General features: G+C 44.0%; 3 protein-coding genes and 2 non-coding genes across 6 annotated transcripts; 4 read left to right on the top strand and 1 right to left on the bottom strand.

The window, feature by feature from the left end:
- The first annotated feature begins 37150 nt into the window (after positions 1-37150).
- Positions 37151-66689, top strand: znf839 (zinc finger protein 839). 2 transcript variants are annotated; one of them, XM_061743763.1, is made up of 10 exons: positions 37151-38068; positions 40781-41827; positions 42612-42761; positions 45627-45740; positions 45826-45918; positions 57856-58002; positions 58889-58993; positions 63051-63138; positions 65224-65350; positions 65441-66689. In XM_061743763.1, exons 1-10 carry the CDS (start codon positions 37385-37387, stop codon positions 66207-66209), a joined length of 3324 nt encoding a protein of 1107 aa, XP_061599747.1. In that variant the 5' UTR covers positions 37151-37384; the 3' UTR covers positions 66210-66689. The 2 variants fall into 2 exon arrangements, with proteins under 2 accessions (XP_061599747.1, XP_061599748.1); XM_061743764.1 differs by lacking the exon at positions 58889-58993.
- Positions 66690-67061: 372 nt separating this feature from the next.
- Positions 67062-85747, bottom strand: cinp (cyclin dependent kinase 2 interacting protein). The gene is made up of 5 exons (XM_061743765.1): positions 85594-85747; positions 73262-73421; positions 70584-70710; positions 68670-68799; positions 67062-67512 (listed from the first exon to the last, which is right to left on the bottom strand). Exons 1-5 carry the CDS (start codon positions 85598-85600, stop codon positions 67313-67315), a joined length of 624 nt encoding a protein of 207 aa, XP_061599749.1. The 5' UTR covers positions 85601-85747; the 3' UTR covers positions 67062-67312.
- A 34680-nt stretch (positions 85748-120427) lies between these two features.
- Positions 120428-135663, top strand: dkc1 (dyskeratosis congenita 1, dyskerin). Its single transcript, XM_061744476.1, has 15 exons — positions 120428-120512; positions 122562-122611; positions 123135-123221; positions 124037-124128; positions 124203-124387; positions 124505-124569; positions 124639-124765; positions 126954-127084; positions 127588-127731; positions 128489-128609; positions 128800-128918; positions 128990-129093; positions 134273-134312; positions 134427-134573; positions 135164-135663. Exons 1-15 carry the CDS (start codon positions 120497-120499, stop codon positions 135224-135226), a joined length of 1491 nt encoding a protein of 496 aa, XP_061600460.1. The 5' UTR covers positions 120428-120496; the 3' UTR covers positions 135227-135663.
- Positions 123257-123491, top strand: LOC133463007 (small nucleolar RNA SNORD17). The gene has a single exon (XR_009784330.1). It is a non-coding gene; the product is annotated as a small nucleolar RNA SNORD17 (small nucleolar RNA).
- Positions 128645-128718, top strand: LOC133462996 (small nucleolar RNA SNORD83). The gene has a single exon (XR_009784320.1). It is a non-coding gene; the product is annotated as a small nucleolar RNA SNORD83 (small nucleolar RNA).
- Positions 135664-144179: the final 8516 nt, after the last annotated feature.

Raw genomic sequence — 144179 nt, 5'->3', positions numbered from 1 at the left:
TTGCAGAGAGAACATGCTGTATAGCAGCCAAATTATCAAATAAATGATATTCATGATGATCGTTTTATTTGTGCGTAATGCATAAAGCATATAAAGGAACACACTTGTTATTCCTTATTTTTCTTTTTTTTCCCCCTTTGCTGTCACCAATAAATGCTAAACAATATAAATCTAAAGTATAAAATAGATCAAAATTTGTGCGGGGTGCATTGTTTTAATATCTCATTGCTTGGTGTGATATTGATTTGCTTGACGCGGCTGGATCTGTGAGTCTTTGTTCACTAAGATGGTTGTAAAGACTGGGTCAGCAGCATCTTTCATTTCCTTCTTAATGAAAGAGATTCTTAAGCTAAGAGCAACTCTGGGAAATGCGATTTTCTTTCACAGGCTCCTTAAGAAGGTTTGAAAGAAGTCTTTCGCTGTTAAGAACTACTTAACTGATCTGGGAAACCGGGCCATTATCACTTAACTATAGTCCATCAAAAGAGATCCAAGAATTATTTAAACTTGATTGGAAACTTAAGGGAATTGAATACTTGGGGGTAATAATCACGAAAGCATTATCTAAACAATATAAATCAAACTATGGTAAGATTAATCAGGGAATACAAAAAGATATTGAAAGATGGTCCACACTAACACTAGACTTCAGCTCACGAATCCAGATAATCAGGATGAATGTTTTACCACGACTTCTGTACCTGTTCCAATCTTTACCAGTAGAGGTCCCACACTCTCAGTTTATGAGCTGGAATAGAATGATTTCAAGGTTTGTTTGGGGTGGAAAGAGACCTAGAATAAGATTGGAGACTCTCCAGCTGCCAAAAGAAGGAGGTGGAATGGGACTTCCCAATTTGAAAGCATACTTTCATGCAGCCCAGCTGAGGTATATTGTTGAATGGTGCAAACCAGATTACACTGCAAAATGGAAAGAGTTGGAAACACAGCTTGGTGAATACCCAGTACAGAGTATTATAGGAGATGAAGACACATACAAGGTGATTAAAAACCAAATAAACCCAATAACGATGTTTACGTTAAAATTATGGTTCAGCAAATAAAAAAATATAAGATTCAAAAAGAGGCTAATTTATTAAAATGGGTAGCATATGATAGCAAATTCAAACCAGCTAGATACGATAAAGGGTTTAAGCGGTGGACAAATAAGGGAATCACAGCGTGGTGTGTGTTAGTGAAGAACGGGCAGCTGGAGAGTTTCCAAAATATAAAAGAAAAATTTGATTTGGATAACCAGGAATTCTATAGGTACCTGCAATTTAGAGATTACTTTCTGAAAGAGATTAGGATGGACCCCTCCGGAGAAGTGAATGGTGTGATCCAACTCATAATCAATTCATACAAAAAAAAAAGTTAGAATTGTTTCTTAGCTATATAAAAAATTAATATCAAATAAACACTCAACTAAATACATAAAAGAAAAATGGGAATCTGAATTTAAGATAAAAATCACAGAGGAAGAGTGGCTAAACATGTGGAAATTACACCACACATCCACCAATTCGCGGATCTGGAGGGAGTTCTCCTGGAAAAATCTGGAACGTTTTTTTATTTCACCCAAAATCAGGAGTAAACCGTTGAACAAAAATATGCATTGTTGGAGAGGCTGTGGAACAATGAATGTGGATCACTCACATATTTTCTGGAAATGTGATAAAATCAGATGGTTCTGGAAAACGTTACACGATACATTGATGAAAATACTTGGATATAAGATTCCTTTATCTTGTACAGTATTGTATTTGTGTAACCTAAGTGAAGAAAATATAAGAACGAAGGACAGATACCTGGTAAAAATATTACTAACAGCAGCTAAGAAAGCTAGCACGAAGAAATGGGGAAGGGAAGACACCGCTACTCAAGAACAATGGATTCACCTGGTCGAGGAAATCTACACAAACGAAAAAATCGCTTAAGGCTGCAGGAAGCCCAGTTCAAAGAGAAATGGACGAGATGGACAATATTTATGACTGAACAACGACAAAACAAAAAAACTTGATTGTGGAAAAGAAGATGGAATATGGACAGATTGCTTGGAAAGTGACTCCCAAATGTTGATGTTTTATTTTTTATTTTTTTAAATGTGTTCTGTACTTGTTTTAGTACTATTTTGATTGAGTTGTCCCACCTTTGTAAAGGAAAAATTTGAAATAAAAACTAAAGTGAAAAAAAAAAAGAATCAATGTTCTTAAATTAAATATAATGCCCAAACTCCTGTATTTGTTTCAGAACATCCCATTGCCACCTCCTGTTGATTTATTCTCACTTTTAAAGAAGATTTTCATACGTTTTTTGTGGAATAATAGACGGCCGAGGCTACGCTTATCACTCTTGTACCTACCATATGATAGAGGAGGCCTCAGGTGCCCCAATCCACTTTGGTTCTATTGGGCAGCTCAATTGAGGACCATGATGTTTTATTTTACAGATAAGTCTCTGCCACCATGGATGAATATTGAAAATTGCTCAGTCCCTCTCCCTCTCCCCCAGTACGTATACTCAGCAAAAGTCAAAATGTTGAAAAAAAAATACAAAAATCCTATAGTCAGAAATATGATTACAATTTGGTACCAGGTTAAGAAGTATTTAGGTGAATCGTCCTCTCTGTCACGCTTCAGCCCGATATGGGGTAACCATTTCTTCCCTCCAGGCAGAGCTGACCCTGGTTTTAGGAAGTGGGCTGAAAAGGGTTTAAATACAATAGGGGATCTCGTGGGATCGGAAGGTGAGGTTTTGATGTCATTTGAAGAGCTGATTGCCAGGCACAATATTCCAAGTAAACATCAATTTAAATACCTACAGGTGAGAAACTTTATTAGATCATCTCAAAATCAGTGTGTATCAATTCCCCCGTTGTCCATTTTGGAACATGAAATGAAAAATGACTGCTTTGGAAAAGGAATTGTCTCCAAATTATATAGCTTGTTAGCAGAGGGGTCCTCTGAGTCTTCTTCACGGAAGCTTAATGCCTGGAGGAAGGATTTAAGGGAGGACTTGTCCTCAGAGGACTGGGAAGAAGCGTGTGCTAAAGCACAAACAAAAACTACCAATACACGTCTCAAAGTACTGCAATATACTGTAACTGGCTAATGAGGACATATGTAACACCGGAAAAGCTAAATAAGTATAATGGTGCCATCCCTGACGTGTGCATCAGGTGCGGAGAGGAGAAGGGGACGTTCTTCCATTGTATTTGGAAATGCAATAAAGTTCAACAATTCTGGTGGGAGATTAAACAAGCGTTAGAGACTATACTAAATAAAAAATGTGTTCTTGACCCTAAACTGTTTATCCTAGGTTTATATCCTGATAGACACCATGTGTCTAGAAAAATAATCACTGCCCTGGATTTGTGTTTACTGCTTGCAAAAAGAGTCATAGCACTCTCATGGAAGAGTACCAGTAAACCGAAATTCAATAACTGGATTAAGGAATTGTCTACAACATTATCTATGGAAAAGATCACTTATATTATAAAGGGTAAACTGTCATCGTTTCAAAACATTTGGGGTCCTTTTATGGAATTTATGGAGAGTGTGGATTTAAGCGAGAAATCAATTTGTTGTTTAGATTTTTGTTACTTTTTTGTTTTGTTTGGGGTTTTATTTATTTATTTTTTCTTTCTTTTTCTCTTTCATTTTCTCATTTAAACCAATTTGAGTGTTGCTTTATGATATCTTATAAATATCTGAGTTGTAAGGAATATGATTCGATTGCTGGACAATAATTCAGCGGCCCTTTATGTTTCCTTTTATGTAAGAACACTCTTATTTTTGTGTCCTTGGAAAGATTTTGAAAAACAAATAAAGATCTGGTAAAAGGCGCTCCAGTCTCTTTGCCAGAATTTTACACAGTATCTTTAAATCTGAATTCAAAAGGCTAATTGGCCGCAAATTTTCGCACTTATCATTCAATTTTCCGGGTTTGGGAAGAAGTGTGATTAGGGCCCCTCTTAGAGTGGGTGGGAGTATCCGCTTTTGAGCAGATTCAGAAAACATTTCCAAAAGGGGTGCCTTTAATTTGGATGCAAACTTTTTATAAATATCAATAGGCAGACCGTCTGGCCCTGCAGCCTTTCCAGGTTTCATACTCATTATTGCCTCTGAGATTTCTTCCAGGGACAAGTTAGCCCCCAGACTCAAGGTTTCCTCTTCTTCTATTTTGGGAATATTTATATTGTTAAGAAAGGAGAAAAAGTTTGTGTCATGTTCGCCTGGGTTTAATTCAGAACTGTATAACCTTTCATAATAGACCTTAAAAGATTCATTTATTGCAGCAGGATCAGAGATAGTTTCCCCTCTATCGTTTTTTAATACAGTGATTGATCTTTCTAATTGGAATTGTTTTATACGCCAAGCCAGAATTTTACCTGATTTCTCTCCTTGATCAAAAACGGATTGTTTAAGTTTCAATAAGTTAGCTGTAGCTTTTGAAGCTGAGATTTCATTGTATTGGGCTCTTAATAGTAGCAAACTTTGGTGTAGCTTGGGACAGGGGCTCTTAAAGTACATATCCTCAGTGGTTTTGATTTTTGATTCCAGTAGTTTCAGCTTTTGTTTAGCCTTTTTAGACTTTGAGCTTGTAAAGCTGATTATTTGACCTCTGATGAAAGCTTTGAATGCTTCCCATCTAATACACGGGGATGTTTCAGAAGTATTGAGCTCAAAGTAATCAGTAATTTGTTTATCAAGGTACGCCATTAGGTCTTTGTCCTTTAGCCATTCTTGCTGAAATTTCCATTTTGGGGGGTCTCGTACCAGCCCTGGATCCATATAGACCAGACTTGCTGGAGCATGGTCTGAAATAAGAATGCTGCCATATTCGCAACATTTCACTTTATAAGATAGACTTGCTGAGATTAAAAAGTAGTCTATTCGTGAGTATGAATTGTGTGTGCTTGAAAAACAGGAATATGTTGATACTCCCGGGTTCTTGTCTCTCCATATATCCTTAAGATTTAATTCCTTAGCAAATTGAAGAATGGTTTCCCTACTCTGGCTGTGCGATTTGTCCAAATGTGATGATTTATCTATACTAGGGTTGAGAGTACAATTGAAGTCTCCAGCTAAAATATAGTGGCCACTAGGTGATGACAGCGTGCAGAATAAGTTATTAAAAAAATCTGGTTCATCCTTGTTCGGAGCATAAATATTAACTAAATTTAGAGGTTCTGTGTAGAGGGTACCCTGAACAATCAGATACCTTCCCATCCTATCTGCAATTACCTTATGAACATTAAAGGGGATGGATTTGTGTATTAGAGTCATAACCCCTCTCGCTTGGGAGGTAAAAGGTGCTGAAAATACCTCTCCTCGCCACCTCCTCTTAATTTTCAAATCCTCTCTTCCAATAAGGTGCGTCTCTTGGAGAAAAATGATTTTGGATTGCATATCCTTTAATCTTCCCATTACTTGTTTAACTTTTTAAAGTTTTTTCAACCCTCTACAGTTCCACGATGTCATCTTAATTTCTAGAATATTGGTCATAGCTGCTCTTTACAGATGGTCTTCTCATGTCAACGTATAGAAATGTACCTTTAAACAACCAAAACAATACAAATAACACAGATGCTTCTAACTGCATCAACCTTTGAACACAAACCCTCTGGCCTAAAGGCCAGTTTTCTCATCTCCCTACTACACACTCCGGTAGTGCTAGTGACCAGTCCACAACTGTTGAGGAGTGATCCAACTTTGTTAATCTTTTCTTATCTTAGACTTAAACACTCCCTCCATTATTGGCTTAAAAAAAAAGAGTAATTATAATAACGATAATAATAATGATTGTTTTGCCAAGAATATGCTGCTATACCACATAGTCATACAAATAAATGAAATATTAGTGATCTCCTGTACTTTTGCTCGTTAATAATAAATCTATAACTCAAAATGTCCTCCTGATAAACAAAAAAATAGGTAAATCCTCCGAAATAAGAAAATAAAATAAAATAAAAAATGAGCAAACAAGGGAGGAGGGGGGGGGGGTTAGTAATCATTGATGTTACAAATCATGTCTGCACCGTCTCTAACCCCCATATAAATCTAACGGAAGATTGTACAGGTGATCAGTATGACTATATTTCAATGTTCAGTTCACAGTAACCCAGATATTAGCTGCCAAGCCAGACGATTAATTATTTTACCAACTCTATCCATAGCGTTAATTATCCCGTCTCGGCTTCCTCTCGGATCCGCCTAACAAAAGTCTCTGCGTCCTCCGGTTTACCAAAAGTCAGTGTTTTATCCTTGTAAGTCACCAGGAGCCTGGCGGGGAGAAGCACGCCATGCCTTATCCCCATGCTGCGGAGCTGTTGTCTCACGGAGTCGTATTCCTTCTGTTTCCTGCGTAATCCGGCCGCCATGTCCGGGTAGAATCGAACCAATTTGTCCTCGTAGAATACTTGCTTCTTGATTTTGATCGCTTTCAACACCGCTTCCTTATCTCTGTCGCGCAGGAACTTCATGATAAGTGTTCTTGGGGGGGCGTTTGGGTCGTGTCTCGGGCCGATTCGGTGAGCCCTCTCCAGGAACGGTTTCGACTTCAGCAGGTGGATGTCCAGCGCCTTCCGGGATCCAGGTTTCCAAAAAGGAGCAAGCGTCGGCTCCCTCTGCCTTCTCCGGTAAATTAACCAGTCTCAGGTTAACCCTCCTGGACCTTGTTTCCAAGTCCATTCATTTGTCCTCCATGTCCATGTTTTTCCTTTCGAGGCTCTGGACTTTAGCTTGCAGGCTGGCAACCGTGTCTTCAGTATCCGAAATGCGCGTCTCTGCGTTTACAATACGCTCCATGCACTCTCTGACCTGGTTTCTCATTCCATCAATTGCCGTCATAACTCCGTCAAATCTGTTGGAGAAGTCGGGGGCGCTGCTGAGCTGGCGATGGAGTAGGACGTGTTTGTTTGGGCTCCCGTCGAACTTCTTTTTATTTTAAGTTAATAAGCGCGCAGTAGATTAAAACATCGACTAATCTGCTCTGAAAACATTTCTGAGGCTGAGAAGAAGTCTACACTTGAGTGAATGGCGAAGAATCTGAAAAAATATCAATATACTGGGGCCGCGAACACGAGGCCCAACACCCCCGGTGGCTCCACTACTACCACCCCCGCGGCAAGACCATCTCCACCGCATCTACGGTCAGCTAACGCTAAACCAGAGATGGACGCTGAGTCCCTGAAGTCCGAGATTCTTCTCTCGCTGAAAACAGAAATTTCGGCAGTGATAAAATCAGAAATGAAAAACGCTCTTGCCGACGACTTTGACTTCCTTAAAAATGAGCTACAGGCTTTACAGGCTTTAAAGGCAGAAGTTAAAAATAACACGGCGGCGATTCACTCTGAGATTGACCAGGTGAAAACCTCGGTCCGAGACATGGAGACCGGACTGTCAACATGGTCAGACCAGGTGGTGACTTTACAAACCACGGTGGACTCCCTGAAGACGGAGGTGGCGGAGCTCCGGGACAAATGCGAGGACATGGAGGGAAGAGCGCGGCGGTGTAACATCAGGATACTGGGGCTGCCTGAAACCCCGGGATCAAGCTCCACGACGTCGGTCTCAAAGCTGCTACGAGAGGCGCTGCAGCTGGACAAGGATGTGCTCATTGATCGCTCGCACAGAAGTTTGGCTCCAAGAAAACCCGGTGGGAAACCACGAGCAATAATAGCCAAGCTTCACTATTTCCAGGAATGTGTTGAGGTGCTGAACCGGGCGCGCACCCGCGCGCCGCTCCGGTACAACGGAGAGTCAATTGCTATTTTCCCGGATTATACTGCAAGAGTCGCCAAAGCCAGAGCCGCGTTCACCGAGGTGAGAAAGTTGCTGCACAATCGCCAGAACGTCCGCTTTGGAATATTGTTCCCGGCCCGTTTCCGTGTCACGCACAACGGGGAAGAAAAGGAATTCACCGACGCAGAAAAAGCGATGACTTACGTGAAGAAACACATCATCCCCGCCGAGGAGCGTGAGTGAGACTGTTTTTCGTGTTCTCAACTATTCTGACAATTATTTACTTTTTCTGTTTTCTTCCGTGGAAAGGCAGCTAAACTGGCTGCACCAGTGAACTAATGTCACTGTTGATAGACTGTTTCAGTTTCACCAGCTTCTGCTGTCAATGTTCAAAGTTGAAGACAAATGTAAAATGATTGGAACCTCCTCCTTTAATTTTTTTATTTTTTTTTTATTATTATTATTATTTTATATGAAGACTAATCCAAAGTGTTTAAATTACTGACTCCATAAGAGATGTGGGGTTTAATTTTTTCCTATTTGTTTTAATTTTATATGAGGACATATCCAAAGTGTTTAAATTACTGATTCCATAAGAGATGTGGGGTTTATTTTCTTTTATTTATTTTTTTATATTCAATTTATTAAATTATATATATATATATATATATATATATATATATTTATTTATTTATTTTTTTTCTTCTTAGAGCCTGAAAGCGGTTAAACTAATGATTCCATAAGAGATGTGGGGTTCAATATTATAATTGTTAATTTTTTTTTAAAAATGTAGTTTATTTGTATTTAATTAAATTTTTTTTTTTTTTTTTTTTTTTTCGTACTTGAACACATAGCAGATGTTCTAATACTACAATAACAATGCGCTGAATTGGTTTTCATGAATCGTTCGATGGGGGCCTAGGCAGTTGGCTCTATAGAGCTCCCCAACACAAACACATATGTGTGGATTTGTTTTTGAGGGGTACCTTGTTCGCCTTGTTTCTTTAGGCATTAGGGGGGTGGGGGAGGGTGGGAATATACCAGACTTGTTTATTTCTTGGTTTTATTTTATGTATGTCTTTTTTCCTTTCTATTTGCTCAGCCAGATTCAAATTTCAAGTGCAATAAATCTCTTACTCAGTAGGTTATGACTGATCCTAATTCTACCAGAGGGCTGGGCAGACTCTCATCAGTGAACTTTGTGAGTTGGAACGTGAAGTCACTTAACCATCCAATTAAGAGGAAAAAGGTATTTACACACTTAAAACAACTTAAGACCGATATTGCGTTTCTTCAGGAGACGCATTTGCGCACAACAGACCTGGTCCGAATAAAAAGAGGTTGGTCAGGACAGGTTTATCATTCTAATTTCCACACAAAAACCAGGGGGGCAGCCATCCTCATTGATAAAAATATACCATTTACAATGACTAATGTTGATTCTGATTCTGCAGGGCGCTACGTTATTGTGACAGGGCGACTTTTTTCATTCCCGGTCATCCTGGCCAATATTTATGCACCAAACTGGGACAATCCAGAATTCTTTTCAAAATTTTTTTCTCGTTTACCAAACATGTCATCACACCATCTGATCCTTGGTGGTGATATAAATTGTGTACTTTCCCCTACCTTAGATCGCAGTTCCTCCAAAAAGACGTCCTTGTCTAAATCAGCACACACAATCCAACTTTTTCTTAAAACATATGGCATAGTGGATGTATGGAGATTTCGTAATCCCACTGCTAGAGCATACTCCTTTTTCTCCCCAGTGCATAAGAGCTATTCTCGCATAGATACCTTTTTCCTGGATAAAAGACTTCTATCTTCTGTAACTCAATGTGATTATGATGCCATAGTCATTTCAGATCATGGTCCACTAACCACGAAAATCAGCATTCCCAACACACAAAATAGTTACCGCCCTTGGAGACTCAATCCTCTTCTCTTATCAGAAGAGTCTTTTACCAACTTCATTTCATCTGAAATACAATTTTTTCTTGACACTAATCAAACACCAGGAATGTCATATTCCACTATATGGGAATCTTTAAAAGCTTATCTACGAGGCCAAATAATTTCTTATTGTGCAAATAAGAAGAAAACAAATGCAGTGCGCCTTAAAGAATTAACAGATCAAATCCTGGAACTAGATATGTTATATAGCTGTCAACCATCTCCTGACATGGTGAAAAAACGTTTGTCTTTGCAGACCGAATTTGATATCTTATCAACGCAACAGGCGGAATATCTCCTCTCCAAATCTAGACACGGATGCTATGAGCATGGGGAGAAAATTGGACATATTCTCGCGCATCAGTTACGACAAAGAACTGCCAATCAGACTATACCTGCGATCAATGATGAACAAGATTCAAAGTGTACAGATAGCCTCAAAATTAACTCCTGTTTTAAAAATTTCTATCAAGTATTATACACATCGGAATGTCCAACTGAACCCTCAATGTTGGAGGATTTTTTAAGATCCCTACATGCTCCATCAGTAGACCCAGACATGGCTGATTCATTGGAGAAAGACTTCTTGGCCCTGGAAATAATATCTGCAATCAGATCTATGCAAAGCGGCAAGTCCCCAGGACCAGACGGGTATCCGACAGATTTCTTCAAAAAATTCTCAGACCAACTTGCCCCTTTCATATTGTCTGTTTTTGAAGAATCACTTTCACATAAGGTGTTACCTCTGACCATGCGCCAAGCAGTGATCTCTGTTATTCTCAAAAAAGGAAGAAACCCTCTAGAGTGTAATTCATTCCGCCCGATTTCTCTCCTTAACACGGATGCAAAAATCCTTGCCAAGGTTCTGGCACGTCGACTAGAGGGGGTTCTGCCTTCCATTATATCACCTGACCAAACAGGCTTTATTAAAAACCGTTACTCTTTTTTCAACGTCCGACGCCTTTTTAACATCCTTTATAGCCCCTCTCCCCCTGGTGTGCCAGAGGTCGTCCTCTCACTTGATGCTGAAAAGGCGTTTGACCGGGTGGAGTGGGACTATCTTTCAGCACACTGGAGAGATTTGGATTTGGCAATAAATTCATATCATGGATCAGACTTTTATATACTTCTCCAACAGCTGCTGTTCGTACTAATAATAATCTGTCCCCTTTCTTCGAGCTTAAACGTGGTACAAGACAGGGATGCCCCATGTCACCGCTTCTCTTTGCGGTCGCAATGGAACCACTAGCTTTAGCTCTGAGGCAAAATGCGGATATCAGAGGAATTCACAGAGCAGGGGAGGAGCACAAAGTCTCGCTTTATGCGGATGACATGCTCCTATATATATCACAACCCCTTTTGAGTATCCCTAAATTAATGACCTTACTAAAAGAATTTGGCAAACTATCTGGCTACAGGGTCAATGTTCAAAAAAGTGAGTTGATGCCTGTTGGCACTAGTAATACATCCTTAAACTCACTCTCCTTTAAAATTAGCCCCAAAAAATTCAAATATCTCGGCATATGGATTACAGATAAACATAAAGATCTTTATGCTGTTAACTATCAGCCCCTGTTATCAAACTTAAATCAGGATATTGAACGATGGGATCCTCTGCCTTTATCTCTAGGTGGAAGAATTAATACAGTAAAAATGAATATACTGCCCAAATTTTTATATATATTTCAGTGTCTTCCCATCTTCTTAACTAAATCTTTTTTTACTAAATTAAATAATCAGATATCAAGTTTTATTTGGAACAAAAAACCGCCCCGGATAAAAAGAAGTGTACTTCAGAGACCTCGCTCAATGGGAGGAATGGCACTCCCTAATTTCTTGTATTACTATTGGGCTGTTAACATTCGGGTACTGTTATATTGGATGGATAACAATAATGATAACATTGACACTGGATGGCTAAATCTGGAGGGGGCATCTGTAAATTCCACATCTTTAAAAGCCTTACTGTGTTCTAAGTTGCCATTTCCACAGCCCATTTCAAACTTTACCTCCAACCCTGTTGTTTTGCATTCAATCAAGATCTGGAACCAATTCAGAAGATCCTTTGCACTTACAGAGCTTTCTCAGGCCGCCCCAATTACACTGAATCATATGTTTGTCCCATCGTTAATAGATGGGGTCTTTGATATGTGGTCCAGAAGAGGTATGGTATCACTGTCTGATCTGTATATTGATGGCAGCTTTGCCTCCTTTGAACAGTTGGTACAAAGATATCACATTCCCAAATCACATTTTTATAGATATCTGCAGCTCCGGAATTTTGTATTCTCAAACTTTGTATGCTCTCCCTTACGTCCTCCAACTGGCCTATTGGATCCAATTTTTGATTGTAAACTAGTCAGAAAACGAACTATTAGCACAATATACGAAATACTATATTCTCATAACTTGATGCCTTTGGACCTCCTCAAAAATAAATGGGAGACAGATTTAAATCAGCAAATTACGGACGACACTTGGCACAAAATAATACAGGGAATTTTTTCATCTTCCATCTGTCTTAGACATGCTGTCATTCAGTTTAAAATTGTACATCGTCTGCACTGGTCTAAAGTTAGGCTCTCTAAGATCAGTGCTGATATCGACCCCACTTGTGATAGGTGCGGGCGAGATCCAGCCACTCTCCTACACATGTTCTGGACGTGTCCAAAGCTCTGCGCTTTCTGGCAGCCCATCTTTGAGACCTTTTCTAAGATCTTTGCAAAAAGGCTTGCACCGTCTCCATTCATTGCACTTTTTGGTGTACCTCAGATAGACTCCCAGCTAGAGATGTGGGAAAGAATGATGGTGGCTTTCTGCTCTCTCCTAGCTAGGAGACTGATATTACTGAAATGGAAAGACCCAGCACCTCCAACATACAGTCATTGGGTTCGGGAAATCATGTACCATATCAAGTTGGAGAAGATCAGATACACAATAAGGGGGTCTACTAGAAAATTTTATAACATTTGGCAGCCTTTCTTAATGTTTGTTGAAGATATGGAGGCAGACAGTATAGTACACTAAACCTCTGTTGCTGTCCTCAGTCATCTTTTACTATTGTATCTCTTTTGTTGCTATTTGTTTGTTTTTTGTTATCTGGCTATATGAGCACTGAATGCTGAACTATGTATTTCATACTGTGAATTCTATATGTCTGGTATTTGGGAGGGGGGGGGGGGGGGGGGGGGGTTTGTTTTCTTCTTGTGTGTCCTGTTGAACTTATGTTAAACTGTAAACTATAACTTGTAAAACTAAATAAAAATACCTTGATAAAAAAAAAATCTGTTGGAGAAGTCAGCTTTCAAGTCTTTGATAGCGTCGAGGATCGGAGCGTGGCTCGGTCCTGCTCCGTCGGCGTTAATTGACTCGTCAGACATTGCGCTAGCATTAGCTTTAGTTTCTCCACTTTGTTTAGTTGTTCCAAAATCAATTTTGGGTTGTGAGGGTTTACCACGACCCTTACCCGATTTGCCTGGTGCAGACGACATAAGCGCGATACGAGTTTGGTGTCAGAAGGTTACTTTAGGTTGATTATCTTGGCGAAGATTTACAGAGGAGGGAAGTGTGCGTCCATCTAGTGCGCCGCCATACCGGAAGTTTTTTTGTTCGAGAGTACATATGACTCTCAAATAAAATCAATAATATATAATAAGTATAATAATATATATATATATATATATATATATATATATATAATATAATAATAAGTAATAAAATAACCACAATTTATGCGTGTTCTAAAAAAAGCATCCCAAAAACATAACCACACAGACACATTGCTGCCCAATGATTCGAACATAGTGAAATATAACACTCATGTACTCAGAGCCATAACGTATCCACATTACGCATGATCAACAAAGCTATTTAACCAGAGCATGAACACGACTACTTGGCTTAACATTCATCACATATGATTATGTAACCGGTTGGCCTGATGGTTTTATATTGCAAAGCAAAGCAGCAGAGTAAATGACAACCATATTGCTGCTTCCCTGTGCCACTGCACAGCTCTCAATTTAAAGGGCCAGACGGCGAGGCTTGGCCTTGAATACATTTATTCTTTCATCAGAGTCCAGTTTCTCCGCGAGACACCCATGAACCACGAGAGCCTCCTCAGTCTCTCTGTGAGCATTGTCGCTCTGCTGAAGGCTCTGATCCTGTTGACAACTGAAAAAAAGGCTCCACAGAGCAACTTGTAACAGGCAATGCTATCAGAATACGAAGCAAACAGTTAATCTTGGGGAAAACATCTTTGTCGCAGGAGTCTAAGGGGAGGAGCATTTCTTCAACTCCAACCCCCGACGAATGTGGCAGGGCATTCGGGTCATCAGCGACTTCAAGCCCACCAACCCCACCCCCCCCTCCTCTGACACATCCTTCCTCAATGAGCTGAACAAGTTCTACGCTTGTTTTGAGAAGGATAACCACACATAAGGGCAGAGCTGACTGCCAACCACCCACTACTAACACTCTCCCCCACTGATGTTGAAGCAGTGCTGAGCCGGACCATCGCACACAAAGCTGCAAGCCCTGATGGCATCCCTGGACGTGTGCTCAGAGCATGCGCTGGGGAGCTGGCGGGGGTCCTGACGGACTTATTCAACCTGTCCCTGGCCCGTGCTGTTGTTCCCACCTGCTTCAAATCCACTAGTCTCAACGACTACCGCCCAGTGGGTCTCACCCCCATCATCTCCAAGTGCCTAGAGCAGCTGGTCCTGGCACACCTCAAATCCTGCATGCCCCCCACCCTGGACCCCCACCAATTTTCCTACCGCAAGAACAGGAGCACACGCGGAGTCTCCACAGCGCTGCACTCTGTCCTCTGTCCTCTCACACCTGGACAACAACAACACCTATGCTAGAACGCTGTTTATAGACTTCAGTTCAGCATTCAACACTGTCATCCCGTCAAAGCTAATAGTCAAACTTGCGGACCTGGGCGTCCCAGCTCCCATCTGCAACTGACTACTGGACTTTTTCAATTCAATTCAATTCAATTCAATTCAATTTTATTTATATAGCGTCTAATACAACAGATGTTGTCTCTAGACGCTTTCCAGAGATCCAGAACATGAACATAAATATAAATATAATCCCCCGAGCAATTATTACATAAACAATGGCAGGTAAAAACTCCCATAGAGAGAGAAAAGCCTTAAGCCAAACAGTGGCAAGAAAAACTCCCCTTTAGGAGGGAAGAAACCTTGAGCAGGACCAGGCTCATAAGGGGGGACCCTCCTGCCGAAGGCCAGACTGGAGGAGTCGGGGACGTCAGCAGTACACAGCAGGCATGTGGAAGCAGCAGCGGGATGACCAGAGGGGGGGGAAGCAGGCAGGCGGAAGCAGCAGCAGGATGACCAGAGGGGGGGACGCAGGCAGGCGGAAGCAGCAGCGGGATAACCGAAGGGGAGACGTCAGCAGCCCACAGCAAACATCCACGTAGGCAGGTGGAAGCAGCAGCGGGATGACGAGAGGGGGGGGGGGGGGGGGGGCATCAGCAGCAGCACACAGCAAACATCCACGTAGGCAGGTGGAAGCAGCAATGGGATGACCGGGGATGGGGGGGGACCGGGACCGCAGGCCAGAACGCAGCTCCCGAGGCTCCGGCCTGCAATCATGCACAAAAAAGAGAAAAGGGGGCCAGCACAAGAAACTACAGGAGCGATGGACAAAACGATAGCTATGAGACATTTATAAAAATGGAAATGGAGAAGAGAGGAAGGGAAAGGGAGAGGAGAAGAAGGGTGAGAGGCACCGCCCAGCGGATCATGTCGGTGCCCCCCTGCAGCATAAGCCTATAGCAGCATACAGTATCTACCACCAAGCTATATCTGAGACTAACTAATATAGTCTTGTTCTATAGCTGCAGCTATGACTACTGACTTGCTGACCAACAGGCCACAACATGTCCGGTTAGACCACCACTGCTCCTCCACACTCACCATCAACACGCAGCCTTGTGGTACGCCAGCAGCCGGGAACTCTCGATTGGCTGTCTTTGTACACGTGAATTTTGACACACTTCTGCCGTGGCAAATCTGTAAAAACGATCCGTGTGTAAAACGATTTGTGCGTAACTTTTCATTTGCCCCGAGCTCGGACTCACAGGCTCACGGCAGGCTACAGTAGCAATACAGCCTTCACACCACTAGTCGGCGCGTAGCACTCAGTCAGTACGTTCACATGCAGCAGTTCAATCGGGTTTCTGATCATATTAGACATCGTTTGGACTTTTAAACTGCATGCAAACACCTGAACCCCATCTACTTCGGACCTATGTCGGACATTTAGTAATCGGGTTGTATATGGAGTAAGATAACTTCCAAAAAGATGTGTCCATGTTATAACTATTCGTATTCGTAATGATAAACATTTGTATGTAAATAAAAAAGTTGTACCCCAAATTCTGCTGTCACGCACATGAGTCTGATAAATTATTAGGGTTAGGAGTATTTTTATATGAGTAAGAAATTAGGTAAGAATTACCAAACTAAAATAGAATTAAATAAAATAATTGACGCAAAAACGCAGTTTCTAGTACAAAGGCTTCGCCTGGAAAACTTTGCACATGCTAACAGATCAGGAAAATATTTAGCAAATCAATTAAAAATAAACAAAGAAAAAACAACCATAACATCTATTAAGGACCAGTCAGGGGAAGTTACACATGATCCCTGTTTAATAAATTCAATCTTTAGAGACTTTTACTACAAATTATACTCGTCACAAATTGAACCATCTGATCAATCCATTAATGAGTTTCTTGGAGAAATTAACCTGCCAAAGTTACATCAGGAACAGGTTACGAATTTAGATTCACCACTCTCAATAGGAGAACTCCATGAAGCTCTTCAACATATGCCCAATAATAAAGCTCCGGGCCCAGACGGTTTCCCAGCTGAATTTTATAAGGAATTCTGGAGCATATTAGCACCAACATTTTATAAAATGATTCTAAATATTAGGGAAAATAAAAGCTTACCCTTAAATATGAACTCTGCTAATATTAGTCTTTTATTAAAACCGGATAAAGATCCCTTGCTCCCATCGAGCTACCGCCCAATTTCATTAATAAATGTAGACCTTAAAATAATTAGCAAGGCCCTTACTGAACGTCTGAAAAGAGTCACCCCTTCTATTATACATCCGGATCAAACAGGCTTTATTAAAGGTAGACATTCCTCTACTAATATTCGCAGATTATTAAATATTATAGATTATTCCAGTATCAATAAACAGGAAACTACTATTATATCCTTAGACGCGGAAAAAGCATTCGATAAGGTAAAATGGAAGTTTCTATTGGCAACCTTACATAAATTTGGATTTGGTGAATCTTTCATTGACTGGGTAAAAATATTATACAGCTCTCCCAAGGCACGTGTAAGGACAAATGATCAAATCTCTACAAGTTTTACCTTGCAAAGAGGCACTAGACAGGGTTGCCCTCTATCTCCCTCATTATTTGCAATATTTATCGAACCTTTAGCAGCAGCTATTAGACAAAATCAAAATATTAAAGGTATACAATGCAAAATAGTAGAGCACAAAATAAGTCTTTATGCGGATGACGTACTCCTCTTCCTCCAGAACTCACGATCTTCACTATCACAGACAATCGCACTTATAGAGGGATTTTCATCTCTGTCTGATTATTCTATTAATTGGTCTAAATCCACCGTTTTGTGCGTGAACTGCAATTTTAGGAATATATCCAATACTCAATTACAATCAGGGAACATTAGATATTTAGGCATAAACATCTCCCCTAGGCTGTCAGAGTTAATAAAATTAAATTATGTTCAGCTTATAAAGAAAATAGAAGATGATCTTGCTAGATGGAGCTCTCTCCCCATTTCACTCATGGGTAGAATAGCCACCATTAAAATGATGGTTTTACCAAAAGTAAATTATTTTTTCTCAATGATACCATTCAAACCCCCTATTTCCTGGTTTAAATCGCTGGACTCAGGTGTTTCAAAATTTCTGTGGAAAAATAAAACTCCACGCATTAGTTTAAAGACATTGCAGAAATCTAAAGAATATGGAGGTTTAGAGCTACCTAATTTTCAGTATTACTTCCTTGCCAATAAATTACAGTATATTGTAAAATGGTCAAAGGATCATCCTTTAGATAGTCAATGGCTGGACTCAGAGCAAGTGTTTTGCAACGAACTAGAAATCTCAGAGTTACCATTTATTAGTCAAAGTATCAAACGTCATCAATGTTTCAAAAGCATTAATATTAGCACAACTTTATCAGCTTGGTGGGAATTTCTTAAAGTAGCTAAAATTTCACTTTTTCCATGTGACCGTACACCCATATGGAACAACCCAGACATCGTGAAAAATGATAAAAAGATGGTTAACTTCGTTCAATGGAGAGATCAAGGAATACGGTATTTACAGCACGTAATTGTAGGAGGACAGTTTGTACCTTTCAATACACTTATGGTTCAATACGGAGTTAGCAGGAGTAAATTTTTAGAGTATCAACAACTCAAGGCCATAATAAATAAAACATACAAAATTAGACAATTAGACTTACAACTTCCCGCTAAGATAATAGATTTATTAAATCTAAGCAATTTAAAGTTGTTATCAAAACTTTACAGGTTAGTGTCTAAACTGGACGAGTCAGTCTCTCTCCCGATCTCCAAGTGGGAGGCGGATCTCTCTCTGAATACCGACCAGCTTTCTTGGTCACAAATATGCTTAAATACGTTTACTATGACTAAAAACCCAAACTTACAACTTATACAGTATAAAGTTCTTCATAGAATACATTATACTGGACAAAGGATGTTCCAGATGGGCTTTGTCACCTCTAATATCTGTTCACAGTGCACAGAGAACACCCCAGATAATTATATGCATGCTTTATGGTTCTGTACACCGGTACAGAGGTTCTGGAAGGAGATTTGTGAGGATTTATCCACATGGATCGACCACAGAATCCCAGTGTGCCCCACGGTGTGTATATTAGGTCACCTGGGAGACACTCAAATAGATCCTAATTGGACACACCGGGTTCTCACTGCCTTATGTATCGCAAAGAAAACCATTCTAGTAAATTGGAAACAAAAATCCAGTTTATGTATTAACCATTTTAGGAATCTTTTATCAGATCATATTAGTAGTGAGATAATGTCTGCCTCCACTGAACAACACTCGGCTGAATTGCACTCTCTGTGGTCCCCGATTATTGGCCTCGTTACCTAGTGGGGGCGGGGGGGGGTGATCTCGTAGCCCTTGGGGTTGGGGGTCGGCTTGGGGGGTCTGGGGCGCGGGCCTCTGGTGGCCCCTGGGGGGCGGTGGGTGGGGCCGCGGGGTCCTGTCCCTGGCCGGTGGGGGCCTTGGGGGCCTGTGGGGGGGGGTACCTCATGGCGGTGGGGGGGGTGGCTGGGGAGGGCTCGGGCGGGGGGCGGTGGCTTGGGCGTCTCCGGGCCTCCTGGGGGGGCTGGGCCGTGGACGTGGGGGTCCCACCCGGAGGGCCCGGTCCTGCCTGGGTGGGGGGTGGCTGTCTGCGCTGGGGGGGCATTGCTGCCTTGGTCCTCCATCGCTGGGCGGGGGCCAAGTGCCCCTGCGGATGTGGGGACTCCGTGACCCTTGGGGTGTCCGCCGGGGTGGCCTCGGGGGGGGGTGGGGCCGGGTCCGGAGATCGGGCCTCCCCTGACCGGGGGGTGCACGGGCGGGCGCGGCGGCGGGGTGGCGCCATTCCCAGGTATCTATGTCTTATGTTGTCAGTATGAATGGGAGGATGTTGGACCGTTTCCCCCTCCGTCTGGGGGCTCCGGCGGCTCCGGGGGCGCCCGTGGAGGTACGGTGGGGCCCTGGCCCGGCTCGGGGGGCCGGCCCCCGTCTACTGGATGGCCGGGGGGGGGACGCGGGTGTCTTATCAGGGCCAGCTTTGCTGGTCCTGCCTCCTGGCTTCGGCCTCCGCTCCCCCTCTTGCCCCCCCTACACGATTCATACGCACATAGGCGAAAGGCGGGGGGTCCGGGTCGTGGGGGGCACTGTCCCGCGTGGCCCGGCACTCCCCGCCTCACGGTTTTAACAGCAAATTAGACACTGCACATTCAACACTTTATAAATACACTTGACAAGGACACGTAGTTCGGGAGGGGGGGGGGTCGGTGTCAATCGATACTTGGCCCTCCCTCCTCCCTGTTTTTATGGCATTAATCACATGCACTCAACACAAGGGGCGGGAGGGGGTCCCACATCACCCGCGTTCCCTCACCGGCCTGGGCCTCGGACGGGTGGGTCGGGTTACCCGGGCCTGGCGGGGCCCGCCGTGCAGCCTGGGGTGCCTTCTGGCGGTGCTGGACCCCCCCGGGGAGGGGGAAACGGTGCGTGATTGTATGTCTGTGTCGGTGAGAATGCGGTATGGAAGGGTCCTGCCATGGAGGATTTGAGCCTCCATTGGCAGGACATCAAAAACTTAATAATTTATCAATATTATATTATACAAAGATGGTTATTATTATTATTATTATTATTAGTATTATTATTATTATTATTATTATGTATAGTATATTATATTATTATTAGTATAGGTATCGGATAGGTGAATGGATGAATGAATGGGATGCCTGGGTCTGGGGCCCTCCGTTGTCGGGCCTGCGCGGGTGTCGCCTTGTTGGGGGGTTCCCTCTCTCCGGGCCCGTCTCCGGTCCCCCCCGCTGCCTCTACGGCGGGGCGCCCCTCTGGTCTTGGAGGGCCACTTTCGTGGGGGACGGGTGCGCCTGCCCGCGTCGGCGGCCGGGGCGGCTCTGTCTCTCCGGGCAGGCTGGCCCCCTGCCGGGTGGGGGTCGTTGGCCTGAAGGGTGGGGGCCTCCTGGCCGCGTGTCCGGCCCGGACCGGGTGGCCGGGGATTGCCTGGGTCGCGGCCCGCCGCCGCGGGATCCCTGGCTGCTTCTTTCCGCGCCGTGGGGGCCCCGCCCGCGGGCCCCCTCGGCCGCCGCCGGGCGGGGGGGGGGCCTCGCAGGCGGTGGGTTGCCTCCCTCCTACTTCTCCCCTCTGTGGGGTTTGCCGGTGGCCTGGGTTCCGGGCTCTTCCTTGTCGGCCTCTGGTCTCGCGGGTGGCGGGGTCGCTCCCCCCCCTCCCCCACTATAGATACACTTCAGGTGGAGCTTTGTTTGGTTTATTACACACACACACACACACACACACACACACACACACACACACACACACACACACATATAGTCATTTAGTCACATGCACACACACACACACACACACACACACACACACACACACACACACACACACACGCATGATCATATACATACACACACACACACATAGACATACACACTGGCTTGTTCACCTGCATGCTGGCTCTCTAGTTTTTGGGTTTAGGTAGCGGTAGCGATAGCTTAGCTCAGACTGCGATCAGATCTCAAGATTTAGGTCGATTGCTGTTCGTGTTTTGGTTGGCTCCGTGCCGGTTTCGTGCTTTGTTTGTGGTTTTTTGTTGCAGATTTCCAGTGCTTGACGTGTGTCTCCGTGAGTTCCTGCTTCCTGGATTGGCAGTGGATGTCGTCCACTGCCAAAAAAAAAAAAAAAAAAAAAAAAAAAAACACTGGGTTTGTATGTGTATATTTATGTATGTGTACGCATATGTGTGCGGATATATATGTATATATTACATATAGTAATAATGCACATATATACACTTTTGGTTTCTACCGTCATGGTATCAATCAATAATATGTGTGCAGACAAGGTGAAAAAAAAAAAAAAAAAAAAAAAAAAAAAAAGAAATTAGGTAAGAAATTTACCTTTTACGTCTCATTTATTCATTCACACACGCACTAATATACTTGGGAAACAGTTAGGCACCAAATATAATATATTTAATTTTCTCAGATGGCAAAAATAAGAACTTTATTGATCCCACATAGGAGTAATTCATGTCATATTAGAGAACAAGGTAGTGCCGAAAAATAATATATAGCCTATCCCCCCTCACAAAAATAAGAAAAATATATTTTCTCATCAACAAAGCATATTTTACATAAACATATTTAAAAATGTTGAAGTAACAAAACATATTTGAACAATTCTTCAGATGTTTTCAGTTCTTTTATTCTCTGGAAAATGGTTCAAATGTGTTATTTTGTTATTTGAAAAAATTTAAATTTGTTTTGTTGATGAGAAAATATGTTTCTCTATTCTTATTTTTGTGAGGGGGGATAGACTATTGTTTTTTTTTCAGCACTACCTTGTTCTTTATAGCTGATATAACATGAATTACTCCTATGTGGGATCAATAAAGTTCTTATTTTTGCCATCTGAGAAAATTAAATATATCATATTTGGTGCCTAACTGTTTCCCAAGTAAATTAGTGCGTGTGTGAATGAATAAATGAGACGTAAAAGGTAAATTTCTTACCTAATTTCTTACTCATATAAAAACACTCCTAATCCTAATAATTTATCAGTCTCATGTGCGTGACAGCAGAATTTGGGGTACAACTTTTTTATTTACATACAAATGTTTATCATTACGAATACGAATAGTTATAACATGGACACATCTTTTTGGAAGTTATCTTACTCCATATGCAACCCGATTACTAAATGTCCGACATAGGTCCGAAGTAGATGGGGTTCAGGTGTTTGCATGCAGTTTAAAAGTCCAAACGATGTCTAATATGATCAGAAACCCGATTGAACTGCTGCATGTGAACGTACTGACTGAGTGCTACGCGCCGACTAGTGGTGTGAAGGCTGTATTGCTACTGTAGCCTGGCGTGAGCCTGTGAGTCCGAGCTCAGGGCAAATGAAAAGTTACGCACAAATCGTTTTACACACGGATCGTTTATACAGATTTGCCGCGGCAGAAGTGTGTCAAAATCCACGTGTACAAAGACAGCCAATCGAGAGCTCCCGGCTGATTTTTGCGCACACATAAATATGAATACAGACACACAAATCTTTTTACACACACACAAATGTGAATACGGACACACACAAATCTTTTTACACACACACAAATGTGAATACGGACACACAAATCTTTTTACGCACACACAAATCTGAATACAGACACACAAATCTTTTTACGCACACACAAATCTGAATACAGACACACAAATCTTTTTACGCACACACAGATTGAGATACGCACACACAAATAATATTGGAACAATAATACCCCCATAGGGAGGGGCTGGCGGCGCCGCAGCTGAGAGGCTGGGAGGCAGAAGCTGCGGGCCGCCAAGCGACGGCTCCCGAGACGGCGGGACCCCCGGAGTGGCCCACCCCAGCACCACGCCTGAGGTTCGCCACGGCAGCGCTGGCTAGGCTGCAGCCGACCGGCCGGGAGGCAGTGGCTGCAGGTCGCCAGGCGACGGCTCCCGAGGCGGAGGCGGAGTCGGGGGCAGAGTCCGAGGGGGCTGCGCAGGTGGAGGCGGACCAGCAGCCGGACGCCGAGGGCGGCGTTACGGAGGAGGCGGTCCTGGACACACCAGCTCCAGAGCAGGGCTGCGCCGTGGAGGAGGCGTCCTGGAGGCGGACCAGCGGCCGGCGTGGGTCCGCGTCACGGAGGAGGGGGTGGTCCTGGACGCACCGTCAGGCCCAAGTCCACCATCGGCCCGGCCCCGAGAGCGGCTTCCTCGGCGGTCGGCCCGTCGCCGAGGACGACCCCCCGACCATTCCTGCTGGTCGGCCCGGCGCCGAGGACGACCCCCCGACCGTTCCTGCTGGTCGGCCCGGCGCACAGGGCGGCCTCCTGACCATTCCCGCTGGTCGGCCGGACGTCTCCCGACGGGTTCGGGCCAGGAAGGCCCGGGGGCGCAGACGGCGGTTCTGGGCTTCCTCTCCCGCTCCGAGGGGGCGGGGGGTAGTAGGCTCGGCCGGACGGACCCCGGCGCGAGTTTGGCGTTGAGGGTGTGTGGCAGGGTGGAGAGGCTGACGGGCCACACCTGTGTCCCGTCAGCCTGAGTGGCTGCAGCTCCTCCACCCTGCCACAGTGTGTTAGTAAGACTATAACAAAAAATGCATCACATTTTTGGGTGTGCCAGCTGTCTCTTTGGGTGGCACCGGCACATCCTGGCACACCCGATGCTACGCCACTGGATGAGACTAAAAAGGTTGCTGTTCTTTTTGGTATTCCTGTGGACAGAAGACTTTATTGTACACTAAGGAATCATGTGACCAAAGTGAACAGAGTAAAAAAGAGAAACTATTATCAAAAGAGAATCTCTGACAGTGGTATGGACAGTAAGAAAATATGGAATGTAGCCTACTTAATGAAATTGTGGGAAAAAAATCTACTTGTGCTTCTTTTGTTGAACTAAATGGAGCTTATTTGACTGAACCAATTCAGATCAATTCAGATTGCTTGCAAATTATTTCAATTATTATTTTGTTAATAAGGTTTCTAAACTTCGAGAGAAAATGGATTGTACTGTTGATCCTAACACAGATGAGTTGTTAAAAAAATGCATAATGAAGAATTTGTGTAATTTTGAATTTCATCAGGTCAGTGTTGTGCAGGTGGAATGACACAAATGTCAGATAGCTGGTTAACATCAATTGATGACTCAATGCTTGTGGGAACAGTACTGTTTGACAGTTCAGCCTTTGATGTGATCGACCATGACATTTTAAATTCGAAATATGTTAGTTATGGTTTTAATTTCTCAGCAATTCAGTGGTTTAAGAGCTATCTGTCTGACAGGTCACAAATAGTTTATTTCATTGGTGCTTTATCTGATAGTAAGTCCCTGGACTGTGGAGTCCCCCAGGATAGCTGTTTGGGACCTCTTTTATTTTCAATTTTATTTTATTTTTGTACATCGTCATGGTCTGATCACATCAACAAAGTTGTTGCCAAAATGGGCAGAGCTGTTGCCGTAACTCGTAAATGTGCACCATTTCTCAACACACAGTTGTTTCGTCAAGTTGTTAGTTCATTGGTTTTGTGTTATTTAGAATACTGTTCAGTTGTTTGGTCTTTTGCATCGAACAGTCTTCTAAAAACACTACGAGTGGCTCAAAACAAGGCTGCAACACTTGTTCTTGGTTGTTCTCCAAGAACAAGTGTTGCAACGTCTCTCCTGGCTGAGGGTTGAGGATAGGATATCTACTAATGTACTTACATATTTCCATAGAATTATTAACACTCAGACTCCTAAATGTCTCTATAATAATATAACTTATTGTTCAAATATTCATTCATATAACACTCGAGGGGCGAATAGTGGTGGATTATGTTCCCCTTACCTAAGTCCGACTCTATGAAGAGGATAGTACTTTATAGATCAGTTGCATGTTGGAAAACCTTTCCAGGTGAGATTCCTGACATCAAAATCACCTTAACATCATATAGCGTCTGATTGAGTGAGGTCAATACATCAAATTATATAGGATTTGTATGATGTTTGTCTTTATTTCTTATTTGTAATTTTATTTATTTATTTTCTTTAAATGTACTTTATGAATTAAGATTGTATGTTTGATTTTGTATTTTATTGGCCCGAACCCAGGAAGTTTAGCTTTCGTTTTGGCGTCAGCTAATGGGGATCCTTTTAAATAAACAAATAAACAAACATGTTGGTCTTTCTGCAGTCTGGACTGGGGGAAATTTACCAGTATTTCTGCAATCTGGACTGGGGTACTCTTGCCAGTCTTTCTGCAGTTTGGAGTGTGGGAAAAATGTTAGTCTCTCTGCAGTCTGAGCTGGAGGACACTTGTTTGTCTTTCTGCAGTTTTGACTGGAGGACACTTACCAGACTTTCTGTTATCTGTACTGGGGGACACTTGTCAGTATTCTTGGATATTGACAGCTAATTGTCTAAATAAACATAAACGCTTTATGTCGGTTTCACCTGGGGCAAACGTGCCTCCAATTTCATTGCCTGCGTCTTACAACTGGTGCTCTGGTGCACTCTACTGACGTCATCACAATACACAGTGTTTAATAGATGCTCACAATACTACATCTCCTTTCTTTTAAAAATGAAGGTGCATGTAAAGTAGCTATAACTGCCAACAATATCATAACAACATTACTTCAAACATTTAAACATTGAGCAGCGACTTCAAGTCAGTTATTCTGAACAATGTGTATATGCAGGATATATAGATAACAGAAACAAAACATGCCAGTAATAAATCCAGTTTTTTTGTTGTTATTGTTTTTTTTAATACTTTTACAGGTCAAGTCTGTCTCTTGGTTTCACTATGCGACCTGACTTAGTGGTGGTAAAGAGCAGTTATTGCACACACACAGTTATTGGCTCAGCATCATCAGGCTCAGGGTCACAAGTTGGTGCTTCTGGATCTGTGTTCTCAGTTTTTTTGAGGTGACATTTGTTGCGTCTGAACACATGGCCTTCGCCTGTGCGGATGTTGTATGACCTCTGTGTACCTGCCGAATCCATAACTGTCGCAGGTTTCCATTTTCCACTCGGCAGCTGGAAACGGATTGTGGCTCCTGCTGGCAGATCAGGCCGTGGCTTTGCGATCCTGTCGTAGTACAGTTTCTGTCGTTTCTGGCAGGTTTCTCTCCTGCTGTTTATTTGTTTGTGCTGCGGCAGACGATCTCTGGATCAAGTTGTTTCTCTGTGATCGGGAGGATTGAACGCAGATGCCTGCTCATCAACAGTTGCGCTGGTGATTTCAATCCATCAACCGGGGTGTTTCTATATTCCAGTAGACTCAGGTAGGGATCTGTCTGTTGTGCGTGCGCTTTTTCCGTGAGGGCTTTGGCTGTTTGGACAGTCCTTTCATCTAACCCATTGCTCTGTGGGTACAGCGGGTGTTGGGCCACCGTCCTGTGATTATGAACTTTTATGAACTTATGTGATCATTTGAAATTCTGCAGAGCTTGAGGTGGTGGGGGACAGTGGGGAGCTTCCTGGAGGTGGTGGGGGACAGTGGGGAGCTTGAGGTGGTGGGGACGGAGGGGAGCTTCCTGGAGGTGGTGGGGGACAGTGGGGAGCTTCCTGGAGGTGGTGGGGGACAGTGGGGAGCTTCCTGGAGGTGGTGGGGGACGGCACCGGACTGAGCAAGGCGAGCGCACATCAAGATGCCACCACAAGGGAGGAGATCCGCCAGGTCCACCAAGCATATACATATATATATATATACATATATACATTTTTTCTTCTCATGTAGTACTGTAAAAGGGTAGACAAAATAAGCTTTGGCTTCAGTCTACACCTTTTGGTCCTTGTTTGATATACATGCAAAAAAAACAACTTTGTATTGACTACTGACTTCTATAACATGACCAAATAAACATATCAAATCAAATCAATCAAATTGATGGCAGCACACATTATGTTCCCTCCACGTTGGCCAGGGACGTTGGCCAGGGATGATATTCCTCTGTCGGCGCCTTCTTTTTACAAGGTTGAACCCCGCTTCATCAATGAATATGAATTCAATGGCAAATTGCTGATTGCATATTGCACAACAGCCTTTGGAGTTTAGAAATGTGATTGACTGTGTGTTCTGTGTGAACAGCAAGAGAGGGAATTCAGGAAGAGTGTGCAGGGTATTGGAAATTGCGTGTAGTGTTGTGAGAAATGTGTGGTATGGAATGGGAATTTGAGTCTAGAGCAGTAAATGTGCTTGGAGTTCAGCAGGATTGGTTTAGCCACCTGAAACATGAGTTTCAGGTTGTGCACATTGTGTCTGATGTTCCAATAAATGTGCTTAAACAATTGTGAAAAACTGTAATGGGAGCACCACGGATATAGTACGATGCAAAGTCAATGGGATCCGTGGTCGTGATATATACACGGATTATTACATTATTATTATGCATATATTATTATTTTTTTATAATGGCTAAGTTATAAGTTTTTGATGCGCAAGGTACTGTTTGTTAGTGTCAGTTTGTAAAAGCATGTTTTTAACACTGTTTTAGCAGTGTTTTATTGAGGTTTTAATGGGAGCACCGCGGATATAGTACTATGCAAAGTCAATGGGATCCGTGGTCGTGATATATACATGGATTATGACATTATTATTATATATATATATTATTCTTTGTTATAGTGGCTAAAGTATGCGTTTTTGTCGCGCAAGGTACTGTTTGTTAGTTAGTTTGTAAAAGCATGTTTTTAACGCTGTTTGACCAGTGTTTTATTGAGGTTTTAATGGGAGCACCACGGATATAGTACTATGCAAAGTCAATGGGATCCGTGGTCGTGATATATACACGGATTATTACATTATTATTATGCATATATTATTATTTTTTATAATGGCTAAGTTATAAGTTTTTGATGCGCAAGGTACTGTTTGTTACTGTCAGTTTGTAAAAGCATGTTTTTAACACTGTTTTAGCAGTGTTTTATTGAGGTTTTAATGGGAGCACCGCGGATATAGTACTATGCAAAGTCAATGGGATCCGTGGTCGTGATATATACATGGATTATGACATTATTATTATATATATATTATTCTTTGTTATAGTGGCTAAAGTATGCGTTTTTGTCGCGCAAGGTACTGTTTGTTACTGTTAGTTTGTAAAAGCATGTTTTTAACGCTGTTTGACCAGTGTTTTATTGAGGTTTTAATGGGAGCACCACGGATATAGTACTATGCAAAGTCAATGGGATCCGTGGCCGTGATATATACACAGATTATTACATTATTATTATGCATATATTATTATTTTTTATAATGGCTAAGTTATACGTTTTTGATGCGCAAGGTACTGTTTGTTCCTGTCAGTTTGTAAAAGCATGTTTTTAACGCTGTTTTAGCAGTGTTTTAATGAGGTTTTAATGGGAGCACCGCAGATATAGTACTATGCAAAATCAATGGGATTATGACACGGATTATGACATTATTATTATTATTTACATATTATTCTTTGTTATAGTGGCTGAATTTTGAGTTTTTGTCGCACAAGGTACTGTTTTTCACTGTCAGTTTGTAAAAGCATGTTTTTAACGCTGTTTTAAAATTAAAGTTAAACTTAAACTTAAACTTTATTTATTTATACAGCACTTTTCATGCAACTGGAGTGCAACACAAAGTGCTTTACAAAGATACATAAAAAAAAAACCATCTCCCTTGACCCCCCCCCCACAAACACACACAATTCAATTCAATTCAATTTTATTTATATAGCGTCTAATACAACAGAGTTGTCTCTAGACGCTTTCCAGAGACCCATACCCAGAACATGACCCCCGAGCAGTTATTACATAAACAATGGCAGGTAAAAACTCCCCTAGTGGGAGAAAAACCTTAAGCCAAACAGTGGCAAGGAAAAACTCCCCTTTAGGAGGGAAGAAACCTTGAGCAGGACCAGGCTCATAAGGGGGGACCCTCCTGCCGAGGGCCAGACTGGTGGGTCAGGGACGGCAACAGCACAGCAGGCAGGTGGAAGCAGCAACGGGATGACCAGGGGTGGGGACCGCAGGCCAGCACGCAGCTCCCGAAGCTCCGGCCCAATCAGCAAGTCCCAGGTTGGGGTGCAGGGTCAGGAAAAGACTTGTGCTCCGTAATGCAAGCTACAAGCCACCCACGACCACCTGCAGGACAAAAGAGAGAAAAGGGAGGAGAAGGGGGGGCCAGCAACGGGATGACCAGGGGTGGGGACCGCAAGCCAGCACGCAGCTCCCGAAGCTCCGGCCCAATCAGCAAGTCCCAGGTTGGGGTGCAGGGTCAGGGAAAGACTTGTGCTCCGGCCAGCACAAGAAACTACAGGAGCGACTCTGACACACTAAAGTTTACACTACCTAGAGATTTGCCAACACCAGCTAGAGGTTTACTAAACACTAACTATAGGCTTTACTAAACAGAAATGTTTTAAGTTTAGTTTTAAAGGTGGAGGTGGTGTCAGCCTCCTTAACCCAGATTGGAAGTTGGTTCCATAGTAGTGGTGCCTGATAGCAGAACGCCCGCCCTCCAAATCTACATTTAGATACTCTAGGAACTACGAGTAAACCTGCACTCTGAGAACGGAGAGCTCTGACAGGAACATAAGGCACTATCAGGTCTTGCAAATAATGCGGAGCTAAGCCGTTTTGGGCTTTATATGCAAGTAATAACATTTTAAATTGGATTCTGAATTTTACGGGTAACCAATGGAGCGACGCTAACACTGGAGAGACGTGGTCTCTCCTGCTAATTCCTGTCAGTACTCGTGCTGCTGCATTTTGGATCAGCTGGAGCCTATTCAGCAAATTACTTGGACATCCTGCTAACAACACATTACAGTAATCTAGTCTAGAAGATACAAACGCATGAACAAGTTTTTCTGCATCACTCTGCGAGAGGATTTTCCTAATCTTTGCAATATTACGGAGATGGAAAAAGGCTATTTTACAAACCTGATTGACATATGGTTTAATGGTTATGGTTTTACGCACGTTTTGTTTCAACATGCGGATATCTGAATTATACCAGGGAGTTAAGCTCCTGTGGCTAGAAACCCTCCTTTTCAAAGGAGCAACTTCATCTAAAGCTGAATGCAACAAATCAGCAGTGTTACTAGCAAGGAAATCAACATCTGCAGAGGTAGAACCCAGGTCACTGGCCTCGACTACATCACTATTTCGCACTGTCGTAAGATAAGCAATAGCCTCCCTAAATTTAACAATAACTTCATCAGACAAACATCTGCTAAAATAATACCTCCTATTTTGCACTTCAACATCAACAAAATTAAATTCAAACGTTATTAAGTAATGGTCGGATAAAAGGGAGTTTACAGGTGACACCAACAGACCATCAGTTTCAACACCGTAGGTGAGAACGAGATCGAGAGTATGATTAAAACAGTGCGTCGGTTTATCCACTTTTTGTGAGATACCCATTGATTCTAGAAGAGAATCGAAGGCTAATTTAAGATTATCGCTTTCAACATCCATATGAATGTTAAAATCACCCACTATGATGAATTTATCTGTGCTGATCAATAATCCAGAAAGGAAATCTGAAAATTCAGACAAAAACTCTAGATACGCACCAGCAGGGGGCCGGTACACTACCACTAACACAACTGGCTTCTCTGATTTCCAGCTCGGAAATTTCAGACCAAGCATGAGGCTTTCAAATGTATTATAGTTGCACTTAGGTTAAATTTTTGTTTGGAGACCGGAGTTATAAATTGCTGCGACTCCTCCGCCTCGGCCCGTGCTTCTAGGAATGTGATGATTAAAGTAGCCGGGCGGAGTTGATTCATTCAAACTAACATACTCTTCCTCCTGTAACCATGTTTCTGTTAAGCAGAAAATATCACTCCTGCTCTCTGTAATTATATCATTTACTAACAGAGACTTAGAGCTTAATGATCGTATATTTAGTAGTCCGCATCTAATTTTTCGGTCTGTAATTGGTACCAAATGTACATTGGTTTTAATTTTTACAAGGTTATCTTGGTTAACGCCTCTATAACGCTGCACCTGGTGAACCTTTGGAGGGCGGGGAACTGCAACCACTTCTATTTTGCTAGGCACCTGGCCAGAGTCGCCAATATCATGTAATCCTACAGTTTTAGAGTCGCTAATTACATAGTGCAATCCTACAGTTTTGTTGGCAGGCGTTGGTCCTCGAGAAGCAGCAGAGAAGTGTGTTAAACTACAGCTCTGCATCCTGGCCTGGACCCTGCATTGTCAGGGGGAGTGTCTAATAAACACACACACACACACACACACACACACACACACACACACTCCCCGTACCCTCATTCATAAGACATACACACACATACACACAGCATACTATACAGATGCAGACCCACCCGGCACCCCCCCACCCTTGTGATAAAAATGGAGTATGGCTGAGCACTGATAGACCAGGTGAGGAAACACCGTCCTATGGGAGCCATCCACACCGAGAGCTGTCCAAGCCCTACAGGGGACGCCGCCGCAGAGACCCCCGGACCCAGACAGAGAGGGGCCCACACCACCGCTATAAAGCCCTGGAGCAGGACCCCCAACTATCCAGGACAGGACAGCAGGACCCCCAACTATCCAGGCCCTGGAGCAGGACCCCCAACTATCCAGGCCCTGGAGCAGGACCCCCAACTATCCAGGCCAGGACAGCAGGATCCCCAACTATCCAGGCCAGGACAGCAGGACCCCCAACTATCCAGGCCCTGGAGCAAGACCCCCAACTATCCAGGCCCTGGAGCAGGACAGCACGACCCCCAACTATCCAGGCCAGGACAGCACGACCCCCAACTATCCAGGCCAGGACAGCAGGACCCCCAACTATCCAGACCAGGACAGCAGGACCCCCAACTATCCAGGCCAGGACAGCAGGACCCCCAACTATCCAGGCCCTGAAGCAGGACGCCCAACTATTCAGGCCAGGACAGCAGGACCCCCAACTATCCAGGCCAGAACAGTAGGACCCCCAACTATCCAGGCCAGGACAGCCCCCCGTAGGCGGACCAAGCTCCCGGCGTGGAGGGCCCCCATGAGGAGAACACTGGCGCTGAGAACTAAGAAACAATAAACAAGATATGAACAGAACTAAAAGGAGTGTAAAACATACTAAAAACAGCATAAATTAATGTTAATATAAAAGATAACTTATGGGCACTAACAGTGCCCATAAGTACACTGACAGTAGAAGCAACATTAAAAAATAAATGAGTAAATAAGTAATAAAGTAAATAAGTAATTAATAAAAGCTTTAAAAGGGACTTAAGAGGAACTTAAGAGGAATAAAATGACATATAGGAAAACATTAATAAGTAGTGCTAAACAAGTAAAAGGAGATTCAGTTAAAAGCTAATTTAAAAAGGTGAGTCTTGAGCCGACCTTTAAAAGCATCGACAGTCTCCATGGCCCTGAATTCCTCCGGCAGGCTGTTCCACAGGCGTGGGCCATAAAAATGAAATGAAGCTTCGCCAAAGGTTTTGGTTCTAACTTTGGGAACAGATAAAAGACCGGTACCGGAGGATCTCAGGGTCCGCGAGGGCCGATATGGTAAAAGCAGGTCTGAAATATAAGAAGGGCCAAGGCCGTTAAGATACTTAAAAACAAGTAAAAGAACCTTAAAATCGGTTTTAGCAGTGTTTTATTGAAGTTTTCCTAGCTCAAAGCGTTAGTGAACTATGCAAAAAAAGACACCAAATAGGCTTTGCAGGGCCGAAACGCAACACACGCGGTGACCTTTGACACTTCCGAAGGTCACACTGATCTGAAACTCGGCACAGTGGATGGGAGTCACCTCCTGATACAGAGTCTAGAATTTCAGCCTCCTAGCTCAAAGCGTTAGTGAACTATGCAAAAAAAGACACGAAATAGGCTTTGCAGGGCCGAAACGCAACACACGCGGTGATCTTTGACACTTCCGAAGGTCACACTGATCTGAAACTTGGCACAGTGGATGAAGGTCACCTCCAGATACAGAGTCTACAATTTCAGCCTCCTAGCTCAAAGCGTTAGTGAACTGTGCAAAAAAAGACACAAAATAGGCCCCATACCATTAGTCAGGAGGCTCTTAGACCTAGGGATGGGAATCGAGAACCGGTTCTTGTTGAGAACCGGTTCCCAGTGTTTCAATTCCTTGGAATCGTTTGCCTTTTTCGCAAACGATTCCCTTATCGATTCCAGTGGGCGCGAATGACGTCACCAAGCACGTTGCGCAGCATGCGCATTTGCGCCCAGCAGGAAAACACGGGGACAAAGCGGCATAAACGCTGGGAAGTTTGGTTACATTTTACCAAAAAGGATGACAACAGGGCGACAATTCTTGCAATGTGGACATTTCAACAGAGGGGGGAAACTGTTAGGACTCAGCCGGCTGATCCGCTGGGAGCGCGGAGTCAGCCTGCATGTGGTAAGGCTGATTTATGGGACCCCCTGGCACCATCGAGGAGCCTAAAGGCTGAATTATGGTTCTGCGTCAAAACGACGCCGTGCCTACGGCGTGTGGTTTTTGTACACGCAGAGGACACGCCGTCACATGCGCCGTCACTGACGTGCACCTCCCGAAAATTGTAACTACGCGTCGAGGAGACGCCGACCACACGCAGACCGAGAGGGCTGTGATTGGTTCGTTTGAAAGCGAAGCATTTCCGGTTTCCGGTTTGAATCAGTAGTGAACTTCCAGGGCTTTTTTCTTCGTTTATATGTGAGTTTTTTTGTTTTTGTTTTTTGCACAATAGTTGTCCTTATTTCTTTGATTTACTGTGACCGGAAAAAGTCGGATAAACCATTCAGAAAAAGATCGCTAACTAGTGGCCGCGGGGGGTACTGCACCGCGACCAAATGGAGAGACGGAGAACTCTGAACGATTCGTGACGGCGAAAACCATAACACAATGAGGAAAATACTGTGGCGAACAAGTCGTGCCCAGAGCGTGTCTCGAACCACAGTCTCCCAGACCACAGTCAACTGCACTAACAAGTCGGCCAAATGCTGATGTGTTGCCCAGGCGGGCAAGGCCTTATCTATCTGTGGTCGTTACACTATGTTCCAAAACGTATTGTTTTTAATGGACAAGATCCGGCATTTTACGTTGAATTCTATTGTTCAGGTTTTAAAATTCTAGCTAAATACATAATAAAGGGAGGTGAGGTGTGAGCTTCATAACAAAACTTCTGTGCCTACTGAGCATTAATAACATGGGGTTAGCCATAGAAAAGGGCGATAATGAGGTGTGATTTCCATAGCAAGCATTAATAACATGGGGTTAGCCATAGAAAGGGGCAATAACAGCCTCCGGCTGCGCCTACTAGTAGGTAGAGTAGGGCCCTACTGGCCCATATCAATGGGATGATTGTTATCGTTTTGTCCTTCATTCAATGGTATGACAGCACTCAAATCGGGTGACGGATCCCATTGACTTCGCATAGTACTATATCTGTGGTGGTCCGATTAAAACCTCAATAAAACACTGCTAAAACAGTGTTAAAAACATGCTTTTACAAACTGACAGTAACAAACAGTACTTTGCGCGTAAAAAACCCCATAATTTAGCCACTATAATAAAGAATAATATATAAATAATAATAATGTCATAATCCGTGTATATATCACGACCACGCCTCCCATTGACTTCGCATAGTACTATCCGTGGTGCTCCCATTAAAACCTCATTAAAACACTGCTAAAACAGCATTAAAAACGTGCTTTTACAAACAGACAGTAAAAAACAGTACCTTGCGCGACAAAAACGCATACTTTAGCCACTATAACAAAGAATAATATATAAATAATAATAATGTCATAATCCATGTATATATCACGACCACGCCTCCCATTGACTTTGCATAGTACTGTATCCGTGGTGCTCCCATTAAAACCTCAGTAAAACACTGCTAAAACAGCGTTAAAAACATGCTTTTTAAAAACTAACAGTAACAAACAGTACCTTGCGCGACAAAAACGCATACTTTAGCCACTATAACAAAGAATAATATATAAATAATAATAATGTCATAATCCGTGTATATATCACGACCACGGCTCCCATTGACTTCGCATAGTACTATATCCGTGGTGCTCCCATTAAAACCTCATTAAAACACTGCTAAAACAGCGTTAAAAACATGCTTTTACAAACTAACAGTAACAAACAGTACCTTGCGCGACAAAAACGCATACTTTAGCCACTATAAAAAAAGAATAATATATAAATAATAATAATGTCATAATCCGTGTATATATCACGACCACGCCTCACATTGACTTCGCATAGTACTATATCCGTGTTGCTCCCATTAAAACCTCATTAAAACACTGCTATACAGCGTTAAAAACATGCTTTTACAAACTAACAGTAACAAACAGTACCTTGCGCGACAAAAACGCATAATTTAGCCACTATAACAAAGAATAATATATAAATAATAATAATGTCATAATCCGTGTATATATCATGACCACGGATCCCCTTGACTTTGCATGGTACAATATCCGTGGTGCCCACACGGAATTATACCACTTTCCGTGTTGGTACCACGGAAAATAGTGGTGAGAGGTCGTGGGCCACGGATTTTTTGTGAGATCAGGTTGTATTTCAGCCAGCGTAATTCTCAACGGAGCTGCAGGTTCTCTCCCAGGGCGACGGAGCAGCTTGACCCGGCGTACACGTCTGTTCTCGGGCTGTGAGCTGCTGCTGCTCCCCGGGGGCGGCGGCTATTCTCATCTCCGAAAACATCGGGTCAAATTTCTTAACAGGCGTTATTTGGATAAACTGAGCCCCGGTTGCGGATCTTAAGGTTACCTTTATGCCTGAAAAATATTAAAACTTAATAAAGTGCCATATTAACAGCGCTACAGCTGAAATTAAAACAGCTTTTGGCTCTCTGCTTCCTGATCAGGGTAGGGATGATAACGAGGGGGAGTAGGAGAATGGGACAGGCACCTGGGCCAAGTGCCCTAGATTTCAAGTGCCCTAAAATCTCCCACTTCTTTTTTAGGGGTTAGGGAAGAAAAGAAGGGCGAGTGGAGAAAAGAAGGGCGAGTGAAGTTGAATTGGGATTGGGCCTTAGTGTGTGGCTTTGATCTTATAATGGACTCCACCCTCTCCATCAAATCCCACACCAGTAACATCACCAGGACATCAGTCTCTCTGGAATATCGCCCATCTTCATACGTCACAGGTTCTGGAGGAATGGGAAAACTTAACAGAGAATGCTCTGATTTGATTAACCCCTTCAGCAGACAAGCACTGAGGTAGTTGTGTTCGATTTAAATGCTCTGGGTGAACTTAAGGGGCTGCAGGGCTGCACGCTGTAACCCTCATTGCAGGAAGATGATGGGTTCTTGTAGGAATCTCACAAAAAGAACACATCAAGATCATGTAGAGGTTGTATCTGAGACACTACAAAACTCTTTATTATCAAACACTTATATTTAGGACCAGCTTGTTGACATGGAAGGAACCCCCTTCTTTCATTCAACAAGTGCATAGATTCCACTTCAGTAAAACCCAGGTGGGCTGGGCCCATCTGAACCAAAAGTGGTCAATTCAGACTGGGTTCTGGCTGGACCCGATGGTTTCAGTGTTATTTCTGGATTTGATTATTTACTTCTGACGTATTCCAGATAAACTCAGCTGCCTGCTCTATCATCATCTCCTGGAACCGTCACATTTACTAACCAGCTCCAGGAGGAGGGAACTTTGAGACGGCTGTTTGGAAAACCTGGAGTCATATCTCTGCGTGGAGCTTGATGGACGAAAGAATGATGGATGAAAGACGGATGGTTGATGGATGTCTGGAAAGATGAAGGATGATAGATTAGATTAGATTAGATTAGATTAGATTAGATTCAACTTTATTGTGATTATGTCAAAAGTACAGGTCAACGAATATGTTTTTACCAATCTTTATCTTATTTGTGTTTTTAGTTAGGATTATTGCGTGCAATAAAGACTGAGCAGCACTGTAAATGTGGAACTCGTGGATCCGGTCCGGGGGTGGTTCCAGTCCTGTCGTGGATCCGGTCCGGGGGTGGATCCAGATCCGCAGCTGATCCGGTCCGGAGTTTGCGAGCTCCCGCTCCTGCTGAGGCTAAGCTAGGCTAGTTCAAAATTCCTCCCGCTAACAGCAGCGATGAGGCGGTTCTGAGGTTCGGTGAGAGTGTTTGTCGACCCAGAGAACCGGTTCAGGTGCCGTTGAGTCGGGCAGAGGTCTAATGTGTGAAGCAGAAGCGGCTGCTCGCTGATTTGGACCTACGATCAGGAGAACCGACCCGGGCCTGCAGTCCGAACCTGCGGTTCACCTCACAGCCAAAATGGCGGACGGCGAGGATGACGGAGCCCGCAGAACAATAACATCCCCGCCGGACGGAACCGGGGAGTCTTTGGTGGACGGAACCGAGCCCTCCACCGTGCTTGAAACCGAACCCGCCGCACAGAGCTCCCAGCCCGGGAAGCAGGGCCCCGCAGCCGCCGCTCAGAGCACCGGGGGCGGCCGGACCCCCCCGGGGGACTCCGGGGCCGGACCGGCCCTGCCGGGGGACTCCGGGCCGGCCCCGGGGGACCTGGACCTGGGGGCAGACCTGGGGGAGCTGGCCAACACCACCATTATCTACGTGCAGCCGGACGGCAGCCTGCTGGGGGGGGCCGGACTCACGGCCGAGGAGCAGCAGGCGGTTCTGGACCAGATCACCCAGCACCAGATCATCCAGGTGTCCGACACCGAGGCCGCCCAGCTGCTCCAGCACAGCCAGCTGCTCAAGACCAGCCCCGTCCAGAACGCGGCTCTAGATCCGACCCAGTTGCAGCAGGTCATCAACCAGGTCACCAAAGCCCAGAATCAGGCCCAGGTCCCCCTGCAGAACCTGAGGCAGCAGGTCCAGATCCCCCAGCAGAACCTGAGGCAGCAGGTCCAGAAGCCCAGCTCCCAGAACAACGCGTCCCAGCAGCTGAAGAGTGTGGCCCAGCAGGTGGCCCTGCAGACCAGCAGCTCCATCCAGGTGGGGGGTCAGTCTGGTCCTGGGGGGTCGGGGTTAGTCTGGTCCTGGGGGGTCAGTCTGGTCCTGGGGGGTCAGTTTGGTCCTGGGGGGTCGTGGTTAGTCTGGTCCTGGGGGGTTAGTTTGGTCCTGGGGGGTTAGTTTGGTCCTGGGGGGTTAGTCTGGTCCTGGGGGGTTAGTCTGGTCCTGGGGGGTCAGTCTGGTCCTGGGGGGGTTAGTTTGGCCCTGGGGGGTTAGTTTGGTCCTGGGGGGTTAGTCTGGTCCTGGGGGGTCGGGGTTAGTTTGGTCCTGGGGAGTTAGTTTGGTCCTGGGGGGTCAGTCTGGTCCTGGGGGGTCAGTCTGGTCCTGGGGGGTCAGTCTGGTCCTGGGGGGTCGGGGTTAGTCTGGTCCTGGGGGGTCGTGGTTAGTCTGGTCCTGGGGGGTTAGTCTGGTCCTGGGGGGTCAGTCTGGTCCTGGGGGGTTAGTTTGGTCCTGCAGGGTCGGGGTTAGTCTGGTCCTGGGGGGTCAGTCTGGTCCTGGGGGCTTAGTCTGGTCCTGGGGGGTCAGTCTGAGTCTGGTCCTGGGGGGTCGGGGTTAGTTTGGTCCTGGGGGGTTAGTTTGGTCCGAGGGGGTCAGTCTGGTCCTGGGGGGTCAGTCTGGTCCTGGGGGGTCGGGGTCAGTTTGGTCCTGGGGGGTTAGTTTGGTCCTGGGGGGTCAGTCTGGTCCTGGGGGGTCGTGGGTACATGGGTCTTTTATGCGTTTCTTGGGGGATCATCTGGACTAGAACAGTCTGACCTGGTAGTTGATCTTGGGCTACATCAGCATTATAGTTTTCTCAGAAGGTTGTTTTCACGGTGACGGCTAAGCCTGACAGCAAAGTTGTAGTTCTTGTGTTCAGACACAAGGTTTTATGTTGGCCGTTGGGGCGAGCAGCCTTCTCCAGAGCATTTCACTGATGGCGTGTGATGTGTCATCTTTGAGCTGTTCAGCTGTTGGACCTCATGCCCGCATCATAAAACAAGATGACATCTGAATGTAATCTCATCTCTCACTGACGAAGGTTCTTCGGAATTGGGTTTCAGGAGTCCCAAACAAACGTGTTCTTTTTTGGCGCTTTTATACAAGTACTTACTCAGCCCGACTCGACTCACCACGCCTCGTCTCGCCTCCACTACCCTTGCCCTCGTTTCTTTTTAGACACCGAGATGAGAAGTGGGAGGTTGGAGCGAAGCTGCTTCAATGTCTGACGGCCCCGCCCCCTGACCAATCGGTGGCGTGTAGTGTGATGACGTCAGATGCAGCCCGACTCAGCATGCTTAGAACCTCGGCAGAATAGATACAGAAAAAATACCTACTCGGCACGCCTCCACCCTTAGTGTAAAAGCACAAAACGGGGGCGTGGCGAGTCGAGTCGCTCTGAGTAGGTACTAGTGGAAAAGCGCCATTTGTCCCTCAAGGGTTAGTTGAAGAGATGGATGGATGGCTTTATTCATCCCCAAGGGGAAATGTAGTTGTCTCTCAGCGCTCCCTGCATCAGTCCGAGACGGGGTCCGCACCACTGGACAGAGGAGAGCCTGTCCTCCAACATGTGACGTGTACATAAGATGCAGAATTCGCTTGAACACTATTGGTGCTCACATAGGCGTGTGCTGCCGTTGACCGCTAGTGACAGGACTGGGAACTCTGCTGCTGGTGTGACCGCTGGCGGGGGGTTGTGTTGAACAACACGGCAGTCCAACGCAACGAGCCCTCAAACCTTGCGGAGAACAATATACTGTCTTGGGGAGGTGCCAAAAACTAGGTGGGGTTTTCTCTGCTAACAGCTGTCTCTGATGGCACCGATGTGGTTTTCTCATCCACAAGTGTGGCCATGTTTCATACGGTTGTAATTTGGCCTCTGTTCTGCGGGGCAGCACGGTGGCTTAGTGGTTAGCACTGTTGCCTCACAGCAAGAAGGTCCCCGGTTCGACTCCCAGGCCTAGCAGGGTCTTTCTGTGTCGAGTTTGCATGTTCTCCCCGTGCTTCCGCGGGTTCCCTCCGGCTTCCTCCCACAGTCCAAAAACATGCATAGTAGGTTAATTGATGATTCTAAATTTCCTGTAGGTGTGAGTGTGTCTGGTTGTTTGTCTATATGTGGCCCTGCAATGGACTGGAGACCTGTACAGGGTGTAACCCCTGCCTGGAAATGAGCTGGGATAGACTCCAGCAGACCCCCGTGACCCTGCAAAGAATAAAGCGTATAGATAATGGATGGATTGGTCTCCGTTCTGCCCGGAGGTGCTGCACATGTATGGTTAAGGGGTGTTAAGCCCAGAGGTATATATGTATTATGATGTTCTGGACCTCCGCTTGAGTAAGTTTTAGTTGAATACCCCTGGTTTAGTTGAAGAGATGGATGACTTTATTCATCCCCAAGGGGAAATGTAGTTGTTTCTCAGCGGTCCTCAGCTTCTCCAGCGTTGGCGCTGCCTCCATCAGTCCGAGGTGGAGCCCTCTGGTATCACATGTATGGTTAAGGGGTGTTAAGCCCAAACCTAACTGCAAAGGACTGCAGTTTTCAGGTGTGTGTAACTGACCATACAGCTAGTTGTGTATGAGAACATATGTGAGGTGAAACTGCAGGTTTCCCTCAGATGGCAAAAGATGGAAAAGAATGAATGATCCCATCGACAGCTAAAATGAATGATGAATTACATCTTTGTACATCTTTTCATGTCTGCATTTCTGTTCCTGCAGTCAGAACCCGTCAGGATCCAGATCCAGATTCCACCCAAACAGGATGGGAAGTCGGGTATGAACCCCCAACAGAAGAATGTCGTCAGTCATCCACAGGTGAAGCTGCCGGCCAATGGTAGTGTGAGCAGTGCTCAGATCATCCACCTGCAGCCTGTGGTTGGTCAGCAGGGCCAGCAGCTGTTCCTGCAGCAGAGTCCAGGTGACCCCCCCGTTCAGCTGCTGTTACAGAGCCCCACTCCCATCGTGGGATCCCTGCTCCCACTGGTCCACAAGCTGACGGGTCAGGTGACCTCAGCAGGATCCTCCTCCAGTGCTGGGCAGAAATCTGCAACATCCCCTATCAGAGTCTCGATGACCCCCAGCATTAAAACTCTGCCCTCAACGATGATTAAGCCCCCACCCACTACTACAGCCAAAACCTTCACCATTCCTCTCATCAGGGTCCCCCGTAACGGCACAGTAAGTTCTGCTGGTAAAAGTCCTGATAAACCCCCTGCTGCCATTACGCCGGTCCAGATTCAGGCCACCACACCTGCCGCTGACACCCGTGTCACAGAGGCCCCGCCTTCCTCTGCCAAGGACAAAGAAAAGGAGAAGGAGAGGAAGGTAAAGAAGAGAGAAAAAAAGGTGGTGAAGGTCCAGACCCGGTCGGGCCGTGTCTCCAGACCTCCCAAGTACAAAGCCAAGGACTACAAGTTCATCAAAACGGAAGACTTGGCAGAAAGCCACCAGTCTGACTCGGATGATTACTCTGATGTGAGCGTGGAGGATGAGGATGCCAAGGACAGCTCCGCCTCTGGTGCCAGACCTTCCCTTTCCTATAGCCACAAGTCCCGCTGCCATCGTTGCCAGACCTGCGATAAGGCCTACATTGGGCCCGGAGGCCTGAACCGGCACTACAAACTGAACCCCACCCACGGAGAACCGGATCCATCCAGCACGCCATGCCCCCTCAAGGAAGACAACCAACCAGAGGACACTGTAACACTAGCTGCAGCAGAGGATGAAGGAGGGGACATCAAGCCAGCTGCCATGTCAATGCCCAGAGTGAGTCCTCTCTGCATCCGTTGTTCCAGTCATCAATTCATAACCGGCTTGGGGAGGACAGCATGGGGGGAGGTAGGCTTGGGCCAAGTCACGCTTTCAAAACAAAAAAGGATTTCAGGTGTGTGTAATTTATTTCGTGGGAGGTGGAAGGAGGTAGGCTTGGGGGGAGGTAGGCTTGGGGGGAGGTAGGCTTGGGAGGAGGTAGGCTTAGGGGGAAGTAGGCCTGGGGGAGGTAGGCTTGGGGGAGGTAGGCTTGGGGGAGGTATGCTTGGGAGGAGGTAGGCCTGGGGGAGGACGGCATGGGGGAAGACAGCCTGGGGGAGGTAGGCTTGGGGGGAGGTAGGCTTGGGGGAGGTAGGCTTGGGGGGAGGTAGGCTTGGGGGAGGTAGTTCTGGGGGAGGACGGCATGGGGGGAGGTAGGCTTGGGGGAAGTAGGCTTGTGGAGGTACGCCTGGGGGAGGTAGGCTTGGGGAGGTAGGCCTGGGGGAGGTAGGCTTGGGGGAGGTAGGCTTGGGCCAAGTCACGCTTTCAAAACCTATAAAACAAACTCTTTCAGGTGTGTGTAATTTATGCCTTATTAAAGACTAGTGCACCAAACATGATTCCTCCCACCTGGTGGCACTTTTCCTTCATCCAGGTAAACAAAGTCTGAGAATGAATTTGATTTTTAAACATCTCAACAGACTCGGCGTAGAGGGGGCAGGCCATCAGAACTGAACCGATGGTTAACCTGAACCGATCTTGTTAGTTTGTTTTATTGAACTAGTTTCCCATCCGTCTCCAGGCAGACGGAGGTCCAGCAGCAGCAGTTGGACTTAGAGGCCTTCATCTCCGGGGTCCGGGCCGTCCTAGAGGACGAGGGAGAGGACGAGGTCGAGGGAGAGGCAGAGGGCGGGGCCGTGGGCGAGGCCGATCATTAGGACCACTTCCTAAGGTAAGCTTACTGTTAACTTTATTCAGAATACACTTTGTATTGTGCACTTTGGAAAGGGAGGAGGAGGAGGAGGAGGATTTCTGTGGAAACACTGGAGGAGATGGAGGAAGAGGAGGAGGTTTCTATGGAAACAGGTGGAGGAGGAAGAGGTTTCCATGGAAACACTGAAGGAGGAGGTAGTTTCCGTGGAAACACTGGAGGTGGAGGAGGAGGTTTCTGTGGAGGGCTGAACGATTTTTGAAAATAATCCAATTGCGATTTTTTTTCCTCAATATTGCGATTGCGATTTAATATGCGATTATTTTTTCAAGGTCCTGTTCTCATCTATTCAAATACACAAGCAATAAATCCGTCTTGTTTTATAATAAACAATGTCAGATGTATTCAAAGCACAGATTACAACAATAAAGAAAACTAATCTGTGGCTTTACCTCTTTAACACGTCTGTACCTACGAGTGTTATGGGTCGTTTCTCTGAACCCAGTCTCACAACAGCAAACCGGGTTAAACTTTAGCCAAAACGAGTCATAGTTTAATAGAAAAAAACTGAAAAACTCCCACAGGGAACAAAAAAACCTTCCTCACAGGGAACTCAGAACTTCTTCACAAATAACTCAAAAATCACAGGGAGAAAAAAAACCACCAGCAAACTAACAAACAAACCAACAAAGCTCAGAATTAACAAAACGAACCAGCAATGAACAACTGGCAGCCCCGCTGTTTAACCTCTCCTGATGAGCTGACGAGCTGCAGGTTTGGCTCAAGGCTGATTTATGGTTCCGCGTTACACCAACACAGTCCTACGGCGTAGGGTACACAGCGACGCGCACCCTACGGCGTAGCTCTGCGACGATTTAACGCGGAACCATAAATCAGCCTTCACAGCGCGACTCCACTGTCCGCCGGCACGTGCCTGGCTCGTGCTCCTCGCCACGCCGACTCTGCGCTCATATATTTAATAAATTTATAAAGCCCATATATTTATAAAGCCCCGCCTGGCCGAGCCCTAACACTGAGGCCATGGTAGATTTAGGTTACTGTTGACTTGTTTCCCCTGCCTGCTCTGCTCACTCGCAGATTACGTGACCAGATCATGTGACTGGTCAAATCGCAGTCTTTGCGGTTAGAAAATCTAATTTTATCAGGAGGAGGAGGAGGAGGAGGTTTCTGTGGAAACAGGTGGAGGAGGAGGTTTCTGTGGAAACAGGTGGAGGAGGAGGTTTCTGTGGAAACAGGTGGAGGAGGAGGAGGAGGTTTCTGTGGAAACAGGTGGAGGAGGAGGTTTCTGTGGAAACAGGTGGTGGTGGAGGAGGAGGTTTCTGTGGAAACAGGTGGAGGAGGAAGAGGAGGTTTCTGTGGAAACAGGTGGTGGTGGAGGAAGAGGAGGAGGAGGTTTCTGTGGAAACAGGTGGAGGAGGAGGAGGAGGAGGAGGTTTCTGTGGAAACAGGTGGAGGAGGAGGAGGAGGTTTCTGTGGGAACAGGTGGTGGTGGTGGTGGTGGGGGAGGAGGAGGTGGTTGTTTTTGTAGTAACACCTGAACAGATCAGGGGCCTCATTTATAAAAGAGTGCGTAGGATTCATACTAAAAGTGCACGTGCACCCAAAAGCCGAACATACGCACACCTGCACGCAATGTTGGCTTTATAAATCACATTCCAGCTGGAAGGTTGCGCACGTGAATTCGCCTCATATCCCGCCCTCTACATGCCCACTTTTTTACCAAGAATGGTCAATGCAAAGCACGTGGCGACTGTATTTGCATATAAATGAACCTGCCGATCAACAGTGTTTTACACTCAAAAATCATGGCAGGGAAGACCAGAAAGAGAACTTTCGCGGAGACTGAGATGGAGATGAGGTGGAGGCCAGGAAAACGACATTATGTGGTGGTCACAGTAATGTCATCACTAACAACAATAAAGCGAGTGAGTTGCCTGCCAGAATCTGATTTCTGGCCGCGGGAGCGCGCACAGCAGCCCGTTGAGCGATAGCGCTGAAACGTCAGATTTTCAGATTATGAAGCTCAAGAATGAGATCAAATCATATTTAGGTAGAAACAACCTTTCATTAACTGTATTTGGCCTTCAATCAATTTTTGGCAGGTAAAAAGACCCATTTTCATGGGAGAAATCAGATTCTGGCAGGCATCACTTTTTGACACCGGCACGGCGTGTCCTGCACCTGCATGGCGTTTCCGCGGTAGGATGATTTGACAGATGAAAATACCCCGTCAGATCACCCTTCCACATAGACATCAACATTTATCTATGTGGAAGCGTGATCTGACGTTTTTTTTTCTTCCGCCGAAGCGTCGTACACATAGATCTATGTGGAAGCACGTTCTGACTTCCTGCTGTTAAATTGTCTATTTGCATGAAAAAGCCTTTGAAAAAAAATAAACTGAGATAAAAGAAAAGGGGATCGTACGGTAGTATTTTCTGCAGAGGTAGGACAACTCGGCAGAGAAGTATCATTTCATCCTATGGGTAGGACGATTCGCGGAGGTAGGACAACTCGGCAGAACACCGGCTTGGCTGTACATGGATCTATAAGTCTGATATGTGATGACATTAAAAGTATGACATGAATCTGGCTTCATTTCACCACCTCACCGCCTGCGTCGCCAGTTCCCCATATCTTCAAAATGTTTCTACGGGAGGGTCAGGTTTGGCGTAAAGATACACACATTTTTCGGTTAGTTTTTTTTTTTTTTAAATCCCAACCTTTGCGTAGAAGGTGGCTTGCGCATCTTTCAAGCCCTTTTTTGTGCGCAAGCGAGCTTTATAAATGAGGCCCTAGATCTTCATGGAGCGTCATCTTCTTGACCAGGATTGTAGTAACTAATCTGATTTGTATCTCTCTCAGGTGACTGTGAGCTTCATGGGTAGGCGGGGCCGTCGTGGTCGCCCTCCTAAACTAGGAGTCTCCATGGTAACTGCAGAACAGCAGGTAGAGAGGAGGCAAGACCGGCTGCAGGAGGTAAGAAGAGGGATTCTGAGGATTCTGGTGACTGATCGCTGAAGACCAACGTGGGTTCTGTTTTTCCACAATGGCATATCTGCAGCTGGTGGAGCAGTGTGAGGATGAGGAGCTGATGGACATCGTCCTTCCTCGTTTGACCAAAGTGATGAGTCTGTGGGAGCTGCTTCTAGCTAAGGTACACCATCATGCAAACTCTTGGGAAGAACTGCTGAGTCTGAGCTCCTTTTTGGTTATGATTCGTGGTCAGGAGGTCTGGTTTGGCCAGCTTGGTTTTTGGGCGAGCACAAGGCATTTAGATGTCCACCAAAGGTTTCTCTGATGCTGAACAACCCATCGTTAGAAGTCAGATGTAGTTGCTGGAGGTTGCATGGACCAGGGGCACAAAGAGTGCGTGGATTTCAACGTGAAACCGTGCTTGGAATTTTCACGTACGCAAAAAAAAATTCAGATGTAAAAAAACTGTGCGTACGCCCAAATCTACGCAGGTTGCTCTGTACATACCAATCAATGTGGATTTGAGCACACATGTGAGAGCACAACACTCCGCCCTGTCTCCTCCCTCAAATGTTTGAATATGATAAACCGCTCATCTTAACAAAAAATTTGTAAAAACAGGTAAAACAGATAGATGGAGACAGTCCTGTCAAAAGTTGAGGCCTGAAAAAAATAATTTATTTTCCGATTTCAGCTGCATTTCATTATCGTACGGGTTTATGAATGTTTATGGGCAGTGTTAGTGCATCATTGCACTCTGCTTTTCTTGTTTGTATTTTAAGAACTGACACCAGAACTTAAGTTTGTGGATGAAAAACTGCTCCTCGTTCCGCTTTATTGTCACGCGTATTATATACCGACGGATTAAGACCAATGTACACGTTTATTGGGTCTTACACATTGTGGATGTCCGCGATCACCTCTCTCATAAGTACCGTATTTTCACGACCATACGGCGCACCGTGTGAAAAGGCGCACCCTCAGTTTTGTGTGTCATTTTTGGTTTTAAAACACACATACGGCGCACCGACCCAAAAGGCGCCGTCTACAGACACGGAGCTGCACACACGCACGCTGCAAAACACACACACGCGCTGCAGAACACACACACAAGAGTGCTTATTTAAAAGTAGAGCAGGAGCAAAACTTAGTTTGATATTTTATTTCACTTTTCACATCAATCAAACCCTTCAAGGTTCATCTTCTGTTTCCGCATTAAAGAATTAAAAAAAACACGGGTCGCCGCACATAAACCTGTCTCAGCCACCAGCCCTTTTCATTTCACTCTGGCTGGAAAAGTCTGTTTAGGCAATGCTTTTCTTTTAAAAATCACCATAGCCGGCAGTTTCTGTCCATCAGCGTGGCAGGCAAGCACAAGAGTAAATACACTTTTCATACCCCGTTGTGCTGCGGATCCCGACCGCGGCGGTCCCGGGTCCTGCTCCCTCGCGCTGGTCCTCCTCCGCTCCCCTGCGTCCCGGGTCCCGGGTCCCGCGTCACCCCCCCGCGCTGGTCCCGCTCACACACACGCGCATGTCGGGGATCTGGTATCGGGGTTTGTATCCGACAGGAGCTCCGCTCCGCTAATTCAGCTGCGCCAGTCCGAATTTCCAGACCTGTCTCAACCACTTGATCATCATCCCTTCATCCCATAATGACTCCGGCTGGAAACGTCTTATGCAAAGTTTTTCTTTTAAAAATCACCATACAGTTTCTGTCCATCAGCGTGGCAGGCAAGCACAACATTAATGAGAATGTATGTGTTTCGCGCAGCGACACACACACACGCACACGCATGTCGGGGTACCGGGGTTTGTAACCGACAGATTTCGCTGAAAATCTCGGAGGGTGAAGCTGATCAGACCTGGGACGTACCCCAGAAATCCCTGCTCCCAAAGCGGGCGGGAACCAGGTCGATCGGACCCCGCTTGGGGAACCAGGAAGTCGGGCTAGTGCAGCGCGCATCACCGCGGCTTCAACCGGGGGAATGGACCGGTTCCGACCAGCCGGGACCGGAGGAGCCCGCCTGGACTGGTAGCAGGGGCTCCCGGGGAAAGAGCACCGGCATTTCAGCCGGATCTGCCCCGGGGATGCGGCGATCAGACCCCGCAAACCCACGGCAGGTGCTTCCTCGGTTCCCGACATGCAAAACACACGCGCTGCAGAACACACACACAAATGTGCTTATTTAAAAATATAGCGGGAGCGAAACTTAATTTGATTGTATTTTATTTCACTTTACACATCAAGCAATTCCTTAAAAGTCTTCATCTTCTGTTTACGCATTAAACAGCTCAGGATCGTCTCATTCAAACCGCAACTCACGGGTTCCCGGCTTCACCCGCCCCCTTCTCTTTTTACCGTTCTCATGGTGGCCGGCCTTACATTACCGTAATTCAGGTAATAGACACAGCGCACCAGCGTTTCATAAGGCGCCCGGCACATTTAAGAAAAAATTTAAAAAAAATTATGTGCGCCTTATGGTCGCGAAAATACGGTATAACAATGTGAACAATATACATTTATATTTAAAACATGAAGCATCACGATCTGATTCCTCTGCTGCAGAAATAAAGTTGTGCCAACGTGATTATCGAGGTACAAACGTGAGAAATAAAGAACAAAGTCGCTGTAACTCGGAGTGTTGCATCCGCAGGAGGAGAGACCAGTCTAGATCCCGGTCCATCACCGGAGAAACACTTTCTGGACCTGCAGCTCCTGCAGCCGACTCCAAATCAGACTCTGAAAGTTTCCAATAAATAAAAAGAAAAACTTTATTCATCATTGCTGAATCACATCAGTTCGTACCAACCAACCTTTCTGTGACATCTTAGTTTTATTTTAAAAGACAACTTTACAGAACCGGTTTTTGCTGCAAAATGTATTTTAATGTTTTTCTGTCCAGACACAGTTATGGGATGTTTTAGGATCTGGCTTTAATCTCCAGTAGTCGTCCCATACGGTCGTCATGGTGACAGAGATGTCCGACCTGTAGCAGCTCCAGCTGAAAGATCATGTTGGTCTGAACCGGAGCAGCTGGTCCAGTTCAGGGCAGAGATCCAGAAGATCCTCTTGGTACCTAAACCAGCTGATGGTCCAGTCTCAGTCCTGGACCAGCAGATCTAGACTAAACCAGCTGATGGTCCAGTCTTAGTCCTGGACCAGCAGATCCAGACTAAACCAGCTGATGGTCCAGTCTTAGTCCTGGACCAGCAGATCCAGACTAAACCAGCTGATGGTCCAGTCTTAGTCCTGGACCAGCAGATCCAGACTAAACCAGCTGATGGTCCACTCTTAGTCCTGGACCAGCAGATCCAGACTAAACCAGCTGATGGTCCAGTCTTAGTCCTGGACCAGCAGATCCAGACTAAACCAGCTGATGGTCCAGTCTTAGTCCTGGACCAGCAGATCCAGACTAAACCAGCTGATGGTCCAGTCTTAGTCCTGGACCAGCAGATCCAGACTAAACCAGCTGATGGTCCAGTCTTAGTCCTGGACCAGCAGATCCAGACTAAACCAGCTGATGGTCCAGTCTTAGTCCTGGACCAGCAGGTCCAGACTAAACCAGCTGATGGTCCAGTCTTAGTCCTGGACCAGCAGATCTAGACTAAACCAGCTGATGGTCCAGTCTTAGTCCTGGACCAGCAGATCCAGACTAAACCAGCTGATGGTCCAGTCTTAGTCCTGGACCAGCAGATCCAGACTAAACCAGCTGATGGTCCAGTCTTAGTCCTGGACCAGCAGATCCAGACTAAACCAGCTGATGGTCCAGTCTTAGTCCTGGACCAGCAGGTCCAGACTAAACCAGCTGATGGTCCAGTCTTAGTCCTGGACCAGCAGGTCGTGTGATCTGATCATCAGCAGGTTCCTCCAACGGAGCCAAAGCTCCATCAGGATTGGCTGGTTTCATCGTTGAGCTCCTTTAGTTGTTTGTTCAGATTATGTGGTTGATTGTGAGATTATTGCAGCTCCACTCTTGTGTAACTTATCTGGTGATGTGGGGACTGTCGTGTCCTTCACGTGGTCGTGAACTTATTGTTGACGTTACGTTTTCTCATATTCTGCACTTCACTGCATCACCAGTAGGGTTGGGCATCGTTTGGATTTTAACGATTCCGATTCCGATTCTCAATTTCGATTTCTGTTCTAAACGATTATCGATTCCGATTCTTTGAGGTGCAGGTCAACAGGTTACAAATATTTCACAAGATTTTTTTTTTTCATTTGAAAACGCCTTTACACAGGCCATTTTTATTTATTCACACTGCCAGTTGACTTGATACAGTTTAATTTGGTTGCTGTACTGTAACTAGGGTATTCGAATACAAGGAGGGTCCCTAACTAACTGCTGAATTGCGGAAACACACAAGTTGCTAGCAGTCTAAAAACAAAGAACTGCACCCCAGGTGGAAAATAAAATAAAACAAACCCTGGACCAGGGGCGGAGCAGGGGTCCCAGCCTAGGGGGGGCGAAGCATTCAAGATGGGCCCTTGTGGCCTAAACATCTCCGCTAAAACATAATCGCTAAAAAAATGCCACAGATCAGCCCTCTGACACACAACCACAGCACACAGGCGACACGGTCAGAACCTTTCACATGAGCTTCTAGCACCATGGATTTACTAGTCATTATGTCAAACCTAATTATAAGCCTAATGCAGACTTTAAGATATAAGTATCAAACTAGAGATAAAAATCAAATGACATCCAGTAATGTCTATGGAAGCCCATTTCCGCCAGTAAAAGAAAAAAATAAGATGAAATCTTAGCCTTAAAAATAAAAATATCCCCATGGTAAATCACAATTATGACCAGGGCTGCACATAATTATTTTGGTCTGGTGCTCAGAGGAGCCCCTGGCCACACATGTGACTTGGGGCTCCAAAAACGCGGTGACCTGTCTCGCCGGATCGATAAAAGAGGGATGCAGGAATAAGTTATAGGCAAAACGATATTTATTCACTTATAAAGATGAATTAACAAATTATGGTGCGTGTTAGTCTGTAGAGTCAGTATAAAAGTTACAGTTTTTATCGGCCAGATTGGGATGCTCACGGCATATTTTGCACCTAGGGTTGCCAACTTTCAGAAATAGAAATAAAGGACGCCCCAATTTCAGCAGCGCAGGAGCCAAATTAATTCTTTAATAGCATTGAACTTGCATGACTGTACAGACAGCCAACCATATAGCAGCTGAAATAGCCTCCTATGCTATGTATTTCCACATCAGCCAAGGTGTAGAATATTGCTTCAGGTGAAGAATATGGTGTAAAAGTTAACTTATTTCAATAATTCAACTAGAATATGATGTAAAAGTTAACTTATTTCAATAATTCAACTAGAATAAGGTGTAAAAGTTAATTTATTTCAATAATTCAACTAGAATATGGTGTAAAAGTTAATCTATTTCAATAATTCAACTTAAAAGGTGAAACTAATATATTACCTAGTCTTATTACATGCAAAGCAAGATATGTTGAACCTTTATTTGTTATAATTTTGATGATGGAATTGTTTATTGATTTCATAAAATATTCTCTAATTTATTTTTTATTTGGGGTTTTCATAAACTGTGAGCCATAATCAGAGAGCAGCGTCTTGCTGGTGCAGGAAACTGCTACATGCAGTGACGGACACTGGCTGATTTATGGTTCCGCGTTGCACCAACGCAGAGCTTACAGGGATACGCGGGAACGTGAACGTATGGTACGCGTCGCCGCGTAACATGCAGCTACTTCTCGGCGAACACACGTTTTCTGTTCGATTCGGGTAGTGGTTCAGCTTGGCGTCTCTTTGTAGTTGGTGGTGGTGGTGGAACGCCAAAATAATTACTTAATGGCGCTTGCTTCTTGGACATTTTGACGAGACGTGTCGGGGTTTGTTCAGTAAAGCTGCTTGTGATTCCTGCCCAACCCACCGCCGCAACGAGCGTGGAGGGGGAGTAAGGACGCGCTGTGATTGGCCAGTACCAACTTTGAGTGGCAGTTCTGGGGAAAAGCTCTCGCAATAGATTTTTTAATATTAATATTCTGGTCTGGCCACAACCAATAATATGAGCCCCAGCTGTTGGTACGCAAAAGCGCTTCGCAGCATAAAATTGACAGCGCACTGTGGATTTTGGATTTTGCGCTCTGGCGGCCCACTTATGTGCAGCCCTGATTATGACATAAAAAGTCATAATTTCAACTTTTTATCTCATAATTAAGACTTTCTATCTCATAATTTCGACTTTCTTTCTCATAATTATGACCGTGAGCGTAGAAAGTGGCGTACGCACGTTTTTTGTGTACTGCACTCTTAGTACATGAGGCCCCAGGTCCCTTAGACCCCTCTGATGTCACTCGCAGAGTTCGGAATGATGGTTCTGAAGCTCACTGGCCACGGTTACATGATGTTTTTTAATTCGGAATTAATCATTCTGAATTAAATAATTCCGAATTAAACTATTTTCCTTTCAGTTTACATGGAAATAGTAATTCCGAATTGAGGTTTACATGGAAAACACGTTTGATCGGCTTTATCAAATTCCGCTTAAGGTCTGGGGGTTGGAGCTTGTTGAAGTTCTTGACGCAAAAGGTGGTCCAACCCGGTACTAGCAAGATGTACCTAATAAAGTGGCCTTTGAGTGTATTCCTTTACGATGTTTTGAGAAAAATGAATCCAACTTGATAGACTTCAGAGGAACCATCCAAATAAGGTAACTGGAGACATCGGATAAAAAAATACTGAAATGTAATTCATTTACATCAATTACCAAAAATGGTGACCTTAAAATCAGATTATGAATGGTTACCAGGGGACATTTCGTAAAGCAATCAATGAGTCAATCCTGAACATTATTTTTTTTTTTTTTTTATTTATTTACTTATTTTTAATTAAATGATTTTGTAAATATTTTCCTGGGGAGGAGAAAAGGTCCACATGACTATAGATATGCAATAATCTGTGTCTGTGTGAACCTGTTTTTCAAATAATCATAATTCCTGATCCATCTGAATTTACAGACTGCAAGGAATTTTTAAGCATTTTTTTTTTTTAATTAATCATAAACAATGATCATATCTGCCATACTCTGTCTGATCATCTTCAAACTCACCACAAGCTCTGTCGACCGTGAAGCTCAGGAAATACTGTGAGTTTCATACATTTTTAGATTTTGGACACTGAACATATTTCATATTTTTGTGGCAACCTACATCAGAATGATTTGTGTTTTTTTTTTTTTCCAGAATTGTTCAGTGAAAGGTTGAATTATGATGGATGTTTTGGACCATTATACAAGGATTTGCTGTTTAGCAGCAGAGAGAAGCAGCTATAACATTTTAGGGGGTCAGACTGTATCAATGGCCATAGCTTTGATCCCATTGAAGCCATTGTTTAATCTTGCTCAAATTTGGTGCATATGTTTGCAGTCGTACTCCCAACACGTCTGTAGTGTCATATTTAGGAAAACATCGCGCCACCTGTTGGTAACAAGAAATATGCTTTCTATTAGAGTTTGCATTGTCCTCGATACCTCAGATTTTCTGTGTCACTGCGCGTTCATGTCGGCGCTGATCAGAAATCAGCTGGAGCCGCGAGCGGCTGAGAGTAAAACAGCCCGTCTACATCCCTTTTTTAATTCTCTTCTCAGCCACCAGGTTTATGAACATCTGCACCTCAGAGTTGGATCACCAAACAGACGTTTTGCGCTTTATAATAAAATCGCCGCGAGCCGCGCTCGCGCTGACTCCCGCTTCCTGATTCAAACGTCTGACGGCCCCGCCCCCCGACCAATCAGTGGCACTCCCTTCATCTATTCTCCGGAGTTTGGCAGAAAAATTTCTTTATATCATGTTGTCTGTCGCCCGCAATATTTTTTCTTTTTTTCAACGGCGCCATAGTTGGCTAGCTACAAACTCTATAAATCCGATAATGCAGTGGTCCCCATCCTTTTCTGAACCCCTGACCGGTTTAATGTCTGACAATATTTTCACGGCTCAATCTAAAGCTGTAGTTGATAAAAACTAAATAAAATGACAAGATCAGCGTTAAAAACTGTGGTATTTTCTCTATAGTAATAATAATAATAATAAAACATAATATTCGAAAAAAATAAAATAATGGAAATTGTAAATTACCTTTTAATATGAGCATTTCTATAAATGTGTTTTTATGTCTCTTTAACGTTATTTAAAGCCAGGCTTTTATTTTATTTATTATATATTAAGTAGACCGATATTTAGTGCTTTTATTTTGAAAGTGTCTCGCCGAGACATTGTAAACATCCGGTGCTTCGGACTTTAGTGCGTGCGTGCGTGCGTGCGTGCGTGCGTGTGTGTGTGGGGCTAGCCTCATAGTTGTATCTGCATCTGACTGTTATATTAAAAAAAAGTACCTATTTGCCACTTACATTTTATTTTTTATCTTATTTTATTTCTCTACCAGCAGTTTGAATTTCCCCTTTTCTTTGTTAATTGTCTCAACACATTTTTATAATAAATTAATATAAACATTGTTGAGCCTGGAACGATATTTAGTTTTAATTATGTTCATTGTGGAGAAAGCTGCCTCACAGCTGTATGTGGACCCAAATATGGGCAGGATGTTTTAAGATGGTCAGTTTATTTTCTGTGACTTCAGTTCAGACTTGAGTGGATATGTTTGATGAAAAATCCATGGTTTTGTTTCAGCGGCATTTCACTTTTGCACTTTGAACGCCACGGTCTCTGAACGTATGAGACACACTGGTTTTGTCCCAGTGTGAAGACTGAATCAGGAGGAATCTGTCCATTCCGGGTTGAACTTTCCTTTCCACCTGTTACGCTTCTCATCTCTGTATATAGAGTCAAGCTAATTACCGTATTTTGACGACCATACAGCGCCGTGTGGAAAAACGCACCCTCAGTTTTGTGTGTGTCATTTCTGTATTTAAAACACACACACGGCGCGCCGCGTGGAAAGGCGCCGTCTACACACACGGAGCGCCGCCTTACAACAACACACACACAAGCATACAAGTGTGCATATTTAAAAATAGAGCGGGAACAAAACTTAGTTTGATTGTACTTTATTTAAGATTTATAATTACATTAATCAGTTGTCAGGACTCAGCGCGTCAGGTTTCATCCAAGCCTGATCAGCTGAGACGGGCAGGAGCCCGCAGCTCTCTGGCTGCGGAGCAGCCGAGTCTTTCCGATGCTTTTGTGAAAGCCCGACCAACAGTCCAGTCCAGCAGACACGTCAGCCCTCCATCTACATGTACAATCCTTCAGCAGTAAAGGACGGAGCCCGCAAGCCCGAGCGGCACCGACCTCCCCGGCCGTGGGTCAGGATAAATGATCGCGCTCGCTCGCTCTGGGCGCAGACCCAAGTAATCGATCCCTGATCCTGGCGGATCTAAACCTACTCTGTGCAAAATGAAGGATTTACTCTGTAAATACACACCATTTCTCTTACTATTACACGTACAGCTAGCTGATGGCCCTTTCGCACTAGTCCCGCCTCAGCTTGGTTCTACCCGCCACGGCCCCGTCTTGCGCTTTTGCACTAGGGGCTGAGACGGGTAGAGCCGCTCCAGGCCGATACTTTTTCTGTAACCATTCTGGCGAGGTTCTATCAGGGCTGAGCCGGGACTATTCCTGACGTCGCCACCCTCCGCGCCACTGATTGGTCGGGGGGCGGGGCCGTCATCACCCTCCGTGCCACTGATTGGTCGGGGGGCGGGGCCGTCAGACGTTTGAATCAGGAAGCGGGAGTCAGCGCAAGCGCTGCGATTTTATTATAAAGCGCAAAACGTCTGTTTGGTGATCCAACTCTGAGGTGCAGATGTTCATAAACTTGGTGGCTGAGGAGAGAATTAAAAAAGGGATGTAGACGGGCTGTTTTACTCACTGCTGCTCGCGGCTCCAGCTGATTTCTGATCAGCGCCGACATGAACAAAGCGGTTGCGCAATCGAGTACGTCACAGCAGCTTCACCCCAACCTGCCCACTTCTCACCTGGCTGTGGAAAAACAAACGGGGACAAAACGGGTAGAGGCGGGTAGAGGCGGGTAGAGGCGTGACGAGCCGAGTCGGGCCGAGTAAGGAGTAGTGCAAAAGGGCCATGAGTGTCTTCTCCTCATTTGGTCGGGAGTTGCTATGCAGTCCCACGGCCCCCGCGGCCCACATGTACAAAACTGAATTTATTTTGCGGCCCACTAGGTGGCGCTATGGTTAAGAATCACTGATTTATACCACAACCTCAGAATTTTGTTATTTCTTATGTTAATGATGAGTGGGTGACTTTGATGGGAACACGAAAGGTACTTTATAGTGATATTCACCAAGAATGTGCTGGGGCCTGGAGGGGGTGGGCATAGGTCCGAGGGCCCAACCAATGCTGCTTGCAGCTTTCATTTTATAAATGAGTTTCCCTATTGGGATAGGTAACGTACAGTATTCACTTTTTTACTGAAGATTAAATATTCATTATCATTTTTAATCATCTTCATCATCTATGAAATAATACCGTATTTTCGCGACCATAAGGCGCACATTTTTTTTTTTTTTTTTTTTTTTTTTTTTTTTTTTTTATAAATGTGCCGGGCGCCTTTTGAAACGGTGCGCCGTGTCTATTACCTGAATTACGGTAATGTAAGGCCGGCCACCATGAGAACGGTAAAGGGAGAAGGGGGCGGGTGAAGCCCCCGTGAGTTGCGACGTGAATGAGACTCCACTGAGCTGTTTAATGCGAAACAGATGATGAAAACTTTTAAGGATTTGCTTGATGTGTAAAGTGAAATAAAATACAATCAAACTAAGTTTTGCTCCGCTCTATTTAAATAAGCACACTTGTGTGTGTGTGTTCTGCAGCGCGTGTGTTTTGCATGTCGGGAACCGAGGAAGCACCTGCCGTGGGTTTGCGGGGTCCGATCGCCGCATCCCCGCTGCAGATCCAGTGCTCTTTCCCCGGGAGCCCCTGCTACAAGTCCATGTGGGCTCCTGCGGTCCTGGCCGGTTGGAACCGGTGACTTTCCCCGGTTAAAGCAGCGGCTGGAGCAGCGCGGTGATGCGCGCTGCTGCAGCCGACTTCCTGGTTCCCCAAGCGGTCCGATCACCTGGTTCCTGGCCGCTTTACGAGAAGGGATTTCTGGGGTCTGTCTCAGGTCAGATCAGCTTCACCCTCCGAAATTTGCAGCCAAATCTGTCGGTTACAAACCCGGTACCGGATCCCGACATGCGCGTGTGTGTTCGCGACGCGACACACACTTACTGGTTTATGTGGCGCTGGCCTGGCGCAGCTGATGGACAGAAACTGTGGTGATTTTTAAAAGAAAAACTTTGCATAAGACATTTCCAGCCGGAGTCATTATAAGGGTGAATGAAAAGAGGGGGCTGGATGAAGGGATGATGATCAAGAAGCCGAGACAGGTCTGGAAATTCGGACTGGCGCAGCTGAATTAACGGAGCTCCTGTCAGATAGGCTACAACCCGGTACCGGATCCCCGACAGCGCGTGTGTGAGCGGGTCCAGCGCGGGGGACCCGGGATGCGGGACCCGGGACCGCCGCGGGACCAGCGCGGGGGGGCAGACGGGGAGCGGACCCGGTCCAGCGCGAGGGAGCAGACGGGGAGCGGGACCCGGGACCGCCGCGGTCGGGATTTTTAAAAGAAAAGCGTTCCCTAAAGAGACTTTTCCAGCCAAAGTGAAATGAAAAGGGCTGGATGGATGAGGAGATGATCAGTGGCTGAGACAGGTTTATGTGCAGCAACCCGGTGGTTTTTTAAAATTCTTTAATGCAGAAACAGAATATGAACCTTTTGAAGGGTTTGATTGATGTGAAAAGTGAAACAAAATATCAAACTAAGTTTTGCTTCCGCTGTATTTTTAGCGCGTGTGTGTTTTGCAGTGCGCGTGTCTGCAGCTCCGTCTCCTTAGACGGCGCCTTTTGGGTCGGTGCGCCGTATGTGTGTTTTAAAACCAAAAATGACACACAAAACTGAGGGTGTGCCTTTCCACACAGTGCGCCATATGGTCGCGAAAATACGGTAATTGATCAATTGCTTGGTTAGCCAGGCTGGCTCTGTGGTCCTGCCTAGACTGGATCTAGCAGAATCAGCCAGTTCTTGATGGTGTCTGGGTTCCGTCTCTTCCAGGTGGAGTGGGGAGGTCCCACCCATACTCGCTTTCCAGCCATCTACAAGGAGTTTGAATCCCTGCAGGCTCAAGTGAGACAGGCTGCCCAGGACTACATCAGCGGTCCGCAGGGTGGGGCCACACCTCTGGAGGTCCGGAACATCGAGGTGAGTCCATCTTAGCTCATCAACTAATTACATCTGTTATTGAGACAATTTAAAACTAAATTCATCTTAAGGCTGAATTCTGGTTCTGCGTTAAATCAACGCAGAGCCTACACCGTAGGGTACGCGGCTACACGGGAGGCTCTCCGTAGCCTACGCCGTAGCCTGACGTGCACCTCCTAAAAGATTTAACTACGCGTCAAGGTGATGCAGACCCAACGCAGACCGAGAGGGCTGTGATTGGTTTGCTTGGTAGCAACGCATTTCCGGTTTCGGTTCGTGAAGCAGTCGTGAACTTTCAGCTCTCTTTTCTTCGTGTGTGTGTGATTTATTTATTTATTTATTTTTTTGGGTTGTTTTGGTTTTTTGCACAATAGTTGTCTTTATCTCTTTGATTCACTGTGGCCGGAAAAGCCAGAAGATAAACAAAGTAGTGCTCTGGGGGGGTGTTGCACCGCGGCGAAATGGAGTGACGGAGAAGTCCAAAGGGTTCATGACGGCGCAACGGCGTAGGCTCTGCGTTGGTTTAACGCAGAACCTTAAATCAGGCTTTAAGGCACTTAAGACCCCCATCAGTTCACTTCAATCTGGTCCCTGTTAGTCCACTTAAATCTAGTCCAAATCAGTTCAGTCCCCTTCAATCCACCTGGTTCATGTCAGTCCAATTAGATTATTTGTAATTTAGAATGGTTCCATCCTGATCAATCATGAAAGCCAGCACCAAAGTCAGTCTCTGGAGGGTAAGGGCGTTAGAGGTTTACTCTGCTTAAAGGTAACCACCGATGCAAAAGCCAGAACAGAGAGGACCCTGATACCTGTAGACCCAAGTCAGAACTGTGATTGTGTTTCTGAACCGGTAAGCAACTGTTTTCTCTGGACTCTCCTTTAGGTGGCCCGGTGTCTCGGGATCCTGGATGAGGTGAACCGGATGAAGGTGGTTCCTGGAGCATCTCCCAGCTCCAGCCAGACCAATAAGAATGTCCGATACATGGAGGTAGACCTCCTGTCAATGGCCACGGTTACATGTTGTTTTTTAATTTGGAATTAATTATTCCGAATTAAATAATTCCAAATTAAACTATTTTCCCTTGAGTTTACATGGAAAACTAGTTTGATCCGCTTTATCTAATTCCGCTTAAGGTCTGGGGGTTGGGAAGGTTCTGATTGGATAGGGGGACGGACCGGAAGTTACGTCAACCGGAAATTATGTCTACTGGAAGAAAAACAAACTTAGAAACGTTTACAACTTTGAAAAGCTCACAATTTTTTTGTTTCCTGCCATCTGTTCTTTTAATTATTTCCAGGTCCTCCAAGCTATTTATTAAATAAATGGTTTCTGCTCTTGACCAGCGTTTACTGCGTGCTGCCATCTTGAAACTTTGTTTGGAAAACCAGCCCGGCGCGGAATATAAGCGTCATGGAGACAGACGGGCGAGGGAACGAGCAGAAAGAAAGACCAGAATTAATTTAAAGTGTATACATAATTTGTATACATAATAATCGCCCAATTATTCTATTCGGATTTAAAATCGGAATAAACCAACCACTTACTTCGGAATTAAGTTGAATTCGGAATGGCCATTTTCATTCAGAATTAGGCGTTTTACATGGTAATTTTTACTAATTTTAAATAAGATTTAATTTTAATTCTGAATTAAAAAGGAATTAAACTTCCCATGTAAACGCACTGATTGTTTGGGGGGGTCAGGTGGTTGTGGGCTCTTTATGTCAAACTATTCAAAAGTTATGGCAGAAAGTAGGGACTTGTCGCAGGATTGACATGCACATTTTGATGTATAACACACCTGGGTGCACGTAACGGTTCGGGCCGTATTAACGGCCGAAGAAATGACATATATTGTGCCAAAACTACACAATTAATTGTTCAGTTTCGGCCATGGCGCCAGGAGACTTTTCTTTAAGTTGCGACATGATACAGGTGTGTACCGATTTTTGTGCATGTACGTCAAACCCGTATTGTGGGTTTGACGTAGTTTTCTGGGGGGCGCTGTTGAGCCATTAGGCCACGCCCATTAATGCAAACCATTAAATATCACATTTTTCCCCAGCCCTGGCTTGCGTGCAAAATTTGTTTTCTCCTACATATACAATAGGGCCTTTGCACTGTAAGTGTTCGGGCCCTAATAAGTACAGTAGGACAAATTGTGACTCGCCCTTATTTCACTGCTTTGACTGCGCCGCTGGGTCCTGACTCCGCTCTGAAGTGTCTTTCTCTTCTGACGCCTGTGGTGCGGGTCTGTTTTTTTGATTGAAAAACATAGTTATTGGTAGTTGTTTTCGCTCTTTTTTTCTTCTGGGCAAAAAGATTCTTATAAACCGACATGCCACGATCGATTATATCTGAGAACTGGAATGAACGATTCGTCAAAGGGTCCCGTTCTTGAGCTGCTGCTGAAGCTCATTGGTCATTCTCATCATTGTTGCTAAGCGACCGAGTGTTAGTCCATCCTCCTCATCTTTATCAACACTTGTGTGCATTTCTTCCTCTTCTATTTCATCGTCGCTTTGTGGCTATGTCATTTCTGCCAGGTCTGCATCAGTCAGCGGATTTGCGTCTGCATCAATCAGGGCATTAATGTCATCCGGATTCATGTCTCCTCCAAGCTGTTTAGCCAGATTCACAGCTGTAATTACAGCAGAGTGATGGATCTCGTCAAGAGAGCCTCCAGTCGTGGTTTGCACTGCCTCTGGCCACAGTTTTTTCTAGCAGGCTTTCAAAGTTTCAGATTTCATCTCCTGAATTGCCCTCTGAATATTTTGGAGACATGATGTGATAGTTTATCTACGCCAGTAGTCCTTCAGAGATAAATCTTGATCCGAGTCCATAGCCTCAACAAGATGTTGCAAGGTGTTGCGCGTATAGAGAGCCTTGAAAGCACGGATGATGCCTTGGTCCATGGGATGAATCAGGGATGTAGTGTTTGGCGACAGAAATTCAATTTGCACACCATCATATGCCAAATCATCAGCATGACCTCCAGCGTTGTCAGCGAGCAGAAGCACTTTAAAGTCTAGTCCTTTTCCTCTTAAATAATGCTTGACCTCCGGGATGAAACAGTGTGTGAACCAATCCAGACTGAGCGCTATTGTCATCCAAGCCTTTGCGTTGTGCATCCAGTAAACGGGCAAAGCAGCCATATTTTTGTTTTTCAGGGCTCTAGGATTTTTAGACCTATAAATAAGCCCTGGTTAAAACCTGGAGCATTTACGCACATAACAAGAGTCAAACGATCTTTTTGGGCTTTAAATCCCAGGGCTTTGGTATTTGCATGATGAAGGTCCGGGAGGGCATTCTTTTCCAAAATAAGCCAGTCTCATCCATATTAAAAACTTGTTGAGGCTCATATCCCCCTTCCTCAATGATCGCTTTAAATATATTGTTCACGAATGCTTCTGCTCCCGCCGTATTCGCAGAGGCGATCTCTCCGTGGAGAGAAAAGTTTTTAAGTCCAAAGCGTTTCTTAAATTTTTCAAACCAGCCCTTGCTGGCCAGAAATGCTCTTGTTACGGCGTGATCAGCACTCGATGATGGCCCGGTATCTGCATCCTCTTCCTCCTCCTCCTCTTCCCTGTCATCGCTGTCAGCATAGATTTGATACAGTGTGATACAGCTTTTGTGCAGATAACGTTCGTATCCAGCGTAATGTTTTTTTTACTGCAGTCATTATTCCACAAAGCTAATGCCGACTCCATCCTTACCATGGTCTTGTTGCGGACAGTTGCAACCCTTTTTGCTTACTTATTTTGCTTTCCTACGTTATTGCTGCTGTCCTCCTTATGTTATTTTCCTCCTTCTTTATGTAACGAACGGAAGATTAGTTAATTCCGTAAAGGCGACTTACAGCCGCATAGCTTTTACTTTAGAATGTCCAGAAGTTTAACTTTTTCTGCGACAGCAAGCATCTTCCTCTGCCTTTTGGGCCCGATTGCGAGCGCCTCTGTCGGTGCTGAACGTTTTGTCGACATCATGGGTTTTGGAGAATATTTGCAAATTTAAATTTGGCATGGTGTTTTGTTTAACCAATCAGAATGCAGAACACAATGCACAATGGAAATCCGCAAAGCAGCGAGACGGCGGAAGGTGAACCGCGAAATAGCGAGGGATTACTGTACAAGTTAATAAAATGAACTGGTACGAGTTAATAAAATATACCAGCACGAGTTAATAAAATATACTAGTACGATTTAATAAAAAATACCAGTACGAGTTAATAAAACATACTAGTACAAGTTAATAAAACAAACCAGAAGGAGGTCATAAAATATACCGGTACGAGTTAATAAAATTCACTAGTTAAGCAAAAGCTTTGACTAACTGATGGAAGTTGTTCTTGTGAAGATGCGGACAGTCTGGTCTGGACTAGTTGAAGTTTGTTGATGGATTTGAGTGGAAGACCAGAGAAGTGAGTTACACTCGTCGAGACGAGTTACTGAAGCATAAATCAAAGTGGCAACGTTCGTAGGCGAATACAAGACAGTTGATATTATTTATAAGGTGATATTTTCCATCCAGCTTAACCATTTCTCTTCACCCCTTTGGGTGCATCGTTGGACAGAAGACCCATCTTTACCTGCATTAGTCACCTCCTTCCAGACGAGAACCCCGCTGGTTCATCTCAAAGCTGTCTAACAGCAAGCTGATGATGAATTTAACTAAGTTGTTCATTAAGTGTCACATTTGATTCCAGCGGCTTCTGGTATCAGAACTGAACACTTATGATGAAATGACAATGTATCAGAACTAAACTTTTAACCTTCCCTGGGGTATCCCTGAAACCAGGAATCTTTCTTTTACTGTCCTCTCATTCAAGTAAACACAAGTGCTATTTTTTATTTTTTATTTTTTTCCTTCATTATTTTTTATTATTTTTTGTTTCGACCCTAAAGGAGGCGTGGCCCTTTTGAAGACAGGGAAGTTATGCAGCACTGTTTCCTTCTATAGTGAGTGACGTCAGACCAGGACCTGAGTAGGAGGATGATGACCAGCAGGACCAATTTGACCTCTGTTCAGCTTTGTTTCTCTTTTTCAGAACTCCAAGATGTTACCACCATCAAAGCGGTTCAAGATAGAGAACAGTGTTGGAGTCCAACAGAATGGTGTGGAGCCTCTACGGACTGGTAAGATACTGCTGGTGGGGGTGGACGGTATCAAGTATCATATTTCATGATGCTGAGAAAAGAAAAGTAAATGGGTGTCCCCATCCCATGTGGCCCCTCCTTTAGCAGGAAAGCCTGCAAGAGGGTGAATCCATGTTAGTTGTTGGGCTGAGCTCGACTAGGCGCCCTGGATGGAAGCCAGGGGCCTCATGTACGAAGAGTGCGTGGATTTCAACGTGAGTCCGTGCATGGAATTCTTGCTTATGCAAAAAGATTCTCAGATTCTGAAACACTGTGCATACGCCAACACAATCACGATCAACGTGGATTTGAGCGCACAAGCAAGAGTACAACACTCCTCCCTGTGTCCTCCCTCAAGTAGATATATTTGAATATGATAATGAGGATATATATCCATTAAAATAAAATAAATAATAAATAAATTTTTAATAAAATAAAAATAATGTATTTGTGGGCATTTCTTCCTATTTAAGCTGCATTGCATTATGGGTAATGCTGTTCTTTGCTTTGTGTTGCGTTCTGTGAAAAGTTGTGGTTTTATTATGATCGTAAGGGTTTGTGAATGTTTATGGGCAGCATTAGTGCATCATTACACTCTGCTTTTCCAGAACTTAAGTTGGTGGGCGAAAAACGGCTCCTAGTTACGCTTTAAGCCTGAATTATGGTTCTGCGTTAACCTACGCCATAGGGTACTGTCACGCGTATTGTAAGTTCTTTTTATCAACTTTTCTAGGTGAAACCTTAATAGCAAAAGGGTGTTTAAGTCTGGACCTTGGAGGAGCTCCTTGTTCCTTGAATTGAGGATGCGCAGTCAAACACCACCCTCAGTTTTTGCTGAGGGGGGTGCTAATACTAATGGATTAAGCCCAATGTACACGTTTATGGGGTCTTACTCATTGTGGATGTCTGCGATCACCTCTCTCATAAGTATAACGATGTGAACAACATTAACTTATAGTTAAAACATGAAGCATTACTATCTGATTCCTCTGCAGAAATAAAGACTGTGCCAACATGATTATTGAGGTGCAAACGTGAGAAATAAAGAACAAAGTTGCTGTAACTCGGGAGTGTTGCATCCGCAGGTGGAGAGACCGGTCTAGATCCCGGTCCATCACCGGAGAAACACTTTCTGGACCTGCAGCACCTGCAGCTGACTAATATCAGACTCTGAAAGTTGCCTAAACATTCAATAACAACTTTATTCATCATTGTTGAATCACATCAGTTCGTACCAACCAACCTTTCTGTGACATCTTAGTTTTATTTTAAAAGACAACTTTACAGAACCGTTTTTTTGCTGCAAAATGTATTTTAATGTTTTTCTGTCCAGACACAGTTATGGGATGTTTTAGGATCTGGCTTTTATCTCCAGTAGTCGTCCCATACGGTCGTCATGGTGACGGCGATGTCCGACCTGTAGCAGCTCCAACTGAAAGGTCATGTTGGTCTGAACCGGAGCAGCTGGTCCAGTTCAGGACAGAGATCCAGAAGATCCTCTTGGTACCTAAACCAGCTGATGGTCCAGTCTTAGTCCTGGACCAGCAGGTTGGTGTGATCTGATCATCAGCAGGTTCCTCTAACGGAGCCAAAGCTCCATCAGGATTTGCTGGTTCCATCGTTGAGCTCCTTTAGTTGTTTGTTCAGATCATGTGGTTGATTGTGAGATTGTTGCAGCTCCACTCGTTTGTGTGGGGACTGTCGTGTCCTTCATGTGGTTGTGAACTTATTGTTGATGTCATGTTTCCTCATATTTCTGGACTTCACTGCACTTGGGTTTGGACAAAAACTCAGAAAAGCCTCACTTGATGTGTGCGTGAAGGACTGCAACTTTCCACGTTCAAATCACTTTTTGAACATCCTACCGTGAGCGTAGAAAGTGGTGTACACACGTTTTTTGTGCGCCGCACGTTTTGTACATGAGGCCCCTGGTCTCCCGGACTCACCAACAAGGCCCTCCCTAGGGCTGCATCTAAAGTGGGACCCCAGTAACTGGTTCCAGGCAGGGGGGAGACTATGCTCCTTGATTAAATTTGTCCATATATGTACATACAGTGATTTGTTGATTGTTTCATGTCCTCTAAGGTGGAGGTACGGTGACACCTGTTACTCTGGTGAACTCTCCACTGAGGTCCTGCTCGGTGTCTGTGTCTCCTCTGGTGATTCCAGGTGGATCCAACCTGCTCTCCACCTGTGCTGACTCAACTTCCAGGTGAGATGAGACTACCTGCCTAAACTTGTTTTCCTGTGTGTGAACCAGCTGTTCAGCTCAGCTCTTAATGCCTCTTTCCTGATCCTCCAGTTCCTCTGGCTCCACCTCTCCAACCTCTGCCCAGGCTCCGCCTCCTGCTACGCCCATGGAGGTGGTTCCAATCAGTGACAAGGAAGGACACCTGCTGGTGTGTCCAGACCAGGAGTTCAACTCCCAGGTGATGGAGTTGGAGAATGTTCGGAATTCCTCCTCTGCCCGAGCCACAAACACAGAGTCTGGGTCCGGGCAGCCCCCCGCGCCTGGGTCCGGGCAGCCCCCCGCGCCTGGGCCCGGGCAGCCCCCCTCGCCTGGGCCCGGGCAGCCCCCCGCGCCTGGGCCCGGGCAGCCCCCCGCGCCTGGGCCCGGGCAGCCCCCCGCGCCTGGGCCCGGGCAGCCCCCCGCGCCTGGGCCCGGGCAGCCCCCCTCGCCTGGGCCCGGGCAGCCCCCCTCGCCTGGGCCCGGGCAGCCCCCCTCGCCTGGGCCCGGGCAGCCCCCCTCGCCTGGGCCCGGGCAGCCCCCCGTACCTGGCTTGGACCAAACCACTGCGATCTTTCAGCTCCAACAGACTGAAGTGTCCCAGTCAGAGTCCAGCTCAGCAGAACCACGTGACACTGAAGAGTTGCAGGAGGGCCAAGAGATCTACATCCAGACCGAGGGGCTGACGGTCCAGCTGGCAGAGCCAGGGGAGGATGGAATTGTCATTGTCAATGGACCTGATGGAACCACCATGCACATCCAGACCCCCCAGGGGGTCCCACTGGAGGCTGTCCAGGCCCTGCTGGGCATTGAGGCGTCAGATGGAACCAAAGCTCCTCAGTAGATGTCCAACATGTTCTTTAGAGACCAGAACCTGAATCTTAAAGTAGACCAACTCACCTGCATCAGGGGAGTTGTGCTCTGTGGTTGGCCACCCAGAGTCTCTTTGGAGTTCTGAACTTATGTGGGATGAGCAAACGGGTCGAGAATTAGGTCCCCTGCTGGATTTCAAAGACTCTGCTGTGGTTGTACATTTCTAAACTGGTTTTCTGTCCGTGGTTCCAGGTTTGGACTTGATTTAAACGTTAAGACAATAGTTTGTTTATATGTAGATAAATGAGAAGAACAAAGTTTAAAAGAGTTGCACTATTTTATTACTTTTGATAAAACGTCACTCCAGTTGTTTTGAACATCAACTGAACGTTTAAATCGATGTGAAGCTGCCGACCACCTCTGCGAGGAACTCCTTCATTTGTCATTTTGATGGTTCAAGTGCAGCATGCAACCAACACGTTTCATGTTCCTCCAATAAACTCGAATTTCTGATCAGTGTCATTGTCCATCATTCCTCAGGGTTCCTTAGGTTCCTCTGTTCCTCCCCTCTTCAGATACTCACTGAAGGGGGGGGGGTGGGCGGGGGGGTTGCTCACTCCTCAGGATTAGAGCTCAGTCCAGCCCCCTCCCGGGGTTGGTAGAGGGAGCAATGCCCAGGACTGACTTAGGTAGGAGCACTGGGTGGTAAAAATGGGAAAAAGATCGGGGATAAAAATATTCGAGAAATAAAGGATTAGGCTATTTACACCCTGCTACCAATATCAATGTATGCTATTTGCACCATTGCATTATTAGAATTTTTTTTTTACAAAAATGTATAAAACAAAAAACAAAAAAACAGCTCAACAGTGATTGACAGGTATTCACCACTTTTGATAAACTTAATTTAATCTCTTCAAAATATCTTACAATGACAAGAGCAAAAATTGTTCATACAAAAGTGTGAGAGCAGACGTTTGCCTGGCTCTATTGTTTGACAAACCTGGGATTTGAACAGGGGTGTGTAGACTTTTTATATCCGCTGTACATATATGTAACTCAGATGAACAATATTATCTTGACATCATTTAACAAAAATCACATTCACAGCCACATTCATGCTGGTCACATGACTCAGAGAGGGTGGTGTCCGGTCTCCAGCAGCAGCGCCTCCAGTGTCAGTCGGGCCTGGGGGGGGACGTAGGGCTGGTGCAGCCAGCAGGACAGGTAGAGCATGCCCAGCTCCGGGGGGGCGTGGGCCACTTCCTGCAGGACTGTCCGCTTCAGCTCCAGCTCCTGATGGAAGGCGTCCAGCAGGAAGCAAGCGCACTCCTCTGCAACACACCACACATATGCACAGTCAGACAACAAGCCTGAGGAGGTAGTGAAGCTGCGTTGCTCTGGCAACCGACGATGAAAGCTGCATCGGAAACCGGAAACCGGAATCTGTACAGATGTCACACTTATAGGTAATTTCCACTCTGCTCGGCTCTGTTTTGAGAGGTTTCCACTCTGTGATAGTACCGGTTGGTCCTGCCTTTTTTTTTTGCATCTACTTGGCCGGAGTTCTAACCGAGCTGAGTCGGGCTGAAATAACGTCATCAGGCTGTAGGCCACTGATTAGCCCCAGAGTAACGTCTCGCACCTCCTGAACACCGGCCATATTTAAAACACGGTTTGTGCAGCAACAAATCACATTTCTGGGGCGTGTTGTCTCTGCTGAGAGCAGACGATTACTGCCTGTTGCAAAGAAACAGATGAGGTCATTTCTAGGGACCTGTTCTTACTGCGTCATTTTACGCTGCATATGAGGCCCCTGTCATTCATGCAGAGGCTTGCAGGCTCAAGTTGGTCTGGACTCCTGCTTTAGGGGTGTCTGACTGTGCCCAACCCTTCACCCAAACAGTGGATAAGAGGGAAGGATGCATGACCTCAGTTCCCCTGCAGGAACATGGTGGGGTGATGAGACCCTTTGCCAGTAAGCTGGATCAACCCCTCCACCATAATAAGGTGGCGGTCCCTACAGAGGTGTTCCAGGCATGTCCGACCGGGAGGAGACCCTGGGAACGTCTCCAACTCCCCTCGGAAGAGCTGGAGGAAGTGGGGGGGTGAGGGAAGTCTGGGCATCTCTGCTAAGCCCAGTAACGGGTGAGCGGAAGAAAATGGATGGATGGATATTTATGTAATAATTGATCGTGGGACAGGTGACCAAAGATATGCCTGTGTGTTTTTACAGCAAATAAAAATGACTCTGAACAAACTTCCTTCAGAAGGCAGAGTCTAACCTTTTGCGCCCTCAGACAATAGACTGGTGTCTAACTGGTCTTTTTTCCAAAGGTCTGAAGATGTCAAAGGATTAAAGGAACCAAAGCGGCCTGGCTAGAGTTGGGTTTATGTGACAGGGGTCTCCCTCAGAACCAGAGGGGGCTGCTCATTCAGGTAAAAAGGTAAATGCACTGATGTCACTCAGGTGACTGACATGTAGACTAACCAAACTGTCTGGTGGTCCAGCTGTGACATAGAGGAAAAGTCCTGCCTTCAGGACCAAAATGAAACTCATCCAGTTCCTGAACGGCTCGCTGTGACGTCATCAGGCGGTCCATTTTCATCACCATGGCGGCCTGACCAGAAGAGAGCAGCGACATGAAGACACAAAAAAAAAAACCTGGAAGGATTCTGTCACATCTATAACATTATACTTGTAACTGTGGCTTGACTGTTTTCTGCTGTTGTATCTCGCTTTTAATAAAAGTAATTGCACTATAATGTAATATAGGACATATACAAACTAAGACTCAAAGAGGAAATTAAGTTTCACCTTAAGACACAAAACCAGAAATTCCTTTTCCAGACTCTAAACCAGGCGTTTGTCCTCCGGACTCTAAACCAGATGTGCCTTTTCCTGAGTCTAAACCAGATGTTTCTCCTCCAGATGCTGAACCAGTGGCGTAGCATCGGGTGTGCCAGAGCCACCCACAGAGACAGCTTGCACACCCAAAAATTTGATGCATTTTTTTGTTATAGTCTTACTAACATGTTAATGTGTAAATCTAGGCTATTAGTATGTAATCATGATGTTCAAAATAAAAAAATCTTATTTTCGCATGTAAAAACTTCCGTCAGGCGATTTGTCGCGGCACCTGCAACCGACCCTGAATTGACTGTGTTTAGGCAACTCATCAAACGGAGGGTGGATGGCGGACATGAGTTCCCATCCATTATTGAAGTCTTAGACTCCTGCGACAAAGATGTTTTCCCCAAGATTAATTGTTTGCTTCGTATTCTGATAGCATTGCCTGTTACAGGTTGCTCTGTGGAGCCTTTTTTCAGTTGTCAACAGGATCAGAGCATCAGCAGAGCGACAAGAGAGACTGAGGAGCCTCTCGTGGTTCATGCGTGTCTCGCGGAGAAACTGGACTCTGATGAAAGAATAAATGCATTCAAGGCCAAGCCTCGCCTTCTGGCCCTTTAAATTGAGAGCTGTGCAGTGGCACAGGGAAGCAGCAATATGGTTGACTTTTACTCTGCTGCTTTGCAATATAAAAGCATCAGGCTAACCGGTTACAAAATCATATGTGATGAATGTTAAGCCAAGTAGTCGTGTTCATGCTCTGGTTAAATAGCTTTGTTGATCATGCGTAATGTGGATACGTTATGGCTCTGAGTACATGAGTGTTATATTTCACTATGTTCAAATCATTGGGCAGCAATGTGTCTGTGTGGTTATGTTTTTGGGATGCTTTTTTAGGACACACATAAATTGTGGTTATTTTGTTACTTATTATATTATATATATATATTATTATACATTATTTGTTTTATTTGAGAGCACGTCATATGTACTCTCAAACATAGATATGTGTTTTATTACTGATGAGAGCACACACAACGTGTGGATATGTTTTGTACTGTTACTATTGTTGGATATACACGCTTTTGAATGTTTGTGGAGTTGTAACGTCCAGCTTTGTTGAAAATAAATTTGGCACACCCAGTCTTTGCTGGTGCACACCCAATGTCTCTTTTCTGGCTACGCCACTGCTCTGAACCAGACGTTCCTGTTCCAGATGCCGAACCAGACAATTCTCAAGACACTGAACCCGACATTTCTACGTTGAATTTAACTGAAACAGGACTTAAGCTTCTAGGTCTGGTCAACACAAACCGAGTCATGTGACTCATTTATGAGACCAGAGTCCTCCCTTTGATCACCAACTGTCCTATCTACCCTCTCCTATGAACCCAGATGTTTCTCCGGCATAATTGGTTGGTAAAGGATTTTCTCCCCCCAACTCTGAACCAGACAATTTTCCAGACTCTAAACTAGACTCCCGTCTTTCATCTCCCTGTTCTTCATCATCCTGCACTTTGTGTATCGGTTCAGTGTAAGTAAGTGAGGCGTAACCATTTTGTTGATGACTTCCTGCAGTGTGTAGCATTCTTCTTGTAGTGCTGCAGCTCTGTCAGTGTCCTCTGGTCCAGCTGATGGAGACCATGAAGATCTCCCCACCAGCAGCTGATCACTCAGAGAACTGAAGGAAAGAATTATCAGGTTGAAAAATCTTTATCTGAACTGTTTATATCTAGAATGCACAGAACTACGGTTTTCTTACTTCCTGGACTCAATCAGGACTAAGCCCTTGGTTAAAACAAGTACCAATGTCCAGTTTTTTTCAGACATGCAGAAGTGGCTCCAAACCTACAGTTCCTCTATCAACCACTAGACACTGATCAGAAAATTAGTCTCCTCTGACCACCATGAAATCAACCAAACTTCAGCCTGTACGCATAACAGGAGATCAACAGGGACAAGACTGAAGGACCAGGAACACATATTCAAGTCTACAGGAACAGGAGCAGATTAAATTAAAATCAATTTTATTTAGCAGCTATCATTGCAAAGGAGATGTGCAAGGAATTGATGTGGTCTGCTCTGATTGCTTTCTCATTGGCTCCTAATAGTTCATTTTTAGTGACAGGAAAAATCAAGGGGGGAGGGATCTTAAGTTTGAACGAAAACTGCATTTTTTACATGCGTCATAGTTGTACAAAACGCTGGTTTTAATATTGTGTTTTACACGCATCTTACGCGCGTTCAAACTTCAAACAGATCATTTCTATACAAATGATAACATAACTGGCTGCAGGTACCTTTTCCAGAATTTTAAATACAAATAAAAGGTTGGAAATTGGTCAATACTTAGCTAAGATGTCTGGGTCAAGAGAAGGTTTTTTTAAAGTAAAGGTTTAATTACTGCAACGATAAAAACCTGTGGTGCATATCCAAGCTTAGGGATAAGTTGATTTGGTCCCGTATTGTCATACCAATAAGAGAATTTTTTTTTTTGAGGGATGAGGTCTACCAGACACGTGGTTGAATTAGATTTTAACTCTTGAGTGAGGTCAGCTCAGGGAGGTCTATAGGATCGAAACAGTCTCGAGTCAAGTCAGGGCTTAAGGAAGTCGCTAAATCTAAGGAAATGCCCACAGCCGCTCCCGGGTGGGCCTGGTTGATTTCTTCTCTAATTCTGATGATTTTACTGCTAAAGAAGCTCATAAAGTCTTCACTACTGAGAGCTGCAGGAAGGAACGGCTCAACAGAGTTGGGACTCTTTGTCAGCCTGGCCACCAACTTAAGTTCTGGTCTCGGTTTTTAAAATACAAACAAGAAATAAGAGTGTAATGATGAACTAATGCTAAATATAAACATTCAGAAACCTGGAGGAAATGCCGACAAAAAAATAGTTTTTCCAGCCTCAACCTCTGACAGGAGTGTCTCCAGCTCACAGTCAATGTTTTTTTTTCATGTTTTCACTTGTTTTTGAAGTTCCTTGTTTGGATGAACGGTTTTATGTATATTTATCCTCATCATCATATTCAAATTGATCTACTTGAGGCAGGAGACAAGGAGAAATGTCGTGCTCCCGCATCCACATTCAATTTCACGTTGATTGTGATGTTCAAATGAAACGTGCGTGGATTTGGGCGTACAGACAGTTTTGAACATGAGATTTTTTTTTTGCCGTACGCAAGAATTCCACGCAAGGATTGACGATGAAATCAGCACACTCTTTGTACATGTGATTAGATCATTTAGTAGTAGAGACTTAAAGCTTAAAGATTGTATATTTACTATTCCGCATCTAATTTTTCGGCCTATATTTGGTACTAAATGTATATTGTTTCTTATTTTTACAAGGTCATTTCGATTAATGCCTCTATCACGTCACTCTTGCTGAACATTTGGAGGGCGAGGAATCAACACCAATTCTATTTTGCTTGGCACCTTGTTAGAACATAGACATCTACAGGAAGAGGAGCAGGTAAACGGGTCTACAGGAAGAGGAGCAGGTAAACGGGTCCACAGGAAGAGGAGCAGGTAAACGGGTCCACAGGAAGAGGAGCAGGTAAACGGGTCCACAGGAAGAGGAGCAGGTAAACGGGTCCACAGGAAGAGGAGCAGGTAAACGGGTCCACAGGAAGAGGAGCAGGTAAACGGGTCCACAGGAAGAGGAGCAGGTAAACGGGTCCACAGGAAGAGGAGCAGGTAAACGGGTCCACAGGAAGAGGAGCAGGTAAACGGGTCCACAGGAAGAGGAGCAGGTAAACGGGTCCACAGGAAGAGGAGCAGGTAAACGGGTCCACAGGAAGAGGAGCAGGTAAACGGGTCCACAGGAAGAGGAGCAGGTAAACGGGTCTACAGGAAGAGGAGCAGGTAAACGGGTCTACAGGAAGAGGAGCAGGTAAACGGGTCTACAGGAAGAGGAGCAGGTAAACGGGTCTACAGGAAGAGGAGCAGGTAAACAGGTCTACAGGAAGAGGAGCAGGTCTACAGGAAGGTCTACAGGAAGAGGAGCAGGTAAACAGATGAAAACATGAAGGCTGATGAAAGGTGCTTAGTGGCCAAATGTTCAGTGTTCTCGTCCTAGTCCTGCACCTCAGGGTTAAACTGTGGACCTCAGCTAGCTAGCAACGGCATCTTCCTATCATAAGTAAACACGTAGAATTATAAATGATGACATCATCAACATAACGGGCAGTTCAGTGAATGCGTCATGTCTGCTCAGGCTGAGGTGACCTCACCGTCTCAGGTTGATGATGTTGGTCGCGGCAGTGAAGCCCTCCTCATTCAGCCGCTCCCACCTGACCATTAGGTTGAACCAATCAGCTGCATTGTCTCTGGTCTTCCTCTCAATTCCTGTTGCAGCAGAGCTCTTCCTGTTTGATGAGGTCAGCAACTCACCTATGAACACATGAGCTTCAGTTTTTAACAGAGCAACAGCAGCAACAGGTGAGTCCACCTGAACACCTGAGAGCTCCTGCCACTCAGGGATCAGATCCCATCCCCAAAACCCCATCTAACATTGAAAAACAGTCTGAAAGGATGCTTGTTTACAGAATCCTGCAGAATCCATCTGTTAGCTGATCAGGCTGATTGATCAAGACATGTTGATTTTAATCCTTCAAAGAACTGTAGCTGTCAGAAGAGCTCAAAGGAGCTGAAAGTAGAGATGTTCTGATATCAATATCCAAAATACTTGCAAATACTGCCTAAAATATGGATTTAGGTATCGATGGGTATTTATGTCTGTGCACCATCCGAGTCTACATCATTTTTATGAACAGAGTTCCAATTCTTTGTTGTTTTAAGTCATCCCTGGTTGTGTCCTCGGGTACCCCCTCCTTGCCTCCAGTGAGGCATCGCTACTGGCTATATATGTGACTGAAAAAGAAAAAATACCTATAAAAAGGAAAACTTCTGTAGTTATGCATTTATTCAATGCCAAAAGTTCATACAATGTACAAAGAAAGTGCATTTGTATATTTCCTCACTGCTGCTAGGCTTGTAAATGTAAACACTGAACAGCTGGACAAATTAAAGTGCATGAACATTAATAACATGTTTTATATAAACCAGGAAAGTGCACTGCTTTGTTTCTAATACTGAAAAGTCAGTAAGCAACTTAATTTTGCCTCCTAGGGCTGGGTATCAAATTAAATATGTATTCATATGTAATAAATATGTATTAAAATGTCAAGAATTGATCCGATTCTTATGATTCAGAATCGATTATCACCATTTGATTCGATTTGATCCGATATTGATGTGGATTAGTGTCATTAAAAAAATGTTTTGCACTGTTGCCTGAATTATATGACTGTAAAATAACTAGTGAAATAATAATTTCACAAATAATTATTGTGAAATAACTAAGAAATAAATAACTCAAATAGGCTTAACAATATCCCTTCTTTTCCAATATCCTTTTAGCCTGTCTAATTTATTCTGTCACCACACACACATATTGCCATGAAGCATCAGGCATTTTTCACTTATGTCATGACAAACTGTATCCGATAACAGAAGAAACCAAACAAGCTATAATACATATAAATAATATGAACTTCATTGAACTAATATAACATTTTGAAATTTAAGCTGAAATATCCAAAGCACTGAACACTGGTTGTGCACGGGTGGGCGTGTGTCTGAGTGTGTCCGTGTGTAACCAACACAGTCTCACTCCGGAGGCGTCGGAATCCGACGAACGGTCAAGAGCCTTTGGCGACATCTACTGATGCACAAGGTACCCTTCTGCGTCTCTTTCAGACGCAAATAGGCTCCTATTGGCTGCAATCTAATCCCGTCTGCGGCTATATTTGACGCTCGGAGCAGTTGATCACCGCGAGCGGTTTCCTCATTCCTCTTTTTTTTTTTAAATGCATATACTTCAATTTAAAAAATGGTTTGATGACATTTCTAGCGAGAAATTTTCAGACACAAATAGAATACACCAAATTGTATGACATCTCCAATGTAATCCCGTCTATATGTGACGCTCAGAGCAGTACTTCAATTTAAAAGTGTGGTTTGATGACATTTCTATATGCATTTTCCCCCACAATCTCTCTTCACTGAGTGTATATTTTATATTAAAAACATTATTGTTTACTCAAGCGTACTCCTAAATTAAATACTTACCTGCTGTATTCTACTGCCCTTATGTTTAACAGCTTGTGCTCTTACAACGCCATATTAAAACAAATTATAAACCACATTAACACTTCATAGAAACAAAATAGATCGCGGGATGAGGTCTGAAAGATCTGTTTTGAAACGTTGCTTAATAAGTTACGCCACTGAACGCAACCCTTTCTGTCTGCGAAATAAAGCAGCAGGACAAAACGTTAATACTGCGGGTATACTGAACTAAATGCTCTTGTTTGGAAGTCACGCCATATTGAAACAAATTATAAACCACGTTAACACTTCATAGAAACAAAATAGATCGAGGGATGAGGTATGAAAGATCTGTTTTGAAACGTTGCCTAATACGTTACGGCATTGAACACAACCCTTCCTGTCGCCGAGATAGGCAGCAGGACAAAACGTTAAAATAGCACTAATAAATGCATATATTGATCTTTTCCATCACATACATCTACTCACAATATAAATATACATTTTATGGTCACACTTTGTCTGTTGAAAAATGAGCGGATATATGATTTCTGAACCCTAATGTCAACATCTTAACCCTAAACCGGAAGGAGGTTACAGAACTACAATTTGTGCCAAGTTACAATACACAGCATTGTGCTACGTCATAGCTTTTGTAGTTCCAATGAATTAGCGCTTATATAAAACTGTGATCACGAACTTTGCAAGCTTATCATATGTTTTTAAGGGTGGGAAGCACGCCTGTTCGGTCTGATTTTGACTTTTGTATTGGTAAGAGGGTGAAATCATGTTTTTTATAGGTTTTGACCCTATTCAGTGGCGCCCCCTATTGGACTACTGTCGGACATGATAGTAGAGGTGCAGAGCTTTCCAAAACTGTTGACCCCATGTCTCTAGCATATTTTGTTGTTTTTTTTGTTTTGAATTATAGGCCTTCAAAAGTGTCACAGGTACAAGGTTCAAAGGGCACACCTGGGGAGCAGGAATTGCCCACAAATCTCATATTGACATATGTTGCTCCTGAGGTCAAGACCTTTCCAACGATGTCTTCACTGTTGTCCTACGACAAAGTTTGATTTTCTTGTTGGTACACATCATAGATGTTTGACTTGTATATTCAGAGAACTCTTTAAAAAGGAGCATGAGGCTCCTTTTAAGAAATGAGACTCTCTAGCGCCACCCTTCCCCACGACGGCCGTCGGGGGTACTGCAGCCAACAGTGAAGCCGGCACGGGAGAACGGGGAGAACGTGCATGCAGCGTCATGTGACGTCACATCCGCAGGACAGCGCGGGAAATTCCGGCCCGGAATTGCAGCACATTTTGCAGCACACAGCCTGTTCAAGGCAACGGAGATATACACTAGAGGGCTCATTCTTTTTGATTTGGAACTCTTCATCTGACATTATTACTAGAAAACTTAAAACGTATACAATTTTTTTTTCATAAATCCTGCCTCAAGCTCCTTTAAGGGCCAAGCTGGAAACAATCAGTCAAAATCTTTTAACGAGTATTTTGTGGCCAGATTTCTTTAAGATATCGATGATAGTATTATACACAGTCATACTATTCAATTTGGACCAGTTCTTAGTTTATTTTCCCCTTAAACTACTGATTGTTTCACCTTTTGAAATTTTCCCATTAACTTAACATGGCTATTTATAGACCCTTTAACCCCTTCCCCAGTCTGACAGGATGATCTTGGATGATCAAATTTATAATATATCATAGTGTTAATACATTTCTGTGTGTTTAAGTTATGCAAACACATCTTAAAAAACGTTTTAAAAAAAAGTTAAAAAAGTTATGGTAACCTCCTCCCGGTTTAGGGTTAAGATGTTGTTTGTGTTCAATAAATGGAGAGGAGACATGGAGCGTGTCTATCACTTCAGCAGTACTTTAATTAACGTTCAACGGTTAACGTTCGAGACATCAGCTGTACAGCACTTCCTGTTTAACAGTCGGGGCAAAACGTTACCATGACAACACCGGAGGGGGCGGGGACTCCCACTATAACAGAAGCCCATAACTGTTGTGGTATGGTTTTTAAAGGACCCAAGTGCAGGGAGAGAGAGGGAGGCCAGAGGCAGGAGTTCTCAAAAACAAAAGGATTTAATCCAAAAAAGGCAAAACACAAGGCGCTGCAGAGCAGGATAAACAAAAACCAGGAACAGGGAAAACCGACGAGGAGACATGGAGGGAAGAACCAGTACGGACCGACAGGGAACCAAGGAATGACAAGACAAGATATACTGAGGGGATAACGAGACACAGGTGTGGACACAATCAGGGCAGATGGGACACAGGCGGGGCAAGACAGAACTGAAAGTTACAAACACTGGGGGGAAGTGTCAAACCCTGACAATAACAGATGTTGACATTAGGGTTCAAAAATCATATATCCACTCATTTTTCAATAGACAAAGTGTGACCATAAAATGTATATTTATATTGTGAGTAGATGTATGTGACTGTCAACATTGACAGTTCTTGGGAACATGGCGCTGCGCCAGTAGCGACACGCAGTTGGGTCTGTTTGTCTGTTGGATGTTTAATGTCACTAAGTGTCTCGTGCAAGTAACCGATATTCTGAGTATGATCTTCTTTGCTTCATCATTTGATTTTTAAAAAACAAAACTTTAAGTCTATCCTACAATGGAGCTGCTATTTTTGATTTTTGTATGGACTTTGTTTGTCGTGGCTCAGACTTTGTTTGAGCCACGTCACGCTCACACAGAAAGGCTTCAGTACTCTCGGGACTTTTTACTGAACCTGAGGGATCAAAAGTCCCATACTTGCATGGACCTGAGCTCGGTGGATCAGTCAATCGCCGAGCTCCTTCGGGAGAACATTAATAAGCCTAAATGGGATGATAAAGTACATAAAGTACGGAAGCGGGGAAGACGTGGCGGTGTCAGACAGAGACTGAAGCGGCTGTCACTCCGCCGCATACCCCTCCCCTCGATGCTGCTCTGCAATGCTCAGTCTCTACGGAACAAGATGGACGAGATCCAAGCCAGCGTCATTCATCTGGAGCAGTTCAGAGAGGCCTGCGTCATGGCCTTCACGGAAACATGGCTTACTCCAAAGGATACCGACACCGACTTAACTCTCGCCGGGTTCGGAGCGCCAGTGAGGCTTGACAGGGACTCCGCTGTCACTGGGAAATCCCAAGGGGGCGGAGTCTGCATCTACGTCAACCAACGGTGGTGCAAACACATCACCGTCAGAGAAAGTGTGTACTGCAGACATAGAGCTGCTGTCGGTATCCCTGCGCCCCTTTTATCTCCCCCGGGAATTTCCCCAAATATTTATCACAGTCGTTTACATCCACCCTAAGGCCAACGTAAAAAACGCTGTAACAGTTATAAGAAATGTCACACATAAGCTCCAGTCACTTTCCCCTGATGCTCCTTGTTTATTCTGGGTGATTTTAATCAGTGCAATTTGAATTCTCTGAATAACTTTCACCAGTACATCTCTTGCCCCACCAGACTCAACAAAACACTTGATCTATGCTATGGTACAGTAAAAGGTGCCTATAAGTCCACAGCCCTGCCCCCCCTCGGCTCCTCTGATCATAGCATTGTTCTCCTCATCCCAACCTACAAATCTCTCTTGAAGAGAGGAAAAGTTGCCACCAGAAATGTGGAAATGTGGACTGAGAGCGCTGTTGAGGAGTTAAAAGGAGCCCTTGAGTGCACTGACTGGGACATTTTTAAAGATTCCTCTGACCTTGATGAGACGACTGATGTAATATCATCTTACATTCTCTATTTAAAAAACCTGATCATTCCCACCAAACAGGTTAAGGTGTTTCCAAACAACAAGCCCTGGATTAACAAAGCAGTAAAGGATGTGCTGCATAGGAAACACAATGCCTTCCTTCATGGAGATGAAAAGGACAAGACGGTGGCTAAAAAAGAGGTCAGATATGAAATTAAGAAAGCAAAACTTCAATATAAAGATAAAATAGAGGAAAAGTTTCACAGTAATGATCTGAGAGCTGTATGGGATGGTATGAAGTCCATGACAGGCCAAGATAAGAAAAACCTTAAGCCAATCACTATTGATGGTTTTGGTTTTGATTCTGATTTAGAACTCGCAAATGGACTGAATGATTTTTATCTACGTTTCAACAATGAAAATGATTTTACTCAGGAACTCAATGTTTTAACTGATAGACTGAATAGCAATTCTTCTTTTATGATTTTACAGCCTCCTATTAGTGCTTCTTCTGTCAGGTCAATGTTCCTTAAATGCAATCCTAGGAAAAGTCCTGGGCCTGATATGATCACAGGCAAACTCTTGAAAGTCTGTGCAGAACAGCTATGTGAAATCTTTGCCGATCTTTTTAACTTGTCTCTGACCCAGTACAAGGTTCCAAAGCTATGGAAGGAGTCAATTGTGGTGCCTGTGGCTAAGACCAAGGTTCCCAAAGAGCTCAACGACCTAAGGCCTGTGGCCTTGACTTCATTGGTTATGAAGGTTTTTGAACGGCTGGTTAAACAGGATCTGACGGAGAAGATCCAGAGCCAGCTCGACCCAATGCAATTTGCATATAGGGCCAGAAGAGGAGTTGATGACGCTACTGTAACTCTGCTCAATTACTTGCACAAGCACCTGGAGGGCAAAAAAACCCATGCAAGGCTTTTATTTGTAGACTTTTCGTCAGCTTTTAACACAATACAGCCACATATTTTGGCTGACAAACTACTGTTGGATTTTAATCTTGATGCTGGATTCGTGAAATGGATGTTGGATTTCCTAACTTGTCGGCCTCAGGCAGTCAGAGCAAATGGAGCCCTTTCCCGGAGGAAGCTGTCTTCCACAGGCTCACCACAGGGGTGCGTCCTGTCCCCTCTACTGTACATCCTGTATACCAATGACTGCAGGAGCCATCATAAAGACAGGCATCTTTTGAAGTTCGCTGACGATACAGTGCTAATCAGTCTTCTCCAGGATGGTGAGCTCAGCCATGGACCGGCTCTAACGGACTTTGTAAAGTGGTGTGATAACCACTTTCTTAAATTAAATGTCCTGAAAACTAAAGAGTTGCAAATAGACTTAAAGAGGAGATGTACTTCTCTCCCAAATCCTCCCATTACCATCAAGGGCTCACAGGTGGAAACAGTGGAGAGTTATAAATATCTGGGCACCATCATCGATAAGGACCTGAAGTATGACTTCAATACATCTGCCATTTGCAAAAAGGGCCTGCAAAGACTTTATTTTCTGCGCAGATTGAACACTTTTAATGTGGAGAAAACACTAATGGTGTTATTTTATAAGTCTTTTATTGAATCAATTTTAACTTTCTGTATTGTATTGTGGTATGGCAACTTGACAGTGCAGAACAAAAAGAGGATGCAGGACATTGTCAGAGCAGCCAGTAAAATAATTGGCACTCAGCAGCTCTCTCTGACTGACATCTATGAAGGTCGAGTCCTGAATAAGGCACAAGATATCTTGACCAGTCCTGATCACCCTCTGTCAAAAGAGTTTGTCCCTCTCCCTTCTGGGCGGCGCTATAGGCTTCCCAAGGCCAATACCAATAGGTATAAATTCTCTTTTATACCAACCGCTGTTAAGATGATCAACTTGCATAAATTTTAATATTTTTAATATATTTTTATCATTCTGCCTGCACTGATGAAAGCACTTTTGCTTTTACTCACTATTATGGTTACTATGTCACGTTTTAATGTTTTAATTGTTCTTTTGGTATGTCTGTGTTTGTATGATGATGACTGTTTTCCCAGACTGCTAAAAGAATTTCCCCTAGAGGGACAATAAAAATGACTCTGACTCTCTGACTCTGACTCTGACTCTGATGCCCCTGCCCCTTCTCAACCTTTCCCCGACCCTGCACCCCAACCTGGGACTTGATGATTGGGCCGGAGCTTCGGGAGCTGCATGCTGGCCTCCGGTCCCCACCCCTGGTCATCCCGTTGCTGCTTCCACCTGCCTGCTGTGCTGTTGCCGTCCCTGACCCACCAGTCTGGCCCTCGGCAGGAGGGTCAACCCTTATGAGCCGGTCCTGCTCAAGGTTTCTTCCCTCCTAAAGGGGAGTTTTTCCTTGCCACTGTTTGGCTTAAGGCTTTTCTCCCACTAGGGGAGTTTTTACATGCCATTGTTTATGTAATAATTGCTCGGGGGTCATGTTCTGGGTATGGGTCTCTGGAAAGCGTCTAGAGACAACTTTTGTTGTATTAGACGCTATATAAATAAAATTGAATTGAATTGATGGACAAGATCCATATATGCATTTATTAGTGTACATTAGTGCTATTTTAACGTTTTGTCCTGCTGCCTATCTCGGCGACAGGAAGGGTTGGTTCAATGCCGTAACGTATTGCAACGTTTCAAAACAGATCTTTCATACCTCATCCCTCGATCTATTTTGTTTCTATGAAGTGTTAATGTGGTTTATAATTTGTTTTAATATGGCGTGACTTCCAAACAAGAGCATTTAGTTCAGTATACCCGCAGTATTTTTTTTTTTTCTTTAGTTCTCCTGAGCTCTGCGCTCCACGCCCCGCCCAGCTTTCGTCTCGACTGCGAATCGGGAAGCAGGGGGAAGTGACGTATGCCGTAAAGCAGTCAAAGCCGTAAAAATGTGTAGTTTTTTAGTGTGGCAGGGTTCCTACCATGCAGCTCAAAGTTACATAGTGCCAGTGAAGGCGATACAGACCCCTCAGACCATGACGGAGGTGTCATTAAACCTGTTGGAAGTTGATGTACCATCACAATGACTCTGGAAATATAATTTTGGAGGAGCCTCAACTTTCACAGGTGACAGCCATGGACGGCATGTGTTCATAGACACTGGATACACATGTTGGAAAAACATGAAGAAAAATCTCTGGGATCATCAATAGGGATGGGAATTGATAAGATTTTTTCGATTCCGATTCCATTTTCGATTCTGCTTAACGATTCGATTCTTTATCGATTCTCTTATCGATTCTCATTTGGAGAAAAAAGAGAAGAAACAATTTTAGTATCAACTTTGTTTTAATAAAACAAAGTTGATACTAAAATGGTTTCTTTGTTTCAATTTCTTTGTTTCTCTGATCTTTTTTGTTCAAAGATATAAAACTTTTATATCTTTGAACAAAAACATATAAGTGAGGTCTTAAGATGCCCCCAGCCTTGGGCTCCTCGATGGTGCCAGGGGGTCCCCACAAAATGATTTGTAATATACAGTAAAATATGTATTTAATATAAAATAATAATAATAAAATAAATATTCTTCTGTAGAAATTAACCAGAAACAAGAAATTATTTTGTAGCAATTGCACAAGAATGTCCAGTAACATGTTCAACACCACAAACTTAGTCACTGCTGGTAACATTCATCTATTCTGGCCTGATACTCTTCCCTGCCTTGATGAAAGGAGCATCTGGCGGTAGATGCTCTTTAACTTCTCCATAGATGAGCTGACGAGCTGCAGCTATGTCAGGAGCTCCGCTGTCCGCCGGAGCGCCCGGCACGTCCGCGTTGCCGAAAGCGCAGCTCTTCTAAAACATGAATTATGGTTCCGCGTTAAATCGACGCAGAGCCCTCGGCGTAGGGTACGCGGCGACGCGCGCCCTACGGTGCCTGTAGCCGCGTACCCTACGCCGTAGGCTCTGCGTCGGTGTAACGCGGAACCATAAATCAGCCTTACAACACACCGGCTGACTCCTCGCTCCCAGCGCATCAGCCGGCCAAGTCCTAACAGTTTCCCCCCTTTGTTAAAATGTCCACATTGCAAGAATTGTCGCCCTGTTGTCATCCTTTTTGGTAAAATGTAACCTAACTTTCGAGCGTTTATGCCGCTTTGTCCCCGTGTTTTCCTGCTGGGCGCAAATGCGCACGTTGCGCAACGTGCTTGGTGACGTCATTCGCGCCCACTGGAATCGATATGGGAATCGTTTGCGAAAAAGGCAAACGATTCCAAGGAATTGAAACACTGGGAACCGGTTCTCAACAAGACCCGGTTCTCGATTCCCATCCCTAATCATCAAGGGAGCAGTAGCCACAATTGTGCTGCAATAACTTTCTCATGTTATTGGCTATTGAGCCTGCTGTCGTCAAATCACTGGACCCAGATGAACTTGTGAATGATTTGGTTTGAGGCCTCTGCGTTATCCACTGATTGATTAATTAGGACTTGCTGATTGGGCCGGAGCTTCGGGAGCTGCGTGCTGGCCTGCGGTCCCCACCCCTGGTCATCCCGTTGCTGGCCCCCCTTCTCCTCCCTTTTCTCTCTCTGCAGGTGGTCGTGGGTGGCTTGTAGCTTGCATTACGGAGCACAAGTCTTTCCCTGACCCTGCACCCCAACCTGGGACTTGCTGATTGGGCCGGAGCTTCGGGAGCTGCGTGCTGGCCTGCGGTCCCCACCCCTGGTCATCCCGTTGCTGCTTCCACCTGCCTGCTGTGCTGTTGCCGTCCCTGACCCACCAATCTGGCCCTCGGCAGGAGGGTCCCCCTTATGAGCCTGGTCCTGCTCAAGGTTTCTTCCCTCCTAAAGGGGAGTTTTTCCTTGCCACTGTTTGGCTTAAGGTTTTTCTCCCACTAGGGGAGTTTTTACCTGCCATTGTTTATGTAATAACTGCTCGGGGGTCATGTTCTGGGTATGGGTCTCTGGAAAGCGTCTAGAGACAACTCTGTTGTATTAGACGCTATATAAATAAAATTGAATTGAATTGAATTAATTATGCAAGTTCATCTTAAAGGGGACCCATTATGAAAAAAACACATTTTCTCTTGCTTTAACATATAAAGTGGTCTCCCCTCAGCCTGCCAACTCAGAGAAGGAGCAAAGAAACCAAATTAATAATAATAATAATAATAATAATAATAATAATAATAATGTATGATATGGCTTCTACGAGCCATTCAGATTCTGCTCCCTTTCGTTATGTAACGAAAATGCGATTTACACAGGTTGGCCTCCGATGCGTGAAATCACGCCCACAACTAACTCTGCCGGCCGGAGTTTCCGCCATTTTTCGTAGCAGTGTATCGCGTCATTCAGGCAGCCAATCAGCACAGAGCCTCATTATCATAGCCCCGCCCACTCAGAATCCCACATAAATGATGAGGTTAGAGAATGGGAAGATAAAGACATGGCTCAGAGGCTGAATTTCTAACTTATTTAGCAAATACAATCAAAAGCTTGTTTTTAAGATATTCAAGGCCTGTTTAAAATAGGTATGCCATAAATGCCATAATAGGTCCCAAAGCTTTAAAAGGTAAGATATCATATCACCCTATCCTCTTGTAAATCTGCTTAAGGGAAATATTTGACTTTTTTTTACTCTCTCTTTCTGCTCCCTCCCTCTCCTTTTTGCATTTGGACTTTTAACTGTTTTAAGTTAAACTGGGATGTCCACGTGATATTGTTGCACTGACATAGTGAATGAAGTGAACAGAATTAGTTAAATTGCGTTTGTCAGATACGCTTTTTCTGCTCGCTAACTGTGCCGCTTGCTGTCCGTGGTGCAGAAAATGGATGCGTATTGCGTAAAGCCGCATTGACTGAATTGATCAACACGTTGTTAAAGTGTAGTGTTCATAGTTATGTTAGCAGGATGTGAGTGAGACTGCATTTGAAAATGTTCTTGACCACGCAGATAAGCTACATAGCAAACTTCTGTGATGAGTATTTGCTGGGCATTTTGACTGATACTGTAGTTAAGTTCTATGACTCGTAACCTTGCCATACGTTAGCTTTGACTGAATTTTATTTTTTATATATATATATATATATATATATATTTTTATCCCTGATTTTTTTACCCCATTTTTCATCACCCGGTGCTCTAACTAAGTGACAGTCCTGGGCATTGCTCACTCTACCAACCCCGGGAGGGCCCTGCACTGAGCTCAGCTCTCCTCCTTAACCTGCGTAGTACGGTGGCCGAGACCCGCCATTACTGAAAATAAAAGTAACGCTGCAAACAGAAACAAACGCCGCTGAAAATTAAAGAAACGCTGCAAATAAAAAGAAACGCCGCTGAAAATAAAACGACGCAAATAAAAAAGGCACAACGGAAGTGAATTACCGGGGACTATTTTTGCTGATGCACCGGTGTTTTTTACGTGAGAGGAGAAGTCCCTGACCATCACACACAGCTTCAACTTCACATTCATACAAATAACTAATGTTACCCACACTTTAGATTATTCTTGGCATTATTATTAATGATAAAAACAACAAAAACAACAACACCTCTCACATAAAAACACCGGTGCATCGGCAAAAACAGCCCCGGGTAATTCACTTCCGTTGTGGCTTTTTTATTTGCGTCGTTTTTATTTTATTTGAAGCGAGGTTTCTTTATATTATTTGCAGCGGTGTTTGTTTCTGTTTGCAGCGTTACTTTTATTTCCAGCAATGGCGGGTCTCGGCCACCGTAGGGCTTTGACTGGAGCAGGTATGACTGACGGATAATCATCTCACCTTCCATGTGACTCACTGGAGAAGACTACCGCGGCTGTTTTCTCTTCTTCGTCGTGTCTTGCTCTACGCTCCTTTTGACCGGTCTCTTCTTCTTCCCTTTTTCTATCAGACAGGGACCTGGAGCGTCAGCTCGCCCTGCTGGTCAGGTTTATGTCAGCCGCAGATTTACATCGCCCTGCTCATGCGTTTTGTGTAGTAGAGGGCAGCCTTGTCTGGAGAACGATGAAGGGAAAAATATTCTGATTGGATATTATTCGTCCCATCAGATGCCCGTGGGGATGAATAGTCATTTGTTCCATGAAATAAGCCTGTTACCAAAGCCACATTTTTCTAGAACATAAAAAAGATGATTCCACTCCTCTGTTTTTCTTTTTCTAGATTTTGTTTTGATATCTTTTATTTCAAACATAAGCACAAAAAAATAAAACAGCAGAACAATAAATCAATAATATAAAAAAGAACAATAATAATCACTAAATAATACATGTACCATTGTAAACAAAGTAGACGAGAATTTATAAATATAATAGCAAATGTGTTATGCTCGAAAAAGGAGTAGGAAGAAGTAAAAAACTCCTACCCCTTCAGTTGGACCCTCGTTATTAATTATGAAAGAAAAGAAAAACTTGGCATAGTTAAAGGTTGCACAAACTAATAGTTAGAATTGTATAAATATAAATTGTGGTATACCCGAGTATTAATCACCTGAGTTATTTACCCTGAGTCCCTGTATTCATCTATATGTAAAAGCATACATTATTTACGATGTGAATTTATATATGCCCACATTGAATCATACATATACACTGTACTTGTTTCTGTTCATATATGTATAGATACACATGTTTCCACATACATATATATACACATATATACACCCACAACCATACAAGTCTAGTCGCCCACCAACCCTCACTGCAGCACTCTGCCTTACCGAGCTGTAGACTGGTTGAGCCGAAGCCGAACCCGACACTGGCCTGGCATCCTTTGCCACCTGGCAACCCTCACACCTTTGGATCAACGGACGTCATCCCTGGCCAAAAACAGCGCTTTACGCATCAACTCTGTGGTGCACTCCACACCCTGATGGCCATGTTCCTGATGTAACTGTGTCAAAATATCCTGCTTAAGGACAGATGGAAAGAAGAGCTGGAGAATCTCTTACCCTCCATGTGGACGATGGACTCGGTGGTCCAAGACACCCTCTTTTTCCACAAAACGATCCCATTGCTTTGACACAACTAAAACCAACTTGGAGAGCTGCCGCTTCTCCTCTGGTGTAGGGTAAATCTGCCTACACCAATAAACCAAGATGTCTTTCAGGGGGGGATCATCATCAGCTTCCTCCAAAGCACGAATTTCTGAAAGAGAGTGAGAGGAAAAGACACACCACTGACTGGGTCGCTGACATGAGGCTAGGACGAGGAGCTAACTGGAGACTTTCAGGGACAGAAGTGCTAGGTACGACCTGCTCTGCCAAGTTGGTGTTGAAGGTGGGCTGCCGGGAGAGTGCATCAGCGTTTTTGTTGTAGGGAATAGCATGCCCATTAGCAGCCTGAAGCTGCCAATGACAAGAAAGGAGGCGGTCATGCACATGACAGTGACCCCATTTATCACAACATCAATATTTGGACAGGATGCCATTAGCCAGGTAACAGCTTCTACCTGTGAGCCTGCTAATTCCCCCTCTGAGCTGTGGCTCGACAGCTCAGTTGGTCCTAGTTTTCCGGCTGTCGAGAGGAGTTAGTGGGTCTGGCCACAGTGGAAGACAGCCCAGTAACAGGCCGAGTACGGACCCGTTCCCCTGCACAATTTCTGCCTAAGGGACCAGGCTGGCGGCAACGAAGGCAAATCACAGGGCCAATACGAGAGGACCGAGCTGGCAGAAAGGAAGACTGGATGGAGGCGACAGTGTGGGTGAGTTGATTGAGTTGTTCCTGCGGGCGATTTAACAGCTCTTTCAACTCACCAAACTCATGCAAAGAGCCAGGAAGAGCTGGCCGACAACTGCCCTGTCCTGCAGACCATATATGGATGGGAGGGAGTGACTACGTTCCTGTGCACCCCCAAGAAACCCCTTCTTCTCCTGTGTTTAAAGAGCTGCTTGAAGGAGATCCCTTTGTCTCTGTTATCTGCCTTGAAGAAGGCCTACATGGCCAAAACATGTTGGCATTTTTTAACTTTTACAAAGCCATGATTAAATAAAGGCTTTTTCTATTTTTCTATTTTCTTGAGTGCCTCGGTTTTTCAAAATTGTTTTTCAATCTTTTTGATCTCCATGCCGAAGAGCACCTGAAGTATACCGTATTTTCACGGCACACCGTGTGAAAAGGCGCACCCTCAGTTTTGTGTGTCATTTTTGGTTTTAAAACACACATAAGGCGCACCGACCCAAAAGGCGCAGTCTACAGACACAGAGCTGCACACACGCGCGCTGCAAAATACACACACAAGAGTGCTTATTTAAAAGTAGAGCAGGAGCAAAACTTAGTTTGATATTTTATTTCACTTTTGACATCAATCAAACCTTCAAAGGTTCATCTTCTGTTTCCGCATTAAAGAATTTAAAAAAAACACCGGGTCGCCGCACATAAACCTGTCTCAGCCACTTGATCATCTCTTCATCCATCCAGCCCTTTTCATTTCACTCTGGCTGGAAAAGTCTCTTTAGGCAACACTTTTCTTTTAAAAATCACCATAGCCGGCAGTTTCTGTCCATCAGCGTGGCAGGCAAGCACAAGAGTAAACTTTTCATACCCCGTTGTGCTGCGGATCCCGACCGCGGTGGTCCCGGGTCCCGCTCCCCCGCGCTGGTCCTCCTCCGCTCCCCCGCGCTGGTCCTCCTCCGCTCCCCCGCGCTGGTCCCGCGTCCCGGGTCCCGCTCCCCCGCGCTGGTCCCTCTCCGCTCCCCCGCGCTGACCCGCGTCCCGGGTCCCGCTCCCCCGCGCTGGTCCCGCGTCCCGGGTCCCGCTCCGCTCCCCCGTGCTGGTCCCGCGTCCCGGTCCGCTCTCCCGCGCTGGTCCTCCTCCGCCCCCCCGCGCTGGTCCCGGGTCCCGGTCCGCTCCCCCGCACTGGTCCTCCTCCGCCCCCCCGCGCTGGTCCCGCTCACACACACGCGCATGTCGGGGATCCGGTACCGGGGTTTGTATCCGACAGGAGCTCCGCTCCGCTAATTCAGATGCGCCAGTCCGAATTTCCAGACCTGTCTCAGCCACTTGATCATCATCCCTTCATCCAGCCACCCTTTTTCATTCGCCCTTATAATGACTCCGGCTGGAAACGTCTTATGCAAAGTTTTTCTTTTTTTTTTTCATTTGCCCCCCCAAATGAGTTATTGTGCCCCCCCACAAGCAGGCCAAGCCTTTGTACCAAACTTTGTATTTTATTGATTACTTATCTTATTGAACGTGAAATCATCCTTCATAAATTACATTTAATTAAAACCCGTGCTTATTAATCACAAAACACAGGTTAAACATCATGACCAAATCCGCTCCGACCCGGTGTGTCAGTATCAGCGCAGAGACTGCAGCTTCGCCTGAATTATGGTTCTGCGTTAAATCGACGGCGTACGTGCGCGTCGCCGCATACCCTACGCCGTAGGTTCTGCGTTGGTGTGACGCGGAACCATAAATCAGCCACCGGGAGCAAGGGGTTGGGGGAGCTGGGTTGATGTTGATCCGCGGACCAAACTTGTTAAGGAGCATCAAACTCACTCTTATCTACGCGGAAATAACGCTAAAATATAAAGAAGGCTTCCCAAAGTGTGATCTATGGTGAAATAGTAAAATTAAGATGTGCAACTCTTCTTAAGGTGAGACATGCATTTAATTGACTTCATGGCGCCAGCCTTGGCGTTTATTATTACGCAAATGTGGAATGTTTGGGTCTGTCGTATTTCGCCAAATTAAATTTGGAGATTCACCGTTCACATTTTTATGTGTATGCGTTGCATGAGAGAGAGATGGAGAGGGCGAGGGAGGGAGGGAGAGACGTGGCTTGTACGTTGTTGTTTTTTGTTTTTTTGCAGTTTGGGTGCACAATACACTTGTGTGTGTGTGTATTAAAAAGAGATTTTGCAGTATGTTGTGTAATTGAAACTGGTTTGCTGTGATCGTTGATGGCAAACTCATATTAAGCATTTACATCATATTGCGTTCTTGAACGGCAGTTTGTGCCCCCCCGCTGGTTATAATGTGCCCCCAATTAGATCTGTTCTGCCGCCGACTCTGCCAATGAGGTTGTAGAGAAAGGCCTAAAAGACCAAATAATAATTAATTAATTCAGAAGTGGGGAAAAAAAACAAAAAAAAACAACAAAAAAAACAAACAAAAAAAAAAACAAATATTAAACAGAGTACTGTCTTATGTGGATGTACCATGGAGATATTAAAGATACATTTATGTAGCCAGACAAATTGTTCTACATTAATAATAATAAAGGAAGAAATAAAAAATAATAAAAAAATTAACAGCAACAACAAAAATTTCAAATGTCTGTGACTTCATGCCTTCCTGAGAACCAATGACCTGTTATTCCATTGTCCTATTTTCCACTGTACCCTCTATGTCACCAACCCTCAAAAGGTCCAAAAACATTTTCCAAATTTCATAAAATTCAGAAGCTTTCTTTCTGATAATATAGGTACATTTTCCAGAGTGCTGAAGTTAAGTTGTTTAGCCAGAGAGTAAAAGAGGGGCAACCAACATTCTTCCAGCATAATGCAATACAACGTTTGGCCTGTAATAGACATAGGTCAACCATTTTTCTTTCTTTACAAGATAGACCACAGTTATCAGGATAGATGCCTAAAATGCACAGCTTAGACAGGGGATTAAAGGTACAGGGGATGCCGTAATTTGAGAGAGATATTTTAAAACAGAGTTCCAGAATTTTTGGATCTCTTCACAATTCCACAAGCAGTGATATAGAGTACCTTGATGTTTGTTACATTTATAACATAAATCAGGTATGTTAGGGTCAAATTTATTTAACTGTACAGGAGAGATATATGTAAGCATTATCCAATTGAATTGTATCATTCTTAATCGAGTGTTGATAGTTTGAGTGTGTAACAGATGCAAGCATTCATTACGTGTTAATTTAATGTTTTCATGCAAAGGGTTTTGATATTTTTATAATTAATTTTATTTGGTTATTTTGTATACTTCCGTGTTTTAAGCGCAAGCTTTTATTTTGAAAACCGGAACATGAGTCGGCCCCGCTTTCACTGGCGGGAACGAGCAGCAGCTTCACGAGATGGTCTGGCAAGCAAACTCTCGATTTAAGTTAATTTATTAAGTATATTCGCAACTTCAAAGACTGTTAAGGACAAGGACTTAAGTCACCAAGGACTTTCTCCCATTCATGCATGCAGCCAACGAGGTTCGTTTTGTTTATCATTTTGTTTATTCATTCATTTGTGTGATTTGTGTCAGCCTTTTGTCTCTAATACTGTGTATTATATGTTTAAGTTTTCACGGTTTTTGGGAGGTTCAAGAAGATGAACCCAAGAATAAACCCGTCAAAGAAAACCTGCGTCTCGTCGTGCTTTGGGAGGAGTAACAGTGAAAACTCGGGACTGTTCATCGACGTCGGAGGTGAAGCTATCCCAAGACAGTGAAGCAAGATCCCGCAGCTGCTCGTGTCCAGTGAGCATCGCAGTCGTGGTCAAGCTGTCAATCACGCGCGCAGCTTGTGGGCATTGAACACCTGCAGCGACCGTAGCAAAGATATGCAGATAAGTGAGATGCAGACACGAACAGAAAAAGAAGACACGAACGGAATCAGAGACTTTCAAGGGAACATTTAAAGGTTTAAACTAAGTGAAGCTGATTCCATGGTGTATTGTGTGATGGTACTATTTACTGCTGTCTTGTGTATTGCATTTGAGTCTTGCATCTAAGGTTATTGAAGCTTATGCTTTAAGTTTGGAGTTAAATATTTACATTTTACAGTTAAATGCTTTTGTTTTGAGAGTGAAAGTATTTTCTGCCTCTTTAAAGTGTATTTTTGGGAATTTACATTGAAGCTTATTTACCTTCTGATATTTAAGTTTATGCTATATTTTGGTTTATATGTGCATTTTAAGCTATTTTAGTACATTATCAGTCAGAAGTACACAGAGTAGATGTTTCCAATTAATGCAGCTTTATTTTACATTCACATATTACAGTATTACAGTTATTGTTAGTACATTTCTTATTTACTCAGAGTATTTGAGTTAACAATTCAGCTCACATTTACCACAGCTTAGCCATGTCAGATTCTAGTGAGTCAATACTTAAGGCAGGGCCAGCTGATGATGGAAGTGAAGTCCCTGAACGTCTTCTAAAGGATGATGCGGGCAATGTTGAATCCCGAGCAGCAGAAGAAGAACAGCTGCAGAGACACAGCGAGCGTACCCGTACCCTGACAGAGAAGGGAAAAGCTATGCAAGAAGAAAAAATTAAAACACTCAAACAAAGATTCAATTACTCTTACAATAAATGGAGAACACACGTAAAACTCTCCAAGAAGGTGTTATCACAGACTACAGAGGCGTTTTCAGAGTGTTTACTGCGAGATATCCTTTGTGATGCCGAGGTCCTTTCAGGAGACGTTCACCGTGTCTATGAAGACCTGCGCCGAGTCTCAACTCCAGACCAAGACATACGAAGACCAGTAGATATCTGCACACAAGTTTCGGATTTCATCATTGCTAAGGTCACAGCTTACCTGGATGGGAAGTTCCCACATGAAGATGAGCCAGATTGGCCGGAAGCTGGTTCTCTTTGGAACTCTACTATAAGTGAATTGGATTCTGTCACTTCCTTTCTGAAAGGTCCCTCAGAGCGTTCAAATGCATCTTCTTTAAAGCACCAAGAAGCTGTCGCACAGGCTGCAGCAAGCCAAGCCGTTCTGAAAGTGTTGGAAGAACAACAAAGAGAACAATTGGAATTGCAGCATCTGGAGGCAGAAGCCAATAAGAAGATAGCAGCTCAAGAGATAGCAGACATGAAGCGACGCCAACAGAAGGAACAAGAAGAAATTCAGTGGAGGATTAAAAGAGAAGAAGAGGCAGCTGAAATTAAAGCCAAGCTTGAAGAAAGGCGACTAAAGATAAAAAATTTAGAAACAGTCAAAGAGTTCAATGCTGCACGAGCAAAGTGTGAAGTGTACAACCAAGGGCTAAATATCCACGAAGAGCTACAGAATGTCCTGGTAGCAGATCGCAAGCCATCACTTCCTGAGAGAGGTCCTCAGGTGTCTGTACCTCCAGCTTCTCAACCAACAGCTACGCCAGCTAATCCAACCACATTAGAGCTCATTAAAATGCTCTCGGATGCAATGAGTGCGAGTCGTATACCTGTTCCAGAACCTGCAATATTCACCGGTGATCCGTTAAAGTACAGTGACTGGAAGTTGTCATTCCAAACGTTGATCGACCAGAAGAACATCAGGGAGAGGGAAAAGATATACTACCTTCGCAGGTATGTGAGCGGACAACCCGAGAATGCACTCGATGGTTACTTCCTTCTTGGAACCGAGTCAGCCTACACTGCTGCATGGGAGCTGTTGGAGGAAAGATATGGAAACCCATTCACAGTCGCTAAAGCATACAGAGATAAGCTACACGCATGGCCCAGGATTGGAGTCAAAGACAACACTGAGCTCAGAGAGTTTTCCGACTTTCTTCGCAGTTGTGAAGCTGCCATGCTACATCTCAAGGCACTGGAGATCTTGAACGACTGCAATGAAAATAGAAACATTCTTGCAAAGTTACCTGACTGGCTAATTGCTAGATGGAACCGGAAAGTCATGGACATGGAAGAAGAGAACGGCCAGTTCCCAAGCTTCAGTCAGTTTGTCAAGTTCCTCTCAAGAGAAGCAAAGATCGCCTGTAACCCAGTTACATCCCTGCATTCACTCAAGCAAAATGAAGCTGAAAGGACAAAGCAACCAGCAAGCAACATGCAGAAGCAGCTCACTGTGAACGCAAAGACTCTTACTACATGTTCCAATGAGCAGGCCGGCAAAACATGTCTGTTCTGCAAGAAAACCGGCCACACCTTGCATGTATGCAGAAAGCTCTTGAACGAAGAAGTCTCAGACAGAGTTAAGTTCATCATAGGCGAGAAGCTGTGTTTCGGTTGTCTTGAAGCAGGCCATCAATCTAAGACTTGCAGCAATAGGAGTGTCTGTGGCACTTGCAAGAAGCGTCACCCTACTTGCCTGCATGAAGAAAGAGACAAAGGAGAGCGAAAGACACCACAAGTCCAACACAATCAAAACCAGTCAAGCAACCAAAATGAAGAAAGGAATAAAGAAAGGACTCGAGCTGAGCAGGATAACGAGACAGTCACAGCCTCTACACACAGAGTTATCCAACAAGAACCTGGTGTGCAAACAGCTGCAATAGTTCCAGTCTGGCTCTCATCTGCCACTTATCCTGCAGAAGAGGTGCTCGTTTACGCTCTGTTGGACTCACAAAGTGACACAACGTTTGTACTCAGTGAAGTTGCAGACGCTCTATATGCAGAGAAAGACCAGGTCAAGTTAAAGCTCTCAACTATGACTTCAACTACAGTAGTACAGTCTCAAAGAGTGAAGAACCTGCAGGTTCGAGGCTTTCACTCGGACAAAAGAATTTCCTTACCACCATCCTACACGCGTGACGTCATTCCCGCCAACAGAACTCACATCCCCACCAAAGAAACCGCTAAGTCTTGGTCCCATTTAGAGCACCTGAAAGAACACATCGCACCTCTGCAGAGCTGTGAAGTCGGCCTTCTCATTGGCTACAACTGTTCACAAGCCCTACTCCCAAGAGAAGTCGTGGCTGGTCAAGCCAATCAGCCTTTCGCGCAACGCACTGACCTGGGGTGGAGCATTGTAGGCCATGGGAATCCCTGTGTGGAGTTTGAAGACGCCGTCGGCATCAGTCATCGCGTAGTCACCATGCAAGTCTCACCAGACATTGAGTCTCCTGTCAACCTGAAGGCTGAAGTTCATTACGTGAACAGATGCAAGGTCAAAGAGGTCACTCCTTCAGACATCATCAAGATCCCTGAGTCAGACTTCCCAGAAAGAGCTGGAGAAGAAGATCCCATTTCTCAAGATGACCTCAAGTTCCTGTCCATGAGAGAAAATGTATTTGAAAGAGACGATGGTCACCTCGAAATGCCATTGCCGTTTAAGGAGGAGAAACCTAAACTGCCTGACAACAAGATGTGTGCAGAGCAGCTCAAGACTTCAAATTGGTTCTCTGGTCCTGAGTTTCTATGGCAGCAAGAACTACCGCATAGAGAAAGCAAGGTGGGAGAAGTTAAAGATGATGATCCTGAACTTCGCAAGGCTACAGTGCTGAACACAAAGGCAAAGGAAGACAGGTCATTGTTGAACCGCCTTGAGAAGTTCTCTGACTGGTCAAGGGCAGTACAAGCAGTTTCCAGACTGAAGAGACTGATCAAAGAACACAAAGGTGTGAAAGAAAGAACCAATGAGAGTACGAGCTTAGAAGAAAGAAAGGAAGCAGAACTTACCATTGTCAAACTGGTCCAAGAAGAAGCATTCTCCGTTGAGATCAAGGATCTGAAAGGAAAAGGAGATCAAACAAAGACAAAACACAACAAACTCTTCAAGTTGAATCCAATACTGGATGAAGATGGAGTCCTGAGAGTGGGCAGACGCTTAAGTCAAGCCGCGCTACACCCACACGATGATGAAGCCCCTCGCACCGAGTGGAAGCTGGCCAGAGTCTACAAAGTCTTCCCATCATCAGACGGCAGAGTGAGAAAGGTCAAACTATTAGTTATCAACACAATACATGACACAAAGGGTAAACCTAAAGTTAAGACAGTTTTGCTTGATAGACCCATACAGAAGTCCATCACATTACTTGAAGCAGAATAGAATTTGTAATACTTGAATTATTACAGTTAATGGTTCAAGGTTGATATTTAACTTGCAACAGTTTTGTTCTAAGTTTAGTGAAATCCCACATTAAGTATGATGTGATTTGGTGGGAGTGTAACAGATGCAAGCATTCATTACGTGTTAATTTAATGTTTTCATGCAAAGGGTTTTGATATTTTTATAATTAATTTTATTTGGTTATTTTGTATACTTCCGTGTTTTAAGCGCAAGCTTTTATTTTGAAAACCGGAACATGAGTCGGCCCCGCTTTCACTGGCGGGAACGAGCAGCAGCTTCACGAGATGGTCTGGCAAGCAAACTCTCGATTTAAGTTAATTTATTAAGTATATTCGCAACTTCAAAGACTGTTAAGGACAAGGACTTAAGTCACCAAGGACTTTCTCCCATTCATGCATGCAGCCAACGAGGTTCGTTTTGTTTATCATTTTGTTTATTCATTCATTTGTGTGATTTGTGTCAGCCTTTTGTCTCTAATACTGTGTATTATATGTTTAAGTTTTCACGGTTTTTGGGAGGTTCAAGAAGATGAACCCAAGAATAAACCCGTCAAAGAAAACCTGCGTCTCGTCGTGCTTTGGGAGGAGTAACAGAGTGTGTATTGTTAAACATGTTTTAGTCCATTCACTGCTTGTTATATCTTTTTGTGAATCTCGGATCCACTCCTGTCTTTTGCTGTCAGAGTTCTCTTTATGATTTTCAGCTATCATGTTATAGAGCCTAGAAATCAATCTCTTGTCAAAACAATTTTTTGTAACATGGGTTTCTAGAATGGAAAGTGGAGGTTGTTGAACTGAATTGTTTAAAGGTATTGTGACATCATTTTTAACATGCTTTTAACACTATTAAAAGTCTTGGCCAACATCCCTCAAATGTGTCTAAAAGAGTGTAACAAGAAAAACTTAACTCTAGTACTCTTTTCCTGGCTTTTTATGACAGTGTTTTTTTGCGCCGTGAAAAATGCTTCCTTTTCTCCCTTTCCTGTCAATCATTGCTCCGCTCCTCCTCCAAACCTCCTCCTCCTCCTCCAGCCATACGCTCACAGCGGCGTCGGAGCCGGGAGCGACAGGCGAAGCATGCACGGAAAAGCAGCACGGCGAACCACAGCAAACAATCATAAAAATAAAGGCATGCAAGCAGCAGTGTCCCCTTATCTTAAGTCCAGTCAGTGGCCGCGGGTCTTCTTAGCAGTTTTCCTCCGGTGATTAGAACAAAAGAGGCTCTAAACAGCTCCTTGTTAAGCCTCATTTATGGTTCCGCGTTAAATCGACGCAGAGCATACGCCGTAGGGTTCAGCGTACGGTGCGCGTCGCCGCGTAACCCTACGCCGTAGGCTCTGCGTCGGTGTAACGCGGAACCATAAATCAGCCTTTATGGCGCGCTGGAGAGGAGAGGAGACAGGGAGCTGGGTGGAAGGGGCGGTGATTTAGCGGATCGTTACGTAACGATCCGCCACCAAACCACATGCGCCGTTTTTGCATAGTTATGCGGAAAATCCCAGAAAGCACACAATACACTGAATGTTAAAAGTTCCTTGTTTTTTGGGTGTAATTGATGTCAAGACACCCAACAAAACACAAAAAATCAAGAAAAATGTGTTTTTCATGTCACAATCCCTTTAAATTTGCCAGGATGAAACTTCTAAGTTGTAAATACTTAAAAAAATGTTTTTGCAGGATATCATATTCAGCCTTTAACTCGTTAAATGACATTAGGGTATAATCATATATACATCTTTAAGTTCTACTATACCTTTATTCCACCATGCCTTAAAACCCATATCATAATTAAGAATTTTAATAGATTAAAGTTCAATAAATGCCATCATATTGCAAAACAGGATTTGATTAAGTCATATGAGGATGGAGGAGGCAACGCTATAGATTTTGAGGCTAAAAGTAAATTAAATCAACACACACTATTCGGTTGGTTATTCCTAATCTGGTCTTCAAAAATTAGGTGGATTTGATTTCCTTTTGAGATGTGATTTGGATTTTAGAAGATTACACATATTGATTTCCATCAACAGCTTTGTTTGTATTGAAGCTCATCTTCAAATAAAAGTTTACTCCACATAATACACCGGTTTGGAATAATAGATATGTATTGGTTAATAGAAAATCATTTTTTATTGAGGACTGGTTCTGTACAGGGGTGTGGGCTGTTCACTTTATGGGTGCAAATGGAGACATATTACAACATGCTGAGCTTTGTGATACATTTCAAATATGTTGCACTCAATCAACATATAAACAAATATCAAAGCCTTTCCTCGTCAGCTTCAATATTAATATATTATATTATATCAATATATGCCAAGGTTCCCCCTCTTTTACGGACACTTTGTATTAATAATGTTGATTTCTGTGATGTCAAACGTAAGCTGTTTATCCGATTACTGAGCCTCTGGTGTGCTTAGAAGGGAGTATATGTGTAATTATCTGTAGATAGGATCTCACGTCTTGATTTGACTATTTAAGAATGCATCTTATGCACCTTAACCTTTTATATTATTTATATTTATTGTATCTGTTTGCACTGTCTTGCACTGGAAAGGTGATGCTGCTTTTAATCTCACTGTACCGATGAATAGTGACAATAAAGTATTCTATTTTATTCTATTCTATTCTATATGAACAAATGAAAAAGATTAGATCTAAATATTTATCCTTTCCACTCTCCTCTGAAATAAAAGAAATAAATTCACCCAAACTAATGACTTTCTGAAATACAGGTTTAAAATGGATGTGGATTAGTTTATCACATGTGACAGTGCACAATCCAGACTCGAAAGGCAAAGTTTTCTATCTACCGGTCAGTCTACTGTCCCACCCTCACATATGGTCACGAACTTTTTCTAATGACAGACACGACATAATTGGTGATTCTGATGGCTTGTTTCTGTAGGATAACCTGTGGGCGTTAAAGAGTTTTTGTAATTAATTCCCCACACATCTGAACAGTATTTTAAATTGGTGGGCGGGGGGGGGGGTTAGGGTTTACCGGCATCTATCATGCTGGTGCCCAACTATCATCCTCTGCTCAGACGCCATCACTGTGTGGCCCAGCGATGCTGTACCCGCACTGCAAGAATTTTTCCAGCGCACAAACTGGCAGATCTTCAGGGAGACAGCTGCCTGTGAGGGAGAGATAGACTGGAGAATTATACATTGGCTGTCCTCGGCTACATCAGTAAATGTGCAGAGAATGTCACCACCACCAGGACAATCACACGCTACCCGAACCAGAAACCCTGCGGCTGAAGGTGGAGGTTTGGCCTCTGTTGAAAGCCAGGGATGCTGCGTTCAGGTCTGGTGACAGACTGGTACTCAGAGCGGCTAGGAGACTGATTGCAGGAGTAAAGAGGGCCAAGGCCGCATACGCCCAGAGGATCCAGGGACACTTCAAGTGCAATGATCCAAGGAGCATGTGGAGGGGATAAAGAGCATCACAGACTACAATGCCCCAAGGACCCCTCTCTGCCCGACGCTCTCAACAGTTTCTACGCCCGCTTTGATGAACCGAACACCCCCTCCAGCACCAGACTCCCCCTCCACCAGGAGAACAGCCTCTCAGCGTGACCCCAGCAGCAGTGAGGAGGCCCCTCCAGAGGATTAATCCACGCAAAGATAACCCTAACCGAGCCCAGGTTGGGGATCCGAATTCTGATACAGCCGAATTCTGATCCTCTTCTAATATAATACATCCATGGTCCTCTTATCCTTCGACGTTTGTTTACTTTCGTCACTTCCGTTTCTCTTCTTGTGCACTGATTCGCTACCTGAACAGCCAATCACAGAGTGAGCTGTTTGACCGACGGCCGACGCCGATTCAACATGTCGAATCGGCTGAAAAGGTACCGACGGGCGCCCGACCTGTGGCGACGTGCGGGACACACCGGGGAAACTAGCCCCACCGACGCGCACCGACGGCCTGACAGCCGATTTTCTGCTTGGTGTGTCAGTGTAAGGGTTGAAAAAAGGGATCCAAGGATGCAGAGCAAAAAACAGGTCCAAGGCAAGAGGATGCAGAAAAATCCAACAAAAGGATATTTATTAGATGCTCCCAGCAAAACATGTGCTCAGGTACACAGACAACTCAAGAAAGATCACCAAGAACAGAATTGCTTAAATACCCAGTGCACAAATCACAGACAACGATGAACACCTGGGGAACCCAATTAACCCCCAATGCAGGAAGAACACCATGTGTGGGGGAGGGAGGACATCTAGTGGACCTGAGGGGAAACACAGACAAAGGTAAGTATCAAGGTGCAGACACACAGACAGATAAGGGTAAAGGTGCAGACACAGACATGGTCAGGTGTGGACCATGACAGGACCCCCCTCCTAAGGGACGGCACCCGACGTCCCACCAGACCGATCACGGCGGTCCCGGCGGAAGGCGGTGATCAGATCAGGATCCATGATGTCCCGAGTTGGACGCCAGGACCGCTCTTCAGGCCCATAGCCCTCCCAGTCGACCAAGTACTCCAGACCCCGGCCTCGACGACGGACATCCAGCAGCCGCCGGACAGTGAAGACCTCAGACCCATCAATGACACGGGGGGGAGGCGGAGGACGGGGAGCCGGGACCAGCGGACACGAAGAAACAGGCTTAACCCGGGACACATGAAATGTCGGATGGACACGCAGCGACCGGGGGAGCTGGAGACGGACTGCCGAACGGTTGATAATGGCTGCAATGGGGAAAGGCCCAATGAACTTGGCCGCCAGCTTCCGGGACTGGACCCGGAGGGGAAGGTCCCGGGTAGAGAGCCAGACCTTTTGACCCGGGCGGTAACGAGGTGCAGGAACCCGGTGCCGGTCAGCCTGGCGTTGATACCGGGAGGCGGTGCGGAGCAAGGAGGAACGGGCCTTCTTCCAGGTCTGACGACAGCGACGTACAAACGCCTGAGCTGACGGAACACTGACCTCAGCCTCCTGGTCAGGGAAGAGGGGAGGTTGAAACCCAAGGGCACACTGGAAGGGTGACAGCCCAGTAGCAGAGCAGGGAAGAGTGTTGTGAGAGTATTCCACCCACGCCAACTGCTGACTCCAGGTGGTGGGGTTGGAGGATACCAGGCAGCGTAGCGTAGTCTCCAGGTCTTGATTGACCCGCTCAGACTGGCCGTTAGACTGAGGATGAAAACCTGAAGAGAGGCTCGTGGTAGCCCCGAGGAGAGAGCAGAAGGCCCTCCAAAACTGGGACGAGAACTGTGGCCCTCGATCAGAGACCACATCGAGGGGGAGACCATGCAGGCGGAACACATGTTGAACCATAAGTTGAGCCGTCTCCTTGGCTGAAGGCAACTTGGGCAGGGGGATGAAGTGGGCCATCTTGGAAAAGCGATCAACCACAGTAAGGATGACCGTATGGCCACTAGAGAGGGGCAGACCAGTAACAAAGTCCAAAGATATATGTGACCAGGGACGATGTGGAACAGGTAGGGGCTGGAGAAGTCCCGAGGGAGCTCGGCGAGAGGTCTTGTTCTGCACACAGACCGGACAGGCAGCGACGAAGGACCGGGTGTCCCTCACCATAGACGGCCACCAGAAGCGTTGGCGTAGGAGAGACAGGGTCTGCCCAACACCAGGGTGGCAGGCAAGGCGAGACGAATGGCCCCACTGGAGGACAGCAGAGCGAGCAGGGTTGGGAACAAACAAACGCCCCGGCGGACCGGTCCCCGGGTCAGGATGGGCACGCTGAGCCTCCCGGACCACATTCTCCACAGCCCAGGAAACGGCGGCCACCACACGGGAGGGTGGTAGGATGCTCTCTGGAACATAAGTGACTTCGTCTGCACAAAACTGACGAGACAGAGCATCAGGCTTGACATTTTTGGAACCAGGACGGTATGACAAGGTAAAGTTGAAACGGGTGAAAAACAAGGCCCACCTGGCTTGACGTGAGTTGAGCCGTTTGGCTGTCCTGATGTAGGCCAGATTTTTGTGGTCGGTCCAGACCAAAAAGGGATGTTCGGCCCCTTCCAGCCAATGGCGCCACTCCTCCAATGCCAGCTTAACCGCCAGCAGCTCCCGGTTACCCACATCATAATTCCTCTCGGCGGGGAGAAGGCGGCGAGAGAAAAAGGCACAAGGATGTGTCCTCCCATCCAGGGAAGAGCGTTGGGACAGGATGGCCCCCACCCCCACGTCCGATGCATCAACCTCTACTATGAACGAGAGAGAGGGGTCAGGGTGAATCAAAATAGGAGCAGAGGTGAACCGAGCCTTAAGCAACTTAAATGCCCTATCAGCAGCAGAGGACCAGACAAAAGGCTGTGAACAAGATGTTAAAGCATTCAGGGGAGCAGCCAGGGTGCTGTAACTGCGGATGAACCGGCGATAGTAGTTAGCAAATCCCAAAAAGCTCTGTAGCTGCTTGCGAGTGGAGGGAATAGCCCATTCCAAGACTGCCTTCACTTTGGCAGGGTCCATCTGCGCCCTCCCCTCCGATATCACATACCCTAAAAACAAAACTGTGGACACATGAAACACACATTTTTCTGCCTTCACAAAAAGATCGTTCTCCAGCAGCCTCTGAAGAACCTGGGTGACATGCTGCTCATGCTCCTGCTGGGTTTTGGAAAAAATCAAGATGTCATCAAGGTAGACAAACACAAAACGGTTCAGCATGTCTCTCAGAACGTCATTCACAAGTGCCTGGAATACCGCTGGTGCATTGGTGAGCCCAAACGGCATCACCAGGTACTCATAATGACCACTGGGGGTGTTAAAGGCAGTCTTCCATTCATCCCCCCTCCTTATACGAACCAGGTGGTAGGCGTTGCGGAGATCGAGTTTGGTAAAGATGGAAGCACCCTGGAGAGACTCAAACGCCGTGGAGATGAGAGGAAGGGGGTACCGGTTTTTAATGGTGATGTCGTTAAGACCCCGGTAGTCGATGCATGGACGGAGGGATTTGTCTTTCTTGGCCACAAAGAAAAAACCAGCTCCTGCTGGAGACGTGGATGGACGTATAAGACCTGCAGTCAGGGACTCTGCGATGTACTTCTCCATGGCCAGGCGCTCGGGAGCAGTCAGAGAGAAGAGACGGCCACGAGGAGGGAAGGTTCCAGGAAGCAGGTCGATGGCGCAATCATATGCACGATGAGGCGGAAGACTGGAAGCGCGATGTTTGCTGAACACTTCCTTCACCGCCAAGTAAACGGAGGGAACAGAATACAGATCAGGGAACTCGCCAGGGGCTTTGGGGTCAGGCCGGGGAGGAGGGGGGACTACAGCTGATCTCAGACAGTTCTGATGGCACGAGGAGCTCCAGCGGGTCACCGACCCGGAGGACCAGTTGATGACCGGATTGTGCTTCTCTAGCCAGGGCAGGCCTAGCACAAGCGCTGTGACTGGCGAATCCATGAGGCAGAACTGGAGTTTCTCATGGTGATTCCCAGAAACGCAGATGTTCAGGGGGACAGTCCGGTGGGTAATGGTGCCTAACGGCCTTCCGTCCAGGGCACAGACCTCCAGAGGAGGCTCGGTGGGAACAGTGTCTATGCTCAGCTGACGCACCAGGGCAGAGTCAATGAAGCACTCGTCAGCTCCCGAATCCACGAAAGCATGTAATGACTGGGGCTGAGACTGCCAGGTTAGGGTGACGGGAAGGTGGGAGCGAAGGCGATGGGGAACGATCCGGGATTGGCTCAGCAGTATTCTCCCCCCTACTGATGAGCCAGCTCTTTTACCGGACAGGAAGATGCCATGTGACCAGGCTGGCCACAGTAGAAGCAGCAGTTCATTCTGGTGCGGCGTTCTCTCTCCTCCTTAGAGAGCTTGGCACGGCCCAGCTGCATGGGCTCAGAGGTAACAGGTGAGTCAACAGCCATTGCCTGGGTGGAAGGGGTAGGCGGAACAGAAGGTCTCTGTCCAAACTCATGAACCCTCGGCATCCAGAAGTTCCCAGTGGAACGAGCCTTAGCCCGGTCACGACCGCGGTCCCGCAGCCGGTTGTCGATGCGGATGGCTAGGTCGATAAATTCGTCAAAATCCTGAGGAATGTCTCTAGCAGCCAGTTCATCCTTGAGACCGTCTGTGAGGCCCTCCAGAAACAGGGCTATCAGGGGCTCCGCACTCCAGCCAACTTCAGTAGCAAGGGTGCGGAAGTCAATGGCGTAGTCAGCCACACTGCGTGCCCCCTGGCGGATGGTAGTCAGTCTCTTGGCTGCCCCACGACCAGTGACTGGGTTATCAAAAATTTTCTTCATCTCTGCCATGAACATCCTGATATCGAAACAAAAATCGCTGTCCTGTTCCCAGGCCATTGACGCCCAGGAGAGAGCACGTCCCGTCAGGAGGCTGATGATGAAGGCCACCTTGGCGCGGTCAGTGGGAAAACACGCCCTCTGCAGTTCAAAAGCCAAGGTGCATTGGGTGAGGAAGCCCTGGCACTTCCCCGGATTACCGTCATAACGCTCCGGGGATGGCAGGCGAACCTCCCTCAGTCCTGGGGCGGCCGGAATGGAAGAAGCCCCAGGATCCCCCCAGTGGTCAGTAGTGGTGGTGGGAGGGGAAATGGGCTGGTTATGGTGCCGCTCGACAGCCGTGGTGAGTGCCCCCATCTGTTGACTTAGCCGCTGCACTGCAGAACCGATGGCCTGGAGGTCCTGGGAGTTCTGGCCTACCAGGGCTCCCTGGTTAGTCAGCGCAGTGCGGAGCAGGGGAACTTCCGCTGCAACAGCATTCAGTCTGTCCAACTCTGCTGGATCCATGTTTTAGTGCTTGAGTTGTTCCGTAAGGGTTGAAAAAAGGGATCCAAGGATGCAGAGCAAAAAACAGGTCCAAGGCAAGAGGATGCAGAAAAATCCAACAAAAGGATATTTATTAGATGCTCCCAGCAAAACATGTGCTCAGGTACACAGACAACTCAAGAAAGATCACCAAGAACAGAACTGCTTAAATACCCAGTGCACAAATCACAGACAACGATGAACACCTGGTGAACCCAATTAACCCCCAATGCAGGAAGAACACCATGTGTGGGGGAGGGAGGACATCTAGTGGACCTGAGGGGAAACACAGACAAAGGTAAGTATCAAGGTGCAGACACACAGACAGATAAGGGTAAAGGTGCAGACACAGACATGGTCAGGTGTGGACCATGACAGTCAGGGCCTTAACCTTCTTGGTTGTCAGGCTACCGCTGTTGTATGGCAGCTCCGCCAGAAACCGGTGTGTGAATGTGTGCGTGTGTGGATGAACTATATAAGTGTAAGCCATTTACCATTTAACTTAACTTTTTTAATATTTAATGTAATATGTTTAGTATTTATTATTTTTGTAATTTTAATTTTATTGCTCTATATACTTGTTGAAGCTTGCTCTGGGACCAGGGAAACAAATTACGTTCCATGTCATGTCTAACATGTGCTGGAATGACAATAAAAACTTAAATCCTATGACAGGTTTAGAGCCAACAACGGACTCTACTTTCCTGATGAGTTTGATGAGTCTGTTGGCCTCCTTTGCCTTGATTCCCGCCCCCCAGGACACTGCAGCAAGGAAGATGGAGTTTGCCACAACAGACTGATAGAACATTTGCAGAATCTTGTTGCAGACATGGAATGACCTTGGCCTCCTCAGGAAGTATAGCTGGCTCCGGCCCTTTTTGTAGACGGCCTCTGTCTTTTAAACATATTGATGATGACTAGTTGATTGGAATGTAATTCATTGTCATATCTTGAAGTGAACTGTGTGCTACAATTGTTCGATCACTAGTGCCCTTTTTAGTCTGAACATATTTGTTCAATAAAGGGAAAAAAAAGAGCATTTTGTAAAACACAGCAGCTGCCAGCACGCCCAGCCTAGAGTACTAGAGAGAGAGAGTGGCGACAACTCCGTTCACTGCAATGGTTCAGTTTTTTCACAGCAATGGCGGAGCATGGAGCCCCTCAAAAGTTCCCGGAAGTTAGCGCAAGCTAACTGCTGCTCAATGTATTTCAATGGAGGAGCTGGTAGGAGCAACACGTGTTCGAGGTAAAACGTTTAAAGAATTACATTCTCATATCAGTGGGGCATCGAAATTAAATTGACACGAGTAATTAATTATGTTGGCGTATTTTCTCCGTATAAATTAGAGGATTTAGAGAATATTAACGGGTAAAAGTGCAGCAGCAGCAGACTGATAACTGTAGATTCTGCTCTGTGAACAGGCTATAAGAACCCTCTATATAATAAATATATATGTATATAATAATAATAATAATAATAATAATAATAATAATTAATAATAATAAATGTAATATTTGTAGTGTATATCAGTTACCTGCAATTGGTACTGTGTGGTTCAAGAAGCAGTGATGCCAACTTAATTTTGTATGCTGCAGGCCAGGAGTGCTTAGTATAAAATGGTGTGACTGAAAACACAACGAATGCAGTGTTATTGGAGCAGTCATAACAAATGTCCCTAACAGGTGATATAATCTTGCGTATTTGTGAACCTACAGAAGGAGCACTTTGTTGTGGAGCATGCTGCAGGCCAGGGGTGTTGAGTGGAACAAGACTGAAAATACATTAAGGTAGGTCAGGCATAATAAGTCATACTAAATGGGTATTATCATGCAATATTATTCAAGGAATCATACTAAACATTATTTTAACTATTGCTATTAGTGAGATTATTTGATACACCTGTGCAGAATCGTGCAGAACAACAGCTGTGCTAAATAGGTTCTGCTTTTATACTTCATTTGTTGAGGTCATAGTGGGTGGTGGTGCTGTGCTGGCTAGTGATGGGACGAGCGGCACTGGTGCATCAGCACTGTGCCGAGAGCTCAAGAGTGAAACCTCGACTGGGGGCCTGGCAGGCCCCCAGTCTCGCGCTCAGCAGGCACGCCGATTTTTTCCAGTGTCCAGCCGCGGTACTGCAACAAAAAATCCCATGGGGCCCAGAAAGCTTTTTTCCCATAGACCGCAATAGTAAAAGAGAAGCCTCTAAAACTGTTCACAGGACACCTCCAGCTGTAATCACCGGCAATTACTAATCTTTGTATTCTATGTTTTTAAGTCATGGACTTTATATCCGTCAAAAATGTTTTATAACGGCCAGAAAAGTCAAAGAAAAGTCTCTTTCTGGGCGTGACGTCACGGATGACGTCACAGCCATGTCCGTGCACTCCACGGATGTTTTATATTAATATATATTATGTAATTATATTATATTAATACATTAATCATATATGTGATGCTATACATGTAATAATATACATGAATTAATATATTATTTTAATACATATTATATTAATACTCGTTCTCATTGCCCCGGGGCATGATGGGAGGGCCCAGAGCATCATGGGAGGTGACTCAACTGCGCATGCTCTATGGGCCCGTGTACACGGAAGTAAACCAGGAAGTCCGAGATTTTTTCGGCGGATGCGCTGGCTGAGCAGAATGCATTGAAATGAATGGGCGGCCATCTAATTACGAATAAAGTTAGAGAAGTGTCTTACAAACTAATTCATAGATATTACCCTGCCAAACATTATTTGTTAAAATTTAAGAAAGATTTGTGTGTTGATTGTTCCCTGTGTGAATCTGAACCTGAAACTGTAATTCACTTATTTTGGCTCTGTAACTCTACTGCCATCTTCTGGAGAGAAGTAACCCGTTACATCACCTTGAAGATTGACTCTGATTTTTCTTTAGATTGGAACAATGTACTTTTTGGTGTCCACGATGTCAAAAGTAAGAAACAGAAAGAACTGTATGTCATAAACTTGATAATAATATTAGGGAAGTATCACATACACAAAAGTACATTTACTCACTCAGAACCATCCTTTATTGCATTCCAAAAGGAAACTGAACAGTACATGCAAAGTATTTGTGACTCGAATAACAAGAAAGCTATGAAAACTTGTGATTTGTGCACCTTATTTTCTGTATTTATTTAGCAGCCTACCCCCTGGCTGATGTTCTGTTTGATATTTCATTGATAAGACTTGCTTTTGTATTGTTTGATTGTGTGTTCTGTTAATAAAAAAAAAAAAAAAAAAAAAAAAAAAAAAAATGAATGGGCGGCCATTTTTGGCACAGTATCCAGTTATATAATAGATCCATGTTTGGATGTGCCGCGCCAAAGTGTGTTTATAAGCAAACAAACTGTATCAACATGTCGTGGGAGAGGCAGGACGTGAGTGGAATTTGAAGGGGATACTGGGAACAGAGGGAGAGGGGGTTGAAATCACCAGAAAGGCACTAATTCATTTCCTAAAAAACACTAGGCTGATAAACAGAATTTAAACCGGGCTAAATGAAATAATTTCACACACTCTTGTACAGTAGGTGGCGGTATGCACCTGAAAGTTGCTTGCGATCCGCCAATAAACTGAGAGAAGAAGAAGAAGAAGAAGAACAACAACAACAACAACAACAACAACATGTTGTGGGTTTGTTGGATGGAGTTTTGCTGTATTATGGATCGTTCTCGCAAGTTTTCCTCGGTGTGGAATAATTTTGATCTGGTGACGCCAAACAAGGTAAATCTTTTTCTACTTTATATACTATTTATTACGGTGGCGCATTAAACTCACTTTATCCAACACTTTATCAGTTTATCAAGTGAATGACCTGTGATACATATGATAGTCAGTTAAAGAGCCTTACAGTTGCTTTATTCATGTTATCATGTAATTATGAGATCCTGATCTCGTAATCATGAGATAGGGTGTCTATTTTTTTTAACAATTGAATGCAATGTTCTGGTAAGAGGTTTGAATTTTTTTGAGATAAATTAACTTTTTATGTTATTGTAGGTGAAGTGTCGGCTCTGCTCCACAGAGCTGTCTTATATCAACAAGAGCACTTCATCAATGCTGAGGCATTATCGAGCTCGGCATGACAATGAAGAATTGGCAGATACTCGTGAGAGTACCCCAGGTATGTTAACATTCTCTCTAAAAATGTTGCTAAAAAAAAAAACATGCATGCAAACAGACAGGCTCCAGGCCTGGTATCGAACCTCCAACCCTCTTGCTGTGAGGTGACAGTGCTAACCACTACACCACCATGTCTTATGTCTATTCGATATTGTTTGTAAAAATTACAGTCCTTTTATTAAGCTTTTGACAAAATATTTCCTTTTGGCTTGCAGTTCCTAACAAGCAAGCAGTGGATGAGGCAGTGGTCAATATGATCATCAAAGACTGTCAGCCACTCAGCATTGTTGAGAATGAGGGATTCAGGGAGCTCCTGAAGCTTATTGCACCCTCATATGCTCTACCAAGCCGGAAGGTATGTTTAAGAATTTTTATTATATGTTTGTACTAACTATATAAGTATATTTTATTGGTGTAACAGTATTTGTATGGTTATTTTCAGACCATCAAGGACTTGGTGAGCCAGAGACATGAGGACAAGGAGAAAACCAAAAAGGACCTCCAGAGTGCTGTTGCAGTTACTTTAACAGCTGATATGTGGACGTCTATGAACATGGAGGCATATCTAATTCATGAACAAATCACTTTTTTGTCTTTTATTTCATATGATTTAAGATAAGATAATCCTTTAATAGTCCCACGGAGGGGAAATTTACAGTTTACAGCAGCAAAGGGGATATGGCAAAAAACAAGAGGCATCAATAGAAATAGTAATCACACAGTAATAATAACAACACATTATAAACAGTAAACTGGTATATGATGGTCCTTCATGGGGTGGGAGTCCTTCTCCATCATGGATGACAGCTTAGCCATCATCCTCCTCTCTCCCACCACCTGCACTGTGTCCAGAGTCCATGTCCATTTAACAGTTAAGTTGACAATGTGCACATAAGTTAAAAAATTGTAACTCTGAATTTGTACTCTAATTTGCTATATTTTACATACCAACTCAGTTTTAGCATTTACACAAACAATGAATTTCTTTACCTGCAATGATTTTATAACTACTGCAGGGGTCGCTATTGGGTGACCAACACAGTATCAATACAGTGCCGACACAGTTTGTTTAGTGTGTCAATACACTCCTTGAGGTATCATCGTCCCATCACTAGTGCTGGCTGCATTACCTTGACAATTGCTGCTCACATTTTACCTTCAAGTATTTTAATGGAGAGGGCAAAATATCAGGAACACAGATTAATATAATGCATCCCAGCACAGCAGCATCCACATTGACTCCCGTAATAAACAGCAACCAGTGATCACCTTTTTGTCATGATTGTGGCTGGGTTCTGGTAGTTGGTGGAACAGTGATGTTCACTGGATACATGCAGGTGGAGGCGGGGTAGTGGTGTTGGCAGGGAGGGAGCAGTGATGTTGCAGCAGCTGGTAATTGTGTGTGTGTGTGTGTGTGTGTGTGTGTGTGTGTGTGTGTGTGTGTGTGTGTGTGTGTGTGTGTGTGTGTGTGTGTGTGTGTGTGTGTGTGTGTGTGTGTGTGTGTGTGTGTGTGTGTGTGTGTTGCATTACTGATTCTGGGTGGTGTTGAAGGAGGAGGGATGTGGGTTGGGTGCTGGAAGGTAGAGGATTAGTGTGGTTGGTAGGGCGATGACAGGTGGAGGATTACTGAGGGGGCCTGGGTTTATGTTGGTGGAGGGGAAGTGATGTTGGCTTTCAGCTGTTCTGGGGTTGTCTGATGTTGAACCTGTTCTGCTCTTCTTCTGTTTTTTGGTGTGACTCTTGCTTCCGAGATGGCTGTCTTTTAAGTGTTTTTTCCTGTCATTGTGAATTTTTTTTGCTTCAATCCTCAGCCTCAGTCTTATAAATCTCCTAATGATTTTTTGTTCTACTCCACAGCATGATGGAAGCCTGCTGGAGAGTGCCAGAGCTTCCTTCTCCAACACACCTACAGCGTTTGGAAGCTCTATGAGGGAGGAACCAGTTTTTGTTCTGAACAGTTCCTCGATGTGGTGAATGACATCATAGACATCTTGGGAGGGGTGGCAAAGGGCACCTGACTTGTACTCTTTAAACTTTAGCAACATGCTGTTTTCTCCCACAGGATTGTCATCAGTGTGCTGTGTTGCAGTTTTGCAGTTTTCTCAGATGCTGGAAAACTTGATGACCTTGTGGACAATGTAGCCTGCAAGATGGAAGAGTATGCTTTTTTCGGTCTTCGTTAGGTCAGGTGCTGCTCTGTCCACCACTGTCAGTTGTTCCACTCTCACTGACCCAAGAACCTGAGGCAGCTTGACAAATGTGTTACACATCGGTGGTTGAATCAATGGCGAAATTTCCACTGGGGACAGGGGGGACATGTCCCCCCCACTTTTCAAAATCATGTTTCCCCCCCCCCCCCCCCCCCACTTTTTACAGTACTACACCCTGTGCTGAAGCTACTGGTGGCACGGCAGCCCCGCTCCCCCTCCTCCCTCAGTGCTGCTCACAGACAGCCAGCAGCAGAAATGAAGAGGAGCCGGCAGCTCAGTTTAAAATCCATTTTTGCAGCAGGCAACAACAAAGCAGCAGCACTGCTTTGTTGCAGGTAGGCTGTACAGCTACACCCACAAATTTGCCGTTCCTACTTGTGTCCCCCCCACCTCTGAAACTAAAGTTTCGCCATTGGGTTGAATATACTTAATGATAAGCAGCAAAAGCTGTTGATTACAAAATGTGGCTCTCTTGTTTGATACTTTTTTCTCTGCCTTGTCTTTCCTCTCCTGGGTTGCAGGAGGAGGGCAGAGTCCAGACACAGAAGCAGAGAGACAGCAGTGCATCACTCTCTGCCCTGGTCCAGCTCTGTCCTGAAGAACCTTCAGCTTTTCTGGTCCAGCCTTATATTCAACTTTGTTTAGGTCTTGCTTCCATTCAGTTACAACTTTTGTTTTTTCATCTCATTTTTTACCTCCAGTTTGCAACCTAACTTCCCTTGGTTTGTTCATTGTTTTCCTGTTCTTTTTTCTATTTTTTTAATAAAAGAAGGCTAATTTCCTAATGGTCTGGTATTTGAAAGTGTGCAAAAGTGCAAATGCATTGTTTGAATGTGATTACCTCACATATTTTTTTGTTGTTGAAATTTTTGTCTGTCACGGCTAAATTGCTCCTTCCAACTTTAGCCATCCAGGTTTTTCGTCTGTGCTTGTCTTTGGGGAAGCCAAACATACGGACGCCTTTCTCTGAGCGATTGGAGCATCCCCATGCAGCACAGTATACCATGGTGAAGGCTGTATCAACGACAACATAGCAGAAATGAGACAAACAGCTTGCAGTGCTGCTGATCTGTTTGTTTCATTGTGGTCTTCAGTGCATTTGGGAAAAAAGGACTGTGATTTACTATGCATCCATCAGTAGAGTAAGTTTGATAAGCAAGAACAGGTAAATAGTGATAGAACTCAATTTATTAGCAATGAATTCAAATATTAGAATACAGTTATTATGCTGTTGCAAGTCCAAACTTATTGTGTGTAGTCAATTGACAAATCATTGTGGGTCACCTGTTAGTCTGCCTCCCTCTGAAAGTGAAAAATATTGGTTTAGTAAAGGTAACAGATTTCAAAGTTAACATAAGCATATATAATTATAAAGGTATAGGTAGCAAATTATAGAATTCAGTTTATTTGCAGTTAATTCAAATTACATTTTAATTTGACATTGGTTTCCTATTAGAGCACAGTTATTGTCATGCTGTTGCGAGTCCATACTTATTGTGTGGTCAATTAACAAATCATTGTTAGTCACCTGTGACTCTGCCTCACTGAAGTCTGAGAGTTTAGGGGGGAAAAGGAGAGGAAAAATATCAGTTTATTGCTGCCAACGAATGTACAGGTTTAGTAAAGAAATAAGAGCTCAAGGTAACTAACACAAGCATATATATTTATAAGGAAAAGGAGGTAACTGATATAATTCAATTTATTTGCAATGAATTCAAATATAACACTTATGCTGTTGGGAATCCAGATGTATTGTTAATCACCTGTTCTGCCTCACTCAAGTCTGAAAGTTAAAAAAGGAAGTATCACAGGTGTAAATGTACAGAATGTACATGGTTTAGCAAAGAGACAACAGGTCAAAGCAATTAACACAAGCATACAGTATATCCTACATTTATAAGGAATACTAGGTAACAGTTAAGCAGTGATAGAACTCCAGATAGATATGTTGTTGTTAGGCTTATTGTGTAGTGGTCAATTGGAAAATCACTGTCATCTGTCAGTCTGCCTCACTCACGTCTTTAAGTTAAAAATCAACAGACATATTACGATTGTATTGTTGTCAAAGAATGTACAGGTTTAATAAACTTAACAGTAGTGATGGGACGAGCGGCACTGGTGCATCAGCACTGTGCCGAGAGCTCAAGAGTGAAACCTCGTATCGGTGCGTGTATTGCTTTAAGAAAAAGTCACGTGACCTGTGTTGTCTGTCTTAATATAAATGTATATATAAGACAAGGCGTGTAGCTGGTCTCAACATGACGTTTATTCCCAGACCGATATAATAACCGACTGCCGCTGTCATGGCAACAACAATAACTGACACTTCCAGCTGGCAGTTTGCTGACGCTACTGCGCATGTGCTAAGCACCTAGGGCATGCTGGGTAATGGAGTTCCTGCATAGAAATCCATACAACACATCTTTCCCCCTAAATAAGAAATGTCATTTAAAGAAAAACCCACTATACTAAAGTGCATTTCAAAAACTTTTTTCAGTAAGAATTCTAACTGATTAATACTCTCTCCAAGGAAAATAATAAATTAAATCAAATAAATGAATTAATAAATTAATAAATTAAATTACATGCAAACAGCGTAAACAGAATCATGTATCATCAACATTGTCTTTGCACCTTTTCTTTTTTTTTTTTTTTTTAACTCACAAACTTAAACTGTTGACTCAAATAATTGATAGGTAAGATAAACAGAATAAAAAGTAAAATCCACGACACATTCTCAGCAGGTCGTAAGAGAAAAACAGTCCGTTTGCAAAAATCCATTCATATTTAGCAACTCTCAATCAGTCTCTTAGGTGGCTGAATAAGTCTCTTAGGTCTCAACTGTCTTGCAACAGCTGGCGTTGCGGGCATTGCTTTTGGACCACCGGCAGCATGGTCAGGACCACTGTTAGCTGGCTCTGCGGAGTCAGTTGTGTCCTGTTGAACAGTCTCTTGAACCGTTTCGTTGTCAGTCAGCTGAGGCTGTAGTTGAAGATCCGTGCGGTTTCTCCTCAGAGACAGTCCACTCTCCGTCTGGACCCTGTAGGAGCGTGGAGCAACTTCCTCCTCCACCTGTCCTTGTTGTCTCCAAGTGCCCGTAGAGATGTCCCTGAGACGCACCATGTCCCCTGGCTTCAGAATAGGCAGATGTTTTGCTGTCCGGTCGTGCAACCGTTTTTGTTTCACTTGTTTCACTTGTTCCTCCTTGTCTTTCCTGACCTTGTGTGCACCTCTGGGCGTCAGCAAGTCCTCATTCACCGGCAGGTTGGAGCGTATGCGCCTACCCATCAGCATTTGTGCTGGTGAAAGCCCGTTCTGCAGAGGTGTACTCCGGTAGATCAGTAAGCTCTTTTGAAAGTCGCTTCTGTCCTCTGATTTCTTCATCAAGTTTTTGACTATTTTCACAGAGCTTTCTGCCAGGCCATTAGACCTTGGATAGGTTGGACTGGAGGTAGAGTGTCTGAACCCCCATTCTTTGGCAAAGGTGGCGAACTCACAGCTAGAAAACTGAACACCATTGTCCGAAAACAGTTCGCATGGGACCCCGTGCCTGGCGAAGACCGTCTTGAGGTAGTTGATGACTGCTTTAGATGTGGTCGACTGTAGTGCTCCAACTTCAGGATAGTTTGAGAAGTAGTCAGTGACCACTATGTAACTCTTTCCGTCACAGTCAAATAAGTCAGCTCCTACTTTATAGTATGGTCTGTGGGGCACCGGGTGAGGCATTAGCGGCTCAGCTTGTTGTTTCGGCCTGTAGGTGCGGCAAAGTTCACATGACGCTGTTATCTGGCTGATGTCGTGATTGATTCTTGGCCAGTACATGACTTCCCTTGCTCTGCGTTTACACTTGACTTCTCCGAGGTGACCTTCATGTATCTTTTGGAGCATTTGTTTGCGTAGTGAGGATGGAATGACATATTTGCTCCCCTTTAATACAATGTCGTCCACCACAGTGAGCTCTGCCCTGTGATTCCAGTAGTCTTGTACTTTCAATGGGCAGTCTCTTTTGTTTTCAGGCCATCCTTTTTGTATTGTCACCTTGAGTTGCTTCATTGTTTCATCTGCAGTAGTCTCTCTCCGTATTTGTTCTGTTTTGTCCGGAGACACCGGTAGAGATGTGATGATCATGTCCACATACGCTTGGATTTCAGTGGTTTTCTCACTGTCTGCACTTTCGCCCTTATCCACTGCTCTAGACAAGGTGTCAGCGGTGTACATGTATTTTGCTTGCGTGTATGTCATGTGCACGTCATATTTCTGCAGCCTGATCAACATGCGCTGTATCCTAACAGGACAGTCATTCAGCGGTTTGGCCATTATGGACACGAGAGGCTTGTGGTCAGTTTCCACTTCAAAAGCTTGACCATAGACGTATTGGTGGAAACGCTCACATGCATAGAGGCTTGCTAAAAGTTCCTTTTCTATTTGAGCGTACCTGGTCTCAGCACTCGTCAAGGCCCTGGACGCATAGGCGACTGGCAGCCACTGCTTGTCATGCTGCTGCAGCAGCACTGCTCCCAGGCCGTATTGTGATGCATCCGCCGAGATCCTAGAACTCTTCTCTGGATCGTAGAACTTTAGCACTGGCTCACTTATCAGAATCTCTTTCAGTTTCAGGAAGCATTGCTCCTGTTCATGGGACCAGATCCACTCGTTTTTTTCTACGAGAAGGCTTCTGAGTGGTGCTGACTGTGTCGACAGCTGTGGTACAAATTTGGCGAGATAGGTGACCATTCCCATGAATCGTCTGACCTCCTCCTTGTTCTTGGGTCTTTCCATGTTGTTAATTGCTGAAGTTTTTCTCGGGTCAGGCTTGACCCCCTCTTCGCTGACAACATCTCCCACGAAGGTAAGTGATTTCACTCCGAACTCGCATTTGTCTTTATTGAGTCTTAGATTCACTTCTCTAGTCTTGTCTAGCACTTGTCTCAGTCTTTCGTCGTGCTCTTGTCTTGTAGATCCCCATACGATGATGTCATCCATCATAGTGTCTACTCCAGGTATGTGTTCAAATATCATGTGTATGGTCTTGTGGTAGACTTCAGGCGCTGACAAGATGCCATACGGCAGACGAAGAAATCTGTACCTGCCCTCAGGTGTGTTGAATGTGCACAGTCTCGAACTCTGCTCATCTAGTCTCATTTGCCAGAAACCTGACGAAGCATCGAGTTTGCTAAACCATTTAGCTCCAGCAAACTGTGCCATGATTTCCTCTCTGGTTGGTAGCTTGAAATGTTCTCTTTTTATTGCCTTATTAAGGTCCCTTGGGTCCAGGCAAACTCTCAGGGCGCCTGTTTTCTTTTGGATTATCACCAGCGAACTGACCCAGTCAGAGGGCTCATCAATTTTCCTGATGACCTCTAGTTTCTCCATGCGCGCCAGTTCATCTTTTAGTTTCTCCCGTAGTGCAAATGGAACTTTCCTGCAGGGATGCACAACAGGAGGGACACTTTCATCCACATGTAATTTGTTTTTTCCAGGTAAACATCCCAGTCCTTCAAAACAGTCTTTATACTCTTCCATGAGTGAATGTTGATCCTTTGCAGTCTCGGATGATGTCACTACAAACACTCTTTTGACTAGATTGAGCTTTTCACTTGCACTGAGCCCGAGGATTGGTTGAACTTTCTTATCCACGATCAGTAATTGTGCTTTTATCTGCCGACCTTTGTGCTTGAAGGTTGCTATGCAGCCGCCCTTAACAGGAACGCTTTCTCCAGTGTATCCTGTCACTTTTGTTTTTATTGGACGTATTTTGCTCTTCACAGTCAGTGTTTTGTAGTCCTCAATAGACAGCAGGTTTGCCTGGGCTCCAGTATCAATTTTGAACGGAATAACTGTCTTATTCAGTTCAATTGGCACAATCCATTCAGCTTTTTCAGAGTGACTAACCTCATTAACCTGCACAACATCGACAATGAATTCATCATCTTCTTCTTCATCATCATCCTCTTCAACTGTGTGAACTTTCTTTCTTGAAGATGCTTTGCAACATTTTGCATAATGATTGCTTTTTCCACAGTTGTTGCAGGATTTGCCAAATGCAGGACATGACTTTGGCTTGTGCTTACCTCCACATTTACCACATGTGAACTCTTTCTCTTTTTGTTTGGTAAATGTTTTCGTTTTCCTCTGCTCTTTATGCACTGAATGCACTGCTGTTTCACCTCTCCGCAGCTCTTTTGCTTGTGCACGGGTGGTCTCTGCTGCTCTGCACATGCTGACACATTTATCTAGTGTAAGTCCATTTTCTCTGAGCAGTCTTTCTCTGAGTGCGTTATCCACTGTGCCACAGACAATCCTGTCCCTCACTAGTGAATCTCTCAGATTCTCAAATTCACATGTCTTGCTGAGTGTGTGTAGCTCTGCTAAGTATTGATCAAAAGGTACTCCTTGCTTTTGGTCATGGGTGAAAAACTTGTACCTCTCAAAGGTCACATTCTGCTTTGGCACAAAATACTCTTCAAACTGCTTCATTAGTGCTGCCACAGTCAGATTATCATCATTCAGCTGAAAGCTATTATATATGTCCAATGCATCTTCTCCGATTACATGCAAAAGGATGTTAGCTTTCAGTTTTTCATCATCACCCCCTGCTCCACTTGCTGCCAAATATATATTGAATCTCTGCTTAAAACGTTTCCAGTTATCAGCAAGATTACCAGTCAACTGCATACAAGTGGGCGGACTTAGCCTATCCATGACAGAACAACGGGGTAATGGGGCTTCCTCAGCTTTTTCTGGTTGCTGGTTGCAGGGGCGCAGCTTGTGAACAGGCAAGGCAGACAACTGCTTGGGGCCCCGAGTTGTTGGGCTGGGGGGCCCATGAGGCCCAAAAAAAAGAATTTTTTTTTTTTTTTTTTTTAAATACCGGTAATTACTTTTATTACAAAAGTGTTTCCTATCAGGGGTTTTGAGGACTAAAAAAGTATTGAAGGCTGTTTTTACTGTACAGATCTCAAAATGTGGTAACCGCAATGACCACATCCTCCTCCTTAAACAAACATAAGGCAATTATCAATGACATCTCAGTAGCCAGTAAGAAACCTCCCTTAAGGCTGAATTATGCTTCTGCGTCAAAACGACGCCGTGTCAACGGCGTGTGGTTTTTGTACACGAAGAGGACACGCCGTCACATGCGCCGTCAGTGACGTGCACCTCCCGAAAATTGTAACTACGCGTCGAGGAGACGCCGACCACACGCAGACCGAGAGGGCTGTGATTGGTTCGTTTGAAAGCGAAGCATTTCCGGTTTCCGGTTTGAAGCAGTAGTGAAATTCCAGGGCTTTTTTCTTCGTTTATGTGTGATTTTTTTTGTTTTTGTTTTTTGCCCAATGGTTGTCCTTATTTCTTTGATTTACTGTGACCGGAAAAAGTCGGATAAACCATTCAGAAAAAGATCGCTAACTAGTGGCCGCGGGGGGTACTGCACCGCGACCAAATGGAGAGACGGAGAACTCTGAACGGTTCGTGACGGCGTCACGACTGCGCCGTGTGCTCTGCGTGTGTGTGACGCAGAAGCATATTTCAACCTTTAAGGGGCCCCATGTTGTCATTCCCATGATCACGGCCTGTACGCAGTGTCAAAAAAAAAAAAACTACATACAGTGTCGTGTGTGTAAATTAGCAGTGTGTAAATAAATATAAATTTCATAACGTTTTCGTTGGTGTCAGTTTATTATAACATAACGGTGATGAACGCTGGTTTGAGGGGCCCCCTAGAAATTTTTACCTAGGGCCCCAACAGACCCTAGAATCGCCTCTGGCTGGTTGTCCTCCAATTCGGGCTCCAGATCCTCTTTTACTTGTTCGATCTGTCCCTCTTCTCCCGTTTCACTGTCACCGTCGGTTGCAGCCAGCGTAGCCGTTGCTGTGTCTGTTTAACTCACGTCGAGACCGGCAATTTTTTTTTGTGCACAATGTGCACATAAGTTAAAAAATTGTAACTCTGAATTTGTACTCTAATTTGCTATATTTTACATACCAACTCAGTTTTAGCATTTGGGTCAAAGACGTGACGCTTACTTTTTCTGTCCGATGGAACTTTTTACCTAATAATAAACATAAAAATGAATAAAAAATATAACATGTATGTCTAATACGTTCCTTCTACATGTGCCCACTCTTATTTTATTTAAAAATGTTGGTTATTGGTCATTTTCTGCCATCTGAAGTGTGAAAACATCATGTGGGGTGACCGTCCAGCCTTGACTTCTGTTTGGACAACTGGTTTTAAATCACATTAAAACAATTTAAAAATAATGCTTGCCCTATTGGGCATACTTTCAAACCTGTTTTAGATTTATTGACAAAGTTATGGAACATTTGTACACACATTTCAATCATAATACACAAACTAATCTTGTCCGAATATGTTCATTATCTGAATTATCATCTGGGGTGACCATGAAAAAAATACAATTGAGGGACTTTTATATTGACAATCATCTCAAAGAGGATGTTGCATCAGCCAGTTACTCCATGAGGGTCCCAGAGAGACAACCTGCGGGTCAGTAGTCTCTCTCTCCTTTACAAATAAATCCTCTTTCTAACTGCTGCAGTGTATACGTCACATTTTGATATCATGTGGGGTGACCACCCTAAAACTGTAAATAATTCGTTTTATTTGCAAATCTATATTTTGAAGGTAAATTTGTTAGTGATATGTGGTGAGAAGTAGCTAGCTTAGATCATATAGCTAACTGTTAGCCTGTTATATTTGATTAAACTTGAAAGCATCATGTGGGGTGACCACCTGTCATGTGGGGTAACCAACAAATGGCAATTCTGTATCAAATTCAAAATTGAATGTCTATCAGTTTTGGTTCAAATATAAATTATTGGTATAGCATGCATAAGTGGATACACCTTGTACACATTTTAAATCAGTTTTATGAATTTTAGAGTAAGTAAGAGGGTGACACTGCCATTATGGATAGAATGTAGCCTATTTAAAAATGGTTTTCAAAAAATGAAAGGAAAAATGTGTCTATCTTTCTTGAACAGTTAATTTAATTACTGATACTTATTAAAATATACATTTTGTTATGGAAATCTATTAATTTTGAGATAAATGGTCGCCCCAAATGACGGTTTAAAGGTTTAAAAACACTAAAATACCTTTGTTTGAAGTTTTCACATACATGTATGTGTACACTACATTTCAAATGTTTGGAAAATGGCCAAAAATATCTTTATTTTAAGTATTTTAAAAATGGGCTACTCAAAGGCCTTATACGTCTTTGACCCATTTACACAAACAATGAATTTCTTTACCTGCAATGATTTTATAACTACTGCAGGGGTCGCTATTGGGTGACCAACACAGTATCAATACAGTGCCGACACAGTTTGTTTAGTGTGTCAATACACTCCTTGAGGTATCATCGTCCCATCACTACTTAACAGAGTTCAAATCAATTAACATAAGCATAAAAATATTCCAAAGCGAAACATTTATTGACATTCTTTACCGATTGTCGTGGTTTTTCTCAGGTTTTTGAATTGCCCGCCAAGCACTTCCGGGAACTTTGGAGCGCTACATGGACCACGTGATCAGCCAGCTTTTTGAACTTCCGTTGTCGCCACTCTCTCTCTAGTACTCTAGCCCAGCCCCCAATACATCCATGCCCAGCCCATGGATCTATTATATAACTGGATACCGTACCAAAAATGGCCGCCCATTCATTTCAATGATTTCAATGCATTCTGCTCATGGATCTATTGGCCCAGCCCATGGATGTATTATATAACGCCCAGCCCCCAGCCATGGATGTATTATAAAACGCCCCCAGCCCAGCCTCCAACGACCGGAAGTTGAAGCCGGAGGCCCCGCCCTTTCTGCGGTGACGAAGGCAGCGCAGCTGCGCGCGCACTCTCTCACACCAAGATGGCCGAGTCAGGAGGTGAGTTGTCTGCACGCGCCAAAAAGACTTCGTTTTACTAATATTTTTGTTTCTTTTGAGTTCAAACGATGATTGTTCAAACTACTATGATACCGACTATGGTTAACAAAATATTCTGATGCTGAAATAAAAACACCTGGCTGACGAGCTCGCGGCAGTCTGACGCCAAACTGGTAAAAGTTGTTTTTTTTTGTCCGTGTGTTTTAGTCCGTCCATGTGTCCAGTATAGATCAATTTGTTTTTTTGATTATCGGTTGGTTTCAGCTAAAACCTGTCAAATATTGATGTTTTGGGATTATCAGCTGAAGCAGCCACGTGGGTACGGTTGAAACGCTTAAGATCAAACTAAAAGTCACGTTTGCAGGTCTTTTAATCGTGTGCATGTGGCTTAAGTGTTTTTGGTTACTGTTGTGCAAAGATTTAAACTTCAGACGTCTTTGGGCCTGTTCACTTGAACGTTAGCCACGCTAGCCGCTACCACGTGTTGTAAAGACCACGTGGGCTCCACGTTCCAGAGACCATTTTATATTCAGAACTGACCTGAAGATTGTCAAACCAAAACTCTAGTCCCTTTGTTTGGCCTAACACCCCGGGATCTGTTCGGGCTCTGGGGTAAGAGTTCGGTCCGGTCGGGTGGGTTTGTTGATGTTTCTAAGGTTCTCGTCTGAGATTATCTGAAGTGAAGTACGGAAAGAGTCCAACAATGAACCCCTCTACTGTACTATACGGAGTTCCTTCATTAATTATATATATTTTTGTGTTGTGGCGTCATTGCACCAATATCTGTTAAATAAATGGTTCTCCGCTAGTCTGGCTTCAGGACCCACCACCTCTTAATGAGAAGCCGCAACCCAAATCAAGGAAAATTACCAACTTCTCAAATGTATTGAACGAACGTACAGTTTGAATCAGAGAAAGTAGAATAGAATATCACAGAATGCCAACACGAGAAAATAAGTTAATTGGTGAACCAATAAGGCATAACCAAAATGACTTCAAGTAAAATAGAGACGGAAACATTTGATGCTCAATTAGCTGCATTTCAATTAATATCCAAAACACTTCAGTAACTTCAGCCTTTTTTAGGACAAGGCACGTTTATTTGTTTAGCAATTCAACACAAGGTAATTCAAAGTGCTTTACATCAACATTAAAAGCAACTAGACCCAATTAAACAGTAACTAGTCAATTAAAAAGGTTAATAGAAATAACGCTGACAGTTGGAGCAGACCCCAGGTCTACAGGAAGTTTGTTCCACCGGTGAGGAGCAGAATAACTGAATGCTGCCTCACCTTGCTTCGTTCTTGTTTGTGTATGTTTAACAGACTCAACATGCACAAACATAAAATAAAAAAAGTGCAACCACTGAGCAGTAGTTTGAAAAAGAACCCAAAATGTATAGTTTTAGCTGAATAACTACTAACAATTTCCTATTAACATGATCTATTTACTTCAAGTATTATTACAAGCTATATATATATAAATTGAGCAGCCCTTATTTTCGCCTGAGGTGTAACACTTCATACACCTGGGTTTGAGGGAATTAATGGGAGAACTGGGTAGGTTTTTTTTTTTACTCCTGACATATATTCGTTGTATCTGCGTTTTGCCATGCTCAACATGTGTAAACTTTGCAGGTCTTTTTCTATGGTGTGAACTGGCAGGTGTCAACTCGCATTACAGGGCATTATCGCCATCTACGGTTAAGGAATATGATTGAGACTCCGTTTTTTTTAGTTTTTTTCTTTTTAGCATTTCCTTCCCCAGGCAAAGGCCCATGACGCACTGAAAACTGATCTGCAACCCACTTTTGGATCACGACACACCAGTTGAGAACCACTGTTAAATTATAGTTTGGGGTCACGCTGAAATTAGTTCAGTCAGGTTGTCCTGTGATCCTGGGAACCAGTTTCATGTGACAGTGATCGTCTTGTCCTGGTATTTAGAAACGTATGCAAGTTAAAACAGAACATTAGTGTATTGCTCATTTATCAGATTGCTTTTTGACTTACAGTTTGAGTTGCTAATATTTGTAATCTTTGTTTTTAGCATCTGTGAAAAAAAAGAGAGTGAAGAAAGTCTGCGACGATGAAGTTGGGGTTTGTACATTTCTTCTCTTGGAGTCAAAAGGTTGAAATTAAATGTCAGCGTTCCTTCTGAGACAAAGTGGGCGCTTACATCCTGGCATGTTTTACTGTCCTTTTCCACCAAAACGGCTCTGTTCTTACGCCGTTGACGTAAGAACACTCTGGCCGACTGGAGCTCAGTTAAATCTTGCCCGGGCCCAATTTGTTCTTGTGGTAACCCGCTTTTAGACACATTTGTTCACTTGTTAAGCATCTTCTATTCAGCTGTATTAAAATATTATGAGCCAATGAACGTGATTTAGCCGTGGGGTCCTGATTCCGCTCCAGGACACAAGATTAGTGTTTGCAGGGTTTTCCTCTCTTCCTGGGGACAGGATGTAAATCCCAATGGGGTAAAACTGGGGGCCCACTTTTACTAAATGTTACAGAATGCCAGGATGTAATATGCCCAGTTTCTCATAAATGTTTTTGTCGTTGAAATGAAATGAAGATTTTTTGGTGTTTTGTTTTTTAAATGTATTAAAACGTTGAACAGGAGATACAGCAGACCGCAGACTTCCTCATCCGACCAGAGTCCAAGGCTGCCTCCCTTGATACGTCTCAGTGGCCGCTTTTGTTAAAGGTAAGAACGTCTGCTGCCGGACGCGTCTCGGCCATGTGACATGATGAAGCAGTTTATCCATTCTCTGAGTGCTGCAGCCTTTTCAGAGACCCTGGCTCGGCTCTCGTTCTGGGGGCGGAGTTACTCTGTGGCTATCCTGGTGTTGTTTCGGCGTTCTGCCGAGCTCAGACCAGGATTTTGACGGAGACGGGCTCTACTGGCTGCTGCCAAGACGACTTTTCTGCTCTGATCACATGTTACCGAGACGACTTGGAGTTAACCAGGTTTTATTTAAACCACTTGTGACCTGTGATGTCACACCTGCTGGGTGGTTAATTTAACCAGACAATGTGGCGGGGGAATCTGTTGTAGTCGGGTGCTGCTGGGAGTGTTAATGGCTAATAGGTCTGTAAGAATGAGTCGATAGTCAGCTGACACTTGAGTAGACTTGAGGAATCGTTGCAGTTGGAGGAGCTGCCGCGTTAATTTTAAGTGTGCTGATGACATCAGCCTGATCTGTTCAAACCTTTATGGTCAAGTTCTCCACAAATTAGCCCGCTGCACGCACACATGGTTACTCTCTCGTGCACGTCGTTCATTGCATGCTAACAGAAACAGTTAAAAGGACCACAACACTCTTAACATGAAAAAGGTGATGACATTGTCCCCTCTATAGTTATTAGTAGTAGTGAACGTAGGATGCCTTCAGTCACATTTTTAATTGAATATGCACGATTTTAGAGGCTTCCATCACAACAGATTAAGATGTGCAAAATAGATTTTCATTAAATTGCTGCAGTTTCATGATGCTCGATCTGACTCGTCTGTTTTTGCAGAACTTCCACAAACTCAACATCCGGACAGCTCACTACACGCCACTGCCCAATGGAAGCAACCCTCTGAAGAGGAACATCAGCGACTATGTGAGGTAGGTCCTGCGGAGACATGGGCGCTCTCATGGTCTCACTGCTGCTGCTGATAGGGGTGGTGCTGTTTCATCAGGTCCGGTTTCATCAACCTTGATAAGCCTGCCAACCCGTCATCTCATGAAGTGGTGGCCTGGATCCGTAGAATCTTGCGGGTGGAAAAAACTGGTCACAGTGGGACGCTGGACCCCAAAGTCACAGGCTGTCTGATAGTCTGTATCGATAGAGCCACACGTCTGGTCAAGTCCCAGCAGAGCGCCGGTAAGACCACATGGCCACTCGTATCACATGGTTGTCGGCAGCTTTGGTCTCCACCCCCCTGGGTGGCTTTCAACACATTAAAACGCAGCAGCCCCCTCACTACTCTCTGTGTTGCAGGTAAAGAGTATGTGGGAATTGTGCGGCTGCACAATGCTATTGAGAACGAACATGTTCTGGCCCGGGTAAGTTCATCATGATTCGCATTCAGCTGTAGGTCCCATGGTTTGTGCTCACTCAGATTATGTTTGCAGGCGCTGGAGACACTGACAGGGGCACTGTTTCAGCGTCCTCCGCTGATAGCAGCTGTCAAACGTCAGCTGAGGGTCCGGACGATCTACGAGAGCAAGCTAGTGGAGTATGACCCCGAGAGGAGGCTGGGTAAGAAATCAGGGTTAAACTGGTTGTACTGGCCCCTAGTACCTACTCAGCTCGACTCGCCTCAGTTTGACGCTTTTCCACTAGGGGTCTAACGTGCCGAGTAGATACTTTTTCTGTAACTACTCAGCGAGATTCTCCGAGATTCTAAGCGGCTCCAAACCGACTACTTTTGTCAAAGATAAGAACGTCTCTGCTGCTGGACGCGTCTCGGCCATGTGACATGATGTAGCAGTTTATCCATTCTCTGAGTGCTGCAGCCTTTTCAGAGACCCTGGCTCGGCTCTCATTCTGGAGGCGGAGTTACTCTGTGGTAATCCTGGTGTTGTTTCGGCGTTCTGCCGAGTTCAGACCAGGATTCTGACGGAGACGGGCTCTACTGGCTGCTGCCAAGACGATTTTTCTGCTCTGATCACATGTCACCGAGACGACTTGGAGTTAACCAGGTTTTTATTTAAACCACGTCTAACGTGCCGAGTAGATACTTTTTCTGTAACTACTCTGCAAGATTCTCCGAGATTCTAAGCGGCTCCAATCCGACTACTCTGCGCAGCAGTGCACCGCGCCGCTCTTTCCCGTTTATCCTGGCCGAAACAAGATATTATATACAAATATTATAATATTATATAAAAATATTATTGTACTTAATATTATACTTATGAAATATATGTATCTGTGCAGCACGTAGCAACCAAACAGCGCTGTATTGCATTGTGGTAAGTTTCTGCTTAGCTAGTGTCCATCAATCCATACTAATTTCTCCGGAATGAGTATGGATAGCGCATACTATTGGGCTGAGCGATATGGCAAAAAAAGTGATCGCGATTTTTTTTTTTTCCATATTGAATCTTGATTTTTAATCACGATTTTTTTAAATCAGAAGATCCCCCCCCTCCCTTCTGGAATAAAATAGAAAGAAACCAGAGATTTGTGTTGTTTTATTAACAAATAAAGCAAATAGCATGTTTTAACAAGAGCCATATAAAAAAGGCACAACAAACAGGTAGTTTTAGCAGACAAAAAAATTTTCATGATCATTTAAAATGTAAACCAACCAAAAAAGTGCAAGTGAGTGAACTGTAAAACCTGCAGAACTGTGAACAAAAACAGTGCACAGAATATCCAACCACTAATATTGTTTAACATAGGTATTGATATGCAACATGAACAGTTCACATCAAATTATTTTAGCAGCCATCAAAATCTCCACCATAGTCAATATTCAAAATGTAAACAAACTGTTGTGCTTCCCAGAGGGAAGTGAAATGCAAAATCTGCAGATTTGTGAATTAACATAGCACTTATTTTTTTTAACCACTAACCACATAACGCTCCCGTAATTGTTGCGCACCACATAAATCGTTGGCCAACCAGAAACTAACCACATAAGAATTTTACCTAACATTCACCAGCAGGTGGAACCAAAACAACATAAATCAATCTATTACAGGTGCGTTTTTAGATGACGAAATCAAACAGCGAAGAGCATGGAGTGAAGTGGTGCGGTGCAAACATGTCAGCAGTGTGGAAGTATTTTAGATTGGCAAAGAATAATACAAGAATGGCTGTTTTCAATGAATGTTCTGCTCAAATATCTAGAGGGGGCACATCTGCAAAGTCTTTCAGCACTACAAGTTTGATTTATCATTTGAAATGATAAAAAACCCTGAGCGCTTTAATGCATTTTTATTGTTTTAAGGCCTATGTTACAATGTTCAGTCACTTAAGCCTATTGTAAGCTCAAAGATGGCCAAAAAATGTATTTTGCTAATTTATTTATTTTAAGTTATTGTTCTTTGCTGGTATAATGTCTGCTGGAATATTTAAGAAATGCTGGGAAATTAAAAAATGTTCAGTTTTTTATGTTCAAATGTTTTCTACCTTGTAATTTTGTAAAATATTTTTTTCTTTTAAAAGCATGCCTAAATCAAATTTATTTGATTTATGCAATGGTGAAAAAATTGGCAAAATAAATGAAGAACTGCGAAGAACCATGTTCGGTATTGTTCGGTATTGGGCCAAGTGTTTTCGGTTTCGGCCACAAATTTTCATTTCGGTGCATCACTACTCATTAGGGGTGGAAGTATGCAATTTCTGACGCAGCCATGGTGTCTTGCTGCAGCCTGAGGCCACCTGCTTCTGTTAGCTTCACATCAGATCCTGATGCAGTTGCGCCTTTCTGTGTGTTCAGGTATCTTCTGGGTCAGCTGTGAGGCAGGAACTTACATCAGGACTCTATGTGTCCACCTGGGCCTGTTACTTGGAGTGGGGGGGCAGATGCAGGAGCTTAGGAGGGTGCGGTCTGGAGTGCTGGGTGAGAAGGTAAGCATAACATCCGTCTACTGCTGCATGGGCTATTGGGACCCCTAGGGTCCGGACCCAGACCCGCAGTTCCACTTATGATTATATGAAATCACAAATTTGTGAATAACATGTGGTTGATGTGCCGATTAACATTCATCACTTTTTAGTACTTACATTATTCAAAACTAAGTCGTAACTTTTATGTAGCAGTAATATCAGGTTTGGCCACAAATATTTGAAGTGGGTTACACCTCCACCGCTCGTTAGGTGTCAGCTGAACGAGTCATGGTTGGTTGGGTATTCTCCTGTGGAGGAGGGGTCCGATCCAGAGTGTTGAGTCCAGCCCTGCTGATGTGCAGGTCTGTTAATCAGTCTCTGGAACAGAAAGAGCAGTTGCCCCACACAGCTGGTTCTGGTCCAGATCCTGGTTCTAGTCCAGACTGTAGCATCTGCTGACATGTGATCACAGACCCGGTGGGGATGTTGCAAGGCATGTTTCAGGTGTGTTTTTGGTCCTCCAGGACAACATGGTGACGATGCACGACGTCCTGGATGCTCAGTGGCAGTACGACCACAACAAGGATGAGTCGTACCTGCGGAGGGCCATCTTCCCTCTGGAGAAGCTGTTGGTGTCCCACCGACGGCTGGTTATGAAAGACAGCGCGGTGAGTCTCTTCACAGGTGACCCTGACCGTGTTGGTGACTGCTCACTGGCCACGGTTACATGATATTTAATTCGGAATTAATTATTCCGAATTAAATAATTCCAAATTTAAACTATCTTCATTCAAGTTTACATGGAAATGGTAATTGTGAATTGAGGTTTACATGGAAAACACATTTGATCTGCTTTATCCAATTCCTCTACAGGTCTGGGGGTTGGGAAGGTTCTGATTGGATAGGGGGGCGGACCGGAAGTTAAACTACCGGAAGAAAAACAAACTTAGCCACTACAACTTTGAAAAGCTCACAATTTTTATGTTTCCTGCCATCTGTTCTTTTAATTATTTCCAGGTCCTCCAAGCTATTAAATTATCTCTGCTGTTGACCAGCGTTTACTGCGTGCTGCCATCTTGAAACTTTGTTTGGAAAACAAACCCAGCGCGGAATATAAGCGTCATGGAGACAGACGGGCGAGGGAACGAGCAGAAAGAAAGACCAGAATTAATTTAAAGCGGAATGAGTGTTTAAGATTAAGAGTGTATACATAATCGCGGAATTATTCTATTCAGATTTTAAATCGGAATAAACCAGCCACTTACTTCGGAATTAAGTTTAATTCGGAATGGCCATTTTCATTCAGAATTAGGTGTTTACATGGTCATTTTTACTCATTTTAAATCAGATTTAATTTTAATTCTGAATTAAAGAGGAATTAAACATCCCATGTAAACGCACTGACTGACTCCCGTGAACCTGCAGGTCAACGCCATTTGCTACGGAGCAAAGATCATGCTGCCAGGTGTGCTCAGGTATGAGGATGGCATTGAGGTCAACCAGGACATTGTCGTCATAACAACCAAAGGAGAGGCTATATGCACAGGTGAGACATCCTCTTTGGTTTTCAGGTGTGTTGAAGCCACATGATGATCTGTAGCTCAGCAGCCTCCGGGCCGTGATGACCTGCTATCTATCACCCTTTACTGATGGCTTCCACACCAGCTGCTCAGAACCTTAGGTTTGAACTCCAGGGTTAACTGATCAGGTTCTTAACAATTGTTTCTGTCATCCAGCTGTGGCTCTGATGACCACAGCTGTCATCTCCACCTGTGATCATGGCGTGGTTGCCAAAATCAAGAGGGTCATCATGGAGCGAGACACGTATCCTCGGAAGTGGGGTCTGGGACCAAAGGTAGGCGCAGTGCTACTCAATGCTTCCTGTAATTTAAAAATTGATGTTAATGGAGGTTGTGGTCAAATCAGGCCAGTCAGAAGAAGATGATGATCCAGAAGGGACTCCTAGACAAACACGGGAAACCAAATGGCAGCACACCACAGGACTGGAGGGATCAGTACGTGGATTACAGGTACGCATGAGCTGAGCTATGGGCGGGGTCAGAGTGGTCCCCAGGTGTGTGGGTTTGGGAGGGCTCTCTGTGGATGGCCCCCGAGGTTGGACAAGTGAAAGGCTATCAATGCGGGGTGGGGGGTGGTTGAGCAGAGCATCTTGTCAGCATAACATTCATGGGAGATCTGAGCAGCCTTCAAGGCCAGCAGTCGGGGGAGCCAATTCAGATAGAAATTTGTATCTGCCTTAGTCTCCGTGGCGACCCCAAACAGCTGACCAAATCCATAGTTTGAGAATTTGGAAAAAATGAGGGGCTCCAAAAATTGATTAACAAGACAGGGCAGAAATGGGAGAGAGCGGAAAATCGGCCGCCTTCGCCAAGAAGATGGAGTATTTTCAATACTGGGTAAGAGGACTGGACTTGAGACACAAGCTAGGAGGGAGAACCCCAGCAACCACCTTCTCTTGGCCAGCCAGGTTCTTTCTTTTATTCAACTGTTGCACTGAAGCTGTTTTGCAAATAAAAAAAAAAATAGTGGAAATAGGGATGGGCGGTATGGACTAAAACATTTATCACAATCATTTCTGGCATTTATCCCGATAACAATAAAAATTACGATTTATTAAAAAAAAAAAAAAAACTATTCAAATCTTTTTAACTATAAATCTCTCACCACATTCAGTCTTTGGAGCTCCCAAAACACTGCTCTAAAAGAATACTAAATGCTACTAAACTACACCAATTATTACACCACTCTGGTGGAGACCTCAGCAGCAGCTGTTATATATAATGTTATATATAATATATAATTTATAATGTAAACTATATAATTTACTTGTATTGCCATCCTTTGCACTCACTGTTTTGCAGACTCTGCATATAATAGATCAGTGATCCCCAACCTTTTCTTTACCGCGGACCGGTTTAATGTCTGACAATATTTTCACGGCCAAATCTAAAGGTGTAGCTGATGTATAATAATGAATAAATAATAAAACATTTTCAAAAAAATAAAATGAAATGATGGAAATTGTAAATTACCTTTTTAATGAGTATTTTTATAAATGTGTTTTTATGTTTGTTTTCTCATTAATGTTATTCAAAGCCAGGCTTTTATTTTATGTCATATATTAAGGAGACCGATATTTAGTGCTTTTATTTTGAAGGCGTCTTGCCGAGACCTTGTAAACATCCGCCGCTTCGGACTTTTAACAGTAAAGGTTTAACGCCAATAGAAAGGGTCTAAACAAGTGTCAGGAATGCTAAAGTGGAGCCTAACTGACAAAAAAGCACCTGCTGATGAGGATTTGTGCAAATTTTATGCCGTATTTATGTCCGGCTTGAGTTTGGTCTCATGTATTGTGTTAACGGTAGCTTTATTGCTGACCAAGCGAGCAGCTGCGTCGGTCTGTATAAATTAAACTTATATGAATGTAGGAGGACTAACTTTATTTTATTCCTTTATAGCTCTTACCTTGTGTTTGCAGTGTATTTACATCCAAGGAATAAAAACATTGTGAACCATCAGTTTGAGAGTCAACCATCATCAGTCGTGGCTACAGAAATTATTTTTTGTTTCTGTGCGGCCCGGTACCAAGTGACCCACGGCGTGGCCCGGGGGTTGGGATCACTGTAATAGATGTTTGCTCCTCGTCACTCTTTAAATCCAAACCAGTTCCAGATAACAGAGCTGGAGCCTCGTTTAACGAGCTCCTCGCTCTCAGATCCGCTTTCCGCCATGTTTGTTTAGGCTGATTTATGGTTCTGCGTTAAATCGATGCAGGATCATGGGAATTTATCGTTTTTACCGCGAGATGACAAATTCTTACCGTGGGGAATTTTTTTGACGGTATATCGTGAACGGTAAAATATCGCCCATTCCTAAGTGGAAGTTGGAGAGATAGATATATATATATATATATATATATATATATATATATATATATATAATTCTGTGGTAATACCGTATTTTGACGACCATACGGCACACCATGTGGAAAGACGCACCCTCAGTTTTGTGTAATTTCTGTATTTAAAACACACACGGCGCACCAACCGCAAAGAGCGGGCCCAAAACTGAACGAAATCTTCATCCTCAGTTTCTAAACAGGTGCGCTAAATCAAATATGCAACAGTTGTCAGGACTCAGCGTGTCGGGCTTCATCCGAGCCTGATCGCGCTGAGAACTGATCAGCGCTGCGACGGGCACGAGCCAGGCGCACAGCAGCCCCTCGGAAATGATGCCGGTTTTGCGAAAGCTCAAACAGTCCAGCCCCGCAGACTAGTGATGCGCTGGTCGGGGTTTTTCCAACCCGCGGGTCCCGTATTAATGAGAAAATATGACCCGCCCCATCCCGCCCCGCACCACCATATCTATTTACACAACCCGCCCCAACCCGCACCCGCCGGTATTAAAACACGATACACGACACATTTAACGTGTAAACGTTAAATGTGCCATTGAATAAGGCGTCTATTCCGTCTCACTCTCACAAAGGTGAAAACAGGCTTTACAGTGCTGGAAACTGCAACAAATTCAAATCTTAAGCCTGGTAAATAAACCATAAATAAATCCAAAAATAAAACTAAAATTAGGTTTTTGTGGCTATTTGCAATAAACTGAATAACGGAGCATAGGCTATTAACCACATCAATCTAACCAAGGCATTGTCATTCAATGTGCACTGTGCAAAAAAAGAATTGCATCAACTGTGCCGGGGTTTAGTCTGTTTCGCCTGGACTCGAGCACCCGGCCGGCTGAGCTGAAGGTGCGCTCGCTCGATGCACTTGTTGCAGGGATGCAGAGAATCAGAGCAGAGCAGCGCGCATATTCGTTGCAAGTTGCTTGGCGACCGAGGAAAAAAAAGGTTTTTCCGGTCTGGCGCCGTTTTCCAATTCATTGTGTATGTGCTGTCGCTGCGCAAGGGCGCAGGGCTTTGCGCCGAGTCTGCGCCCATCCCGGCGGCGTGCGCTTTGGCGTAAAGCTTTCCAATGAATGGGAAAGCCGGCGGCAGGTGCCGCTGTGCGCCCTCTATGTGAAAGCGATTTGCTGGTAAATCAACCATTGTAATAGACTAAGCTGTCATAAGATGTAGCCTATTATTTAATAAATCTTATAACAGCGTTGTCCCAGCTGTTCTTGCGACGTGAGTCCCGCAGGCGGCATCAGGCATCATTGTAGGACCCCCTCGTAAACGAGTTGTTACAACTCAAGGGGCTTATCCTACTAGAAATAAACAACTTCAACTACATCAGCTCGACTCGCCAAAAACTCCCGACTTCAAAAAAATGATTTAACTTATTTTACCACACAAAACATGATCTAAAATTACTTTTTAAACTGAACAAAATAATACTATAACGAAAAAACCGTTTTAGGTAACGAATTAACTTAAACAGCGGTCACACAACTTTTTTGACTCTTTCAAACAGGTATCAAAACAACTCAGTTTCTACCCAAACAACATTATAAAACAATATGCAGAATAATCAACAATAATCACTCTTTTGAAATGCAACAACAATAAACAATGATATTATTGGAACGGCTGCAACAAGCATATTGTTTATTATTATTAGGGCTATATTTTTATGAATAGCCTACTAACCGTGGTCTGCTCAGGCTCCGCCGCTGCTTGCACTTTCGTGACGTCGGGTCGCAGGTTACGTGCTTGCAAGGGATTGGCCCGCCTCACCCGCCCCGCCCATGAAGTGAAAATTTCTTGACCCAACCCAACCCGCCCCGCGGGGGACCCGCGGGTTATGGGTCGACCCGTGCATCACTACCGCAGACACGTCAGCCCACGCATCTACAATCCAGTAAACGACGGAGCCCGCCGACCGAGCAGCAGCCGACGCGTCGCAGCCCGCAGGGACGCATCAGCAGCCGCTCGGTCGGTGGTTCCTCTGGCCTTCGGGCCCGCCTCCGCGGCGCAGCTCCCCCGGGAGCCGCGTCTCCTTCTTGGTAGGGAGCCCGAGTTTCCCCGTCCGTTACAGGTGTCCCGCCACGGAGCCCACCGCCAGGCAATCACGGGCAATTCACGCGCCCCCCTTCCCCCTTTAACTTCTCACGGTGGCCTCAATTACATCTGCTTACAATAATACATTGGGCGCACAGTACATTTAAAAAAAAAGTGTATATGCGCCTAATGGTCGCAAAAATACGGTAATTATGTACAACATGTGCCCCAACACACACAGCAGACTTGTCACTCTAAAAGTTGATACAAGTTGTAAACTATAAACCTTAGTTTTCCTGTGGAAAGAGGAATTAAATCTTAAAATAATTATGAATGAAGCTTTGTGAAAGCTTTAGCGGCAGCATCCGCCGCCTGTGAGGAAACTTCACACTAGAGCTCCTAATGTCACTCGTGAAGCCGACTGACACGGCTTTGGACTGTATATAGTTTGGTATAACTCCGACAGGATTTCATCAGTGAAATATTTATGATGCGGCAGCGCGGATCTAAGCTGCGAACGACGCGTTTAAACCCAAAGCGGCTCATGAGCAAAGCATGTTAATTCATTACCTTACGGTGTAGTTTTTCTTGCTGTCGTTTATAGGTCTGTTACGTTCAGCGGAGTTAGCGGCGTTGCTCCTTTTCTTTCTCTGCCTTAGCGGCAGCCAACTTTGGAAACTCAATATACTCAGTTTGGAAAAACTTTCAAATGTCTTATCAGCTTTGTGTTCTTTTGTAACATTCCTCCTTGGGGTATCTCCTTTGCACACACTTTGCAAACTGCAAATTTGTTCTTTTCAGGCATTGTAAAACTCCCATTCCGGCAACGCTGGTCACGCCCCCTTAGGACAGCTCGGTCTGAGGTGTGGGAACGCCCGCGCGGGCGGCGTTTGTTGACATGTAAACGTCATCAGATCCGCTCTGAACTATTTTCTGATCAAAACCGATAGGGGCATTACAGGCCCGATGCCATCAGTGGGCGATCAATCAGTGCATTTCTAATATAAATATTGTCCTTTACTGAATTAAATGGTTGCTAATCACTAATTCCACCAATTAATTAGCCTGCCTGAGTTTCACCTGCCCTTATAACATTATGACCTTTAAAATATTCATATTTTAGATTGTAGGTCCTCTTATACCCTGTCAAACACAATGACAACTATCGAAACTTTAATCAAAAGCATCCACAGTGAAAAGGAAATAATAAGGATGTCATTTTTTTTTTTTTTTGACAGAGTCTCCACGGCGACACAGTCAGCCGACGCTTCAGTAAAGGTAACTGGCTGTCCATCTTGATCTAGTCTACACCACCAACTTAGGTGTAGTGAAAAATGTACGAGTGAATGTCATGAAAGCAGGGGGTGGGGCTAAGTGTTTTCTGGCCTGCAGAGGAAACGGGAGGCGACTGAGAGCGACGGAGAGACAACACAGCCCGGGACACCTGCTGAAGTGAAAAAAGAGAAGAAGAAAAAGAAAGAGAAGAGACTGAAAACTGAGGAGGGGCCAGATGAGTTGGGGGAGGAGCCTGGAACACAGGTCAGACATAAGTCTTAGGCTGTGTCCGAAATACCCTACTTCCACCCTAATGAGTAGCAAAAACAGTGAGAATTTTTTAGTGCGTCCGAAACATTAGTATGTACACAATAGTGTATCCATACTCATTCCGGAGAAATGTATTAGTATGGATTGATGGACACTAGTTAAACAGAAACTTCCCGCAATGCAGCAGTGTTTGGTTGCTAAGTGCTGCGCAGATACGTATATATCATGAGTATAATAATATTTTTATATAATGTATAATTTCATCTTGTTTTGGCCAGGATAAACGGGAAAGAGCGGTGCGCTGCTACTGCTGCTGTGATAGAGGTGTTGAGCAGGACCTTTTAATTCCCATCAGTTTAACTTCTTCCTAATGAGCAGATGATGCCCATTAACTAACCTTAAGGTTGAATTTTAATTAAAGACCATTCTTAAACGCCAAGCAGCTCAAACCTTCTTACATACTGCCAATGCTAGCCTGTTAGTGGTTTGAAGAGCAGTGTGACTGGAACATAAGATGCTAAACGGAACAAAGGGCAAGTTGGATTTAAATGAGGAAGATGTTCTGACTGAATTTACTTGTGCAGGATGTGGACAGCGTGAAGAAGAAGAAGAAGAAGAAGAAACAAAAAGATCAGGAGTCGGAGTAAGGTTAGCAGGTGTTTAGCTACATGCAGCAGTTTCTCCTGTCTCACCTGGAAGCGATGACTGAAAACACCTGGAGGAGGATGAGTCTCACGTGGTTGTGGGACATGAAGGTTGTGATGTCAGTTGAAAGTGTGTTGATGCTTCGACTCAGCCATCTGAAGCGCTACCTCATCCGTCTCTTCTCTACTGACATCCTCACTGGGCTACACTGCTGGAAGAGAATTGACCTGAGCAACGGGAACCTCATCTCCTTCATGGACACCTGAACACAAAGCATTCTGGGACTGCATTCTGGCAGCAGGAAGAGGATGAGTTTTTGTATAAATGTAACCTGGGTTCTTAATTGTAAATATTTAACATTTTTTTATTCCAGTATAAAACTTTTTCTGTATTTGAATTATTTTTGAAGTTGTTGGATTAAACGCCACACCCCCAATTATCCTGAAATCAGTGTTTTTTTGTTTTTAATTTTATAGGAAAAACAAGTTTGGATCCAGTCCTTTGGACTGGTCATGGGTAGAGTCTTCTGTGGTACTCCTTTGTAGTGAGCCTTTCGGCCATAGGAGAACCAGGGTCTTTGTAGCTGCCTCTGTTGAGCTACTTAAATCCTGGATCAGATGCAGCAGTTGGATCTGTTTGGTAATTTTGCTGTACTGATTCACCAATCTTAAGCAATATATGAACGATCTGGGTCTTTGCAATGCATGGCGCTCACCCCACCCAACTCTCCGGGACTACACTTTTTTTTTTTCCCAACAGTCCACCACTCATATTCCAGGCTAATTACTTTTTATTTAGTTCACTGAGATATCTCAAAATCAATCCTATTATCAGCGATCATTCACCAGTTTCTTTTACTCTGGTGAAGAAGGGAATCATACCCCGTACATTCTGGATTCATTACAAATCAACTGAAATATTGCAAGCCTTCTATTTTAATATTGCTGATCATGGTTTACAGCTTAAGGAAACTCAAATATCCTATCTCAAAAAATTACAATATTCTGGGAATCTTAATCTTAAACTGTCTGAGGTGTGCCATCACCGCCTCCACCCAGTGTTTATGTGAGGGTGTCTTTGCCATCTTCCTGCTTAACAGAATCTGGGTGGGTGGTGGTGGCGACAACGACTAACGTGCGGGGGATGCAGGGGCTAGAGATGCGCATGTACATTACACAGAGGAAAAAAGATGAGCAGGAGAGGTCATAAAAAACCAGAAGGGTTTATAAGCCCCCCCTCCTAAAAACAGAAAAAAAAAAAAAAAACTGTCATACATTCTGGATTCATTACAAATCAACTGAAATATTGCAAGCCTTTTATTTTAATATTGCTATTATGGTTTACAGTTGCTGTAAACAAGATTAAGATTCCCAGAATATTCAAATTTTTTGAGATAGGATATTTGAGTTTTCTTAAGCTGTAAACCATGATCAGCAATATTAAAATAATAAAAGGCTTGCAATATTTCAGTTGATTTGTAATGAATCTAGAATGTATGACGTTTTTCTAATTGCATTACAGAAAATCACAATATTCTAATTTTCTGAGTCCTGTAGTGTAACATATAACTCAGTTATACGATACTTCAGAATACAATTAAATAGCTTAGAAATATATTTGAATAATGGTGAATGAATAACTACTTTTTTTTTAGAGAAGTGAAGTTTAGATATTTCAATTTTTGTACAGTAAAATTGTTTGAAATTCAACATACATAAATGAAAATTTAGCAACTGTGGTTCTACAGAAGGGGATATGCAAATCATTCCTCCTTGTGGAGGATGAATGATAAGAATTAAACTCAAAATAATTATGAAAATGTCTGGGTAAAGTTAACGGAGAGCATGACTTTATACATCAGGATTCCTGTTTGATACTTATTCACATCGTAGATTGTAATTTTTTAAACGTGTGGATGGAGTGTTAGTAACAATTCTTACAAAAGATTTTTGGAGTTTTTATCTGTTAGGTGGACGATATATGCATCCTACAATCGATTTTCTTTTCTCAGTTTCGGTCATAGCAATTGAGAAAATGTGGTTCAGGGATGAAAGATGATGGTAAAAATGATCGTTTTTCGGGAGACTTCTTATGTTCAGATGGAGAGTAGAAAAGATGTTGGGCTCTTTACAAGAAGCAATGAGAGAGTTAAACCGGTTTTCAGAAAAATAATTACATGTATCATAAATATTAGACTGCTTCCTATCATTTGTGCTAATGAAAAAAATAAATAAGGATCAAAGCAGGTATTATAGACCTTATCCAGGGTTTTTCCTGGCTCAAATTGAGGCAGAGGTGGCACCATCCTGGTCATGCGCACACGCGTGCGGATATACCGTGCCTTCAACTGGCTCAAGCAAACACTTTTTACAAGCAAGATATTTTGTATTTTGGGAGTTCTAATATGATCAAAAATATGACAATTATGTTAAAGCATTATTTTATTAACATAAATATAAATATAAAAACTCAAATCTTACCAAAAAAAATGGTTTAGAACAAGTAGGTGACTATCTTATTTTAAATGTAATGGGTTTTTTTTGGACTAGAAATAAAACATTTTGCCTGGATATAAGACAAGTAGTCTTGGTAAGATTTTGAGTTTTTGTAGGGTTTCAGACATTGACAAATCTTGCAACCAGACAAAGAACATTTCAGCTTCCTATCTTTTCCATCTGCAGATCCTCATGCCCCTTGTAGTCCACCTGGTCTGGTCCATCATGGTCTCCTTACAACAGACATCCTAGTGCCTCTCCTTCAGTCTGCTGAGCAGAGGTGTCTTCATCTTAAACAAAACAATTCATGCATTAGGTATTTTTGTATTTATTTTGATACACAAATAGTGATAGTGCCTGCTGCATGGGGTCATAGTGCTTTTGGCATAAATAACAGACCACACCTTCCTCAGTAAGCCTGAGCCAGGTAAATTGGTTCAGCCACCGTTTGTCAAACCCACCGGCTCTGTTTTTGACTGTGGTTCAGCCAGCCGTCATTCATACTTTCATACGTCATTCATACTTTCATACGTCATTCATACTTTCATACGTCATTCATGAATGCGGCTCAGAAACGGAAAGATATTGAAATTCAGCATGCTTGTAGTAATTGTAGTTTTGAAGAGGGCTCTATGAGGTATTGGGTGAAATTATGGGAGAATTCATTTTTGTAGTCTCTCCAACACAGAACCTGAAGCAAAAAAGGCGATTGACCTTTGTAGAAAAGTTAAGTGTTTGAAGTTTAAATGTTAATATTTCCATATTGGTACAGTAAAATTGTTTGGAATTCAGCATGCTTGTAGTAATTGTAGTTGTGAAGATGGCTATATGAGGTATTGGGTGAAATTATGGGAGAATTCATTTTTATAGTCTCTGAAAAAACAACTTGAAGCAAGAAAGGCGAATGGCTTTTTTAGAAAAGTAAAGTGTTTGAAGTTTAGATGTTAATATTTCAATATTTGTACAGTAAAATTGTTTGAAATTCAGCATGCTTGTAGTAATTGTAGTTGTGAAGAAGGCTATATGAGGTATTGGGTGAAATTATGGGAGAATTAATTTTTATAGTCTCTGCAAAACAGAACCTGAAGCAAAAAAGGCGATTGACCTTTGTAGAAAAGTAAGGTGTTTGAAGATTATTTGTTAATATTTCAATATTTGTACAGTACAATTGTTTGAAATTCAGCATGCTTGTAGTAATTGTAGTTTTGAAGAGGGCTCTATAAGGTATTGGGTGAAATTGTGGGAGAATTCATTTTTATAGTCTCTGCAAAACAACCTGAAGCAAAAAAGGCGATTGACCTTTGTAGAAAAGTAAAGTGTTTGAAGTTTAGATGTAAATATTTCAATTTTTCCACAGTAAAATTGTTTGAAGTTCACTGTGCCTGTAGTAATTGTAGTTGTGAAGAGGGGTATATGATGCATTGGGTGAAATTATTGGAGAATTCATTTTTATAGTCTCTGAAAAAACAACTTGAAGCAAGAAAGGCGAATGGCTTTTTTAGAAATGTAAAGCGTTTGAAGTGTAGATGTTAATATTTCAATATTGGTACAGTAAAATTGTTTGAAATTCAGTATACTTGTAGTAATTATAGTTGTGAAGAGGGGTATATGAGGTATTGGGTGAAATTATGGGAGAATTCATTTTTATAGTCTCTGCAAAACAGACCTTGAAGCAAAAAAGGCGATTGACCTTTGTAGAAAAGTAAAGTGTTTGAAGTTTAGATGTTAATATTTCAATATTTGTACAGTAAAATTGTTTGAAATTCAGCATGCTTGTAGTAATTGTAGTTGTGAAGAAGGCTATATGAGGTATTGGGTGAAATTATGGGAGAATTCATTTTTATAGTCTCTGCAAAACAGAACCTGGAGCAAAAAAGGCAAATTACTTTTTTAGAAAAGTAAAGTGTTTGAAGTTTAAATGTTAATATTTCAATATTTGTACAGTAAAATTGTTTGAAATTCAGCATCCTTATAGTAATTGTAGTTGTGAAGAAAGCTATATGATGCATTGGGTGAAATTATGGGAGAATTAATTTTTATAGTCTCTGCAAAACAGAACCTGAAGCAAAAAAGGCGATTGACCTTTGTAGAAAAGTAAAGTGTTTGAAGTTTAGATGTAAATATTTCAATTTTTCCACAGTAAAATTGTTTGAAGTTCACTGTGCCTGTAGTAATTGTAGTTGTGAAGAGGGGTATATGACTCATTGGGTGAAATTATTGGAGAATTCATTTTTATAGTACCTGCAAAACAGAACCTTAAGCGAAAATGGAGACTGACCTTATTAGAAAAGTAAGGTGTTTGAAGTTTAGATCTTAAAAGAAAAGTGTTTCATCCTTTTCTATTACAGTAAGAGCGTGTAAATATTACGGTGGAAGTATGGGTATATGAAAAAAACATATCTGCGTTATCTCAAACTCATATCTTTCTGTTTCTGAGCCGCATTCATTCATTTGCCGTAAAGGCGGAAATAGGAGCGCACATGAAAATTTAGGAGCGGCTGATTTGACCACGTAAGTATGAATGACGGCTGGCTTGACCGCAGTGACTTGTATGGGATTGAAATATCTGATGCTGAACGTACTGTGTTCACTCAGCACATCAGACGGAAAATGGATGAAGATAACCTCCCCACACTGATAGAAATACTGGACAGCTGCCCTTCGGACATTTTTCCTAACATGAACAGTTTGTTAAGAGCCATCATAACGCTCCCTTTGACCTCCTGCAGCGTTGAGAGACTTTTCTCCGCTACAAACAGGATCCAGGACTGAGATCATCCATGCTGACTGGTCGCCTCAATAACCTGACACTTATTTCATTTGAAAGAGAGATAGATGATTGACAGTTCGGAGTATGATGACATAATCAACGCTTTTAACTCCAAGCCCAGAAGACTCCGTCTTGTTTAGCAACTGCAGGTAAAACAGTGTTCATTTTTTATATATTTTTTTTTATATTTCTGGCCCGCCTTGGTATGTTATGATTACGTTTACGTGGGGTAGCACAAAACTTTAAAATGTTTGTTTGTTGACGTTTCAATATCTGTTCTATACTACCCAACCCCACTTTCAAATCACCAACTTTATGAACAAACCTCATAAGCGAGTAATGTTTGCGACAGTCAGGTGCGTGGCGCTGTCCAATGTGCTGAATTTGTGTCCAGAGCGAGGTGTGAAGATTTATTTATGCTATTAAGTGAACAGAGAAAAACATGTCTCATTGTTTAATATCAGCAAAACAATAAAGCTTCAGCAAAGGCATAAACTCAATCTCTTTCGTTCTCTCCCTCTTTTTTCCTTATCACGTCTTAACAGCGAATTTTAACAGAACAGAGGTCTAATTGTGGAGTATACATTAGGACTGCTGTATATCCTTTCATACCTGTAGATATTTATCTGACTTAAGTACGAGGTGTAGCCTACTATAATTTACAGTGGTCAGAGTCCTACAGATTTTTTTACACAATATTATTTGTAGCACATCTCAACTTTAAAAAAATCAGGCCCATCCAAATTTGTGCAGTCCCACCCATTAGCAACATTCTGGCTCCGCCACTGGTCCTCAAGTGTGTTTGAGAGACAGGTGAAGTTCCTACTCACGTGAGGAACATTTACACCTGTTTTCACAGAAAGACAGTAATTAAAGGAGCTGTATGTAAGAGCAATAATAAAACGAATCATAAAATGACCCCGATATGTCAACAGACATTTAAAAATCATGCTCATTTCAAATACTTATGTCACTGCCAACAGCACTCAAGCCAGGATATTCCAGTTTAAAAAGAGGAGTTGCAGCCCTCAACTGATGTTTATGTTGTCATTTTTTGTTTTGGCCTGGAGCTCCACCCTCCACCTATCTCCCAATCACGAAGTCCGTATTGTTTCGGCATCCGGGTTGCCAGCTTGGCTCTAATTATCGCAGCCATGGCAGCCTACGTTCCTGCTGCATTCTGCAGCCTACCTGGCAACCTCTGGTCGGGGGGAGGAGGGGGAGGGTACACGCCGCTCAACAATATTTTGAAAGTGACTGCAGTACCAGTTTTGGCCATTTCTTACAGACGGCTCCTTTAAGTCTATTTACTGTTATTCATTGTTGTTATTACCAGTGGCGGCTGGTCAGTAGGGGGCGCTAGGGCATAAAAAGAAGATGTGTTGCACATAAATGTTCAGAGTTGTGGATCGTTACAGTTATGAAGGACAAGAATAATCTTTTCTTTGTGTAAAACATGTCCTTGTTCCCCTGGTGCAGGTGAAGGCCGCAACAGGATTAGCAGCAGGGGTCCGTTTCACAAAGCAGGTTCAACAAACTCTGAGTCTAATCCTGAACTCTTAGTTGATCTACTCTGATATCGGAAACTCTGAGTTTTCGGTTCCAGAACAGCGGATTTGAGGTAATTTACTCAACTCTAAGTAGTTTCACCTGAAGTTAAGCGCGAGCGTGAGGGATATAAAAAGCCATCATCAGTAGAGCGCTGATACAAGGATTCACCATGGCAACCGGCGACACAAAAGAGCACAATAAATTTTCTTTTTTTTTCTTTTTAACTTTATTTATCTTTTCAATTTACAAAATCCCTTTGAGGAAACATTAGTTTGCATCTCAAGATCCACATACTTCACGCCACTGGAGTTAGAAGTGTTAATACGTGCGTATGGCGAGTATGAGAGCATATTTTGGAAAAAAAAAAAGAAATTTTATTGTCATTTAGATCAGGGCCGGGTACGGCAGCTGCCACACCTCGGCTTCAGGGGAAAATGTAAATGTTTTTTTTTTAAATACATTTATGGAATTACTCTGTATCTATTTGTATTGATTTATTCTATTAATTCATACATATAAAATAACTACAAATGCATATCAGAACAACATGATGGATTTCAGTAGGTATTATCTATCCCAACACTTATACCCCCCTCATATCTTGAAATGTCCCAGCGTCCCTGACGACAGTGGTCGCTATCAATCTCGTTTTTAGTGCGCTCTGCAGTGTTACTAACTTTCAAAAATGAAAAGGAAGCAGACAACCACGCAATTAAAAAAAGAAAGAAAGAATGCAAGTGATGGGTCCAGAGGATATTAACGAGGCTGTTAGCCACTGATGGATTAATTATGCAAGTTCATCTCAAAGTAAGATATAAATCCTCTTATACATCTGTAAATATTTGACTTTTTTTTTTTACTCTCCCTCTCCTTTTTGCATTTGGACTTTAACTGTTTGAAGTTAAACTGGGATGTCCCTGTGATATTGTTGCACTGACATAGTGAATAAAGTGAACGAGTTAAATTGCGTTTGTTAGATAAGCTTTTTCTGCTCTCTAACTCTGCCGCTTGTCATTGAATCAAATTATCTTATAAAATAAAACACATTTTATCAAAACGGACATGGACCAAAGATAATTGGCGTCTCGTTGCACTGATGGAGGGGGAAATTACGTAATCTCTCTCATTTTGCTGTCATGGATCGCCCCCATGAAAAAAGATCAAGTGTGAGATTTTTACACTTGTATCGAGAACTTATTTGGCAATATTGTTTAATTATGTCATAGTTTTGAGAAGGTTGAGTATGAACCTTAAAGTAGTACAAAGTCTTGACCCTTGATTTTCATTCCTAATTCAATTTGGAATACAGTACCAGAAGGAATTATTATATTTGATCCAAGATTTCAGCCATTAATTTTTAAAGTTCCATTAAGGCAATCAAAATCAATAACTTTTAGTCCTCCATCCTTTGGTTCTTTAACCATATGGCTTTTTTTCATATAATGTGGTCTGTTTCTCCAAATGAAATTTAGGTTGATCTGATTGATGGATTTGATTAACTTGTTTGAAATGGCATGAGAATAGGTTGGGTAAATATATCTTTATAAGCATGTTTAGATTTGATTTACACTCCTTTAATTTATTTTCTACATTCAAGGATTGACTTAGTTTTTGGTCTTTTGAAAGGAAAATTCCCAGGTATTTGAGTTATGATTTAATAGGAATATTACAAATTTCTTTTAGTGGGGTATCATGTTCTGCCAATAGTTCACATTTTTTTAATTTAGTGTTAATCCAGAAGCTTTAGAGAATGCAAAGCTTTTTCTATAGTTGTTGGAATTTGGTGTCTATCTTTTTTAAAAAATTGTTGTGTCATCTGCCAGTTGGCTGATGATAATATCTGTACCAAGTACATTTAGTTATTTAATGCCATCACAATTCTTGAGGTAAATTGCTAACATATCTGTAACTAGTATAAACAAATATGGTGAAACTGGGCAACCCTGGGGAATCCCCACATTAACCTTAAAACTGGGGGTGGTGCTGCATGGTAGTGTGACACAGCTGGGAATATTCTGATACAGTCCACTGACAAAGTTCCTAAAATCAACTCCACATCCAAAATGTTCAAGTACCAAGATGATAAATGGATGCTCTACACAGAATAATTATATATAATATTTGAGTTTTTTTCGCCCT

This window comes from Cololabis saira, chromosome 16 (genome assembly GCF_033807715.1).
Source record: "Cololabis saira isolate AMF1-May2022 chromosome 16, fColSai1.1, whole genome shotgun sequence".
NCBI classification, from domain to species: Eukaryota; Metazoa; Chordata; class Actinopteri; order Beloniformes; family Belonidae; genus Cololabis; species Cololabis saira.
Note: the sequence above shows the minus strand (reverse complement) of the source record. Positions and strands in the feature narration are given on the sequence as shown.

What these genes read in the sequence shown, in the direction of transcription:
- znf839 (XM_061743763.1), top strand. Translation starts at nt 37,385, where the DNA reads ATGGCGGACGGCGAGGATGACGGAGCCCGCAGAACAATAACATCCCCG. An exon ending in TGGAGGTCCGGAACATCGAG is followed by an intron (nt 58,003 to 58,888) that starts GTGAGTCCATCT and finishes ACTCTCCTTTAG; the next exon opens with GTGGCCCGGTGTCTCGGGAT. An exon ending in AGAATGTCCGATACATGGAG is followed by an intron (nt 58,994 to 63,050) that starts GTAGACCTCCTG and finishes TCTCTTTTTCAG; the next exon opens with AACTCCAAGATGTTACCACC.
- cinp (XM_061743765.1), bottom strand. An exon ending in AACATCATCAACCTGAGACG is followed by an intron (nt 70,711 to 73,261) that starts GTGAGGTCACCT and finishes TCTTTCCTTCAG; the next exon opens with TTCTCTGAGTGATCAGCTGC. An exon ending in CTGGACCACCAGACAGTTTG is followed by an intron (nt 67,513 to 68,669) that starts GTTAGTCTACAT and finishes GGTGTGTTGCAG; the next exon opens with AGGAGTGCGCTTGCTTCCTG.
- dkc1 (XM_061744476.1), top strand. An exon ending in AGTGGCCGCTTTTGTTAAAG is followed by an intron (nt 123,222 to 124,036) that starts GTAAGAACGTCT and finishes CTGTTTTTGCAG; the next exon opens with AACTTCCACAAACTCAACAT. An exon ending in CAAGTCCCAGCAGAGCGCCG is followed by an intron (nt 124,388 to 124,504) that starts GTAAGACCACAT and finishes TCTGTGTTGCAG; the next exon opens with GTAAAGAGTATGTGGGAATT.